Source organism: Mytilus galloprovincialis, chromosome 11, assembly GCF_965363235.1.
Source record: "Mytilus galloprovincialis chromosome 11, xbMytGall1.hap1.1, whole genome shotgun sequence".
NCBI classification, from domain to species: Eukaryota; Metazoa; Mollusca; class Bivalvia; order Mytilida; family Mytilidae; genus Mytilus; species Mytilus galloprovincialis.
Window position 1 is genome coordinate 78,927,300 of NC_134848.1, and position 113,825 is coordinate 79,041,124.

A 113,825-nucleotide genomic window follows, 5' to 3' on the forward strand; every position below is an offset into this window, starting at 1 on the left:
GACAGCTCGTCCAAAACATATAACGAAAAAATAATAGTTTGTCTTGATACAATTATAGGATTTTATATCATTTTTCTTTTTTTCCTGATGATATTTTGTTGTTCATCTTGTTTTTCTATGTAGAAAAAATGGGTCAAACCTGGTTTTAAGAAGGATAATTACTTGAATTACGAAGTATTATATGACACGATGAAAATTAAACCCTACAACACAAAATCTTTTGAAATAATATAAACGAATGTTTCCGATTCATTGTACGTATTATAAAACAAAAATGTAAATCGAAAATTTACACATTTCAATTTTGATTCGTTTTTTCGCACCTCCTAAAATGTTTCAAACTAATAATGAATTGATAAATTATGAACAAGATGTCTCCACGCGATTGAAGACTAATAAGTCAAGTATTGGTAACTTTGAAAGGTAAAAAAAACACAAAGAATATTTTAGAATACTTCAAGTGTAAATTTCAAAGAAATTCGAAGCTATTATAATTGTTAAGTTGATTTTTACATCGTTGACGAATAATGTGTACTCGTGCTAAAAATTCAGTTTTAACAATTACCTCTTTTGATAATATTGATATGTGGTTTTGTAGCTTTGGATGCAAGTTGTAGTAACCATGGAACCTGTCCGTTACCCATTGGTTCTCTGTGTTTCCAATGTAAATGTAATCCTGGTTATTCTGGTGTTTATTGTAAGACAGGTAGGAAAAACACCATCTGCATTACACCTCTTATATTTAAGGTTAAAAATTGTATAAAAATGAATAAAAAAAACTGACTTATGAAATTATAAAATAACGACTGAGACAAAATCTGACAAAAAAAACATTGTTTCAAATAATGTATGAATATGCGGGAACATGTGTGTGTTTCTAACCAGACCACGTTCACTTGCATTTGTAGTATTTGAATGTTTATCCATCTGATGAGCTAAGCGTTTTTTTCAACTGATTTATATGGTTCGTTCTTATGTTGTACTGTTACAGCACTGTCCCAGGTTAGGGGTTATGTGCCTGTCCCTAGCCTAGAGCCTGTACTTCAGTGGTTGTCGTTTTGTTGTTGTTTTTTTGTTTGTTTCATACTTGTTTCTATTTTAATGCATATGTTCAAGACCGTATGAGTATTTGGATCGTACGCGTACGGTCTGGACCGTATGCGTACCTTTTCAAAATACTTATACGGTCGGACCGTACGCGTAAGGTCTGGCTTATTTAAGATGTCAAGTTTATAAGATATAATTCTATAGTACTGTTAAAAAAAAAGGAATATCTCTAATTAATCCGAAAAGTTTAAATGATAATGAAATCAAAAGTTAATAGTTTATGATAATCTAGAAATGTCACATTAATTCAATTTGTTTAGCTCCTGTAATTTTCATGTCAGTAACACATGTTATTTAAATTTGCTCACTAAAAATGAAGTTATCGGAGTGTGAGAATATTTAGGAACGTTTCTACAAAAAAAACGTCAAAGATACTAGACAAAATCTATAAAAATAAATCCGTCGAAAATATAATTAATACGTGTCGAAAATTTATGCAAAGAATGAATACAGTAGCTTTGTTACTCTAATAATACCAGTTGTTGGTAGCATTTTTCCTGATTATTGTGTAAGTTTTATGACATAGTTCACGTTATTCATCTAATTGCAATGAAATTAATTTGTAACTTCGATAAAAAAATTTGATAAATGTTTATCTAAAATTGACCCATATTGTTCAAATACATATATAGTCTAGTTTGTCCTAGACCATATGATTATACTCATATGGTCCGACCGTACGCGTATGGTCGGACCGTACGAGTATACGCATAAGGTCCGGACCGCAGGCGTACGGTCCAAATACTCATATGGTCTGGAACACATATAAAACAGAAATAAAATAATGCATTAAAGTCACAAAGAGTATCCACTATTATATTCTTAATCTATCGGAACCCTAACTGTTATATAATGCTTTGTGTGTCCGTCATCGGTGATTGTTAAAAGTTAAAACTGTTTTTGCATCTTATAACTCCTTATGGCAAATTCAAATTGACTTAATGGCGTTAACAGTGACAGTGTAGTAGATTTTTTAAATGTTGTCCTTAATATGTTCTTATATTCCATTGTCTTATTGGTCTCGCGGTAGCCCTTTGACTCGAGTGTGAGCGGTCGTTAGTTTGATCAATGTTCCTATCAAAACAAAGACTCGAAGTTTCTTATCTGATAATGTTTTCGTGTAGGGTAAAATGTCTTTCTGGAAACAGCTACCTTTTGAACAAGCACGTTTTTCTCCGTGCTTTTATATTTCCTTTTGATTTTAACATAACCGTTTGCAGCTAGGTCAAGAGGTGAAATTCAGACGGAAACGGATTTCAAAGTGTTTTTTAATTAAAAGGGTGTTGATTTGATACTCTGTTAACACAGTAGGTTGAAAGACCATAACACTGTATATATTGATTTTATAAATTTAACTATAGCTATCAAAAGGTTTTCTTGTTTTTTAATATTTTCATAATCATTATACAGAGAATTAATACATGATCAACAATGCATAGCTTCAAATATTGTAGAATCTTTACAAATGATTCGATTCTTTTAACAATTGTGTTTCTACAGATATAAATGAATGTGCCAATATCCCATGTCAACACGGTACATGTTCAGATGGAGTAAATGCTTACACATGTTCATGTAATGCTGGTTTTACAGGAAGGAATTGTGAGATAGGTACTTGATGCATATATTATATAATTATTCGTTTATTTTTCGTTGATACAATATTTTCGGATTAAGGAAAAATTGTTTCGATACTTGATTTTGCGGTTTTGACTCAATCTGCATTAAAGCCAATAGAAAATGAATAGTAATACCAATTGGGAAAAACAATCAACATAATCATATTCTAGATTTCAATAAATATAAATAAACACAATATTTATTGCTTTAGAAATGACGAAAACTGAACAATTAACAGACTACTTATTATTATGTATACATACAACATACTATGTAGAAGTTTATTATTTAAGTATTCGTCAGACCCCAGTAAACATTATTGATCCTTCAAATTGAGACAGCAAATTTTCGAATTTTTAAATATGACCCTTATTGACAGGTTTTTACGGTTATTACGGTTATTCCCAGTAACTAAAAACATTATTATTATAGAGCCTCGGTGGGATCTGGCGCGTCGGGCACAGTGCAAGGCGATTTGGTGCCACGATATATCTGTAGCATGAGTTCGAATCCAGGCCAGGGAAGATAAAAAAAAATGTCTTTGTAGTGTACTAAATCAATAAGACTATCTGCTATAATATGCTCAATCTTATTAATCCATCGGAGCACTTACTGTTTCATAATGTTTTGTGTGACCGTCAGCGGTGATTTTTAAAAACTTTTTTGCATGTTATTACTCCTTAGGGCAAATTTAAATAGTCTTAATGGCGTTCACAGTAACAGTGTAGTAGATTTTTCTAATGTTATCTTAATCTTCTCTTATATTCAATTGTCTCGATGGTCTCGCGGTAGCCCTTGACTCAAGTGTGAGCGGTCGTACGTTTGATCAATGCTCAGGTTAAAACAAAGAATCGAAAATCAAACTTGTTTCTTATCTGATAATGTTTTCGGGATGGGCAACATGTCTTTCTGGAAACAGCTACCTTTTGAACAAGCAGGTGTTTCTACGTGCTTTTATATTTCTTCTTGTTTTTAATATGTCCCGATTCAGCTAGGTCTAGAGGTGTCGGGAATTTAGCGCGAATATATACATGTTAACGTTGCTACCTGACTTATGTAATTATGACGTTACTTGTAATAGCAATGGCTAGACCTTAGAATAAACACGATCTATACACAACGCATGTTATCTACTTTACACAACATTTATGGTGCCGTGACTGTCGGAACCAATGGAATCGAAGTTAAAAGCAGTACGTAGAGGAAACAGAGGACAAGTTACAAAGTTATTCAAGAAATTTGATGAGATTGAAAAGAATTCGGACTTAGACAAAGACGATGTGAAATTAATTTCGGATGCAATTGAACAGAAACAGAGAACTATCGTGGATTTGAATGAAAAGATACTGGATTTAACGTCGGAGGAGGATGTAGCAGAGTAAATTCAAGAGTCTGATGAGTATATATTTAATTGAGAGTCCAAACTTCGGAAAATTAGAAAAATTACACATTCTATTTTTCAAAATGTCGCATCAACGTCTCTTCATCCAAAAGCAAACAGTTTTACTCCATCTTACCCCACAAATTCATCGCTTACCAATGCCAATGTTATAAGCAGCAATGAAACTGAAATTAATGTACAGCCAACCAATTTTTTTTTTTTTTTTTTTTTTTTTTTTTTTTTTAAATTTATCATATTTTATTGAAATCTGTACATTTGTTAGTTTAAAACATCAAGTACCGGTACCTTATCCCGGCCTCGTTAACATTAGTACATATCATATTTATACAGTTGTTAGTATTTGTTAGTATTATACATTCAATTTTCATATTTGGAAAAAAATAAAAAAATATACCATGTCAGTAATTTCAAAAAGAAAGAAGTTTACTATTAAGATTTCCAAACATAATTATCTGTATAACAAATGCACAGGTTTAGAAAAAATATATATATATATTGTTTTTTGTATTAAATTTCTTTTTTTCTTATTTGCACATAAACATAATAAGTTACACACTTTTGTATGCATAATAGTTATATACACTTAAAAGAAGATATATAATATATTATTTAATAGACACAGTAGTTTTAGTTTGATACATTGCAGATAATGATTTTAAGACAGAGGTTGTTTGGATACGAAATATATACATTATATGTGGAGTCTATTTGGTTTTTGTTTTTTGTTTTTATGATAATAAAGGAGTCCAGGGGTTCCAGCAGTTTTCTGCCCTACTGAGTAATTTATTTTTATAGAATATATTTTTTTCTATTAATAAGTTTTCCTTTAAATAATTTTTAAGTGCTATTATATTGGTTTGTTCCATAGCTAATTTGCTTCTATAAATGTAGAATTTTGTTAACAGAAGTATTATGTTTCTTATATCATTTTTATCGGTTTTTGTTAAAATACCAAATAAAACCAAATCAATATTTAAAGTTAGTTCTATTTCTGTCTTCTCAAATATCCAGGAGTCAAGGTCTTCCCATAATTTTGATATATATGGACAAGTCCAGAATATATGTTCTATTGTTTCGACCCCTCCGCACCCGAAACTACAAATATTTGTATCTTTAATTTTTATTTTAAGGAGAAGTTCATTGGTGCCTAAAATTCCATGTATTATTCTGTATTGAAACCACTGCAATTTTGAATTTTTTGTAATATAAAAGGGCAATACATGGATATTTTTCCAATTGAAGTTCTCATTGAGAATTAATGACCATTTTTGTTCACATTTTTGTTTAGGATTTGACTTTTTACCATTCAAAATATTATACATATCTTTTGAACCTTTCTGGGATTTAAAAAAAACCTTTAATACTGAGGGCAAAACTGGACCGTTTTCTCTCTTTAAGTCATTTGGACATATTTGATATACTTTTAAATACTTTTTTATTGACAAAATTAGGCCTTGATATGTGAGAAAATTAGTTTTAATATTGTATACATTATTAAAGTGATCAAAAGTCATAAAGTTTCCATCTTCCTGTAACAAGTCATTGATCAGCCAAACCCCTTTTTTTGTCCAATCTTTATATAATACTGAATGGTTACCAATCTTTATTCCATCATTCTTCCATAAGGGGCATGTTTTAATTTGAGAGTTATTTTGTACATTTTGAAGATCTTGCCAAGCATCAAATACTTCTTTCCAAAATGGATTATTCAACTTTTTATAAGGACCAAGAAATTGCATTTCCAAAAAATTCAGATTTTCTGAAAAGAGGAATAGTTTTACTAGTTTTGAATTATTTCTATTTATTCTTCTTATCCAGGTTAGTTTAAGACCTTTTATGTAGTTTTCAATATTAATCATTTTTAGTCCTCCTAAACAGTGCGGTTTGGATAAGGTGTCTCTATTGACTTTATCTGGTTTGTTATCCCAAATAAAGGAAAATATTTTTTCAGTAAAATGTTTAAGCTTTGTGCTATTTGGACTAGGTATGGACAGGAATAGATGGTTTAATTTTGATATTATAAGTGTTTTTATCACTGTTATTTTTCCAATTGGTGAGAGTATTTGATTAGTCCAAGTTTTTATAATGTTTTCAATTTCTTTCAACCTGGGGTTATAGTTTAAATTTTCAATTTCACTAATATCCACTGAGAAATTTATCCCAAGAAGTGTAAATCTGCTGGAACCCCATTCCAATCCCCACTTAACACACATAGTTTCTTGGCTAAACTTTTTCTTCCCAATCCAAACAACCTTGGTCTTGTCTAAGTTTATATTAAGACCTGATAAATCTGCATATTTATCTAGAATACGGAGAGATGCATCCAAAGATTCGGGTGATCCATCAAGTATAAGAGAGGTATCATCTGCATATTGTGAGATGAGATACTCTGAGTCATCTATAGTGATTCCTTTAACTTTGTCATTATTTCGTATAAGTATACCAAGTATTTCTGCATAGTAAAAATATATAGGGTGATAGGGGATTCCCTTGTCGACAGCCCCTCTGAATCTCAAAAAAATCTGAGAGATGGCAATTTTGAGTTACTGCAGATTGAGTTTTGGTATAAAAAGTAGTGATCCAATGTTTAATAGAAGGTCCAAAATTAAAAAAGTCTAAAACACTTTCAATAAAACTCCACGAAATTGAATCAAATGCCTTTTCAAAATCAATAAGGAGGAGAATACCAGGTATATCATGTTCTTCTGTATACAATAAAATATCATAAATTAGTCTAGTATTTTCACCAATGTATCTTCCAGGAATAAACCCTGTTTGATCATTATTTATTAGAAGTGATAAAATAGACTTCAAACGCTCTGCTATACAGCTAGACCCGAGTTTATATATTGTGTTTAAAAGACTTATTGGTCGCCAGTTTTTCATATATTGTCTTGGTTTATCTCCCTTTGGTATACAAGTAATTATCCCTCTTTTTTGGGATACTGACATTTCACCCATATTATACCCATAGTTGATTGATCTAAGAACAAATTTACCTAAATCTATCCAAAAGAATTTAAAAAACTCACTGGTGTATCCATCAGATCCTGGACTTACTTTTCATTCTTTTAATAGCAGCTGTTAATTCTGAATAGGAGATTTTTCCCTCAAGGGTATCCCTTATTTCATTTGATAACTTGGGAACGTCTAAAAATGGAATTTCCTTATTAATATCAACACTATTTATTGTATCTTTCTTTGAATATAAATTTTTATAAAAGTTTTTAGCTTCCAATAAAATATTTTCTTGTTTGTTTATTAAACAGCCTTCATTATCGACTAGTCTTGGAATTGTTTTATTAACAAAGTTCTTAGTTTCTAAGTTGAGAAAATATTTTGAGGATCTTTCTCCTTCTTCTATCCATTGCATTTTTGAGCGAACATAATGACCACGCATTTTTTCTTGTCTTAAAATTTGTAATTTAGATTTCTTTTGGTTGAGATCTTCAATAGCTTCTGTGGTTTGTATATTTTCTTCTAATTTTTGAATTTCATTTACTAAAGCATTTTCCAATTTATTTTTTTCTTTCTTTTTATATGATGCAAAGGAAATTGTTTTACCCCTAATTTCTGTCATTAATGTTTCTAAGAACAGCTGATCATTTATTGTAAATTGAATATCTAAGCAATCAATCTGGTCTAGTGAGTCTCTATTGTATACTAAAGTTGCATATTGATCTTTTACTTGTTTTATTTTTTCTTTAACAGATTTAACATATTCTATATCATATAATAAACTATTATTAAATTTCCACAAACCCTTCCCAATATTGAAATCACTTATTTTAAAATGTAGAACTATTGGTGAATGGTCAGATCTATAGCTGTTTTGAATTTCTACTTCTTTTACATTTTGATAGAAACTCCGAGATATAAGAAAAAAATCAAGCCTAGCTTGCTTCAGAGGATTAACTTTTCTCCATGTAAATCATTTCTTGTCTGGGTAGTATTCTCGAAAGGGATCAATTAGATCATAAGTTTCAATAAGTTCAAAGATTTTTTCTCTTGCTCTTGGATTATTTATATTTAGATAGTTATATGTATCTAATGCCTGATTTTGAACTAAGTTAAAATCTCCTGTCAGAATAACTTGTTGGTAATTAAAGTTTTCTATTATTTGATTAACCTTATTATAAAAAGATGGTGAGTCATTATTTGGTCCATATAAATTAACAAGTGTTATATTTTTACCTTCAATTGTAATATCTTCACCAAGAAAATTTCCATTATCATCTTTCTTTATCTTATTTATTTTATATTCAAGATTATTTGCAAATAAAATGGCAACTCCTCTTTGATTTGAAGCAAAAGAATTAAAAATGCATTCTCCTCCCCATTGGTTTCTAATAAATGATTCATCTTTTTCAGTAAAGTGTGTGTCTTGCAGACAGTAAATATGACAGAGCTTTGATTTCAAGTATTCGAAAACATCTCTCCGTTTCTCTCTAGAATTTAAACCTTGACAGTTGTATGAGAAAATTTTTAATGAATCCTTAGTCATTTAAATAACTTAGATAAAGCATAAACATTCCATTTATGATTTTCATTCCTTTAATTACACCTTGGCTCATACAACTGTCAATGAAAACACAAAGCTGTAATATTATATATGAATAAACAAGTTGGTATATAAATCTACTTTCATGCATAAATAAATCTTTATAAAACATTGTGCAAACATCATAAGAATTGAAATAAATAAAAAAAGAAAGAGTAACAACAATCATGATTGTCATATTATGATATGTTTTCTGATTTTTGTTTATAAATAAAAACAAATTTGGGATTACCTGTTTCCAAAGAAAGGGGTTAATGGAGAAAAAAACTAACAAATGTATACCCACTCAAACTAAATTTCAACAATCAAAGAGAGATAATCCAAAATATTATCTCCCCTTAATTGTAAGATTGCAAACATGTATGTTTCAGTCAAGGTTTTAGTCAGTATAGTAATTCTATGGCTATTATCAAAGTCTTATTTTGAATGTTATATAATTATTTTAGTAATTCCTAGGGTATTATATTTTTTTTTTAATTTTTCACTATTGTCCAAAGAAAGACATTTGTCTCATAACCATACAATGGACACATATTTTGACACTTTAAAATGTTTTCCTTTTATATGTCATGTATGTTGGTCATTTATAAGGAGGATGCAAATTTCTTGTACAAAATGTACTACAATAACAAAATAAATAACCAACTAATTGAACAAAGCAGCACAAAAAAGGCCCAATTTAGCATAAAGTAGCATGCACTTTCATATAAATGAACACAAGCAATTGCAAACATGTTTAAACCGTTACAAAAGTAAGCATGTCAAGCCTAAAGCAAATAAAACAAAATGGCTGTAGTTGATAAGTACAACTTGGGTTCAACCCTAAACTATAACTATTCTCTCAGGATTAATTATCAATTAAGACATTAAAAATTTCAGCACGTGGTTAAATATCCACATGAAAAATAAATATATAAATGTATATTTAGAAAGTTGTCTGAAAAAGAGAACTGATTCCCTTTTCCTTTTTTTTTCTTCAAATTTTTGTTTTTGTTTCATTGATTCATGAATATTTAATTATTATTTAAAAGTAATTTGAGCGAGATATTCTATATTTTAGATTATTTAAATGAGAGTTACATGTAGGTTTATAGTTTTAGGATTGAATCCATTGCTCATTTGCATGATTTTTAACAAATGCCAGCTCATAAACTAAAAGCACATAGAAGCACATGTAAGAACAATTCAACACACATATACTTACACTCATTGTAGTATTCTAAAATGTATAAAAGAAATAATAAATACATCAGAAATGGTAGATATATGTACAAATATGCAAGCATAGTATGTGTATTTTACTGGAGACAAAAATAGTGATAACAGTATGTGACGGAGTATATAAAAGTTCTATGCAAGTTAGCAACAACGGAATTGCTTGCGAATATGCCACTGGTCTCTTGAGCTAGTGCGTGTTTCAAGGATCACAGTGACTCCTAAGTGACGAATGCGTGTTTTTAGTTTTTCATCTGACCTAATCTTGTATGCAATTTTTGCAAGTTCATTTCGGGCTTCCTTCATGCATGGAGGCAGATCGTCTACAATACGGATATTCTTTCCGGCTAAATGTGACCCATGAGATAAGAATAGCTCTTTATCGGCATAATGTATAAATCTAATTATTATGGGATTTGGTCGTTTTTTTTCTCCTGAATTCTGCCTAGCTGGTATTCTATGAGCATTTGCAAATGGAAAACTTTCTGCTTTAGGTTTTTCCATTTTCAAATAATTAATCATTAGGTCATCAATAACTTTCCAGATGTTTTCATCACTCTTTTCAGGCATGCCATACACTAAAGCGTTATATTTGCGGTCATGTTTTTCAAGTAGTAACTGCTTCTCTTTTAAATTTTTCACGTCAGTCTCAAAACCCTGCCTCATTGACTCAAACTTCTCTACCTCTAGAGATTGCACATTGAGTTCCATAGCCTCAACCCCTCTTTGTAACTCATCGTGATCTTGCCTTAATTCTTTTAATGCTTGACCTGTTTCTGAGACCTCTAACTTAACTTGTTTTACATCTTGTTTTACCTCCTGCACTAGATTTGAAAATTTATTTTCAATTGTATCTAATTTCTCATTAAATTTATTTACTTTTGAGTCTACTGCCAAAATAAGGGTTTTCAGATCTTCATAGTTGTATTTGAAGGACTTGCCATGATGATATCAGTAAATTGTGTGTCAATTTCAATGTTACCCTTTATATGAATGACATGTACATGTATGACGTAACATGTACACAAAAATATCAACGATGAAGCGATGAAACTATGTCACAATACCACGATTGAAAATTGCGTAATAAATGTCTTTGAACTAACTAAAACCTCTAGACGATGTTTTGTTTATGATATTTGCAATCTTTTAAGTATTTCTATTACATATTCATTGAGTATTTTGTTGTTTTCCCCGGACTTCAAAAAATTACATGGTGGCTGCCATTACAGGGGAGGTAAACCAATTTTGATAACTTTCGCTCCATGCAAAATACCCATCGTGACTTGCAGTCTACAAATAACTTGTACAACCAAGGGTTTTCTTCAGTATCAAATAGCAGTCAAACTTGATTTACCGCACTTTGATGGGGAAATTTTACAATGGCAAACCTTTTGGGATTCCTATGAATCAACTATTCATTTCAACAGTACTTTGACCGAGATACAGAAATTTAGTTACTTGAAGGCCCAACTCCATGGTCATGCCGCCCAAACTATTGAAGGTTTTGCACTGACAAATGCCAATTACACCACTGCCGTTAATTTGCTCAGTTGCGTTTTGGATCGCCTCACAAGATTATGCATGCCTACATGAAAGCTTTAATGGATCTTCCTTCACCGTCAAATGATTTAACAGCCTAAGAAGGTATTGAGACGTACGTAAGAGGTCTTGAATGCTTAGGTCAAACACAAGAAATGTATGGCGCGTTACTAGTACCTATAACTATTAGTAAACTACCAGTACAAACGAGAAAAAGTATTGCCCGTGAATATGATATCGATCATATAACTCTAAACAACCTCAGAAAAGCCATCACAAAAGAAACGAGGATTCTTGAAGCGGGACAATACACCGACCGCGAAGGTTCAAATACTACCGCAACATTTCTGACCGAAGCTCGTGATAAAACTCAGCGACATTTCAATACAAACAATCCACGTTTCAATGACAAAAAACGTCCATGCATCTACTGCACTGGTGTACATTTTCCAGGAGATTGCACGATAATTTCTGACGTGAATGAAAGACTGAACATCGTAAAGCAAAAGAAAAATGTTTCAACTGTCTAGGAAACCACGGTGTTTCCGAGTGTAAATCGCGTAACCGATGTAAAAAAATGTAACAAGAAACATCACACCAGTATTTGCGGGGAACAAGCTACAGATGGAAAAGGACAGGACAGCAAGGAGAAATCAACCGTTGTAAGCTTGGTAAAAACAGAAGAACCAGAAACTGCAGTAATGTATACCTCACAACACACAGGCGTTTTATTGAAAACAGCTATCGCACCAATATCATACGGGAAACAGATGACAGAAGCTAGTATTTTATTTGACGAAGGTGCCCAACGTTCATTCATCACTCAGAGCATAACCGAAAAATTACAGATAAGACCAAGCGGAAGGGACACAATTGAACTGTCAGCTTTTGGAGACAAGGAACAGAATATACGCCATTTGGATACAGCAACGGTTCAACTACAAACTGACAAAGGTGAGATTGTAACATTAATGCATTGATTACTCCAGATATTGCAGTCCCACTTCAAAACCATACGAAATATTTTACACGCAACTTGCCATACTTGAAAGATTTAAAGCTCGCACATCCGGCAAATAACGCTGATAGCTTTGAAATTTCACTCTTGATAGGAGCCGATTATTATTGAGATATAGTTCAAGATCACGTGATTAGAGGGAATGGACCTACAGCCGTAGCATCAAAAATTGGTTACTTGTTATATTGACCCGTAATTATTAGAAACGGAAAGAAATCATTGACTTCATCAGTTCTTTTGAATGTTACTTCACACCATGTAGAGGAAAGCGAGATCGAAAAATTCGGGAATCTAGAATCGTTAGGCATACGTTTACCACAACAGGACGATGAGGAGAGTTTTGTAAAGACTTATCAACAAGACTGTATCAAATTTGAAAACGAACGTTATTCTGCCAAGTTGCAATGGAAACTGGATCATCCGGACTTACCTTCAAACATCATGATCGCTAAAGCAAGGACCGAAAGCACAATAAGAAGACTAAGTCTTGAACCACATTTATTAAGAAAATATTCAGAAATTATTGAAGACCAAATGAAGAGAGGGTTCATAGAGAAGGTAAACGATAAAAACGACAATGATAAAAGCACTCACTATATACCACATCATGCCGTAAAAAAAGGATTCAACAACAACACCAATTCGTATAGTATACGACTGTAGCTGTAAAAAGTCGCCAGATCACGCAAGTTTGAATGATTGCCTAATGTCAACTCCGCCAGACTTGAAAGACTTGACAAAAATATTAATGGGATTTAGAACCAAGAAGTACGCAATAAGCACGGACATTGAAAAGGCTTTCTTGCATATTGGATTACATGAAAAAGATCGAGATTTTACACGCTTTTTTTTGGTTGAGCGGCAAGGATAATCCCAGCAGTACTCTTACAACATATCGATTTAAATCTATTTTGTTCGGTGCAACAAGTTCAACGTTCATTCTAAATGCAACACTGCTTTAACACTTGGATGCATGCAACACAAATGTATCAGCAGTGATGAAGAATGACCTTTACGTGGATAATATTTTGTCCAGTTTGGAAAATGAAGATGACGCCTCAAAGTATTTTGTACAAGCCATATCATTGATGTCGGAGGCTGGATTCAACCTTCGTTCATGGAGTTCAAATTGCTCAAAACTAACAGATTTAGCCAAACAACATAACGTATGAGAAAACGAAACTTTTTCAAAATACTTGGACTGAAATGGGATACCGTTAAAGATACGATCACTTTTAAAAAAACCGACTTATTTGATATTGAACTACCAAATATTACGAAACGTGAAATTCTTAAACAGTCGTCACGTTTTTGCGATCCGCTAGGATTACTTAGCCCTGTATCCGTACGAGCAAAAATTGCAATGCAAACATTGTGGGAATAGGAGTACGGATGGGATGAGCCACTACCATTAGAAATACAAACAACATGGAAAAGTTTAGCCAAGGATTTGGAGAAAACAACTTATACAGAATTGAAAATACCGTATTTTCCCAATTTACCAAACCAGAAAACCCAACTTCACGTTTTTGTAGACGCTAGTACAACTGCATACGGAGCATCTGTTTACATATGTAATCATCATGAGTCATCTTTAGTTATTGCAAAAAATAGAGTAGCACCGCTTAAACAATTGACACTACCACAGCTGGAATTAATGGCCGCATTGATTGGAGCACGACTAGCCGATCAATCAGTTTTACACATAGAAGACATAACTGTTTGGTCAGACAGTCAGATAGTTCTACAGTGGTTATCAACTTCAAGGCAATTGAAAAGGTATACGAAATAGAGTAACGGAAATACGCAAATTAACCAATACACAAGAATGGAGATATTACCCAACGGAAGTGTTCCAGCTGACCTTCTTACTAGAGAACTCAGCGTGTCGCAGTTTGAAAGAACACACTATGGTTCAACGGACCCGAATGGATCACTGATGCATCAAAATGGTCGTCGTGGAAAGCAAATGACAACAGTTACTAACCAGCACAGATATAGAAGAATCAAGTACAGAGGACAATGAAATAGATAATCAACAAGGAATACATCAAATTGTACAAATTACTAGATATAGTACATTATCAAAATTACTAGAAATAACAGCTTATCTATTACGATTTATACGAAATTGCTATTCGCCAATATTACAGAGAAATAAGGCATAATACGTTTCAAGACAGGAATTGCAGGATGCAACAGAGTGTTGGATACTAAATTGCCAAATAACTTCATTTAAAGACAAAATGTTACACTTGAAATTAAAGGATACTAAACCTACTGTTTTAGTTAGACAACTTAGATTGTACCTGAATAACAAAGACGCAATTTGCTGTGGAGGGAGAATTCATAACGCACCTGTTTGTGAAAATACGAAATTTCCTTATTTGTTACCTAGAAGTCATCCCTTTACGAAATTAGTTGTTCTTGATATACACAAGTACATGAAACATTCAGGAGTTTTACCAACAGTGACTCAGATACGACAAACTTATTGGATACCCAGAATTCGCCAATACGTAAGAGGAATTTTGCGAGATTGTGGAATTTGTCGAAAAATCAACAGTAAACCATATACATCATCTGATCCGCCGCCACTCCCAAAAGTTCGATTATTGGAAGCGCCGCCTTTTACAATTACCGGCGTCGACTTTACAGGAGCGCTGTACGTTAGAGATAAACATGATACTGAAAACAAGGATTTTATTTGTTTATTTACTTGTGCTTCAACGAGAGCTGGACATCTGGAAGTTGTACCGGACTTATCAGAAAAATCCTTTTTACAAGCCTTTAGAAGATTTGCTAGTCGTAAATCTAGACCACACACCATGATTTCGGATAACGCCTCGACATATTTAGCCGCTTCGGAAACGTTAAAGAAATTAACCCAATCACCATCGCTAAACGATACGTTGTCAACATATGGAACAACTTGGAGATTTATACCGAAAAGAGCGCCCTGGTATGGTGGATGGTGGGAACGCTTTATAGGAATTACAAAAACTTGTTTGAGGAAAACATTAGGTAAATCTTACGTTACACCATGGATACACTTCAAACAGTTCTGACAGAAACATAAATGTTGTGTTAATTATTTAATTTTCAGTAATATCTAGTCGATTGACATTTAAAGTTATTAATAATTTCATATTTTAACTTTTTCCGGCCCCGAGAATGTCGGGAATTTAGCGCGAATATATACATGTTAACGTTGCTACCTGACTTATGTAATTATGACGTTACTTATATAGCAATGGCTAGACCTTAGAATAAACACGATCTATACACAACGCATTTTATCTACTTTACACAACAAGAGTTGAAATTCAGACGGAAATGGGTTTCAAGGTGGTTTCTAATTAAAAAGTTGTTGATTTGATACCCTGTTAACACAGTAGGTTGATTGACCATGAAACTGTGTATGTTATTTTTAGATTTTTTTCAATAGCTATCAAAATATTTGATAGTTCTAAATATTTTCATAATTGTTATACAGAGAATTAATACATAATCAAAAATGTATAGCTTTGTTACTCTAATAATACCAGTTGTTGGTAGCATTTTTCCTGATTATTGTGTAAATTTTTATGACATAGTTCACGTTATTCATCTAATTGCAATGAAATTAATTTGTAACTTCGATAAAAAAATTTGATAAATGTTTATCTAAAATTGACCCATATTGTTCAAATACATATATAGTCTAGTTTGTCCTAGACCATATGATTATACTCATATGGTCCGACCGTACGCGTATGGTCGGACCGTACGAGTATACGCATAAAGTCCGGACCGCAGGCGTACGGTCCAAATACTCATATGGTCTGGAACACATATAAAACAGAAATAAAATAATGCATTAAAGTCACAAAGAGTATCCACTATTATATTCTTAATCTATCGGAACCCTAACTGTTATATAATGCTTTGTGTGTCCGTCATCGGTGATTGTTAAAAGTTAAAACTGTTTTTGCATCTTATAACTCCTTATGGCAAATTCAAATTGACTTAATGGCGTTAACAGTGACAGTGTAGTAGATTTTTTAAATGTTGTCCTTAATATGTTCTTATATTCCATTGTCTTATTGGTCTCGCGGTAGCCCTTTGACTCGAGTGTGAGCGGTCGTTAGTTTGATCAATGTTCCTATCAAAACAAAGACTCGAAGTTTCTTATCTGATAATGTTTTCGTGTAGGGTAAAATGTCTTTCTGGAAACAGCTACCTTTTGAACAAGCACGTTTTTCTCCGTGCTTTTATATTTCCTTTTGATTTTAACATAACCGTTTGCAGCTAGGTCAAGAGGTGAAATTCAGACGGAAACGGATTTCAAAGTGTTTTTTAATTAAAAGGGTGTTGATTTGATACTCTGTTAACACAGTAGGTTGAAAGACCATAACACTGTATATATTGATTTTATAAATTTAACTATAGCTATCAAAAGGTTTTCTTGTTTTTTAATATTTTCATAATCATTATACAGAGAATTAATACATGATCAACAATGCATAGCTTCAAATATTGTTGAAACTTTACAAATGATTCGATTCTTTTAACAATTCTATTTCTACAGATATAAATGAATGTGCCAATATCCCATGTCAACACGGTACATGTTCAGATGGAGTAAATGCTTACACATGTTCATGTAATGCTGGTTTTATAGGAAGGAATTGTGAGACAGGTATTTGCATATATTATATAATTATTCGTTTATTTTTCGTTGATACAATATTTTTGGATTAAGGAAAACTTGTTTCGATACTTATTCTGCATTAAAGCCAATACAAAATGAATACTGATACCCAATGGGGAAACATCAACATAATCATATTCTAGATTTCAATAAATGTAAATAAACATGAACAAATAACGGACTACCTATTCTTGTATATAAGTTAGCGGCAATAAGGGAAATAAGTCATTAAGCTTTATTCCTATGCAATAAGCTATCGCATAGGCAGTAAGTCTATTGCCTAAATGATGTTAGGCATTAGTCTAGGATTTAAGCTTAAATCCTGAAAAATGTGTGCAGGCATTAAGCTCAATGCCTCAAATATAAATGCGAGTAAATAAAAGACATTTATTCATTTAAATAATAATTTGTTAAAAAGTAACATTATGAGAACTTGGGCCTGATTATTCAAACTGTCCTTAGACCGGTCCTATAAGATATATTATGATAAAAGTTGGGACCGACTTACGACATGTCTCAGCATGCACATCGAAGCTATCTGATGATTATCTTAGCTAGAATGTTCTTACCGCTGTCCTAAGTATTGACGTAAAAGAAAATAGCAAATCAAAAATTGAAATATTGTATCATATTTAACCAACAACTATATTCCAAAAACCGATTAATTATTAGAAAATAATTATTAATTGATGAGTAATAAATAATTTTGATATTATAACTGTACATTTAAACTCTTTGAGACAAAACATTAGTCAAAAAAATATAACTACGTCTTATATTAGAATTGAACAAGCTAATTGTAAATAGTTAAAATATAATCATGCATTTTTCATATAAATACTGAGTACTTCAAAAACTGCTTTTTTTATTACTGCAATTAACGTAATTTTGAATATGAACAAAAGAAAAGATGCGGTATGATTGCCATAAGAGGCCGACAATAAAATAACTTATAAAATATGCTACTTATATTAAAACGCATCAATTAATAATTAAAAATTATGAAACTTGATAGAAATTTGTGTTCAAATCATTTTGTTATCACAAGTTGTGGAACTGTTATCTAAGAAAATTTACTTATCCAATAAAAAAAATGTAAAGTGGTGTGAGCAAAAACTCATATCTTAAGTTTATCTACTTTTGCCAAGTTCAAACCATCTCGACTAATGAAGTGTACAAATTTTCAAATACATTTAAATATTATAATTATTCTATAGGATTCCCTCTCCTTTGTTGTCTATCCTTCGACATTAGTCGAAAAAGCGAGACATAGCTATCCTGCATTCTGTCGGCGTCGTTAATTGTACTGGCCGGACCAGCGAGTTTAACTGGGTTTATGTAAAGATAAAACAATAAGGAGCTGACTCTTATCTCATTCCCAATCCAAATGGTGAAGAACTGAAAATACAAATTAAGATACAATTTTACAATGTGTTCAAAGATAGTTAAAGTCCATTGAAAATACGGATATAGAGTTCGTAGATATATAATATAAAAAATAAGATGTGGTATGATTGCAAATCAGACAACCGTCAACAAGAGACCAATATGACACAGAAATTAACAGTTGTAGGTCACCGTAAGCCCTTCAACAATAAACAAAGCCCAAACCGCATAGTCAGCTATAAAAGGCCTCGAAATGACAATGTAAAACAATTCAAACGGGAAAACTAACGGCCGTATTTATATTAAAAAAATGAACGAAAAACAAATATGTAACACATAAACAAACGACAACCACTGCATTACAGGCTCCTGACAGGCACATACAGAAATAATGTAGCGGGTTTAAACATGTTTAGTGGGATCCCAACCCTCCCCTAACCTGGCACAGTGGTATATAACAGTTCACATAAGAACGAACTATAAAAATCAGTTGAAAAGGCTTAACTCATCAGATTGACAAAAATTCAAGTGGACGGGGCCGACTGTTAATGTTCTTTATAATAATAGATAGATGAATATTCTTGCAAACGTCGGGTTCCGTTAAAATTGAATTGTGTAATCGCAGATACGAACAGTTTGAACGGTTAAATGTTCGTAGACTAGTTCCGTTATAACATAGGAGAATATATTAAAACAGTTCATCGCTGATGTTAAGACATAATTTGTAATGTTTTAAAAGGTAACTCACGCTGTGGTTAGCCACGAATTGTTCCTTTGGACAACGTGTCTTGCAGTTGTGTACCCGGCCTGCTGAGCAGTTATCGTCACTCAGAAGAAAGGCGAACGTAACACGGGTTCCTACACTGTTCTGTATAAAACTCCTAAAACTAGAGCACATGAAGTGATGTACGCAATGAAACATAAACGATATAAAATGATGATCACATGATGCACAAATGATGAATGGGTTCCAGATCTAGCGATTGAAAGCAAAAGCGAGAAACTGGATTCCACGGAATCCTTACAATTTTAATTTTTTGTTATACCACAAAAACATGAAAAAGTATGAGTTAATTCTATTTTTTAACTGTTAATATCACTAAATAAACTTACTTTTAAAGACCTGTCAAATGAACATATATTTATACTAGGGATGGCAACGAGTACTCGAGTACTCGTGTACTCGATCGGAAGACCGAGTACTCGAGTACAGTTTTAGTACTCGGATACTCGTTCGCCTGTTATACTTCTTGAGATATTATGTTCTCTTCACATTTCCACTCCCTTTTGTTCCGTTGAAATATCACATTTGTAAAACTAAATAAAACAATTAAGAGCATACATATGTTTATCATGAGGCTTCTATTTGTTATAGCAGTACCAGCAAAGTTCTTTCTTCCAAGGGAATGTTTTCATGTTCACTACTTGTAACAAAAAAATGGAAAGTCAACCAGTCTTTCGTCTGAAATTGTTGACCATATCATATTATTAAACAATAACAAAATCAGAGTGACCTGCGGTAAACCATACGCAACTGATTGGAGACATTGTTAACGGTGTTTGTACACAGATCAATATTTTCATGGATTACTAATTAACTCATCACACAAGCCGTAAAACTTATCTTTGTTAGTTGATCAAGACTTCTATGTAAACTTGATTGATATGCGATTTACATTTAAATTAATTTGATTACACTGTATTTGAAATTTAACTATAATTGTTTAATTTACAATTAAAAGATAGGCGAATATATGAGAGCGGCATTCAAACTGAAAAGTCGAAAAACTGCTGACAACGTCGTGGCTAAAAAATAAAAAAATCAGACAAACGAATGGTGCTAAATAAAACCAAACAACACAAAACAAGATAACTGAGAGGCACGAAAAAGCACAAGTAATTTGAAGACCAATATTTTTGATGATTAATGGACAATTCGTATCATAAAAAATACCAACTCCCAGGAACAGATTATACATATATTGTCTACTGTGCTGGACTTAATATTCAAATATTTTTTTTTATTTTATTGAAATTTGGTTCATATACACGTACACAAACAAAGATTGGTATTATGATAGATATGATATTTGTAGAAACGGCGGTCGGTAATTCATAACACAAACAAAAAACAAAAGAGCAAGCTATGTTTGTAAATCGTTTGACTTTTGGTTATGAAAGGTTATAACAAAAACACTGCTTCCCACCTTAAATCTAAACTTTTTAATAGACGTTTGAGATTCATCCGAGTACTCGCGAGTACTCGAGTATCTTGACCGAGTATCCGAGTAGTAAATTTCAGATCTTTTGACATCCCTAATTTATACATGTATTTTTAGAAATATAATTGAGAAACGACTTAAAATCAAGAATTAATCACCAACTATGCATAAATTCCAGAGTTTCCGTAATGACCAAAATTATGTTCGGCAATAGGATGAATAATAATCATCAGATTTCAGTAAATAAGCTTAATGCCTGAAATTTCAGGCAATAACTTAATGCCCAGACGTTCGCTCATCGCTAGGATTTAAGCTTAATGCATAATTTCATTTATTGTCACTAACATATGCTTACAACACACCATGTAGAAGTTTATTGTTTAAGTATTCGTTAGTTACGTCAGACCCCAGTAAAGACTATTGATCTTTCAAGTTAAGACAGCAAATTTTATATTAATTTTTTTATATATAACATGTATAAAGTGCCTTGAAAATCAACTGAACGAGTAGATCTTATTCGTTACTTTCTCCACAAGCGGGGCTTGAACATGTTCTTTTTATTTCCAAATTCTAAGACAACATCGCCTAGCATTGCGCAGACACCTCATTCCTCTTCTAACTATAGCTTATAAGGTGTTACCGTCTCATATGAATTAAACAAGAATATATGATACAATACACGAAGTATTCTTTTATTCTTTTTTTTTCTATATTACGATATCTCAGTAGCATGGTTTTCAATCCCGGTAAGGAAAGAACAAATAATTTGCAAAAGCTAATTTACATATCTAATATTGTTAGGTTGATGTTTAGACGAGTTGTATATACAGAATGTACACAGCCATGTACTATCTTCACTGCTAGTAACCCGATGGATAAATCTGTTGTAGAGTTGTCACTGGTTCAGACGTATTTTAACTTTTTGACAAATATCTTTTTTCGCCAGATGATAAATTGTATCCGCTTAATGTCTGAAATTCAAATTTATATTCTTCAAACTAACATTTAGTGTTCTTGTCCTTACACTGGAAATAGGACACCTGAATGGTTTGAATTATGTTTTGTTATTTGCCTCCTTATATCATATTTATAAAAAGCTTTGGTGTGTTCTTATGAGGTGTAGTGAGTCAATGCTCAGTATTAGACTGCATCATGTAGTCATGGAAATATGACAGAAATATGCAAAGCAAAGGACTCTGTTCTTGTACATGTATCACCCTTTGGTGTTTAGCGAATTATAAAACAATGAACTCTTGTACAAAAAGTCTCTACAAATTGTTATTTGAGCAATATCAATGTGTACACAATATACATTTATTGAAACGTAGAAATAGACGAATGTGCAAGTCAACCATGTCAGAATAATGGTACATGTGTAGATCAATACAATAGATACAAATGCTTCTGTCTGAGTGGCGACTATGGGTCAAATTGCGAAATGCGTAAGTAATTTCTATTTACTGCAAGTACAATGTATGATATAAATATGGTCTAACCAAGCGATACTGGCTACAAATTTATCAAAACAATAGTTTTACGACCATATCCGATGTTGCCCATTCTGTGTAAGCCATTCTCAAATCATTCATATTCTAGACATTCCAAAAGTTTGATCTCAAGTGTTCCCCGTGAAGTTATTCGAAGACACTTGTTCATGCTGTTGTATGCAAACAAATCAGTAAAACACTTTAGTGTTTCAATAGTTCATATTGTTTACTATGAATAAGACGGATGACTGAAATCTTAAAAGAATGTGTGCTTAGACTGAAATGTTAGTTAATACCATACTCTGGATACGATTCAAATACCAAACCAAAAATACACGAAGTTATAGCTATGTAAAACAACGACTAATTTTGGATTGTACTTGACAAATTCATTTTATGTTTGACATCTGTAAATATAAACATGAATATTAACATATGAATAATTAGGATATGTGGTACCAAGTGGATGAGTCATCAAAGCAACAATAGAAAAAACTAAAAAAATCCAAAATATTCTGTTTCATTTAAATTGCAATTAATATAGCTATATACACATGGACTACTCGCGATACATCATTTCGTACAAAGGTTCAAACATTTTGGTTAGACCAACTGTCATACTCATCAGATCAAAAACTGTAGACGAAGGAACACTTGTAGAAATACCATGTTTCGCAGAGGGCGTTCCTAATCCATTCGTTACATGGGATACAGTTGATGTAAGTTATATCCATATATGAATTAAGTAGTACTGTAATAACAATAAACGGTCTGTGCTTTTCTGCACAAGATGTAAAATAAAAATAAATTTGCATTTGAGCTATTGATTTAATGTTCCTGTCAGCTATTTTATTTAAAAGGTCAAAATCTGTTATTGACGTATATAGCATATTTCTCACCAGGCACTCGTGCTATACGATCACAACTTTCAAAAATACAATACCGTAGTTGTATACAAATATCAAAATTAGCAGGTACTTGACCGGTGACACCTTTAGTAATATTAAGTTAACATTCAGAGGGATCGATAAAATATTCGCTATGCAATATATTCATTAGCAATTATAAAGGTAAAAATATGACATTAATTGTCTCTTCCGTTATTATGCATTAGGACAAAATGTTAAAAAAAATTCGATGCAGATGTTTAAAGGCAGATGTAACCGAAAAATGTACAAATACACCCAAACAAGGAATTGTCATGTACAATCTTTTTCAACTTTTAGTTTTATGTTGCGTTTCGTTGCTCGTGGCAAAAATATGTAAAATCCAAAGCTTATATTTAGAAGATGAAGAGCTATAATCCAAAAGTTCCGAAAAGTATAGCCAAATCCGTGACTGGAATCAGAGCTTTGCATGAGGGAGATACATTCCTTAATTTATAATAATTTTTAACATTTTGTAACAGCAAATTTAATAACACAAAAAATCCGTATTTTCATGCCAGTACCATAGTACTGGCTACTGGGCTGGTGATACCCTCGGGGACTAACATTCCACCAGCAGAGGCATCGACCCAGTGGTAGTAATAACATTAATGGTACCAATTTTTCTGCCTCAGATGCGCATTTCGACGATACATGTCTCGTCAGTGATATAACTGTATAAAAAGACAAACAGACAAACAATAGTACACATGACACAACATAAAAAAAATAGAGAACTAAAGAATAAGCAACACGAACCCCACAAAAAACTACGAGTGTTCGCAGGTGCTCCGGAAGAATAAGCAGATCCTGCTCCACATGTGGCACCCGTCGTGTTGCTCATGTTAGAACAAATCCGGTAAATAGTCTTATAAAGAGCCGAACAGTTTTATCATTTTTACACAATTTAATCTACTGTGTGATGGTTCATATTCTGGACGCCAGTCTTTGCTCCTTTGTAATAAATCTACATACCAAAAAACAAATATGAAGCTTAGAAATGGAAAAATATTAAATACTAAACTCGTTCAAAGGGTATCTACACGTCTCAATCTTCAGAATCGCTTATCTAAAAATACGACCATAGCTAACGTTTTTAACAATAAAAATCGTGGTTACCCTTCTATCGATAAGTGTCATGCCAAAAAATGACTTACGTGTCCCCGTCTTTCCACCAACAATACAGTAAGGTCCACATTTAATGGTCGCACATTTTCTCTAAATTTTGAAACTGATATTACTTGAAAAACAAACAGTATTATTTATTTACTCACATGAAACAAACCGGGATGCGGTATTCAGTACGTAGGTGAAACTGGGCGATATTTATCTAAACGCACGCAAGAACACCTGTATCGTTTTAAAAGACCCAATAAATTCAAAAGTATCATTTATCAACATCTTAAGAAGCACAGTCATCCTATTAAATATTTAACAGTTCAACCTTTAGAAGTAGTAAATAAGCAGCCTGGTGAATCTCATTCCAAGTTTGTACGATCACGAAAAATAAATGAATTAAATTGGATTAAAAAATTACAGACAGTCTACCCTCTCGGTCTTAATGATAATATCATGGGAATTGGCAATATATCAAGAACCGATTCTGTTAACATTTTGGATATAGTTTCTAAAACTGTTCGTAAAAATCGTTCTCATGGACGCAGAAAAAATCGCAATCAAAGAAAATTTCGGACCAACCATACAAATATTTCGGACCTAATTTCCATTTCAAAAAACAACGGCAGACATTATCTGTTAACCAAGCTTTGTTCTTTACCTATAAATAAATTAAATAAAATTTTAGAGGATTGCAACACAATTTCATATTACAGTCCTAAGTATGAAATTGTCCAAATTATAATGGCATATTGTTATTCTAAACTGTTTCCAAAAATTGATCGCCCTGAAGATCATAAAAAACATTTTATTAAAATAAAGTATGTCAATAAAGGTTTTGATTTTGTAAATATTGCCGGTATTTTTAACGACCATTCCGTTAAAGACAAAATTCCTGGATATTTTGATAATACTGAACTCCCTCTCATTTGTTATATTTACAAGAAATCTACCAGAAAATATGTGTTTAATTATAGCCAATTGTGTAAAGATGTAAATATCACTGAAAATACACCTATGTCGTGTAATTGCAGTAATTCAGAATACACCTATGGACCAATTTCCCATGTTATAACAGGAGACCTTAACATCGTTCGCGACCGAGAGTTAAAATCATTCCTCAGTAAAGGACCTAAATATCGTCCCCCGTCAACTGTTAACTGGAATGAGTGTCGTAATATCATCAACGACTCACTCCGCGCCTACTGTTTGAAATGGGTAAAACGGGAAAAAGCTGACAAAAAATCTTTGGACTCTTTTTTTAATTCAGTAATGAAGATAGTTGATATTCGAATACAACATTTTAAAGAACATTTTACCCTTAACAAAAACTATAAAAACCCTATTTCGCGTATCAAAAATAAACTAACAGAACTAGCCAAGGAATTTGTTTTTGCCCCGGCTGATAAAGCTGCTAATAATATCATTATTGTTTGACGTAAATTTTATATAGAGGTTCTGCAAAAGGAAATCACGAATTCACCAACATTCCAACTGACTTCATTTTCAGAAAACGACATCTGTAACAAACATAAACTTTTAGCTACTTCTTTACAAGCAGAACCAAACACAATGAAAGTCCCAACTATGTACTGGCTTCCGAAGCTGCACAAAAAACCTTACAAATATAGATTTATTTCATCTTCCAGCCATTGTTCAACTACTAAATTGTCTGTTTTACTTACTAGTACACTTGGTACAATAAAAAACCTGATAATAAATTGTTCAAATAAGGCCTTTGAAAATAGTGGAATTAATTACTTTTGGAGTGTCAAAAACTCGTTGGAAGTACTTGATAAATTGCATGCATATATTGGTGATTTTGAATCTGTTCAAAGTTTTGATTTTTCTACCCTATATACCACTTTGCCTCATATTCTTATTAAGAAAAAATTCACATCCCTAATTAACTGGGCATTTAAAAAGTCGGAATGCGAGTACATATGTTCAAACTCTATTAGATCATTTTTTAGTAGCAATAAACAAAAGAACTATGTCAATTGGACATGCTTTGATACTATTTATGCACTTGAATTTTTACTTGATAACATTTTTGTTCGCTTTGGAGATTCCGTATATCGTCAAGTTATTGGAATTCCAATGGGGACTAACTGTGCACCACTTATTGCGGACCTGTTTTTGTATTGTTATGAGTTACAATTTATGACTAAAATTAGCAAAGACCCATCTAAACAACATTTGATACAAAAATTTAACAATACTTTTAGATATTTGGATGATATATTGGCTCTAAATAATGACGACTTCAGTATGTATACTAAAGAAATTTATCCTGTAGAACTTACTTTAAATAAAGCTAATGATAACAATGACCACTGCCCTTTCCTCGATCTTGATATCTATATCATAAACGGGAAGCTTAATACAAAAATTTATGATAAAAGAGATGATTTTTCATTTCCTATTGTTAATTATCCATTTTTAGATGGTGACGTTCCCTTGTCACCATCTTATGGTGTTTATATATCTCAACTTGTACGATTCGCTCGTGTATGTAACAATGTATTAGATTTTAGCGAGAGAAATTTATGTATTACTGAAAAATTATTACACCAGGGTTTTCGATATCACAAACTGGTCAAAACATTTACTAAATTTTATCACCGGTATAAGGAAATAATTCGTAAATATAACTCAACATGCAGACATCTTATACGTTCAGGTATTTCACATCCAAAATTTTATGGAAATATTCTTTATAAAGCACAAAAATGTCAGTATTCTCCTCAGAAACTAACAAAACCTTTAAATAGACTTATTAAAAGGGGATATAGTTACGATACTGTTGTCAGGTCATTAAAGATTGCATATTTTGGCTTTAACATTGATTCACTGATAGGGTCTTTGCATCGGAACTAAACACATTTATTTCTAAAAAAACAGTTGTTGGCATGACACGGGTTATGTTCTTCTCATATATTTTATGATAGTATGATACTAAACCCCTAACGGGAGGGATTGTACCTGATATTCATATGATGAAGACATAATCTTTCAATCAGTTTAATTGAGGTCTGGAGCTGGCATGTCAGTTAACTGCTAGTAGTCTGTTGTTATTTATGTATTATTGTCATTTTATTTATTTTCTTTTGTTACATCTTTTGACATCAGACTCGGACTTCTCTTGAACTGAATTTTAATGTGCGTATTGTTATTGTTTTACTTTTCTACATTGGCTAGAGGTATAGGGGGAGGGTTGAGATCTCATAAACATGTTTAACCCCGCCGCAATTTTGCGCCTGTCCCAAGTCAGGAGCCTCTGGCCTTTGTTAGTCTTGTATGATTTTAAATTTTAGTTTCTTGTGTATAATTCGGAGTTTAGTATGACGTCCATTATCACTGTACTATTATGCATATTTTAGGGGCCAGCTGAAGGACACCTACGGGTGCGGGAATTCTCGCTACATTGAAGACCCATTGGTTGCCTTCGGCTGTTGTTTGCTCTATGGTCGGGTGGTTGTCGCTTTGACATATTCACCATTTCCTTTCTCAGTTTTATTAATTTGGTAGGTCACATTTATGAAAGGGAAGGGGATTGTAGTTTGACGTGTGGAACATATCCGATATCATTTGTGAAACGGCCTCATATCTTGACTTACATCTAGAAATTGACAATGAGGGTCGGTTGAAAACAAAACTTTACGACAAAAGAGATGATTTCAGCTTTCCAATTGTGAACTTTCCATTTCTAAGTAGCAACATTCCAGCAGCACCTGCATACGGGGTATATATCTCCCAATTGATACGATATTCCCGTGCTTGCATTTCCTATCATGATTTTCTTGATAGAGGGTTGCTGCTCACAAGGAAGCTATTAAACCAAGAGTTCCAATTGGTGAAGTTGAAATCATCCATTCGTAAATTTTACGGACGCCATCACGAGTTGGTTGACCGTTATGGAATAACCGTATCACAAATGATGATATCGGATATGTTCCTTACGTCGTAACTACAATCCCCTTCCCTTTCCTGAATGTGACCTACCAACACGACGGGTGCCGCATGTGGAGCAGGATCTGCTTACCCTTCCGGAGCACCTGAGATCACCCCTAGTTTTTGGTGGGGTTCGTGTTGTTTATTCTTTAGTTTTCTATGTTGTGTCATGTGTACTATTGTTTTTCTGTTTGTCTTTTTCATTTTTAGCCATGGCGTTGTCATTTTGTTTTAGATTTATGAGTTTGACTGTTCCTTTGGTATCTTTCGTCCCTCTTTTATGATAGTACAACGATTAACAAAATCAGGCAAGAAACGTATTCCAGTCAAACTAGCTTCCTTTTTTGAAAACATGTTTTTCTTGCAGGGAAAGTTACATGCTGATACTAAACAAATTGGTCATTACTTAGTTATTGAAAATGTTACAAAGGCTGATGCTGGGTATTATATGTGTACAGCAATAAATCGAGCAGGAACAGATATCAAGGCAGTACAGATTCAAGTTATCAGTAAGCATAAAGGTTGTAGAAACATTTATAAAGAATAATTCATACTTTACTGAAGTAGGGATAAAATCTTTAAAAAGAAATGCTTTTTATTTAACTTTCATTACAAACCCTTTAAAATATTGCGATAACCGAAAAGTTTTTCATCATTTAGTGTGCTCATGTAAGAACAAATACGGGGATAAGTCAAAATTAGAACGTTACATTCATTTAATAGAACGACGAAATTGTGGTGAAATATCCGTCCTTATCTACGAAAAATATATCCTACCAGTAATGGCGTACAATGTTTTTTCTCGCATGGATGAATAGTTATATTAAAAGAATTATGTAAGCCTTGATATGTCGCAATCCACACACTCGGGGACTTGATAAAAATATCATTTGTATTCAAACAGTTATGTTTGCTTTTTAAGGAACACCGGCAAGGCAGCATACTCTACCAGTTATTTTGGCTCCTGCAATGGTGAATGTAGATTATTATACAGATGCAAAACTGGTCTGTAACATTACAGGTTTTCCAACACCTGATGTAAAATGGCTATATAATCAGGTTAGGCTATGAATTAAAACAAAAGATTCAAAACTCCCTAAAGAGCATTTAAACAACGTCATTTGTATTTTATATAATAAAAAAAAAGGCGTTACCATTCATTAGATGTATTTGAGAAATGAAATTGCCATTTTTAAAGGACATTCCGTTTTGAATTTCCCTTGGAGTTCGGTATTTTTGTTATTTTACTTTTTAGGTTGAATAAATATCAACTGAATATTGTATTGAATATGACAATTAAATTTGAGATGACAAAAAATTAGAAACTCACTTTCAAGAATCGATAAAACAATATATCTTCATGTAAAAGAGAATCGAAAGATACCAAATTTGTGAACTTACATGAACTGTTCAATCGATTGTTGTAAAAACTGTTCGATGGTGCCTGTTGAAATTACAATTCTAAAGAAGCTGAACAAAATATTACACCGCGACTGAGTCTTCCTAATACAATGTAATAGAAGAAATACAGAAAAGTCGGAGAGTTATATATAGTCGTGAAATTTGTTTCATGATCCCAATGATGATGACACTTGCTAGTCACTCATCTAAAGATAAGCCACTAGGACAGTCGTGTTGTCTTCAAAATTTAAACCCAAAATGAGAACCAAAACAACGTATACCAATTATATCTTCTGCGAATAGTAAATACACCACATTTTTAATTGTGTAAAGGATACATTTCTGAGGATAAGTTACAAGTTGTATGTTTGACAAAGACTTGCGACTATAAAACTTGTGCGAGAGATTATGATTGACTTAAATTTCCAAAACACTCATTCTACTAGTGGATTTCCATCGATTTAATTGTTCGAATAATAACATATTTTAAATCGATTATTTGCAATCAACATTTTTCTGAGAAGAACGACTTGATCCAATACTTTTTAAAATTAGAAGTCAAATATGGTCTGATCATGTATGTGTTGAAGTATTAACCATGATTTAAATTTAAATTAACCGATTGCGTATTGTGTTAAAAGATCTGAACTTACATATAGGTTTAGTCCTTTAATAACTGTTCAGATAAAAAAAGAATACCGCTTTGATTTTATTAAATGCTTTGCTGGTTTAGATTTCAACCATCATTACAACATACATCCTTAACAACAGTTGTTGAATGTTGTAATTATAGTATTGCTCCTTTGGTCCCATCTCACGGAGTAGCAGTGCATATACTGATTTGAAATGCATGTTAATTTTGCTCCCCTCAGAAATTGTGTGCAAAATTTCGTGTTGATTTCTGAAACATATACAAAAAATGTCTGAAATAACAGCTCAATTTAATTATCCTTATACTTCAAGTAATATATGTGACAACTGTGTGACGAATGATATATATACAAAGTTTAAAATATGTATTCAAATGATATTTAGAACATAATTGTAGAGTCCACGTTTCAAACAGAAATTGCAGAAGATCATTGCATTTGTTTCATTCCAACCGTTCATGTATTTTCAATGCTCTTTCTGTTTTAAACTTGGTCTATAAAGAAATATTTTGAAATCTCTTTGAATGAATGACTTTTAACTATTCGTTTGATATATGATTTCATATTTTGTCTTATCTTGATACTATTATTATTCAGATTCCTCAAGCTTCAAACGGCGATACATTAATAGTACCTAGAGTTACAAATGCCACCACCGGGTTGTATTCTTGTATTGCCACAAATGATGCCGGGACAAGTCAGGCCATTATTATGTTGAAGGCAACCTATGGTAAGATATGAACACTTTTTAAAATTTTGCCATGAACGCTGAATCCAAAAGAGCCAAAACAATCAAGAATATATGAACGAAAGAAATAATCAATATTTAGATTATTTAAATTTATATAGATTTGCAGCCAATATTAAACATTCCCTTTGTTAATTTTTTTTGTAAGAAAGAGAAATTGATAAAATACATTTTAGAGCGTTATAGCTTAGCTGCAATTGAAAAGGTTTTAAGTGGTGCACTTAGCTTGACTTAATAGTTTTAGGGATATAAGGGTTAAGACAATTAACTAATTGAAACTGATCTTGCCATTGTAATTTACCCAGAATGATAGAAAAATGCAAGAATATCTAAAATATGAAAGAATATAACCAAAACGTATGCTCTTTCTTCGTATAGTCACGAATTGTTGCACATTTACTGCCCATATTTGCTATTGGATTTTGAATGCTAAATAGATTTTCTATGAGCGATGTTGAACAGTGTGTTTTAATGATTATTTTTCTTTTTTAGATCCCCCTAAAATTGTTAGTCCACCATTACCAAGCATAAGTGTAGCGGGTGAATCACACAATTTTACATGCAGAGCTACAGGACACCCTATTCCGGTTATCTCATGGAACTTTGATTCGGTATTAGTTATTTGAGCACAGTAACTTCATTATAAATATCTTTTTTCTATTTTACTTGTATTATTCTTTCGTTTTCAATTTTGATTTATATGAACTTCTTCTAATGTGTTCGTTATTTTTTTGTAAACGAGTATGTAAGATGGACGAAAAATACCAGAATGACAGTCAAACTCATAAATCGAAAATAAAATGACAGAGCCATGGTTAAAATGAAAAAGACAAACAGACAAATAACATTACACATGCCATTACATAGAAAACTAAAGAATAAGCAACACTAACCCCTCAAAAACTAGGGATAATCTCAGGTGCTCCTGAAGGGTAAGCAGATCCTGCTCAACATGTGGCACCCGGTGTGTTGCTCATGTTATAACAAATCCGGTAAATAGTCTAATTCGATAGGTCACATGCATGAAAGGAAATGGGATTGTAGTTACTACGTAAGGAATATATCCGATATCATGATTTGTGAAACGGTTATTCCATAATATTCACATTCAAAATAGTGGCCCGCAGCAATGATGATTTGATACTGATTTAAAAAACAATTGTCAATTTCATCGAATGTGCATGTTAAAAATGAAAACATCAAAACATAGTATAGATAAGTAAAAAGCAATTCCGATATAAATTTCCGAAAGGTCGTCGAAGCAGTGAAAAAATTGTGAAAATACAAAACGAAACTGTTACTTCATGCCACTTTAATAATTTGTTTCCCTTTATTCATAGTTTTCTCGACTGCCAAGTGGATTACCTCGACATGTTACATTTGATAATGGAATTGTATTAAAGTTAGTGAATATGCAAGAATCCGGTGTATTGAGGTGCACTGCAGAAAATGAGTTTGGATCAGACACAAAATCAGCGCATGTTATCGTCAAGCACTGTAAGTTTGAGTAACGAGAAATACATGGAACCAACTAAGAATTATTGGTGTACCATATATACATATACCAGTTATTTGCTGTTATTGTCAGATACCTTATGTTCTATTCATGCCAGTTTGTCAGTTTCAATTTAAATATAGCATTTGTTTGGACGAAAGTAATTTACCTATGTTAAAATCTCGTAAATCTTTAGAGAGTATACTCTACAAAACCTGAAAAGGTCTAAACTCCAAAAGGAGCAACATCGGATCTCTTGACACAATAAGGGTCTCCTGTACAAATTGATCCATACCATGTGGATCCACATTCAAACAAAATGTTACAAATAAAAAGAGGAAAAACAATTCAAACGACTGTACTGGTATCTACAGATCTCAGACCGTGAAAATGTAGTTGATTGAGACGACGACATATATGCCTTAATGTTAACATATTTTGGAGAATGGGTCTTTTAAATTTTCATTAAAGATATAACACATTAAAAACAAATTGCAAACAATTCACATCAAAATAAGATAAACTGCATGATCGTTGAATAAGATACAAGTTCATCTAACAAAACCATATATAATTATGTCACTTTAGTTTAGGTTAAACTTAATGTGTATGCATACATTCCTATAGAAAAGACTATGTAGTAAACATAAATAACCTATATACGTTCCTCTCTATCTTATAATATTAAGTTCATATTTTCTGTGCAATACTATACAATTATAGCATTTGTATGAGGTTGATACAAGAATATATTGACCTGAAAGAAGTATATTGACTGAAGACGAAGTCCGAGGTCGATGGGTTGAGGTTGCTATATCAGCGTGACATCATGATGTAATGAAACATTTATCTTTATTTTTAGCCACTGCAGTAATTGGTTGAATGAGGACAATAGTATGCCTATTACATCAAAGTGAATAAAAATGTCGTATGATTTAGTAATAACTTTATTTTCTGTAAAAAAATGCAAAAAAAATAAATGGACAAATTGAGACATTCTTAATGTACACAAACCAACAAAAAGATTTTATAATGTCAATTGTGTTCTGAATTGATTACTTAGAATTTCAGCATAGCGATCCTAATCATAACTGAGGTAACTTTATGGATTCAAAAAAAGGGAGGGTCACTTGCGGTAGCAATCGGAAACAGGTATACGGAAAATATAGATCTTGCTTCGTAAAATGAAGAAAATATTTTTGTTCAAAACACACTTAATCAAAACATAGCAACATCGGTAGAAAGTTTTACATTCCAGGTGTAAGGGGATCGGTGTCTTCCTCGAATGCCAACATTTTATATGTTACCTATTCCTTGAACGCCAACAAAAATATTTCAATAGATGTTTATATAATTAAAAAGGTGTTTTTTTTATAACTATTTAAATGTATTTATTAGTATCAAACTGTTAAAAATAATTAGTGAACTTGATAAAATTGCAACAATTAATCACTTTTTAATAAGAAAAAATAGTAGATTTTGGGGTTGAAATTATTATTAATTTTAAAGAAATAAAGAAAATTAAAACATTTTTATTACTTTTTATTAAAAAAAAGATATTTTGGAAATGGAAATGTTTATTAACTTAAGACATATTAGAAATATTAATGAAATTAGTTATATTCAATTATTTCAAACTTAAAAAGGGGTATAAGAGATTCCTTTAATTCCATTTTATTTTAATTAATTAATTTAATAAATAGTTAATATGAACTTACAATAAAAAAAAAGGATGTAATATTATAACCAAGAAAAATATTCTGAACAACTGGACAAAATAAAACATAGTAATCTAACACAAGATGCAAAGTTTCAAGAAATTCGATCAAGTAATATGGGAGGATATTACAGCACATACAACTATATAAATATTGAAAAGAAACATCAAAGTCCAAAGAGTCTAATGTAGAATTTGTACAAAATGAAATTCCTGACAATATGCACATGTTGACTTTGTGATGCATGCAACACTTTTCAAAGTTTCATTTTAAGAGAATCCATATTTGTTCAACCAGCAGCAGCAAAAAATGATTTTCAACAACTTGACAATCACAAACTAGATTTGGCTACCTGTAATTTACCTAATTTACCATGATAAGCATGAATTTTTGTTGTGATAACTACTTACACCTATTCCTCGAACGCCAACATAATTTTACAGGTAAATTGTCGGTAGATCAAAGGATGCTGGCATTCAAGGAATAAACCAGGGGATCGATACCGCTAATGGTAAACTATTCTTTTCAAAACTCGAGACCAGGTTTAGCTTGTCATATTGTTTATACAACTGTATATTGTGGACGATTATGGTCTTTTGGGGTAGTATATACAATGTCTCCTTTTAAAATTTCTACACATTTAATGATACATTTTCTTTCACAAAGTACAAAATGGTTGTAATTGTAAACAAAATATAATTGCAACTCACTTTTTTCTTGCGTTTTATATGTGAATCATCTATCTGTCAGTTGATGATATATCCCAGCGCTTGCGTTTGCTATCACGATTTGATTGAATGTTGTTGCGTAAACAGAAGATTTTAAACATATGGTTTCTAGTCGTAATATGATTATGTTCAAATGTTTTAGGGACCCAAACATGAGTTGGTTGATCGTTCTGTAATATCAGTGTTTTATATTGTCGTAATCACTTTGCCTCGATTATGACATCACAGAACGAGACAACACCAAGTGTGTTCATATCCTGAGCAACAAGGCCGGTGCTTCTTGAGGATCAGGCGTTCCTACCCCGTACTTTTTTATGTTCCTGTAGCTCGGTCTTTAATTCTATAATATTATGTATTGCTTTGTCTGACCGTTGTTTGTCTTTTGATCATCATATGTTTCAAAATGATTGTGTACTGAAATGCAAACATATTGTGATATAAAAAGTAAAATAGCAAAACCACCGAACTTCAAAGGAAAATCCAAAATGGAAATTCGCTTATAAAAAGGCAAGAGCCAAAGGAATGGACAAATATTCCTGTCATCTTGCTGATTTGGAATAGACATTTCCTTGTGTAGAAAATGGTGGATTTTACCTGGTTTTAAAGCATGTTTAACCAATCACATGTATAATTGATAGTCGCATAAAATTCCAGTATATTGACAACAATCAGTGAACAAAACAGGCAATTACACTGTGTATCTTATGGTTTAGTCAATCTTTTCGTTTTAATGGTAATCACTAAAAAAATAATGTCAACAAACAAAAACAAACAAAAAATATGTCAACAAACAAAAACAAAATTGCATTTAGACAAAGCACATAGGTGAAACTGACAACAAGAATATAGCCAAAAATGACCATAGCCCAATCACACGATGGAGAGATGTGTAAGTACAGAGCCACACCAAAAGGTATATTACCAGAGGAAGAATAAACAATACATAAATAAAAGAAGACTGAAACACGTATTTAATTGGATAAACAACGTCAGTAATTAGAATCTATACTTCTTGACCGTCATGTATTTTTTTGTGAATTCAATACGTAATATTAATCAACAAGGTCTTGGTGTCTTCCGATAAATCTTTTTTTTTTAAAGGACGAGACGTTCTTTGACATTACCCTGGTTCATCAACTTTGTTCTCAGACACTGGTGACGTTTAATAAGATTTAAGTTGCAGCTGCAAGCTCTTGAATACAGAATCAGTTTGGAAATATATCTTCAAAACTGTGCGTTAATATATTAATACCCAAGAACATTGGCAAAACAACAAGTGCAGAAAAATCTGTACGGCTGCTTGTTTAAAATGTTTGAGATTGCGCGGCTATAAACAGACTAACCAATACTATGCACTTCAGAATTAACCTGTAATTGGGTGTAATAAATTGTAATGATCAATTGGTGTGTCATACAATAAGCATGGTATTGATCATTATTACACAACCAAATGCAGTTATAAATGTCATTTCTATTGATATGTAGCGAAATCTCGCGAGATGTTAACCCCTATTCATCAAAATGCAACCAACGTGTACAGGTCAAACGACAATTCAGCCGTATAGGAAAAACGGTACTATTTATTCTGCCATAGGCGACAATAGTAACATTTTCTAAATTTACCACTTTTTAAGATAAAAACCTGGATAAAACAGTTATATGTTGTGTTAGTACTTTATTATTCTGTTTTAAAAATTAAAGTCAAATAGTATCATGACCAACTTCCAACAGAGCTTGTTTATGTTATCCATGCCCACCGTCATTTTGCACTAAATTTATGAAATTTTGGAAGTCTTTTCGAATAATTCTCTAGAAAATATTTCAATAGGTTTCAAAATTTATATTGTAAATATACACACTGCAGTTATTCATAGATACACAAAAAATATATTGTACCCTTACATCCATTCACAGCGCTCCTAATTTGACTTCCTTCACCTGCATTCGGTACACACAAAAAGGCCAACCTAATGCTGGGAAAATTTAATACTACCGTTTTCCCTATATTATGTACCGTACGTATACAGTAAATTTGTCTAACTTGAGTATTCATGCGCTGATTTTCATGGTTAATCTTTAGCGTATCTTGTGTTATTCTAATGAAAACAAACTGACGGCTATTATATTAAATTGCACTATATCATTGATATCATTGTTATAATTTTAATGATATTTACTTGAACCTTAAAAAAAAAATAAAAAAAGAGGACTACTGTATTGTTAATGCACGTAACTGACGCATGTTATATGCTGTTGGGAAAGAGCATACAAATTAAAATATCAAAGAAAAACACACAAAAAACACAAGGTAAAAATAAAGGATGTTTTCTGATCATGTTTTTATGTTTTGTCAAACATTTAAGATTGTCTGATTTTATCCATGGAGTGTCACTAAAACAAATCTGCCTGCTTACCTTTACTTTCCTGTTTATTCTTCTAGTTTAAAAAAACAAAGCATCTTTTGGTAATCTCTGCTTTTATAGTTTCTATATTTGTTCATTACCCATTTACAGCCATGCTATTTTGAATTTGAAGCAGAGCCAAACTGTATACAAATCTTGTGAAACTTAGCTTTTGGAATTTATTCATCATGTCACTAAAAATATTGAAATTCAAAACAAACAGATGTACTTTAGGTTTCGAGCATTACTAAATACACATGAATAAGAGACATAACGTCCAGTGCCAAATATTTCAGATCACAGTCTATTATCATAGCGGGAATTATGGATTGAGCCAAAATTTTTAGTTATTCGGGATAAAACTAGATGAAATTGTCATCTAAACGCAGTAAGAAGCTACTTCAATCGCCGTTTTAAATAAAAATTGTTTATAAATTTCAAGCTTATATAAACTCTTTTGTCAACAATACTGGAGAAGGGAAAAGACCAGATATAGCACGGTAAACAGATTATCAGGTATTTCCTTTTGTTTTTTATCATTTTTATGACATGGTTGGTAGTTGTTACAAAATGGGAGATAATACAATAATGTGCGTCAATCACATCAGTAAAGATAATGAGGATGTTGATTTTTAAATAAGTAAAACTCTTGTTCGGACTCACTTCCAGTTTATTTTTGAAGAAAAAAATATTTTTACTAAGATTGAACAAGGATTTGTATAGTAAATCCTTGGATTGAAGAAACAAATATCATGCCTTCATTTAGGTGTCATACCACCAATTACTCCCTCAAATTTAGAACGTAGGCCTACTCGGACAAAAAAAAAGTGCATTTGATGTCATTGTTCACCTAAACTAACCAACAAATTTGCAGAAATGAAAGTTTTGTTGAAAGAGAAATATATTAAGACCATTTTGAGCCAAAATTTACCTGTCTATGAGTTTGCATTAAAAATTGAGGATTAATGCGCTCCATAGTATACTAATTTAAGATTTCCAGAAAACCAGGGGTTATTTTTAGTAGTACCTCCTTTCGGAAGCTCTCTGCTTTCTTATATGATTTTGAATGTATGTTGAAAATTGGCATGCAGAAAAGTGACACCTGTACAATTCAGGATATACCTAGTTTCTATGAAGTTAAACTTAAGGTAAAATATTTAGAAAGCTGTGAAAATTGCAAAATTTTGTTGAACAGATAGGGACTTTTAATTGGTGGTATGACACCTTAACAAAAGATTTATGTATGGTGTTTCCGGATCCAGTTGTATTAAGATCTCGGTGTTATTGTGTAACTCAGTTGATCAATTTTGTTTCCGTCATCGTTCCAACATTTATCTACACACTTCTGCCCTTCTGTTTTTTTTTTTACATCAATTCAGTTCCTTTTAATCGTTTTCTTAAGAAATGTTTTTCGAACGAAACTCAGTCTTCTTTGCACAATTGTTTCAAATTTATTAAGGGAGACGGATTTATATAAGTTCTTCTTGCTTCCGAATCCCTATTTTTTTCTATTGTATAATTGTATTTTGTGCACTTTTGAAAATAAAATTATGTTTAAACTAAATGTATTAATGAATCCATAAAATATCGCACAATCGACAAATAAAATTACATTAACTTATTTTGTACTTTTGAATATTTAAGAGCGGACCTTCTATCATTATAAAAGTTATCAAACAATTAGGTAACCAAAACATGAACATTCAAAATTTTCTCCAATTTTAATTATCTTTATTTGGATCATATATCGTAGGGCATGTTTCTAACTGATTGTAATAAACAATAAAATTAAATATTTTCGTAGCATATGGCATACGGTGACCGTTAAAACTGGTAATTTTGTCCTGGGGTCTTTTTATTTGGTTCTGGTCAAACCTCATTAATCATGAGATAAACGGTGCACACATGTGGACAGCCGCGAGCCCAGTAACATGATATATATATAATGATTTGATGAAGAATCTATGAATTCAATTTCAAAACAAAACTAAAGATGCAGGTAAGTAATATGATAACTTTATCTTTTTATATTATTAATTATTTATTTTTGCGTGTATATATTTTTTTTATATATTTCTCTTTGGTTTACAAAAAAAAATCTTTCTTATATTCTTTTTTTTTTCTTTATTTTATATTCATCAATTTATTTATTTAAATTTTTATTTTAAACTAAAAAAAATATCGTATCAAGAAGTAAAGTCTTTTGTCACAACGTCTAATATAAAATCTATATGATAAGTAATTGTTTTCAGTTGAATTACAATAATAAAGTTAAACAAAATGATATAATGAAATAAGAGAAAAGATACAATTCGAATGTTGATCAAAAGAGATTCATATAAAGAAATATAGGGATCCTTGATTTTTGGACATTTTTGATTTAGGGAACAACGTCTTTCTATTATCAGTTTCAAATCGTCAAAAGAAAATATAATCGTTAAACACCACTACCCCCTTAAAAAAAATGAAATAAAATAAGAGTTATATATCTTTACCAAATTATATCATACTAAAGTACATGCGTAATACCACAAAAAAACGGAAATGTAAAATAACATAAATCCCAAATATTTGACTAGCCTTGCCTTAATTTTATGCGACAAAGAAATCATCATGCAATAAAACATAGGAATCATGGGAAACTGAAATAAATGTAAATAAATAACAAAAGTTACAGCAAAAATAAATTCCATTTAAAATTCAAATTTAAAATAACGTGTGTTAATTTGGGAATTAACTGCTGGCAAAAGGATAATTTTCAATTTCTGTAAATAAATACCCATAAAAAAAAATACTTAATTTTTTTCAAATATAGGCATGAACCGTTTTTTGAAAAAAAAATCATCTTAGTTTAGGGAACGGTCACTAATTGCAACATCGTGCGCAACGTAACGCCCATTTTAATAGTGTATAAATTAAAACAAAAACTGCTCTTGTTGTTGTTTGTTTCAAACTATACGAGTTTGCATACCAACATAAATATAACATATAGTTACTTTAATTGGCCTTAGCATTTTTTTATTCCAGCGTTTCTGATGAGTCTTTTGTAGACGAAACGCACATATGACGTAAATATAAAATTTCAATCCAGAGTTACGTTCAATATCGTAGCGGCTACATAGGGCTACTCAGATTTATGACTATTGAACGTGTAGCTAGCCTAGCTGCTACATATATATCGACAGCAATTAGACTAGCTACTCGTTCAATAGTTCTCAGTTAATCTACGTATCACTACGTAGCCGCTTTTTGAACGCAACTCTGGTATCGATGATGAGTTTATTTCCATTTATACTTGTAGTTAGTTTATTTGCTGACGCTTTTCTTTTTTTATCAAAAGTAAGTACATGTTATCATAATTGTCTATTCCAGACTAAAGTATTGTTGACAGTTGCTGTGTTGGTTGTGTTCCTGATATCAGTCGAAGGTCAGAGCTGTAGGACCCGCTGTGAAAACAAAACAACAGTATGTAGGAAGGAGTGTAAACACAAGCATGATGATGTCAAAAAGAGGCAGAAGTGTGTAGATAAATGCTGGAAGGAAGACGGAAAATGCAAGGGCAAATGCAAGCCTGGTAGAGCCCTGTTATCTGACTTTCTTCTGGATTTAGAAGATGAATGAAAGGTTTCAGTTTGAATGAAAATTACAAAGAAATAAAAAAATGAATTTAATATAAGTTTTATTTTATCGACATAAAAACATAAGAAACATTGTGGAAGGCCGTACGGTGACCTATAGTTGATAATTTCTGTGTCATTTGGTCTCTTTAGGAGAGTTGTCTCGTTGGAACTCATATCATACCTTCTTTTTACAGCAACTGACTGTGCGGTATGGGCTTTGCTCATTGTGGAAGGCCGGACGGTGACCTATAGTTGTTAATTTCTGTGTCATTTGGTCTCTTGAGGGGAATTGTCTCATTGGCAATCATTCAACATCTTTTTTTATATTGATACATACATTGATCGTGTACCGCATTAGGATCTAGATCTGCTGACTTTTCGGAACACTTGATGTGTTCCCGGCGTTTTGTTGGGTCTTTAGTTTTGTAGACAGCTGTTTTTTTTCTTTTCGTAGCGTTTGGTTGTGTTTTTTTTTTATTTATTTATTTTTTTTTGCCATGCCATTGTTAAAAAATAAGGATATGTGGTATGATGCATATGAGACAACTATTCACCAAAGTTCGATCAAAGTAGGCATATAAAAGACACAGTATACGTACTTCAACAATAAGAAGACTCCATATCGCTGTAGCTCTCTTTAAAAGTCCCAAACATGAAAATATTTGAAGCAATTGAGAAACACAACGCCTTCTTTATAACAAAACAGTTTACGGGAAACAAATATAACAGACATGAACCAACGCCTTCTTCATAACAAAACAGTTTACGGGAAACAAATATAACAGACATGAACCAACGCCTTCTTCATAACAAAACAGTTTACGGGAAACAAATATAACAGACATGAACCAACGATAACCACGGAGCTACAGGCTCCTGACGTCAGACATATATGTAGCGTGGCGTTGTTAAACAAAATTTTGAAGACGCTAACCCTTCTCCAAACATTTGTGTATTAGTACAACATGAGAAAACAAAACTATAATATATAAAATCAGTTGAAATTTAACATGTCTTCGACGTATGAGTTTGAATATCACTGTTGATAACGTAACGTGTTTATCTATTGTCTTGAGAAAAAAAAACATTAAGTCATAGATGAGATAGACACTGTAAATAGCGAGACTCCCGCAGGGTCAAAAACGGCCTGCGATCTCTGGACTTTTTAGAGGCGACTTCCGACCTGAGGGCCTTCTAAACACGACCTGTGACCTTTAAAATTTGGAAAAAACGACCTCCGACCAACTTCCATCCTCTGTGTTAGGAAAAAAAACGACCTGCGACCTGTACATTTCCCTTAAAAACGACCTCTCGACGAATTTAAAAGCGACCTAGCGACCTGAGGGGGGTACCCTGTAGGGGCCTCTATAGCAAAAGTGACTGGCTAGACAACAACTACAGATAAGTCAAATAAGGCCTTAATCGTTAGTAAATGGTAATTTAAAGTTGTGATTGCTCTTACATGGCATTTTGTTTTATCCTTTTTTTTAGTTTTGGGGAACAACTCAAGAAGATAGAGAGAAACTGTAAACAGAAAAAAAGTTACCAGCTATACAAGATCAATACAAGAAGCCTGCTTTAAATGTGGGAACAACTAAGTTAGGTTTAGCACCAACAGAATAAATAGCAGATCAACAAAGAATAGTAAATACAGTGTATAATATCGCCTTCAAAACAGGGACACCCACTTTGTTGTATTATGAAGCAAAATCTTATTTATTAGGCATACTCGGACTAGCCGGTCAGTTTTGATGGACAAGCAGTTCTTCCAACAGGGCTAGTGAAATCCTGCTGCCAATAAGTCCTGGGCTAGTTAGCTGTAACAAAAAATTTTAACCCCTGTTATCCATTTGTAGACTCAACATAAGATCCGTGAGAAATAAACTAAAAATTTTAAATAATTTTTGTGATGAATTTGATATTATTACGTTATTGGAAACACACTTAGATCCCAAATTTGCTGATGACGATATATAAAACTTGATTCCTCCTCTTCAAATATAGTCCGAAAAGATAGAAATAGCTTTGGTGGTGGTTTACTCATTTATGTCAAAGATGTTATCGGACTCAACCGAATAAATGCACTCGAAACGAAAGAAGACGAATCCCTTTTTGCCAATACCCATGTTAAAGGTCAAAGCTTCTTATTGTGTCACACTTATCGATCGCCTAATTCAGATAATAACTACTGGACACGATTAAATCATGCAATTGGGATGGGTTTGCAGGTCAATGAGAGGATTGTAATAACGGGCGATTTGAACTCTGACTTACTTACTACGCATAATAACAAACTGATTGACACATTAAATTTTTTCAATTTAACCAATGTTATTGAATTACCTACTAGAGTAACGGACTATAGTAGCTCTCTGCTAGATCCGATTATTATTAGTGACTCTATGTCATGTTCCTTTTCAAATGTTCTAAAAACTCCATCTGCAATTAGTGATCATGATGCACCTATTGTATTTCTCGAATGTCCACTTTAAATCTTTTAAAAGAGAAATATGGCTATACGATCGAGCTGATAAATCCAAATTTGCTGAGAAATTAGACGAAATAGACTGGAATACTATGCTTGGATCCCGAAAGTAAAACCACTAATTAGATGTGTGAATACAATAGAATTTTTGAAAATAGCTAAAAAAAATGCATAGTAACTGTACGACATAATGACAAACACTGGTTCAATAATGACATAAGACGTGAAATTCGAATCCGAAACAGATTAAGAAAAAAAGCGATTAAAAATAATTGTGAAAATAATATTATGAAGTACAAAAAACAGAGAAATAAAGTAAATAATATGAAAAAAATCGCCAAAGAAAATTTTGAAACAAATTTGGACTGTCTAATACCAAAACAACCCTCAAACTCAAAAACGTATTGGAAATTAATGAAAACGTTAGTTAAATCCAAAAAAGGTTCAGAAACCATATCACCTCTCCAAAATATTATAAATGATAATGAACTGAATGATACTGTATATGAAGATGAGGAGAAATGTAATTTGTTAAACAAATATGTTAGTATGATTTCAAAACTAGATGAAGATCATGTTGATTTGCCCGAATTTGATACAAAAACTAATAGTAAGTTTTCAGATATCCAAGTAAATATAAAAGAAATAATAGATATTATTCAGATATTAGATCCAAACAAAGCATCTGGTCCTGATGTGATCAGTCATAAGATGCTAAAGCTGTGTCCAGAAAAGGTAGCAGTTCCGCTCCATATTATATTTAATAAATCCTTGAAGAGAGGGGATATACCCAAGTAGCTGGAAGATAGCAAATCTGATACCCATTTTCAAAAAGGGAGATTCGTCTTTGCCATCAAATTATAGACCGATATCCTTAATTAGTTGTGTAGGAAAAGTTATGGAAAGAGTTGTGTTTAAGCACTTATACAATCATTTTAAAAAAGGTAATAAATTAATTTATGAGTATCAATCAGGATTTCTCCCTAAAAAAATCAACTGTTCATCAACTCTTAGAAATATATAATTGCATATTAAACTCCTTGGAAAAAAAGATATAAACTGTTTTGTATTCTGTGACTTCTCTAAAGCTTTCGACAAAGTTTGGCATAGGGGTCTTATATGTAAAATGAAAGCTTATGGTGTTGACGGAAACGTATTGAATTGGTTTCAGGATTATCTACACGACAGACAACAGAGAGTAGTATTAAATAACTCGTCTTCTTTCTTCTGTAATGTCTCAGCTTGTGTTCCCCAGGAATCAGTTCTGGGCCCTCTTCTCTTTGTCTTATATATTAATGATATTGCTGATAAGCTTACTTCACTGTGTCGGCTATTTGCTGACGACACATCATTCAATTATTCTGGTAACGACGGAGAACAGATTAAATCTGTTATCGATCGCGACTTGAAAGAGCTGGATGTTTGGTCTTCTAAATGGCTTGTGTCATTTAACCCAGATAAAACCGAAATTATGATTTTTTCAAATATTGAGACTCCAGACCTTAGCTTTTCCTTAAATGGTAAAAATATACCTTTAAAAGTTTAAGTACATCTCATAAGCACCTGGGAGTTAATTTCAGTAGTGACGCATAATGGAACAATCATATTGAAAGTATAATTATAAGTGTAAAGAAACACTTAAATGTTTTACGTAAACTTAAATACCGATTATCTCGAAATAATTTAGAAAAAACTTTTCTTAGTTTTTATTCGACCCATTTTTGAATATGCCACGGAAGTGTGGGATAATTGTGGAATAGGCTACTCACATAAATTAGAAAATTTGCAATTAGAGGCCACAAGAATAGTAACAGGTCTACCAATATTTACAAAAACTGAAACTTTATATTCTGAGGTTGGCTGGGAATCGCTTTTTGAAAGAAGAAGGAAAAGAAAATTACAGATGTTTTATAACATGAACCAAAAGCATGCACCAGAATATCTATGTAATCTTGTACCCCCTTGTGTACAAAGTACAACCAACTACCCGTTGCGAAATGGTCATGACATTATTGTTCCATTTTGTAGACTTTCCCTTACAACTGAATCGTTTATTCCCTCTACTATACGTGAATGGAATAAACTTTATCCAAAAATTCGCAGTGTCGACTCTATTTCTAAATTTAAGAAAGAATTAAAAAACGATAGTCTATTATGTAAAATTGAAACGTTTTATTTGTACTGCCAAAGGAAATTAAATATTATCTTAATGCAATTGCGATGTTCCACTTCATTCTTAAACAATGACCTATTTAGAGCTAATATTATAGATGATCCTTCTTGCCATTGTGGGTCCGATATTGAGGATGTCTACCATTACTTCTTCGTTTTCCCAAAATACACATTGTGTAGAAAAACCTTATTCCATGACCTTAACTGGCTGTCTGAAAACTTTGTTTTAGATACAAAACTATTAATTTGCGGACACTTGGAACTTTCAAACGAACAAAATATTCCAATTTTCAAACATGTTCAAAATTTCATAAAAAGGTCAAACAGATTTCTTATGCCTTGATAGAGCGTTATTATTACTGACACGGAACGTCATCGTTGTCATCAATTCACAAGTCATCGTCACAGAATTATACGACTTTTCAAACTTTTTTTTTTCTCTTTTTACTTTCTCTCCTCTTTGTTCACCTATGGAAGCTAGTATTATATTGTATAAACTGTTTGTTTTATATGCATGTCCATTATATTATACTATTATTGTAACTTTATATTGTATTATGGAGAAGACTTCATAAGTGTGATTTACTTGTGTCTAATCCATTTTGCTTTAATTCAGCAAATAAAATATGTTTAAACTAAATCTGCGCATACATGTATTGAAATTGTCATGTAAAAAGCTGTCTTTGGGGACTCAAAGCTGTTGGATTTATTATAGGTGGATTTGATCAAACGCATTTGACTCGATAGGGGGCATCGATAGGACGAATATTATATTGCAAACTCGGTTTTCTCTTTGCTTGATGGCTTAATTACTTATCGTTTGTCTTGAATATAATCTAATTTACATTAATGAATTGTAAATTTAACGTAACCATTAAAAAGTAAGATAGAAAGACAGAAATTTTTTGTTTAGGTCTTTGGTCAGCAGAAAAGAAAATGGGGTCAAGGTTGAGTTGTAATTTCTACAACGGATGACTGTGAGGGCATTCCGGTGTATTGCTATCGCCTAGATTTCCATTACGTAATATTCGTTTTAACCGATCTGTAAACATGATGAATACGTAAACATCACAAAGTGCAAACTAACATTCCTTATCGCTTGTTATAAATTAATTTCTTCAATGAATACTCATCAAATACTTTTTAAAGATGATGAATTTATAATATTAAAATGTTTTGTTATATGTATATATACATTTAAATAGAAAAATCTCGAATATCTATGCACACTCCGCAAGCGGAAGAATATCTCAAGATTAATATGATATTATATAACAATAAACCAGAGAATACTGATTTGTATCACTACAATATAATAATCATTACGGTGAGGATGAGTTCCCTGTCATTATTTTATCATCCACTCACAAACTTGTCCCAGAAAAAAAATATATCTGTACAAGGTAAATGTGACGGTCTATAATTTGACATTAGCTATAACTTCATTATGCTAGATGATAAACCCATTTGTAGGTTGGTAAATATTTTAGCTGAAAAGACACTTTGTCGTTGTTTTATGTTGATACCAAATATTTAGAAAATATCAACATCACTAAAAACATAACATGATATTAAAATATATACAACTCATTACTTTGATTAATCTTTTATTTACACAATCAAGTCAGTGGCCTCTTTCAATATAGTTTAGCAGCCGTGTAAGGAGTCGATATCCAAGTCAACTTTATAGTGGCATTGGTATAATATTATCGAGTCTATGATTGGTCATTCTAGGTCTTGCATAGACATCACTGACGAACTTGTTGTGGTACATTGCGCTTAAGAATCTCGCGCAGATCTCGCTTACTAAATACATTACCTACAAAATAAAATTAACACATTGGTATCCCTAAGTCATTTAGCAGAGCGAGCTGATCACAACACACCATGCATGCATACTTAAAATCATACAATAGTAAGTTTACAGAAAAGGGTTTTTAAAATAATTGTTTTTTTTTTTTTTTTTTTTTTTTATTTTTTTTTTTTTCGTCAATTTTTAATCTTTTTTCGGGGTGGGGAGGGATAATTCTGACTTTGCTTGCAGTAGGGTTAAATAAATCTGTTAGCTTCAATAGTGTCGATTTATTTTACTCGGACATATTTACAATACTGAAAAACACCGCAAAGGGGATTTCCAATAAGGGAAGGGAAATGTTTCAAAAAGTCTTGAATTCACAAAGGATACCTTCTATCCGTCTACGAATCAATACCGACACCAACACGTCAGATAGTATTTATACAAGCCGGTTTATAAGCGTTTAGTTGCTAGTCTGCTGCTTCAGGTTGAAATGGTGTAAACGAATTAGATTATAAAAGTTTTTTTGTTGTTTATTTTTCACTGAGGCAACTTACGCCATTGGTCCAGGAGGTATGGTAAAGAGTAAAATGTCGCTTTACACAATGATATTGAAATATGATATAATGAAGATGGTATGATTGCAAATGAGAAAACGTTCAACAAGAGAACAAATGCCTAGACATAAATAACTATCTATAGGGTACCGTACGACCTTCAACAATGAACAAATATTATACCGTATAGTCAGCTTAAACGTCAACGAAATGACATATTAAAAACAGTTCAAAGAAGGAAGCTAACAGCCTAATTTATGCACAATTAAATTAATGAATAAAAAAAAACAAATAGGTTACACAGTACCAAACGACAACCCCGACAATACAGACAGCTTGGGACAGGCACATACAGAATGTAGCGAGGTTGAACTAGTTAGCGTCGAACCTTCCTCTTAGTTACTGTTACATTTAGAATTCAATAACTGATGCAATGATAATAATGAATTAATACCTATACCTGTTTAGACAATAAACTGTTTATCTATTTATATATGTGTGCCAATGAGACAAATCTCCATCCAAATCACAATGTATAAAAAAAGTCAAAAATTACAGGTCAAAGTACGGTCTTCAAAACAACATAGTCTCCATGTTTCCATTGAACAGCAATCTATAAAGGGACCCAAGCGAAAAACAATTCAAACAGAAAACAAAAGTATAATATATTTTAAAAAAAAGAACGACAACCACTGAACAACAGACATGTGCATACAAATGCAGCGTAGCATTGAATAGCTCGTGAAATAATACACATAACACATACCTATACATTCTCTTTCACATTCCATTAAAGTTTTAAAGTTATTGGCGTTTCCTTGGCAACCACCATACACAAACTTTTCACATTTCCCAGATCTCCTGTTAAAGTGATAATTTTCAAAGTAGCCATAACAAGGACCAGAACTTGCTGGCAACCTACACACATTCTGTTCGCGTCCTATAAATATAATTATATTAAAATATACATTAATTCAATTAGAATTTTTCTCAGACGCGTATAGTAGATTGTATTCGACGGGTTTGCTGCATGCCTTATATTTATAAGTATATTTGATATACATTGATTAATCTTGCAAATGTCGGAAATTTTAATAAAATGTGTCTATATTTCTACTTCCTTCATGGACTGTTTGGTAGGGTGGCCTAGTGGTCTAAGAAGTTACTACTGTAATCACTAGCCAGTCAACTCTGATGTTGTCAGTTCGAGCCCCGCTCGTGCGCGAGCACGCGATTCCAATCTTATTGACCAGGATTGTCAGATTTCTTATCGAAGGTCATTGTTTTCTCCGGGCACTCTGACTCCCACCACCAATAGAAACTGGCCGCCACGATATATCCTAAATGCGGTGCTTAAAAGTGGCGTTAAACACAAAAAATCAAATTAAATCTTCATTCATGACCGTTTATATTTTATCATTATTTTATAAGTTAGATGCAAACAATACGGTTAGACCAAAGTTATTTCAATTCGAATTAGTTGACGTGTATTCTTAAATTGTTAAGTCTGTGCGTACATAAAAGTTATATTGATTTAAAAGTTGAAAACAACTTGAGAGCGGTTTTAAAGACTTTGACATGTGGTATAGACACTTGTCTACTCGAGCGACTTTGACCTTGTAATGTTGAAATATTGTCACATGGTAGACACTTTTAGATGTTGAACACGTCCAGATGCTTTAAGTATTTCAGTAGTTCCCATATGTCATATCTTTAAGTATTCTAATTTGTAAGTTGTATTATCGTATTCACCATATGTCAAGTGTGTTGATATATGTTGATGTCATTGACGTCTTTTTTTTAGATAAATCTTTGTTTGCGTACATCAATGCATGTACCATTAGTGTTTATATACGTACACCAATACGTGAACTACAAATCTGTATATATGCGTACATACATACAAATACACTACCTGCATGTACCATTAGTGTTTATATACGTACACCAATACGTGAACCACACATCTGTATATATGCGTACATACATACAAATACACTACCAAAACATTCAGTCTAAATAATAATATACTTACCTAATGGTTCCGCAGAAACCTGAAATATAATTTGATCATAAAAACTTAAGCTGTGTTCATGCCATATACGTACAAAATTATTTAATATTATACTTATATTTGATATTATTTCAAATCCTTTAATATTATTTGAAACAACGTTTGATAGTGAGAATTTCAAACTTGCGATCCTAGTCAATTAAGATTTGAGTCGATGACATGTTTTTTATGTGATAGTCGGTTAAAGAGCTAACCAGAGCTCATGTTTTCTCTGTTATAATGTATATATGCCGACTTTAAATAAAATTTATTTACTTACTTACTTACATGTGCGGTCAACTCTTATATTAGGGAGCTACCATTTGATTTTTATGGGGGGGGGGGGGGGGGGGGGGGGCTAGGATGAAATTTGAACAAAATAGGCAGGACATGAGTTTTGAGTAAAAAAAAAAAGGCAGGATGAGACACTTACAAAAAAAAAAGTCAGGACGACAATTTAGGTAAAAAAAAGTCAGGATAAACTAAAAAAAAAAGAGGCAGGACCGAACAGAGTGAAAAATAAAAGGGCAGGACAGAGATTACAGCTAAAAAAAAATGCAGGACAAAATTTTTCATCCTAGCCCCCCCCCCCCCCCATAAAAATCAAATGGTAGCTCCCTTAGTTGACATGGATTGTTAGTTTGAATAGCTATAGCTCACCATAGAGCCTTCACCAATGAACATAACCAATAGCTATAGCTCACCATAGAGCCTTCACCAATGAACATAACCAATAGCTATAGCTCACCATAGAGCCTTCACCAATGAACATAACCAATAGCTATAGCTCACCATAGAGCCTTCACCAATGAACATAACCAATAGCTATAGCTCACCATAGAGCCTTCACCAATGAACATAACCAATAGCTATAGCTCACAATAGAGCCTTCACCAATGAACATAACCAATAGCTATAGCTCACCATAGAGCCTTCACCAATGAACATAGCTATAGCTCACCATAGAGCCTTCACCAATGAACTGAATAGCTATAGCTCACCATAGAGCCTTCACCAATGAACATAACCAATAGCTATATCTCACCATAGAGCCTTCACCAATGAACATAACCAATAGCTATAGCTCACCATAGAGCCTTCACCAATGAACATAGCTATAGCTCACCATAGAGCCTTCACCAATGAACTAAATAGCTATAGCTCACCATAGAGCCTTCACCAATGAACATAACCAATAGCTATAGCTCACCATAGAGCCTTCATCAATGAACATAACCAATAGCTATAGCTCACCATAGAGCCTTCACCAATGAACATAACCAATAGCTATAGCTCACCATAGAGCCTTCACCAATGAACATAACCAATAGCTATAGCTCACCATAGAGCCTTCACCAATGAACATAACCAATAACTATAGCTCACCATAGAGCCTTCACCAATGAACATAACCAATAGCTATAGCTCACCATAGAGCCTTCACCAATGAACATAACCAATAGCTATAGCTCACCATAGAGCCTTCACCAATGAACATAACCAATAGCTATAGCTCACCATAGAGCCTTCACCAATGAACATAACCAATAGCTATAGCTCACCATAGAGCCTTCACCAATGAACATAACCAATAGGTATAGCTCACCATAGAGCCTTCACCAATGAACATAACCAATAGCTATAGCTCACCATAGAGCCTTCACCAATGAACATAACCAATAGCTATATCTCACCATAGAGCCTTCACCAATGAACATAACCAATAGCTATAGCTCACCATAGAGCCTTCACCAATGAACATAGCTATAGCTCACCATAGAGCCTTCACCAATGAACTGAATAGCTATAGCTCACCATAGAGCCTTCACCAATGAACATAACCAATAGCTATAGCTCACCATAGAGCCTTCATCAATGAACATAACCAATAGCTATAGCTCACCATAGAGCCTTCACCAATGAACATAACCAATAGCTATAGCTCACCATAGAGCCTTCACCAATGAACATAACCAATAGGTATAGCTCACCATAGAGCCTTCACCAATGAACATAACCAATAGCTATAGCTCACCATAGAGCCTTCACCAATGAACATAACCAATAGCTATAGCTCACCATAGAGCCTTCACCAATGAACATAACCAATAGGTATAGCTCACCATAGAGCCTTCACCAATGAACATAACCAATAGCTATAGCTCACCATAGAGCCTTCACCAATGAACATAACCAATAGCTACAGCTCACCATAGAGTCTTCACCAATGAACATAACCAATAGCTATAGCTCACCATAGAGCCTTCACCAATGAACATAGCTATAGCTCACCATAGAGCCTTCACCAATGAACTGAATAGCTATAGCTCACCATAGAGCCTTCATCAATGAACATAACCAATAGCTATAGCTCACCATAGAGCCTTCACCAATGAACATAACCAATAGCTATAGCTCACCATAGAGCCTTCACCAATGAACATAACCAATAGCTATAGCTCACCATAGAGCCTTCATCAATGAACATAACCAATACGCATTGTTAGCTATGAAAGGTCCCGAAATGTAAAACAATTCAAATCAGCTGATTTATGAAACCCACAATAAACTAAATTATAGAAATATATACACAAAAAAAAATAACACAAATTAAAGTCTACTGACTAGTGACATGCACATACAGAATGGTGTTGAACATGTTCACTGGTAGCAAATTAACCTGCCCCTGGAACTGTAGGTATTAAAGTGTTGTAACTGTTTGTCTTCAAGTCCGTGAATACGCAAAAGTGTTAACGTTGTTTCACGTATTTTTGACGTTGTGGATAGTGAGGTGAGACTGAGAAAGAGGTGTTGACGAAGGAACAAAATGGCTGAAATGATTTGAACTGTCAGAGTGTATGCCGTGTGTTTTGTATTTTATGTAACGTCTGTATATACATGTAGTGTGAATAAATCGTGACTGTTATTTTCTACAAAGATGGTGTTTAGTTTTGAATGAGGAACGCTCGGAATTCTACGTTTACAACAGTAAACATACAAGCTGTATAAGAAGCTCAATCAATAATGAAATAGTGACTAACTCAATAACTGAATTATTCTTGAATTTCAAATGAATAAATACAAGAAGATGTGGTATGAGTCAGAGTGCAAATCAGACAACTCTTCATCTGAGTCACAATTTATAAAAGTAAACCATTGTAGGTCAAAGTACGGTCTTCAACACGGAGCCTTGGTTCACACCGAACAGCAAGCTATAAAGGGTCCAAAAACTGATTACTGTAAAACCATTCAAACGGGAAAACCAACGGTCTAATATGTAGAAAAACGAGGAACACTTATGAACCACATCAACAAACAACAACTACTGAACATCATGCAGATTATAAAATAATATAATAAATATAGTACCTGGATTCCTATAAGTGAAAGTACGAGGAATGCAGCACAGTAAAACATGGTTGTAGATATAAGTATGATTCTACAAATCGGGGCATATCAATTTATAGGGAGTGCAACATATGCTGTATTAAATGACGAGCAGTAAATGTCTGCCCAAGGATGAAACGTTTAATCATTGTTTTTGATCGCTAATTAATATAATTGTTTCCGAAGGACTACGTGTATCAATGGTCAGGTGTACAATGGTCACACCACCTGTCTCGATATTAAAAACAAGGCTGAGGTCATTTTTAGGGTCATTTTCGGTTAAACAGTTCCTGTAAGATTTTATTTAAACGTTTTAATAGGAACCAGCCTTTACCATGTTAAGAAACAATGCTTATTTTTCAACATGGAAAGGTTGTGTTTTGAAGTTTCCCTGGCTGAAATTAAAGATTTGGCTTCTCTCTTGGACAAAATTTACCATATGTCTAACCCATGGCCTTTTTATAATAAACAAAGCGACAATATTGACATGTAAAAACGATGACTGCGCTCGTCTCATTATAGTGTAAGTACAAAATAATCCAGACAAAATTAATTTCAAACTATAACAAAACGGTTTGTAAGACAGACCAATTATCAGCTGTAACTCTATTTTCATTTTCTATATTCAAAATCCCCCTCCCTAGGCTTAATTAAAACCAACCACACCTGTCAAACGATTTTTTATCAAGCAATAAATGGAACTAAATAATATATTCGAATGTGGATACTGTTCCAGCAATCTTTAATTTGACGCTTTTTCTCGGTTTGTTTGTTTGTTTTTTTGTTGTTTTTTTTTGCGTTAAGATACAAATGATACCGATCATATAACTGACCATTCAAAATAAGGTGAGCAATTTTTACCATTTGAGTTACAGCAGATTTCAGTGAGTATGTAGCTAATTGTAATATCTTTGGTTAGCTTGCTTGTTAGCTGAACCGTGAAGTCATTGATAGGTAAGGTATACTACCCTTCTTTTAAAGTAGCTTAGTCCTACAGAGAGATAGATTGGTTATCTGTTGGGCTGGTCTACTATTAAAGGAGGGTAGTTTACCTAACCTAACAATGACTTCCCGGTTCAGCTAATAAGCAAGCTAACCAAAGATATTACATTTAGCTACATACTCACTGAAATCTGCTGTAAAGAATTTTGAAGTTTAAACTTTTATTTTATTTCTAAAATTTCTTCTTACATAAGTTACATTATTTTTGGAATGTTAATTTTTGACAAAGAAGAATCATTTTTGACATACAACTTGAATATTAGGATTACGTAATTAAGACGGATAACAAAGAGACATGTAAGTGCTAAATTATTTACTTTGGATTAAGTACCTTACATGTAAATTAAGGCTTTTGTTAAACAACCTTTTCCTATTACTCATGTGTAAAATTGTTAATAACACCTGTTACCCATGACTGGATTATTGACCAACCAGTGAAAATAGGTTGTGGTCAAGGGAGAGATACAAGGTACTTTTTGATTGGTGAAAACAGGAGAAAGTTAAGAAATCAGTGATCATGTGACCACGCCCGTATGGAAACAATTTAGGTTTTCAACGGTCACTTTGATTACTGATTTCAAGAAATAAACATCTACATTTACTAGAACTTTTTCTTGTTTTACACCAGGCGCTAAAAGTCATCAGACGCAGCACAGAAAAGTCAGTACGACAATATGTTATAAAAAATAACTAATACAATACATTGGGTTATTTTTGTTGAGATTTATTGTGGTTTACTTGGTGCCTACAATGGTATAAAACACGTACCGTTTTTCGAGAGGAAACCGCCAAAATATTCCGAATCCAAAATTTCCCAATTTATGGTAATTCCTTTATTGGTCACTAGAATTGTAATAATATTATACTGATAGTAGGAAAACGTTCCGCATCTGACAGGCACACTACCAAACGGTGTATTTAGGATTTTGCTATATACACGGGTCATAATCACAGGGTTGACACTACTAAATTCAATCATTGTCAAATTGTTCCCTTTTGTAGCATTTAGCATTTTAATCAGTAAGACTGTCTAAGGTAACAAAACGAATACTAAAAATCTGGACTTAAAATAAGGCGTATATGTACAGTTTTTAATTTGACGTAAAACAGCGAATCAAAGAATTCAACTTTATTTATAAATAATATAGGACAATGCTGTTGATTAAAAAATACTCCATTCCAGGACCTTTTGTTTTCCAAATAATCAATAGTACCAAAAGTTGATAAGTATCAGGTCGACGGGTTCAAAGAGAAAGATTGGAAAGCAGAAAACTGTGTATCTTATAATCGACATGACTTTATCAGATGACAATACCAATACTAACAATAAGGCGTACACATAGTTAATATATGCTTTAATTCAGTCACGGACCCACGGGTATGTTCTAGTAATACATTAAAATCACAGTATCTGAATTTGGTGTAATTCTTTGCTCAATTTTGGGCAATGGTATCGAGCATCTTTTCCACAACAACGTACGAAGTGAACTGAAGTTTTAACATATTGACCCCCCCCCCTTTTTTTGTCTCCACTGCTAAACTAGTGTCAATCGGCGTAGTGGTGTTCTTGTACGATGTGGATAATTATTTGTTATTTTTTTTCTTTTAACATAATTTGTGTTAATTAATCTCAAACTAATTTCAATACTGATCATATGTTAATGTAACAGACTTGGGGAATATGTCTGGTAGCAAGGATAGAGATGATTTATATATATATATACGGACAAATATAAAACGCATCTGCTTCTATTTTCTACATTTTAATCAGACAAAGATGACGTCACAAACAAAAATACAAAATACTGATAAAAGTCGAACAACCGTCTCTCTTACATACAGAAACATACTCCGATACTGATACATATAACATTAATGCTTCGCTTACTTGCCAAAAAAATGACCGGCGGGAGATGTTAAATGATTCCCACTCCGACATCAGAGTTGAAGCGAAGAGGTAGTAAGCAATGATAAGCCGTCGCATGATCTTCAACAATGAGAAAATTTAAACCCATACCGTAGTCCCTGTAAAAGTACCCGACAAGAACAATAAGAAATAATTCCAACTAGAAAAATAACGGCTTTATTTATACCAAAACAAAAATTTACGAAAATAGATATATGACAGACCTGAACCAACGACCACAGTGCTGTACTACAGTCTCATGACTTTGTCTGTTTAGAAAGGCACATTAGCGATTTGAGCCATTTTCTGTTGTTTTTCTGTTGTTTTTCTCTTATTTTTCTGTTGTTTTTCTGTCTTTTTTTATTTTCATACGTCAGTAGTATCTTTTTTGTTCTGCTTTTATTCGAAATGAAGTTTTATAGAATATAGAGGGTAAAAATAAGAAAGTCAAGAAACTAACCCCATGTCTAATTTACTATAGGACTGCTTTTGACATTACTTGACCTTAATATGCAAATGATAATAACAGGATATTTTATCCACGTGGTAATATTTGTTTACAAAACTTTGATGACACATGCATACGTCAATTAACATGATAACATTGGGCGGGGTCAGTGATAACATTTGATTTTATACATGGAAAATTTAGATATGTTGACTTTAATTCAATTAAAATTTTGAGGAGAACTCCCACATTCTACTGATCAAAGATCACCTGCATACAGCACCTTGTGTAAAGTTGATACATACAGCACCTTGTGTAACCTTACAAGTAAAGTTGATACATCTATTAAATAAGGACATTTATTTGTCAGGTAGGCTTGCCGGTAGTCATTTAATTGTTATCAAATATAACCCCACTCGCGGTAGGTGAGGGAACGACCATTTTACTTTCGAAAAGCAAAAAAGGGGGATGTTGCTGGGTGTCGTAACTAAAATATTCTGATCCCTGATGAGATGAACCAAACAATCTGGTCAAGCAGATGGAAAAAAATATTTGAAAGTAAATTCCCCCAATAACATTATGGATAAATTGTGGAAAACTTAATAAATTTGTTCGCGTCTGGCGCGAAAAACAATTTCTGACTAAGAAAAAAAAGTACCCCCCTTTTTGTAGTTAAATTGTTCATCCCTGATGAGATGAACCAAACAAGCTGGTCAAGCAGATGGAAAAAAATATTTGAAAGTAAATTCCCCCAATAACATTATGGATAAATTGTGGAAAACTTAATAAATTTGTTCGCGTCTGGCGCGAAAAACAATTTCTGACTAAGATAAAAAAAAAACATACCCCCCCCTTTTTGTATTTAAATGGTTGGTCCTTAACTATTACTCAACTACAAACATCAGTAAACATCACAACTCCCTAGACATGTGAAATATAACCCCAACTAGGGTAGGTTTCTGTACTCAACCACACACTTCATGCATGTAAAAATGACCTCTCCCTAAACATGTCAAATATAACCCCACCTATGGTAGGTTACTTCTATCTGTGATCATCTGTATTCAACAACACACTTCATGTAAACACCACCTCACCATAAACATGTAAAAAACCATCTAGGACCATTTACTCAGTATTATCTGTACACACCCCGGGGAGGGATTGTAACTTCCTATATTTTCAGTGGTACGAGTGTGCTGAAAAACAGGGTCGATTTTTCATGCCCTGCTGGTTAAAACAGGGTCCCTTTATATGTCCTGCTGGTTACATGTAGAACAGGGTCGCCTTTACATGCCCTGCTGGTAAGAACAAGGTCTTTTTTAAACAAAGTAATTGTCTAGAACTGGATCGCTTATTTAACTGTTAAAGATACAGTCTAGAACCCGGGTCTAGAACGGCATCTATTTTATACGGTCGGTCTAGAACAGGATACATTTTCTGAGCCTGTCTAGAACAGGTTTTTTTTCTCAATGTTTTCTGATTAGAATAGGGTAAGATTTAGCAAGTGCTGTCGGCTCAGTTATATCCGAAAGGATAGACAGTAACCACCCCCCCCCCCCCCCCCCGGGTACAGACTCAAACACATCATGTAACATCACCACTCCCTAGCAAAATAAACAGATGAATGTGTGACGTTTACAGTGACAGCTTTATACTAGACGGTATGGGGTTTGTTCGTTGTAGAAGTAGATACGCTATAGTTTGTAGCTTCTATATCATTGTTTATTGGTGGAAAGTTGTTCCCGTGACAGCTTTATACTAGACGGTATGGGGTTTGTTCGTTGTAGAAGTAGATACGCTATAGTTTGTAGCTTCTATATCATTGTTTATTGGTGGAAAGTTGTTCCCGTGACAGCTTTATACTAGACGGTATGGGGTTTGTTCGTTGTAGAAGTAGATACGCTATAGTTTGTAGCTTCTATATCATTGTTTATTGGTGGAAAGTTGTTCCCGTGACAGCTTTATACTAGACGGTATGGGGTTTGTTCGTTGTAGAAGTAGGAACGCTATAGTTTGTAGCTTCTATATCATTGGTCATTGGTGGATAGTTGTTCCCGTGACAGCTTAATACTAGACGGTATGGGGTTTGTTCGTTGTAGAAGTAGGAACGCTATAGTTTGTAGCTTCTATATCATTTGTTCATTGGTGGATAGTTGTTCCCGTGACAGCTTAATACTAGACGGTATGGGGTTTGTTCGTTGTAGAAGTAGGAACGCTATTGTTTGTAGCTTCTATATCATTGGTCATTGGTGGATAGTTGTTCCCGTGACAGCTTAATACTAGACGGTATGGGGTTTGTTCGTTGTAGAAGTAGGAACGCTATTGTTTGTAGCTTCTATATCATTGGTCATTGGTGGATAGTTGTTCCCGTGACAGCTTAATACTAGACGGTATGGGGTTTGTTCGTTGTAGAAGTAGGTACCCTATAGTTTGTAGCTTCTATATCATTGTTTATTGGTGGATAGTTGTTCCCGTGACAGCTTAATACTAGACGGTATGGGGTTTGTTCGTTGTAGAAGTAGGAACGCTATTGTTTGTAGCTTCTATATCATTGGTCATTGGTGGATAGTTGTTCCCGTGACAGCTTAATACTAGACGGTATGGGGTTTGTTCGTTGTAGAAGTAGGTACCCTATAGTTTGTAGCTTCTATATCATTTGGTCATTGGTGGATAGTTGTTCCCGTTACAGCTTAATACTAGACGGTATGGGGTTTGTTCGTTGTAGAAGTAGGTACCCTATAGTTTGTAGCTTCCATATCATTTGGTCATTGGTGGATAGTTGTTCCCGTTACAGCTTAATACTAGACGGTATGGGGTTTGTTCGTTGTAGAAGTAGGTACCCTATAGTTTGTAGCTTCTATATCATTGGTCATTGGTGGATAGTTGTTCCCGTGACAGCTTAATACTAGACGGTATGGGGTTTGTTCGTTGTAGAAGTAGGTACCCTATAGTTTGTAGCTTCTATATCATTGGTCATTGGTGGATAGTTGTTCCCGTGACAGCTTAATACTAGACGGTATGGGGTTTGTTCGTTGTAGAAGTAGGAACGCTATTGTTTGTAGCTTCTATATCATTGGTCATTGGTGGATAGTTGTTCCCGTGACAGCTTAATACTAGACGGTATGGGGTTTGTTCGTTGTAGAAGTAGGTACCCTATAGTTTGTAGCTTCTATATCATTGGTCATTGGTGGATAGTTGTTTCCGTGACAGCTTAATACTAGACGGTATGGGGTTTGTTCGTTGTAGAAGTAGGTACCCTATAGTTTGTAGCTTCTATATCATTGGTCATTGGTGGATAGTTGTTCCCGTGACAGCTTAATACTAGACGGTATGGGGTTTGTTCGTTGTAGAAGTAGGTACCCTATAGTTTGTAGCTTCTATATCATTTGGTCATTGGTGGATAGTTGTTCCCGTTACAGCTTAATACTAGACGGTATGGGGTTTGTTCGTTGTAGAAGTAGGTACGCTATAGTTTGTAGCTTCTATATCATTGTTTATTGGTGGATAGTTGTTCCCGTGACAGCTTAATACTAGACGGTATGGGGTTTGTTCGTTGTAGAAGTAGGAACGCTATAGTTTGTAGCTTCTATATCATTGGTCATTGGTGGATAGTTGTTCCCGTGACAGCTTAATACTAGACGGTTTGGGGTTTGTTCGTTGTAGAAGTAGGTACGCTATAGTTTGTAGCTTCTATATCATTGGTCGTTGGTGGATAGTTGTTCCCGTGACAGCTTAATACTAGACGGTATTGGGTTTGTTCGTTGTAGAAGTAGGAACGCTATAGTTTGTAGCTTCTATATCATTGGTCATTGGTGGATAGTTGTTCCCGTGACAGCTTAATACTAGACGGTATGGGGTTTGTTCGTTGTAGAAGTAGGAACACTATAGTTTGTAGCTTCTATATCATTGGTCATTGGTGGATAGTTGTTCCCGTGACAGCTTAATACTAGACGGTATGGGGTTTGTTCGTTGTAGAAGTAGGTACGCTATAGTTTGTAGCTTCTATATCATTTGTTCATTGGTGGATAGTTGTTCCCGTGACAGCTTAATACTAGACGGTATGGGGTTTGTTCGTTGTAGAAGTAGGAACGCTATAGTTTGTAGCTTCTATATCATTGTTTATTGGTGGATAGTTGTTCCCGTGACAGCTTAATACTAGACGGTATGGGGTTTGTTCGTTGTAGAAGTAGGTACCCTATAGTTTGTAGCTTCTATATCATTGGTCATTGGTGGATAGTTGTTCCCGTGACAGCTTAATACTAGACGGTATGGAGTTTGTTCGTTGTAGAAGTAGGTACCCTATAGTTTGTAGCTTCTATATCATTGGTCATTGGTGGATAGTTGTTCCCGTGACAGCTTAATACTAGACGGTATGGGGTTTGTTCGTTGTAGAAGTAGGTACCCTATAGTTTGTAGCTTCTATATCATTGGTCATTGGTGGATAGTTGTTCCCGTGACAGCTTAATACTAGACGGTATGGGGTTTGTTCGTTGTAGAAGTAGGTACCCTATAGTTTGTAGCTTCTATATCATTTGGTCATTGGTGGATAGTTGTTCCCGTTACAGCTTAATACTAGACGGTATGGGGTTTGTTCGTTGTAGAAGTAGGTACGCTATAGTTTGTAGCTTCTATATCATTGTTTATTGGTGGATAGTTGTTCCCGTGACAGCTTAATACTAGACGGTATGGGGTTTGTTCGTTGTAGAAGTAGGAACGCTATAGTTTGTAGCTTCTATATCATTGTTTATTGGTGGATAGTTGTTCCCGTGACAGCTTAATACTAGACGGTATGGGGTTTGTTCGTTGTAGAAGTAGGTACGCTATAGTTTGTAGCTTCTATATCATTGGTCATTGGTGGATAGTTGTTCCCGTGACAGCTTAATACTAGACGGTATGGGGTTTGTTCGTTGTAGAAGTAGGAACGCTATTGTTTGTAGCTTCTATATCATTGGTCATTGGTGGATAGTTGTTCCCGTGACAGCTTAATACTAGACGGTATGGGGTTTGTTCGTTGTAGAAGTAGGAACGCTATTGTTTGTAGCTTCTATATCATTGGTCATTGGTGGATAGTTGTTCCCGTGACAGCTTAATACTAGACGGTATGGGGTTTGTTCGTTGTAGAAGTAGGTACCCTATAGTTTGTAGCTTCTATATCATTGGTCATTGGTGGATAGTTGTTCCCGTGACAGCTTAATACTAGACGGTATGGGGTTTGTTCGTTGTAGAAGTAGGTACGCTATAGTTTGTAGCTTCTATATCATTGGTCATTGGTGGATAGTTGTTCCCGTGACAGCTTAATACTAGACGGTATGGAGTTTGTTCGTTGTAGAAGTAGGTACCCTATAGTTTGTAGCTTCTATATCATTGGTCATTGGTGGATAGTTGTTCCCGTGACAGCTTAATACTAGACGGTATGGGGTTTGTTCGTTGTAGAAGTAGGTACGCTATAGTTTGTAGCTTCTATATCATTTGTTCATTGGTGGATAGTTGTTCCCGTGACAGCTTAATACTAGACGGTATGGGGTTTGTTCGTTGTAGAAGTAGGAACGCTATAGTTTGTAGCTTCTATATCATTGTTTATTGGTGGATAGTTGTTCCCGTGACAGCTTAATACTAGACGGTATGGGGTTTGTTCGTTGTAGAAGTAGGTACCCTATAGTTTGTAGCTTCTATATCATTGGTCATTGGTGGATAGTTGTTCCCGTGACAGCTTAATACTAGACGGTATGGAGTTTGTTCGTTGTAGAAGTAGGTACCCTATAGTTTGTAGCTTCTATATCATTGGTCATTGGTGGATAGTTGTTCCCGTGACAGCTTAATACTAGACGGTATGGGGTTTGTTCGTTGTAGAAGTAGGTACCCTATAGTTTGTAGCTTCTATATCATTGGTCATTGGTGGATAGTTGTTCCCGTGACAGCTTAATACTAGACGGTATGGGGTTTGTTCGTTGTAGAAGTAGGTACCCTATAGTTTGTAGCTTCTATATCATTTGGTCATTGGTGGATAGTTGTTCCCGTTACAGCTTAATACTAGACGGTATGGGGTTTGTTCGTTGTAGAAGTAGGTACGCTATAGTTTGTAGCTTCTATATCATTGTTTATTGGTGGATAGTTGTTCCCGTGACAGCTTAATACTAGACGGTATGGGGTTTGTTCGTTGTAGAAGTAGGAACGCTATAGTTTGTAGCTTCTATATCATTGGTCATTGGTGGATAGTTGTTCCCGTGACAGCTTAATACTAGACGGTATGGAGTTTGTTCGTTGTAGAAGTAGGTACCCTATAGTTTGTAGCTTCTATATCATTGGTCATTGGTGGATAGTTGTTCCCGTGACAGCTTAATACTAGACGGTATGGGGTTTGTTCGTTGTAGAAGTAGGAACACTATAGTTTGTAGCTTCTATATCATTGTTTATTGGTGGATAGTTGTTCCCGTGACAGCTTAATACTAGACGGTATGGGGTTTGTTCGTTGTAGAAGTAGGAACACTATAGTTTGTAGCTTCTATATCATTGGTCATTGGTGGATAGTTGTTCCCGTGACAGCTTAATACTAGACGGTATGGGGTTTGTTCGTTGTAGAAGTAGGTACCCTATAGTTTGTAGCTTCTATATCATTGGTCATTGGTGGATAGTTGTTCCCGTGACAGCTTAATACTAGACGGTATGGGGTTTGTTCGTTGTAGAAGTAGGTACGCTATAGTTTGTAGCTTCTATATCATTGGTCATTGGTGGATAGTTGTTCCCGTGACAGCTTAATACTAGACGGTATGGGGTTTGTTCGTTGTAGAAGTAGGAACGCTATTGTTTGTAGCTTCTATATCATTGGTCATTGGTGGATAGTTGTTCCCGTGACAGCTTAGTACTAGACGGTATGAGGTTTGTTCGTTGTAGAAGTAGATACGCTATAGTTTGTAGCTTCTATATCATTGGTCATTGGTGGATAGTTGTTCCCGTGACAGCTTTATACTAGACGGTATAGGGTTTGTTCGTTGTAGAAGTAGGTACCCTATAGTTTGTAGCTTCTATATCATTTGTTCATTGGTGGATAGTTGTAGAAGTAGGTCCGCTATAGTTTGTAGCTTCTATATCATTTGTTCATTGGTGGATAGTTGTTCCCGTGGCAATTATTTGCTCCGGTTGAAGGCATCACTGTGACTTTGAGACGAAGAACAGCAATAAAAGCGCGTTTCCTTTGTTTTTTCAAAGCCTTTGTTTTTTTCTTTCATACGACTTTTTCTTATTTATTTATTTACTTAACTTATTTATAGTCAAAAACTGATATTAGGATATGGGCATATATTTTTATTTTCGTAAACAATAAACTTTAGAAATACATGTATAGGGATTAGTCGCTAGCAACTCAAAAACTTTGGGACTTTTTGGGAAGCACAACGCCAATGTTTGAAAATTGATTATTTTTTTTATACCAACTTCAAATATTGACCACTGGTACTGAAAATATTCGTACTTCGGATTAAAACAAAACCAACCAAAAAAGTCTTTACCATTTTCATCAGATGGTTGAAAGTTGCCTCATTGCCAATCATACCTCATCCCCTTATTTCTATATTGCTTCGACTCATATTAAACCTTCTTCTGTATTAAAAAAAAATAAATATGCAAGATACTCTTACTCTTACTGAAACTTTGAAGAGATGATTTCAACTGTAATTTAATTTCTCCTTGATAATATGTATTTATTCTAATGGCCACCTATTGCGTCCTTTAAATAGCACGCAGTTTTGATCCTGTAATGTTATCAATCACATTCAATTAAAGGCCAAACTTAGTAAAGATCCGATTGACCGTTACCTTGATTATATATAATTTTGAATATTTAATAATTTTCAATTTATTTTGCGGAAACATGAGAACCAGGACAATTACTTTAAGTAACAAATGCTATATACTTACATGAATCTGATGTACAGTAGTTGTCGTCATTTTGTGTAATTTATACGTGTTTCTCGTTTCTAGTTTTTTATATATTCAATTCAATTCAAAGTTTTATTGCCATATAAACTATACAGTTTGTGACATATAACAACAACAAAAACAAATAAAGACAATAACTAAGTAACTCAATATATATACACAAATTCAGGTAAATATTAAAGGGTCCCCTGTCCTCAGTTCCATTGACTTTTTTATAAAGGATCCTAGTTTATTCACTTGTGTTGGTGTTGATGGATTAAGTATATATATAACTTTGTCATTGTCAGTGAGATTAGCAAATGAATTACTTTCTCTGTTAATGCAATTAAAATATGTTAATCTAATATTTGAATTATGAGAACAATTTATTTAGAAATGTTTCTCATCATCTAGTACTTTGCATTTTTTGCAAAGTCTCTCTTCGCGAGGAATTTTAAAATGCCTTCCTTTTTCAATTAATAATGAATGGTCACTGAGTCTAAGTTTTGTAATTAATTTTCTAAATTCAAAGTTTGGGTTAGAGAGGTAAGGTTTGATCAATAGATTTGGCTGAAGTCCTTTATAAAAATTTAATTTACTTTTATCATCAATAGATTTCAACTTATCCATCAACAGGTTGTTGTAATAAGAGTTTATTTGGGGTTTTAATATAGCTTTTAATATTTTTTAATTGTTTTAAATTATTACAGGTTTTTAGTCTATCTATATCAATGTTAGATTCAGAAAGAATATCTTTTGCAAAAGTGAACCATATGATGAATAGGAGCCACTAGAATCCAAAGTTTTAGTTAATTGAAAACATTCATGTAATAAGGGATTCAAATTTAGACTAGACCGTTGGTTTTCCCGTTTGAATGGTTTTACACTAGTAATTTTGGGGCCCTTTATAGCTTATTATTCGGTGTGGGCCAATGCTATGTGTTGAAGGCCGTACATTGATCTATAATGGTTTACTTGTATAAATTGTTATTTGGATGGAGAGTTGTCTCATTGGCACTCACATCAACTCTTCCTATATCTATTACAGCAAAAAAAGTCATTTTCTACTATAGATTTGGATAAAATTATTAGTCTCACATTGTGAAACTCTTTAAAAAAATAACGGCATAAGAGATGTTTTTTTCTTTTTCTTTTGTCATCATAGTTTCTTTTTTTTATGCTGTGATATTCCTTTGTCTCCTTCTTACGATGTGTATATAACAGAGCTTGTTTGCAATTGTCCGTGCCGGAAGGAACGTTTTTATAAATACGGCAAAGAACGTAGTCTAACATGTCTAAGTTTACCTGGTTAAATGCTAATATTTCGTTACCGCAAAATCAAAACTTTTAAATTTACTCAATTCTTTCATAGATTCAAACATTTGGTTTGTATTTTAAGCTGTATACTGCATAATGCTTTTTTTCTAAACGGAATATCACATCGGCCTAGTTTAGCGGCCTTTTATAATGAATAGATGCAATGACAGGCTTATATAAAGACACAAGCCACCGTCTTAAAATAAATGCATAAATATCATCGGAACGAAAAATATATCAAGAATAAACTGTTGACTCAGATCTCTCGCATTAATGTAATTTAGATTGTATAAATGCAAATGCAAAACTTAAACATGTAAACTATTCTAACAATTCGAAGTCAATATATGTCTGATGGACAGACCAAATTATCTCATATGCATGCCACGAAATATTGCCTTATCGTCATAGTGCCTTAATTACAAGGTTTTCAGTGTGAGGTAGGCGATTCCTGTCACGGCTGAAAATGATAAAATTGACCGGCTTTTTTTTTATATGCAAACTAGTCTATGCAGAGCGGTAAGTAACTCACGGCTCGCATTAAAATTAAATTGGAAAGCGGATTACAGCTGCATGAATAAAACTACAAAATGCTATTTTCTGTTGAAGACACACACACGCTTTTTACCTTGTGCATGTATACGTATTTGAACTAAAATATATTTAAAAAAATTATAAAATGGTATCCTTTTTAGATCTAATGAACGTGAAGTTTCGCATTTTTTTTTTGTGGACATGTGAAATTTCCCCATCACTTGGCGTTAATCGTAGTCATCATTGTCTACTAGTATTACAAAGGTGAAATCAAAGCTGCACCAGCTTCTGTGAAACTATTGACTATATCTAAAATTACGAGGGCTAATTTGTCAGCCGTCATCACGTAAAAACGACGAATCAAAGAATTCAACTTTATATATAACTAATATAGTACAAAGGTGTAGATTAAAAATTACACCACTCCAGGCCCTTTTGTTTTCCACGTAATTAATATTGCCAATAATTAAGAAGTTCCGGGTCGAGTCCGATACCGATACCAATAGTATATTCACCTGTTACCGATTACCTTATCTGTATGTTCCGCATCTGACAGGCGCACTACCAAACGGTGTATTCGGGATTAATATGCTATATAGTATTACACGGGTCATAATCACTGGGTTGACACTATTTAATTGTCAAATTGTTACCTATTGTAGTATTTTAATCAGTTAGACTTTCTAAGATAACAATACGAATACTAAAAATCTGGACTAAAATAAGGCGTATAGGTACAGTTTTCAATTTCACGGTTAGCGGGCATGACGTAAAACAGCAAATCAAAGAATTCAATATTTATAACTAATATAGGACAATGCTGTTGATTAAAAAATACTCCATTCCAGGACCTTTTGTATTCCAAATAATTAATATTATCAATCATTGATAAGTTCCAGATCGACGGTTTCAAATAGAAAGATTTGAAAGCAGAGAAAACTGTGTATCTTATAATCAGCATGACTTTATCAGATGACAATACTAATACTAAAATAAGGCTTGCGCATAGTTATATAGGCTACTTTAATTCAGTACGGGTGTGTTCTAGTATATATATATATATATTTGTACATCAAAACTGTCAGGTAAACTTCTTTTAGGCGTTATATACTGTCTTTTAACGACAAATTCTAAATAAATACGTTGTATCTCATTCAATTTAAAAAGCAAAAGATCAACAAGGAAATATCTCTGTAAAAATAAGTCAACAAGATTGAGGATGTGACCTGTGACCAGGTGAGCCAAATTTTTCATGTTTACGGAAATACATTTGTCCTTCTGTGTGCGCATGCGGTTTCAATACTTCCGGAATAATCACCCCATAATCTAGATGACAGAAAGATGGAATTTTATGAATTTTACGCCGCTTTTTGCATAGTAGTCGATTAAATGGTCCTGAGACAATAAAACACTTTCACAATGGCTTAAGGAAACAGTGATTTAGCCATAAACAACAAAAAAATATACAAGAAATCGATCGAATACACGGAAGATGGCGACTAGTGTCGACCAAAACGTCCCCACACATAATGATCAATCTGTCATACAAAATATTCCAAAAGAAGGTGAATATCGCATATAATTTGTATAACTCTAGTTATCATTTCTTTGCAGAAACTCTAATTTAGGTCGGAAGCTGTCATAAATTTTACACACTCTAAGGTTGAGGCATAATAAATTATATTATAAGTCTTACATTAACAAATTTAAGATATGGTTATGTTAAATACTTCCATGTAAGACTTCTATCCGAAATGAATTTTTTAAATTCCTTAAAAATATAGTGTCCTAAGGTTAGATGCAGTAATAACTACACTATAAGCATCACTGAGCATGATAAGCATATTTACATTATAATATCCATGTTGATAAAATTGAGAATGGAAATGGGGAATGTGCCAAAGAGACAACAACCCGACCATAGAGCAGACAACAACAGAAGGTCACCAACAGGTCTTCAATGCAACGCGAAATTCCCGCACCCGGAGGCGTCCTTCAGCAGGCCCCTAAACAAATATATACTAGTTCAGTGATAATGAATGATAAGTCTGGTATTGAATTAATGTATTATAGTCTAGTCTGGACGCTGAGCGGAAATCTACAAAGAATGTATTTCATTCCATGATTGTTCCAGGAAAGAATGAGTTCCTGTATACAACACTGGTGATCCTCTGTTGGTCATTGTTGGTAAAACACTTAACAGTAATACAGGAGATTCTAGATTTGATTTGGAATCTCCTGCTGCATTGACCTCGGGCTCGGCATGTGGGGAAAACTTCTAATAGCACATTGTGGTGTAATGAAATTTCTTGTTGCCTCAATTTTTTTTCTGGAAAAAGCAATTCGAAATCATGTATATCATGATAACTGTTTGCCGCAGTCAGTATTATTTTCATGATCTTTTCAATTTTTAGTTTTAAATGTTTAAATGCTGAAACCACAAAATCAAATAACCACTCAAATTTGAATTTTCCTTTATTGTTCATCATCACTGATCATGATAATTGGTTCATTTAATTTATGCATTAAAAGATTATATATATACACAGTCATGACAGTATTATCATGATTATAACTACAATGGTAATATTATCATGTTTATTTTAATGTTTACAATGTTTTATTTATCAGGTACATTACCGAGAGAAATATATAAACAATCACCATTAGAGGTTAGTACGTTTTATAGTAAGGTTGTATATTGATATGAAATATAATTGATAATAAGACACACATACACCAGAGACAAAATGGGATGTAACAGCAACTATCATGGCTGTAAGGCTGTCAACAATTTAAACTTTTGAAGAAACTTAAAAGGCGTAAAGGGAAATGCATAAAATGATTGGAAAGAGGACAAAAAAGCCTAATTATACATTGTACTAAAGAAATTGCAATATATATAGCAAATAGACCATCAAAATATGACATACATCAACATGATCAACCAAGTTATGACATGTATGATGTCATGCGTTTTTTTTTTTTTTTTTAGAGTAAAGTCAAAACAGGGAAGTCAATGTAAACTGACTGCACCAATCACTGCCTTCATTTTTGAAATATTTTTTGTTCCATATTCATGTAATACTTGAGAAACTGTAATCAGATTTTTTTTGTCAACAATACATGTACAAGACCAACAAATAACAGATTATTTTAAACATTAACATTTTATTCTACATGTTATAGTCAAAAATGTTTCAGCATGTTGAGATGGTCCATATTTGAAATGCTCATATAGAGACCTAGGTGAGCAAATTATGCTATTTAGATCATTGATAATTTTTTCTAAAGAAATAAAATTATCTACAATTGTTTAATTTTAGCCACAGACAAACCAAAACATGGTTACAGATACACTGAGGCCGTCAAGTAGTATACATGCTGGTAAAGACAGAGAAAAGAAGATTGGACACAGGAGAGTGGACCATCACACAGGAATGGTCACTTATAAAAAGGTAGATATAGGTGGTCATTATATTCTATACATCATGACCATGGTCTACAACAATCATAACAATGTAAAAATAGCAGTTTACATGTATATGAGTTGTGGGGGATAGAAATGGTCCTTATGTTAATGAATATCAATGGTCTGTTCATTTTTTTCAGAGTTGAAAAATCACTATGCATAATCTGATTCTGTTTGAAAACTTAGTTGATATAAAAACCCTACATATCAGGACAACTTTCATCTTTTATTTTATCGATAATTTTTAACTGGTTCTTTGTCAGGTACTTTTTAACAGGTCAAAAGTATACTATTCTCGGAAACCAGTCTTACTGATCCGAATCAATGCTGCGCTTTATAGATAAGGTAACTTTACAGTACATTTCGTCACCTGGACAGGTTTAGCTCAAAGTTTAAGACAGTTTGGCACCGTAGGACACATATTTAGTAGACATGATTGATAGACAGTTTGGCAAGACAGGAGACATTTCGGGACCAAGGCAAATCAGTATCTCATTTTCTTACCTTATTATGTTCTTTATAATAAATATCATACCGGTAATTTTTTCACAAAAATATTTTTTTAATTTTAATTAATAGCATAATTTCATAAAATTTACAAAATCATATTAGATCATAAGTAGAAAAAAAACAATACTTGTAATATGGTGACCTATAGTTGTTAATTTCTGTGTCATTTGGTCTCTTGTTGAGAGTTTTCTCATTGGCAATCAGACCTTATCTTCTTTTTATTGATTGCATTTGAATAAAACTTTTTTCAACTAAAAAAAAAAAACAGGATACAAATCCAATGAGCAATGATATATATATATATATGTATATGAAAAAGTTTTTGGCGCAGACTGGTATCACAAGCCTATCAACACTGGTGTTGTGAGTTTTAACCCTGGCAGATATCTAATTGACTTGGATGTCAGTTATCCTACTGTATGGTTTCTGAAGGTACTCCAGCTTCCTCTGCCAATAAAAACTAATACATCTGTTTAACTAACTGCTTTGCATCGTTAGTTAAACAACAAAAGTGACTGTCAAGTTCTCAGTTGACTTGTGCCACCTTTTAACATTCCTTAGTTGATATTTTTCACACAGTGTTCAGAATGTTGGAATTGTATTTTGTAGAAACCTACATCCGAGTTAATGGCTGCCATACAGTTGGGTATAGGACAGAGCGTGGGAGGTTTGTCATCTAAACCAGAGAGGGACGTTCTCATGCAGGACTTTGCTGTTGTAGAAAGTGTCTTCTTTCCTTCGTGAGTACTAGATGTTGATTCACAGTAGACAGTTTTAACATAAAATATAGTCATATCAATGAAAACCTTGAATCAAATAATAACTGTTTTTATTTATGTGAGTAATAGTACTACTTGAGCATTGCAATAATAAGAACTCGCAATAATTAAAGTTTAATTTTTTTAAAAATTACATAAATAAATGCATGCAATAATTTACAGTAACCTAACGGTATTACCCTATACCAAAGTAGGAAGAGAGCATAGGAATGTAGCAATATTTTTGAAAGATTGGAATAAATGTTCTTTCATTAGACATCACATTACAAACTAAGATGCTGCCGTGTTTTCCACTTAGTATACACACACTAAAATATAGTCCCTGATACTTTCCAGGCCTACATTCATATGTATATTTAAATATACACATAGGAACTGTGGAAAATTTGGTTTAAACTGTCATACTCAATATTTATAAGAAGATGTGGTACGAGTGCCAATGAGACAACTCTCCATTCAAAAAGTACGGCCTCCAAAACAGGAAACACAGAACAGCAAGCTATTAAGGGCCCCAAAATTGACTATTGTTAAATGTTAAACCATTCAAACAGGAAAACCAAGGGTCTTATCTATATAAAAAATATAGGAACACTTATGAACCACATCAACAAATGACAACCAATGGACAGCAGGTTCCTGACGTAGGACAGGTGCAAATAAATGCAGCGGGATTACATGTTTTAACAGGTGCCAACCTTCACCCTTACCTACAACAATAGGAGAACATTACAACATATGAAAACACCCTCCAAAATACCCATTACTGAATCAAAAGACATATTAACAAATACAAGTAAACATACACTGAACGAATAAATTTAATCTATGACACAATATAAATACAAAAGTGCATGCAGCAAGTATGGTGGATCCTTGTTTCTTGTCTGTAGTATGGGCTTACTCAATATAGGATACAAAGTTATAAATAGATATCACTATAAAAATGTCCATATTTATCTTTCTAATACACATGTCAAGCAATAGAATAATTGAATCAACTCATATTTTATATATTTTCAGAGAAGGCAGTAATTTGACCCCAGCTCATCATCTGAGCGATTTTCGATTTAAAACATACGCACCAATTGCATTTCGTTATTTTCGTGAATTGTTTGGAATCCAGCCAGATGATTTTTTGGTAAGTAAGAAATATATTTGATATGTTTCCTGTCTACATATCTGTTTTTAGAAGTTTTAACATGTTTAACAAATAGAAAAATCACAATTTTTTTTTTTTATCCCTATGAAGAATAATACTGTCATCACCAACATTGGCAATAAAAATTACATTTACAGTTGATTTTAAAGATTCTGTTTCAACATTTTTATGAAAAAGATGTGTAAATATTATATTTATTTAATATTTCTATCTGAATACAGTTATCCTATAAAATTAATCTATTATATGATTGTCAATGAGACAAATCTTCCCTAGAAACCCAATGGCATAGAAGGTAAAGACTAAAAGTGACTTATGACCTTCAACAATGAGCCAAACCAATACTGCATAATCTAATATAAAGTGCCCACAAAATGACAAAGGTAAAACAATTCAAATGAGAAAACTAACAGCCTGATTTATGTACAAAACAATAAATGATAAACTAATATCTAACTTGCTAAACAGTAACAAATGACAACCATTGAATTAAAGGTTCCTGACATTGTCATTGGACACACAGACAGAATGTTACAGTGTTAAACATATACAAATATTACAGTACGCTCACCTGGCATACCCAGTGTTCTAGCCAGGATTTAAAAAGGGCAGGGTGCTAGTCAGAAAAAGAGCAATTTTACGCGTACATGTCATTGAAAAAAAGGAAAATTTTACACGTTAATTAATGTCACTGAAGAAAGGCAATTCGTTAAGCCTCATAATGAATTAGCACATAACTTTTATTATGCATTCTTGTAACTTCAAGTTTCAGTTAAAATAGACTAATACATATATTTCAATACTTTTGGCACAATTTTATATGGTTGACTTCATATTTTGATGGTGATGATGCTGAGACCCTTTTAGCATGTTTAGGAAGCTGTTTCCTTCATATTATATTTCTTTTTTCTATCTTTATTTTCCCTTGCTTCATTGTGAATTTTTTATACTTCATTTCACTTGATAGATCAGTTAACGGGAGTAAAGATGCAAAATATAATTTTCAAAATATTTATTTTTGAAGTGTATTCAAGTGAAAATAATTCAAATTTATATTCTAATTTGCATTAATTTTATATTTAATCCTTTAATTTTATGAAAAGAAACATAAATTTAAGGAATATATTGTGAACAGGTGATAAATAAGGGGAAGTAACTCATTTTGTTGATATACACTAATTATGTATGACCTAAAGCTAAGGTAATTGGTGTTAATTAACAATGTGTTTGACACCAAAGCTGTCTGGAGAAGCCATGCACTTAATTGGTTACTTAATTTGACAGTTTGCACAGGTAGCTGAACTTCCTGTTCATGGAAGAATTACAAAATTACCTGTATTTCAAAGTCAGAAATTGCTGATTTTCCGCAAAAAAAACCAGCTGGGCACCCGAGGGACGGCAGAAAAAGGCATGGGCGTCAATAAAAAAGGGAGGGCGCTGCGCCCTGTTAAAATTTTGTAGCTAGAACACTGCATACCAAAGTTTAGTCTAGATGTTGAGTTCATTATCAATTGATGCTTGGGATCTGAAGAGGTTAACTTACCCAAATGAATTAATATTTGTATCTTATTACAGTTATCGTGTTGTGATGAAGCTCTGAAGGAGTTATCTAACCCTGGTGCCAGTGGAAGCATTTTTTACCTGACAAATGATGATGAATTTATTATAAAGACAGTACAGCACAAAGAGGCTGACTTCTTACAGAAACTTTTACCAGGCTATTATATGGTGAGATACATAATCATGATAATTAACTAGTTAACTATAAAATAAAATATTAAAAATAAAAAAAAATAACAGAATTCTCATGCTGAAATAATGAAATAATATTGACTTTACAAATGTTAGTAATTTAAGAGGACTGAAACATGCGAAATGTTAGGATATAGGATGTAAAACAAGAAATATTTAGAGAAATGAGATTTGATAAAAAAAATAACCATTTTGGTTATAATTATTAGATGGGTGTTACAATTTTTGGATTTCACATGTTTAAGGAAGCTACATTTTTTATCTTGGATGTTAATTCATGATTTATTTTGTTGGAAATCTGTTCTAAAAATATAAAGGAGGAAGTGAAAACAATATTATCACAATGTATCATTCAAAATCTTTTTTTCTCTTCCTACTGACATGACTGATAAAAAAAATGTTAGGGAAAATGATGAGAACATGAAATTATTACATGTTTAATGAAACTCAATTTTCTCCTTAATCAAAAAGGTGGTATCTAATGATTCATTCTGTTGGCAATTTTATATTATTATAATCAAATACAAGAATCAATATAATCATGGTTTATATATTTTCATGGATTTTGTTAATGAGAAAAAGTAAAAATGACCCAAAATAAAATGTTAAAAAAAGAAATCAATTTCCTGCAAGCTGTTAGCAGAAAATAAATACAATTTGTTTTTATCCTGGAAATTGATACCCATGATTTTAGTTTTAAAACTATTTATATATTCTTGTATTATATATTTTGACAAGAAATGTACATGTTAGTTAATGGAAACACCTTAAATTTACTTGTACACATTTCAATATATGATTTATATCTTACAGAATTTAAACCAAAATCCTTGTACATTGTTACCCAAGTTTTATGGTCTATACTGTTATCAGGTAGGTAATTAGTTAGTACCATTAAAAGATAAGTAGGGTTTATTTCCTAATTAATGAAATAAGGAGATGTGGCATGACAGCTATCCACTAAAGACCAAAGGAAAAGGATGTAATCAACTAAAGGGCACTGTATGACCTTCAACAATGAGCAAAACCCATACTGTTTAGTAAACGTTATAAGGAACTAAAGGGCACTGTATGACCTTCAACAATGAGCAAAACCCATTCTGTTTAGTAAACGTTATAAGGTCTATGGATAAAGAATAGAATACACTGCAGCACATTTTGCGTAAAAAAAAAATAATTTGTTAATGTCATTTGTTGCGTCACGTTGATGCTCTATTTCCTTTATATGTTTTAGTTTATATTGTTCAATTCATAACTAAGAATACAATTAAACTATAACCACAAAAACAGTTGTTTCAGTTTATGTTTTCTTTATTCATTTATAGTTACAGAATTATTTTTTTCCTCTTGTGCCAAATAAAAATAAATATGTGGTTTCAGTTACCCAACAATAAGTCAAATGAATGAATGGTTCATTATAGTGCAACCTGTATACATACAAAACTAAATATCTAGTACACAAAATTAACTATTTTTTATATTATATTAAGTAAAGATAAAGTAGCAAAAGAAGCAAAAAAAAATCAATTTAAATTTTTTTTTTATCATGTTTATGAAATTCATTGTTTCATGGCACTCAATGAATTAGTCCCAGTTGTTTCTTATCTTTACTTCAAAATGATATGTATTTTTAACAAAGTTATCTAACAAATAGTCTGTTAAATGCGTAGTTTTCTCTCTTGGTATATTTTTTCTGTCTACTGTCAATCTGTTGTCATTATCGTGAAAATGCGGATTTTTGTCATATCTGGTCCGGTTCCGATCCGTAGTTTACACAAAAATGTGTAATGGCGGCTGTAGAAAAATTTCGAAAATTAGTCCGAGAATAAACATTGTTTGACAACAGATTGTGAATGAATAAGACCCTTTTAATGCATTAAATGGATTAAACATAAAGTTAAGCCAATTATGATCACTTTTTAAAGAAGTATAAAACTTATTTTAGCTCAATCCAAAATTCTCGTTCTCGTATTACCGGAAGAGAAAGAAAGTAATTTTTGGAGAGTTGCACAAATAAACGACTTTAAAAAAAAGAAATCGTTTCAATCTTTGAAATTTCGTTTTACAAAACGTAGATTTCGAATTGTTTTGTGATTGCATTTTTCCATGTCGAAATTGGTGATTGCAGACACGTGGTATTAATCATGTCACAAGTGTCAGCTTTGGATATTCGCATCCAAACAGTTATAACCCTAAGGGCAATTAACACCTGGCTATTTAATCTCTTAATTGCTTTTAGTGTCCGACTTAAAGGGATTACAATTAAAGGTGATATAATTTTTATGATCATAATCGATAATAGATGAAAGTTCAAAATTGAGGACAAGTAAAATAGCATCTTCAAAATAATTATAGCGTCGCGGGAATTATTATAGCATCGCGGTGAAAAAAATATAGCGTCATGGTACCGCGACGCTAAAACGGCCTGGGGAAAACACTGCACTGCATTAAAGGCAAAAATACAAAAACATGAATGGAAATAATAAATCATTTGTTAATTTGAAGGTGAAATTTTGTACTTTCACCTTTTCTATCCTGTTTTTTGGCTAGTAAAATTTATATTTATATACTGAAACTCCTTCAACTGTTCCTAATGAAATATGTAGGGCAAAGACAATCATTAAAAATTTGGAGTTATGACGTATAAATTTTGCAAACCAGTACTTTAATGACATCATAAGTAAAACTCTTCTGAAATGCATTGTCAAGATCATAAACAAGGCATAATATATGGTCAGCGACTGTATATCACATATATTATACAATCAAAGCAAATATGACTGGGCAAATAGCATCGATGCAGTATATATGTATATATAATATATTAAAGGTAGTGATTTGAACATGACACGTTTTATGAAATTTTAAAGTCTCGTTAACAATGATTTGTTTCTTTTGATTTGTTGTGATAAATAATTTACTTCCAACACATTTATCAAATAGTAAAATCTCATGTTTTTTTTCTCTTTCAGTGTGGTGGTAAGAACATTCGATTTGTTGTGATGAACAATTTACTTCCGACAACAGTGAAAATGTCTGAAAAATATGATTTAAAAGGAAGTACTTATAAACGTAAAGCATCCAAACACGAACGTGAAAAATCTGTTCCTGTGTACAAAGACTTAGACTTTATAAATATACATGCAGATGGAATATATCTTGAAAAAGACAAACACGAACCTCTTATGAAGACACTTATAAGGGACTGTCGGGTAAGTTATAATATACACACAGGAACACACAAAACATAGGGACAGCAAAAAAGGCAGAAAATTTATGCAATAGGATAAGACCTGATTGATGTAGATAAAAAAAGCAATGTTATTGAACGAAATTTTAATACGTTATTCAGCAACTAACACTGATTTACAAGCATGCAAGCTCCTGACTTGGGACAGGCACATACAGAATGTTAGTGCATCATTGATTTTCAAATTAAAGATGTTGGGTATACCCCAATAAGACAGTAACCCAAATGCAAATAATGTGGATTCATTTATTCTCGTTGGTACCAATGGATTGAGGAAAATTCTATAGATATTTGATTATGTGGTTTTGAAAAGCCACAAAATCCACAAAAATTGGTATCTTACGAATAATAATGTATCCAAGGCAACTAAAATCAAAATATCAACAACTCAAGTGCTTTTTGTTCTAATTGCTGCCAGATCTCAAAAAGTAGCTTATCAAAAATTTGTAATCAATAAGAAAGAAATTCCCTATGTTACATGAAAAAAGATATATATTGATTAAGCATAAGATGAAGACAAAGCTCTGTAGATAGTTGTATGAAGAAGAGAACATCAACTCCAAGTAGTTAACAGATCTGTTTAATATATGACATGGAGAAAACAAGCATCATCTAGAATTTATTTAGAATGGCTATCTTCATCATGGCGAAAAAAAACTTCTTGTTAACTTTAATACTAGAAAAAATTGGATATTTGACTTAAGAAATATGACAAATAAAATCATTTATAGATCATAATCATAAGTAAAAACATGGCAACCATTATTTTGCTTAATGTGTTGCATCATATCTATTTTTAGGTACTTGAAAGCTTTAAAATAATGGATTATAGTTTGTTAGTGGGTATATACAACTTAGATCAAGCAGAGAGGGAAAAGGTATGTTAGTTTTATCATCTATAAAACATTTTACAAAGTTTAAACCTATAGGATGTATGCCCAAAAGTATGTGTACATTTTTGTTAACGGTACTGATCCTCTCTATACACATTTATGTTCTGATAATCATGAAAAAATGCAAGTGCATGTATATATAACTTTGATAGATTTGTGAATATTCAAATACGAAATAAAAGATCAATTTTAGTATGTTTTGTAGGGTTGTTTTGTAGGGTTCTTACACCAAGTCGATTTTCAGACATTTACAGACTTTCTGAAGAGATTTTTTCAATCTCACACAGTTTGACAAATGTATTGATATTCACTTGCATTAGGTCAATTTCTATCCGACCTGAAATTGCAAAAAAATTGTGAAAATTTCTTGAACAAATATAATAATCATTGACAATCAAAAGCTTTCTTGCATGTCTATTGTTTTCAAAGTATTTACAGTATTTACAAACTCAGCTTTAGATAATGAATTGCTTAGGTATGACTGTGCATGACAGCAGAATGTAAAGATGATTTCTACTGAGTCTGTTCATATAAAAAAGAAGATGTGGTATGATCACCAATAAAACAACTTTTCACAAGAAACAAAATGACACACAAATTAACAACTATTGGTCACTGTACAACCTTTAACAATGAGCAAACACATACTGCATAGTCAGCTATAAAAGCCACTGAAATGACAAATGTAAAACAATTTAAACGTGAAAACTAACGGCCTAAATTATGTATAAAATAATGAATGAAAAATAAATATATAACACTTCAACAATGACGACTGAATTACAGGCTCTTGACTTTGAACAAGCACATACAGAATGTGGTGGCTTTAAATATGATAGTGGGGCCCAACCATCCAAAGTGAACAGTCCATTTGTGATTTATTTTCAAAAATAGTGACTTGAAATCTTGTAAAGAAATAGTAAAAGATACATTGCAGGGGAGATAATTTAGTTGTAAAATTGAAATGGATTAAAATAAAGTAAAATATTGTAGAAATTCCATTGTTTTACAGGGACGCACACGAGAAGATTCCGGGGCAGATCATACAGACATTCCAACATTAGACGGTCCGTCTCCAGAGGCAGATTCTTCAGGTGCTAAACCCATAAATAAAACAGGTGTGCTTTACTAACAAACTAACATAGATATATATATGTAGTAATCTAGTGGTAGACTATTTTGTTAAGATAAAAAAAAAAGCACACAAATCACGCTTAATTCAGCTTAACCTAGTATGTATAAAAATGGATGAGGTTAAGTTTGCTTGCTTGAAAATAGGATAAATCTTACAATTGTTTTATAATTGAAAAGAACTAGAAATTGTACATAAGTCAATTTATATCTTGTTAATGTTAGGTTGATTTTCAAGTCCACATTACCATCATATGTTCTTCATCACCCAATAAAACAGATCGCCTAGATAAAGTCTTTAAATGCTGATTCGGCTTAAAGCAAACAAAAATCTCACCCAGATAAAGTCTTTAAATGCTGATTCGGCTTAAAGCAAACAACAATCTCACCCAGATAAAGTCTTTAAATGCTGATTCGGCTTAAAGCAAACAACAATCTCACCCAGATAAAGTCTTTAAATGCTGATTCGGCTTAAAGCAAACAACAATTAACCCAGATAAAGTCTTTAAATGCTGATTTGGCTTAAAGCAAACCACAATCAATTAATTAAATAATAACAATTAAATACTGCAATCTATTAGTAATGTTTTATGGTAATCAAGCTAGCTGACTGTATTTGAAAACACCATGTGGAATCATAATGAACACCCCCAAAAGGTCCTAAATAAATTAACTTTTCTTGTAATGTATAAACCTTACACTAATTATAAAGAATATAAATACCTGTTTTTTTAGCCCTTCTCATAGAAATTGTTTTGATCTTTATTCTTTAAACATGCTTTAAATGTCTTTTCTGTTTGATTAAATACTTGCAAAATTTGAAAGTAATTCTAAATCACTGCAAATCTTAATTGTTTTCATTATTAACTGTTTGTAATTATGACAGTTATTTTTATAAACAACAATTTTTCAGGGACCATATAGAATGATTACTTTTATTTATTGATGTTTAAAAACACAAATTTTAAGATTTAAAAATAAATAAAAATAGTTAGGGAGAGAACAATTACTATACATACAAAATGTCACCTTATATGATAACTCATAAGTTTAATATCTAAACCTGAACTTATACATTGTGTAAATTGTGTAGAATTGTCAAAACTAAATTTATAATGTTAGTAGGATGTTTTCATTTCTAGTTTTAAACACTCGTTCTTATTGTCAAATTTAGCCAGTGAAGGAATATGGATGTTTTAATTTATGAATTTAATTAATAACAATTGTAGTCTTGAGTTCTAACTGATGATTAACAAACTGCCAATTTTCCACTCTTAAATTTCTGTTCAATTTTTTCAGCAATTTGAATTGGTTTTCTTTTAGTACTTTGAGGTCTTTGATAAATTTGTTTCTATTGTAGACTCAAATGGAGAGAGTTAGTATTAAACATATTACTAATCACTGGTGTTGGGTACTAATATATAACTTTAATTTTGGGGTGATTTTATAATTAATGTATTTTGAATTTCCCTGGTTCTAAATGTGTGTGTAGTATTGAATCATGGGAAATATTATGGACCCTGAATTGGATTGGTTTTAAATGTGTCTGTAGTATGGAATTATGGGTAATATTATCGAGTCTGAATTGGAGTGTTTTAAATGTGTCTGTTGTATGGAATTATGTACCTTGACTTTGGTTTTTAATGTGTGTGCAGTTTTGAATCATAGGTAATATTCTACACTCATATGAACATCACTGACTTTTAGTATGATCGATCGCAATTACCTTGCCAGACCCTCATTTGTAGTCAAGGTTGTTTAAGTAGTATGATTGCCAACAACTACCTGAAGGTCAATATCTGCACACCTACAGGCAAAAGGTGACTATGGCTGAACACACCTCACAGAAAGAAGTTCAAAGAACACTCTCTATTTTAGAAAATCATTTCAAAAAAAATATCCAAGAAACTGATGTCCCTCCCAAATCTCTGACAAGTATAATATTTATCCTCTTTGACAGTTGTATATTAATGCTTAATTAATTTTTAAAATCCAACTACCTCCAGTGAAGAAATACTGTATTGCACTGGGGACCATTCAAGTTTCTATTTTAATCTTGCTCAGAAACTTTTAAACTCAACATGATGAGAAAACAAGAAGGTGTCCATAGTACACGGATGCCCCACTCCCACTATCATTTTCTATGTTCAGTTGACCGTGAAATTGTGGTCAAAACTTTAATTTGGAATTAAAATTAGAAAGATCATATCATAGGGAACATGTGTACTAAGTTTCAAGTTGATGTAACATTAACTTCATCAAAAACTACCTTGACCAAAAACTTTAACCTGAACTTTGCACTATCATTTTTTATGTTCAGTGGACTATGAAATTGGGGTCAAAACTATAATTTGGCATTAAAATTAGAAAGATCATATCATGGGGAACATGTGTATTAAGTTTCAAGTTGATTGGACTTCAGCTTCATCAAAATTACCTCGACCAAAAACTTTAACCGGACGGACGAACGGAGGCACAGACGGACGGACGAACGGAAGCACAGACCAGAAAACATAATGCCCCTCTACTATCGTAGGTGGGGCATAAAAATTATGAACTACATGTATATACATGATATATTGTCCTAAAGTAGTTGGTTCAAAATCTCCATCTGTTAATCAAATTTCTTCATATACCTAGGGCCCTTGGTGGCTGAGTGGTCTTTGTAGTTTGACTACTGTATCACATGGCTGTTAACACTGAGGCAGAGAGTTTAAACCCCACATATTGCATATCAACTATCTCAATTAACAAAGATGGTTTTCCTGTCGTAGGTTGGTGGTTTATTCCCAGAGTGCCTGGCTTCTTCAACCAATTAAAACTGACTGCGGCAAAATAACAAATGTTGCTGAAAGTGGGGTTTAACATCAATCAATCATATAATTGCTTACTTTCATTTTGTATTTTTAATAATTAAAAGTTGACACAAAACCATACAGTTGTCATATATGGTAATCTTTCTATCTTTATATAAAGAAAACATATTATAATTCTAGAACTTTGCTTTATTAAAATTATTATTGTTACTATTTTTTATTTAGAAGCTAGTATAGTACAGATCTAATGCTATTAGTTAGTATATCAATTATTTATAAATTTAACCCTTTCCTTAATGGAATTTTCAATAAAATGCTGAAAATATGCCTGAAAGTATTAATGCATTGCAAAAAACAAATATTTCATCAAATAAATTTCAGTCAGATATTCTTATGAATATCCTTTTCATATTGGATACAAATTTTATTAAGTCTAATGCAGACATTTCGTAGTCAAAACCTTTCAACTGAGGTACTACACAGGCGTCAAAAGGCATCATTATGGAGTAAAGGGAGTGGCGCCAAAAGGCGTCATTATGGAGTAAAGGGAGTGGCGTCAAAAGGCGTCATTATGGAGAAAAAGGTTGAGACAAATAAAAGTTAGTCTAAGTCAATTAAGTCTGAAAGAGCCTATGTAAAACAAAGAAAAGCCCAGTTTGCTGTCAATTTGATAGCTCAATCCTTGTTTGTTAATTGTTTGTGATATAAATAGAGGGCCTTTTAAAGTATAGAATAAAACTTTTTAAATTTTATTTTGTGCCTGAAGCAATTTGCTTGATCCACCTTCATCTGGAACTATTAAACTCAAACAGAAACTTTTAAAAAACCAGGGATATATTGAATTCATAGAACTAGGTCAATAAACTGTTGGTTACTTAGATTTATTTACTTGGTAATGGAACAGTTGCTTACTAATGTTAGCCTACTTTGGATTTATTTATTATCACAGATATGCAAAATTCTACATTCAAGTCATAGAAAATTTATAATTCTTTGAACATTTAAATTTATGTTCAACTGTACCCACAAAATCAATGAAAAATTGATATCCAATGTGAAAATAATGAATCCACAGTATTTAAACTAACCGAGTTCATCAGATTTCATCTCAGCAGAGTATAAGTGAATAAAATCAATGTAGATACCAGGACTAAATTTTGTATATATGCCAGACGCACGTTTCGTCCACAAAAGACTCACCAGTGACACTGGAATCCCATAAAAAAATTAAAAAGTCCAAACAAAATTCGAAGCCAAAGAGCCCCGAGGACCAAAATTCAGTCCTACTTATATTACTTGACATCAAGGTACAACATTTCCCCCAATAGTTGTTTAAAAAATAATACAAAAATATCAAAATATGTAAAGTATAACATTTGTTTTGATTTGAAGCCATGTGGAGCACAACTGTTGCCTGTTTTGATTCCACATGCATCTTATTTAATAGAGATGATTTTTGGTCAGCTTTAGGAGTAATAACAGATTTTTTACTGTTGAGAAATGAGCATTAAAATGTATTGGATTTACTTAGGTTTGCTTGAAATAAAACAAACACCATGTTTTTATACGACCGCAAAATTTGAAAAATTTTTCGTCGTATATTGCTATCACGTTGGCATCGTCGTAGTCGTCGTCGTCGTCGTCGTCGTCGTCCGAATACTTTTAGTTTTCGCACTCTAACTTTAGTAAAAGTGAATAGAAATCAATGAAATTTTAACACAAGGTTTATGACCACAAAAGGAAGGTTGGGATTGATTTTGGGAGTTTTGGTCCCAACATTTTAGGAATTAGGGGCCAAAAAGGGCCCAAATAAGCATTTTCTTGGTTTTCGCACTATAACTTTAGTTTAAGTGAATAGAAATCTATGAAATTTTGACACAAGGTTTATGACCACAAAAGGAAGGTTGGGATTGATTTTGGGAGTTTTGGTTCCAACAGTTTAGGAAATAAGGGCCAAAAAAGGGCCCAAATAAGCATTATTCTTGGTTTTCGCACAATAACTTTAGTATAAGTAAATAGAAATCAATGAAATTTTAACACAAGGTTTATGACCACAAAAGGAAGGTTGGGATTGATTTTTGGAGTTGAGGTCACAACAGTTTATGAATTAGGGGCCAAAAAGGGGCCCAAATAAGCATTATTTTTGGTTTTTGCACCATAACTTTAGTATAAGTAAATAGAAATCTATGAAATTTAAACACAAGGTTTATGACCATAAAAGGAATGTTTGGTTTGATTTTGGGATTTTTGGTCCTAACAGTTTAGGAATAAGGGGCCCAAAGGGTTCAAAATTGAACTTTGTGTGATTTCCTCAAAAATTGAATAATTGGGGTTCTTTGATATGCCGAATCTAACTATGTATGTAGATTCTTAATTTTTGGTCCCGTTTTCAAATTGGTCTACATTAAGGTCCAAAGGGTCCAAAATTAAACTTAGTTTGATTTTAACAAAAATTGAATCCTTGGGGTTCTTTGATATGCTGAATTTAAAAATGTACTTAGATTTTTAATTATTGGTCTAGTTTTCAAGTTGGTCCAAATGGGGGGTCCAAAATTAAACTTTGTTTGATATCATCAAAAATTGAATAAATGGGTTCTTTGATATGCCAAATCTAACTGTGTATGTAGATTCTTAATTTTTGGTCCAGTTTTCAAATTGGTCTACATTAAGGTCCAAAGGGTCCAAAATTAAACTAAGTTTGATTTTAACAAAAATTAAATTCTTGGGCTTATTTGATATGCTTTATCTAAATATGTACTTTGATTTTTGATTATGGGCCCAGTTTTCAAGTTGGTCCAAATCAGGATTCCATATCAAGTATTGTGCAATAGCAAGAAATTTTCAATTGCACAGTATTGCACAATAGCAAGAAATATCTAATTTCACAATATTGTGCAATAGCAATTAATTTTCAATTGGAGTTATCTTTCTTTGTATAGAATAGTAGTTGATAATATATGTTGGAAATTTGCCAGACATGACTATGATGTCATTTTCTATTTTTATTTGCCAATAACTTTATGTAAATAACTTCATTGGAAATTTGCCAATATGAAATGTTGCTGATGAAGCTTTTTTTCCTTATCTTATCTAAAATGTTTTTAGATAATGTATGTTGGACATTTGCCAGACATGACTATGATGTCATTTTCTATTTTTATTTGCCAATAACTTTATGTAAATAACTTCATTGGAAATTTGCCAATATAAAATGTTGCTGATGAAGTTTTTTTTATTGTTTTATACAATAAACAATGTATATTCACCTTTACTTCCAACCAATCTTTACCATTCAGTGATAACAAGCACTTTATTTTACATTTTAATATTTTATGATGTATTTAAAAGAGTAGTTATTGTTGCAAACTCCATTAGAAATTTGAATTGATATCAGTTTTGGAAAAAGGGAAACGGGGATGTGAAAAAAGGGGGGGGGGGGTTTAATTTTTCTCATTTCAGATTTCATAAATAAAAAGAAAATTTCTTCAAACATTTTTTTGAGAGGATTAATATTCAACAGCATAGTGAATTGCTCAAAGACAAAAAAAAACTTTTAAGTTCATTAGACCACATTTGTTCTGTGTCAGAAACCTATGCTGTGTCATGATCAACTATTTAATTATACCCCCGCTTTAAAAAAGGGGGGGTATACTGTTTTACCTCTGTCTGTCTGTCAGTCCGTCCATCAGTCCGTCCATCCATCAGTCCGTCAGTCAGTCCGTCCCATGAAACTTTCGTCACATTTTTCTCAGGAACTACACATCCACCCTTTCTGTAATTTGGTATCAACATTTATATATGTCAGCCATACCGTGTGATGCGTTTTCAGATTCATCACTTGACAACTTCCTGTTTACCGAACACTTGTCTGATTTTACACATGATAGCCAAGTTGAAAATTTTCGTCACATTTTTCTCAGGAACTACAATACAAGGATTTCTGAAATTTGGTTTCAGGATTTATATAAGTCAGCTATACCGTGTGATGCGTTTTCAGATTCATCACTTGACAACTTCCTGTTTACCGAACACTTGTATGATTTTACACATGATAGCCAAGTTGAAAATTTTCGTCACATTTTTCTCAGGAACTACAATACAAGGATTTCTGAAATTTGGTTTCAGAATTTATATAAGTCAGCTATACCGTGTGATGCGTTTTCAGATTCATCACTCGACAACTTCCTGTTTACCGAACACTTGTATGATTTTACACATGATAGCCAAGTTGAAAATTTTCGTCACATTTTTCTCAGGAACTACAATACAAGGATTTCTGAAATTTGGTTTCAGGATTTATATAAGTCAGCTATACCGTGTGATGCGTTTTCAGATTCATCACTCGACTACTTCCTGTTTACCGAACACTTGTATGATTTTACACATGATAACCAAGTTAAAAATTTTCGTCACATTTTTCTCAGGAACTACAATACAAGGATTTGTGAAATTTGGTTTCAGGATTTTTATAATTCAGCTATACCGTGTGATGCGTTTTCAGATTCATCAGTCGACAACTTCCTGTTTACCAAACACTTGCATATTTTTACACTATTAATATTATCCACTTGCGGCGGGGGTATCATCAGTGAGCAGTAGCTCGCAGTTTCACTTGTTTTTATAAAGTTTGAAGAAGAAATCTTTAATTGATTAGTAAAATCTTGACATTTGTTTTGTGTAAAAAAAAACCATGTCATGTCAAAAATTTGATCACAATCCAAATTCAGAGCTGTATCACACTTGAATGTTTTGTCCATACTTGCCCCAACTGTTCAGGGTTCGACCTCTGCGGTCGTATAAAGCTGCGCCCTGCGGAGCACCTGGTTAAGCAGTTAGTGTACAGCATATAAATTTTTTGAATAAAGTGACAGTATTAAGTCTGTGATGAAAACAAACATGTTGCTGTGTACCATTTGGATCATTGAAGCCTACTTAGACTTAATGTACAATGTCAAACAAATCAGTAGTTATAGATGGGGAACATCTCAAAGAATATACCATAATATACCAACAATGTAATTAAAATAATGACATGATATAATACACTGTAGTGATAACAAAGGATTGAATTTTATGCCTACATCATCTTTTTCCTTAGGTACCTCATTAACAAGAACTAAGTCAATGAAGACAAGACTGGCAAATTATTCCACGGCTATAGAATCTATACAGGCCAGAAATGTAGATGATGAGGAGGAGGAGGATGAAGATACGCCGTAAGTCAGGGGTTCTGTACAGGGGGGGGGGCACTAGATGTCAGTAGACTGGCAAATTATTCCACAGCTATAGAATCTATACAGGCCAGAAAATAGATGATGAGGAGGAGGAGATGTCAGTAGACTGGCAAATTATTCCACAGCTATAGAATCTATACAGGCCAGAAATGTAGATGATGAGGAGGAGGAGGATGAAGATACGCCGTAAGTCAGGGGTTCTGTACAGGGTGGGGAGGGGCACTAGATGTCAGTAGACTGGCAAATTATTCCACGGCTATAGAATCTATACAGACCAGAAATGTAGATGATGAGGAGGAGGAGGATGAAGATACGCCGTAAGTCAGGGGTTTTGTACAGGGTGGGGAGGGGCACTAGATGTCGGTAGACTGGCAAATTATTCCATGGCTATAGAATCTTTACAGGCCAGAAATGTAGATGATGAGGAGGAGGATGAAGATACGCTGTAAGTCGGGGGTTCTGTACAGGGAGGGGAGGGGCACTAGATGTCAGTAGACTGGCAAATTATTCCACAGCTATAGAATCTATACAGGCCAGAAATGTAGATGATGAGGAGGAGGAGGATGAAGATACGCCGTAAGTCAGGGGTTCTGTACAGGGTGGGGAGGGGCACTAGATGTCAGTAGACTGGCAAATTATTCCACAGCTATAGAATCTATACAGGCCAGAAAATAGATGATGATGAGGAGGAGGATGAAGATACGCCGTAAGTCAGGGGTTCTGTACAGGGTGGGGAGGGGCACTAGATGTCAGTAGACTGGCAAATTATTCCATGGCTATAGAATCTTTACAGGCCAGAAATGTAGATGATGAGGAGGAGGATGAATATACGCCTTAAGTCAGGGGTTCAGTACAGGGTCAGGGAGGGGCAGTAGTAATTCCCATTAAGGTTAGATTTTTATATCAATTAAAAAATTATAATACAATGATTTTGTTTCAAACCATGCATCTTTCTATTAATATATTTGTTTATTTTTAGGCCTGGTGGTATTCCTGCAAAAAATGCAAAAGGAGAAAGGTTGTTAATATTCCTTGGTATAATAGATATATTACAGAGTTACAGACTGAAGAAAAAACTTGAACATACCATGAAATCTATAGTTATAGATGGGGTAAGTCTCAAAGAATATACATGTATCATAATATACCATCAAATCAATAGTTATGATGGGGAAAGGCTCGAAGAACATACCACATGTACCAGCAAATTAATAGTTATAGATTGGGAAAGTCTCAAAGAACATACCACCAAATCAATAGTTATAGATCAGGAAAGTCTTCAAAGAACATACCACCAAGTCAATAGTTATAGATGGGGAAAGTCTCAAAGAACATACCATCAAATCAATAGTTATGAGGGGGAAAGTTTCAAAGAATATACCAACAAATCGATAGTTATAGATGGGGAACGTCCCAAAGAATATACCAACAAATCAATAGTTATAGATCATGTAGATGGGGAACATCCCAAAGAACATACCAACAAATCAATAGTTATAGATGGGGAACGTCTCAAAGATTATACCATAATATACCAACAAATCAATAGTTATAGATGGGGAACGTCCTAAAGAACATACCACTAAATCAATAGTATAGATGGGGAACGTCCCAAAGAACATACCACCAAATCAATAGTATAGATGGGGAACGTCTCAAAGATTATACCATAATATACCAACAAATCAATAGTTATAGATGGGGAATGTCCCAAAGAACATACCAACAAATCAATTGTTATAGATGGGGAACGTCTCAAAGATTATACCATAATATACCAACAAATCAATAGTTATAGATGGGGAACGTCCCAAAGAACATACCACTAAATCAATAGTATAGATGGGGAACGTCCCAAAGAACATACCACCAAATCAATAGTATAGATGGGGAACGTCTCATAATATACCAACAAATCAATAGTTATAGATGGGGAACGTCCCAAAGAACATACCACCAAATCAATAGTATAGATGGGGAACGTCACAAAGAGGAAACCACAAAATCAATAGTTAACGATGGGGAAAGTCTCAAAGAACATACCATCAAATCAATAGTTTTGATGGGGAAAGTGTCAAAGAACATATCACCAAAACAATAGTTATAGACAGGGAACATCTCAAAGAACAAACCACAAAATCAATAGTTATAGATGGGATGAGTTAAACAATATGACAAGAATTATATGAATTTTTCCTTCAAGGATTTGACTCTTTTTTCTTCTACCAAGAAGAAGAGAGAGAACAAGCTGTACACATTATACTATTAAACTATGAAATTTTCCTTGTGATTTTAGGATTCTATATCTGTACATAGACCTAGTTTTTACTGTCAAAGATTCCAGGATTTCATGTCCAAAAGAGTTTTCAAGAAACTACAAACTCGTAAGTCTTTACTGTGATTTTCTACAACTTTATATTTATAGCTCTGTACTTTGATTCCTTTGAAGTAGAAGATAAAAGTATTTCATCTGAAATGTTTGACGGATACACAATTGTGTTTATTCAATGTTTTTGAAAAGAAGTGAGTTTCTTATGTATTTGCATTGAGGATTTTAATTAAGTAATATTTAGGCAAGATATTTTACCTTCACTTAAGGTGACTCTTTGGCTGATTAGTATAAGTAGTTTATGTACTGTATCACTAGCCTAGCAATACTAAGGCTATGAGTTACAATAAACCACATGGCAGGTTCATGCGACTTAGAATAAATCACGTGGCAGGTTCATGCGACTTAGAATAAATCACGTGGCAGGTTCATGCGACTTAGAATAAATCACGTGGCAGGTTCATGCGACTTAGAATAAATCACGTGGCAGGTTCATGCGACTTAGAATAAATCACATGGCAGGTTCATGCGACTCCAATTGACAAGGATAGCTAGTTTTCTTGCTGAAGGTCTGTTGTTCTCTCATGTCATTCCCAGCTATCTTTACCAATAAAATAAAATAAAAACCACAAAGTTCAATGTTCAACCAACATGACCAATACCAAATTTTCAATATTATGCATACTTTGGCAAAACAACGAAATTCAATATCAACGAACATGTAAGTTTTCAACAATCCACAAAACTTTTTTTTTTGGTACCCACGAAAATCAATGAACGCACAGTAGTGCTGAAAGTGACAATCCATCAATCAATTACATGGGTTTACATTTTTTAATTATAGTGATTTTAACATGTAAATAAAGGTAGATAAATTGATTTTTTTGAAAGACTTATGCAGCTTTTGTTATTTTACTGATTCAAGAGGGAGAAGGTGTGAAGATCTCATGTAGTTTTAACCAAGCCTCTAATTTAGTTAATATCAGCATTTATAATTGTATTTCATTAACATGTTCTTGTCCTGAATATGCATGTAATACTTGGCACAAGATATTCAGCTGTAAACAAATATAAATCAGTCTGTACATTGTAGTATTTCCTGTATCTTTTTTCAATATAATGGCACAATCTTGCAAATTAGTTTTACCTGACAAGGCAAAGGTTACAGTTTTCCATATATTAAGTTATTAGTAGACAGGAGTCCTGTATTATAAAATAAACTCATCCATATTTAAAACTAAATACCTGTCTATGAAGAACTGTTCATCCAAATGACTTGATAGACATTCAGTGTATTTACACCTGTCTACAAAGAACCATTTACACCACATGACAGGTTATAGATATTATGCTTTGCTGTATAGGCACCATTGTTTATTTTGCTTTATTTTTGCTCTCAGTGGACCCTCCGACATTCAAGGGATCCCAGAGATTTAGAAAAATTGCCAGATTAGGTAATAGTTGTCTCCCTTGAAGCAGTTGTTTTCATTTCATCAGTTGCAATATATTTTGTATTTTTGCCTTAATTTGTACTTTTGTTTTGTTTTTTTCACCAATATTTTAATTTCAGTTGATATTTACACACAGTTAGATTTCTCCATGGAAGCTGTCCCCTCAGATCTATAATTCATGTTTGAATACAATTAATGATATAAACTCAGGAGGACTAAACATACCATTGTTGACAAGGTGTCAAGGTTTCAAGGTGTCTTTTCTGTATTAATAAGGTACAGGTGACTGACTAGGAATTGAAGTGTTTTTTCAAAATGATGAGTTCTGTCCATAAAAATTGTAGGAAGAACATTTAAGGGGGACCATCCCTCCACCACCCCCACTCCCTTTTATGATTATAAGAAGGATTAAAAAGTTTACTATTGCAAGGTTGGATGTAGTTGCAGTTTCCATGGAAATTCTAAACAAAGTGTAGCATGGTTTTATTTTTCAGTATGTCAATATATTTAGTTGCATAATTATTGTGAATTTTCAAGTTACTTGAAACATTGATTTATTTTTCTCTGTTCACATGGTTCACATCACTGAAATCAATTTAAATACATATTTGTCTTAAAGGCAATACAAAATATTTTTTTCTAATTGATGCAGTATTATAATTATTTCAATATTCTATTATATTTCTCAAATGCTGGTGCAAATTCTTCACTTTGACTTAATCTTTAAATCAGCAGTAACGCCATTCTGGTTGAAAACATGTACATGAATCATTACTCCCAAACATATAAATTTGATTATTTATTTAAAAGTTTGAACTTTCTCAAACATACATATTATAAATGGTTAATGCACTCATATAAGGGGTTGGTTCCCCATTTTAGATATAGACGCTTCCAATTCAAAAACCTCAGTATAGGATTCCATTTTAAAAAAAACCATTAACCCTCAATTTTAAATTTTCCGGAAGAAACGATTTGAAATACAGAGATCCTTTGATTTCAATAATATGTATAGTGTATTTTTTAACCTTTTATTTAATATTTTTCAATAGGTAATGTATTGTTTTTGCTATGGTTGTTGTAAACACAATATTTATTTTACTGCATTTCAAAAGGTCAGGTTTCTCTTGGTCTAACTGTCATCAACAACAGAAATGCCAAACTAATCAAACAAAGTGTGTGACTTAGAATCTCATTTGTTTTATGTGGTGGCCTTTTCTCTCATTGTGTTCAGAGTTCACAGACAATCCTTTTATAATGTTTACTGTGTTTATGGATATTTTTTTTTTTACAAAAAATAACCATATCCCATAGACATCAAGTCGTCAATATAAATTGTCCTAAAAGTGTCACTTGGTTAAAACTTGGATTTTATGTGTATTCCATGACATTATATTATATTAAAGGACAAGAAGGACAATAGATATTTTAATTGAAAGAGTAGATTGCTTGGCTCACTGCAATATAGCATTTTTGTGCTGATGCAGCATTATTATTGATTGGTATTCTCCCACGGGTTATATATAAATTTTGTGACTTGATCACAAAAGATGGAAAGCAATATGTCAGAAGAATCCCTCAAAAACAGCATCATTCTATGTGTATACTCGCTAATTATTTACATACCCGCTTTGTATTAATTTATAAAAAAGAAGATGTGGTATGATTGCCAATGAGACAACTATCCACAAAAGACCAAAATGACAGAGACATTAACAACTATAGGTCACTATACGGCCTTCAACAATGAGAAAAGCCCATACCGCATAGCCAGCTATAATAGGCCCCGATAAGACAATGTAAAACAATTCAAACAAGAAAACTAACGGCCTTATTTATGTAAAAAAATGAACGAAAAACAAATATGTAACACATAAACAAACGACAACCACTGAATTACAGGCTCCTGACTTAGGACAGGCACATACAGAAATAATGTAGCGGGGTGAAACATGTTAGCGGGATCCCAACCCTCTCCCTAACCTGGGACAGTGTGACAGTACAACATAAAAATTCGTCTGAAATTATTAATGACTTCCATTTAATTTATTTTCAGCTATTAAACATTCTCCTTCCAAAAGAAAACCTACATATCCAAGAAGACATGGAAATTCTGAAGGAGAAGGTGAAACCTCAAAATATAGGGCATATAGTTACTCAGAAGAGAGTCAACCCGTCTCAGGTAAAGGTCATCAAAATATAGAGCATATAGTTACTCTGAGGAAAGTCAACCAGTTGCAGGTAAAGGTCATCAAAATATAGGTCATATAGTTACTCTGAGGAAGGTCAACCTGTCTCAGGTATAGGTCATTAAAATATAGGGCATAGTTACTCAGAGGAAAGTCAACCAGTCTCAGGTAAAGGTCATCAAAATATAGAGCATATAGTTACTCAGAGGAGAGTCAACCAGTCTCAGGTAAAGGTCATCAAAATATAGAGCATGAAGTTACTCAGAAGAGAGTCAACCAGTCTCAGGTAAAGGTCATCAAAATATAGGGCATATAGTTACTCAGAAGAGAGTCAACCAGTCTCAGGTAAAGGTCATCAAAATATAGGGCATGAAGTTACTCAGAAGAGAGTCAACCAGTCTCAGGTAAAGGTCATCAAAATATAGGGCATGAAGTTACTCAGAAGAGAGTCAACCAGTCTCAGGTAAAGGTCATCAAAATATAGGGCATATAGTTACTCAGAGGAAAGTCAACCAGTCTCAGGTAAAGGTCATCAAAATATAGGGCATATAGTTACTCAGAAGAGAGTCAACCAGTCTCAGGTAAAGGTCATCCAAATATAGGACATATAGTTACTCAGAGGAGAGTCAACCAGTCTCAGGTAAAGGTCATCAAAATATAGAGCATAGTTACTCAGAGGAAAGTCAACCAGTCTCAGGTAAAGGTCATCAAAATATAGGGCATATAGTTACTCAGAAGAGAGTCAACCAGTCTCAGGTAAAGGTCATCAAAATATAGGGCATATAGTTACTCAGAAGAGAGTCAACCAGTCTCAGGTAAAGGTCATCAAAATATAGGGCATGAAGTTACTCAGAAGAGAGTCAACCCGTCTCAGGTAAAGGTCATCAAAATATAGGGCATATAGTTACTCAGAAGAGAGTCAACCAGTCTCAGGTAAAGGTCATCCAAATATAGGACATATAGTTACTCAGAGGAGAGTCAACCAGTCTCAGGTAAAGGTCATCAAAATATAGAGCATAGTTACTCAGAGGAAAGTCAACCAGTCTCAGGTAAAGGGTATCAAAATATAGGGCATAAAGTTACTCAGAGTAAGTCAACCTGTCTCGGGTAAAGGTTATTAAAATATAGATCATATAAGTTACTCAAAAGAGATTCAACCCGTCTCAGGTAAAGGTAATTAAAATATAGGGCATAGAGTTACCCAAAGGAAGGTCAATGTGTCTCGGGTAAGTTTCAACAAAATAAAGGGCATAGATTTACTCAGAGGAGAGTCAACCTGTCTCAGGTAAAGGTCATATAGTTACTCCGAGGAAAAATGACCTGTCACAGGCAAAAGTCATCAAAATATAGAGCAAACAGTTCAAATGAGTAAACTTATTGCAGAATTTATAACAAAAGACAACACCAAACACAACACAAATATGATATGTATTACACAACTGAATTATCTTTGTAACAGTACCATATAGATGTGGTAGGGTTAAACATGTTTTTAAGCACTTAACCCTCCCCTAATCTGGGACATAAAAGTTATTTGAATCTGTTTTCTTTATTGATCTCTTAATTAAAACTCTACAGAAACACATCGTCAACATCTAATCTGGGACAGTGATGTAACAGCACAACAACGAACCGCTGAAAATTCACTTGAAATGACTTATCTCAATATAACAGTATTAAGCTAAACCTAACTTACATAAAAACAATTAAAAAAGCTAAAAAAACTAACTTACATAAAAACAAATAAAAAAACCCACAGATATAAGAATACTGTCAGTTAGTTTAAAGCCAACAACATCTAAAAGATAAAACATGTTCTCCTAGAATTAAGTATATATTTGTACACATCCACCAGATTTAGTATGAAAATGTCATAAATAGTCGAGAAATAAATGTCCATGTGCAATGCAAAATTACAAGTTAAAATCCAATACATTTCTTTCAGGGGCTACAGGAAGACGCCCAGATTTAGTCCCAGAAAACTCCACTCCTCCTCCTACATTCGCTGAGGCCCTAGATAGAGGGCCATCACCACGACAACAAAACAGGTCACCTAACGCATCAAGAGTTTTATATACAGGAAGAACTATTTCTTCTGAATCTGAAAACAAAAGGTAAGAAATTGTCTGAATAAACTCATTATAGATACCAGGATGAAATTTTGTATTTACGCTAGACATGTGTTTCATCAACAAAGGACTCATCAGTGACCTTCGAATCCCAAAAAGTTAAAAAGGCCAAATAAAGTACGAAGTTGAGCATTGAGGACCAAAATTCCAAAAAGTTTTGCCAAATACAGCTAAGGTAATCTATTCCTGAGGTAGAAAAGCCTTAGTATTTCAAAAAACACTGTTACTTTGGTTTTAAACAGATTTCAGAAATATCAGTTATTTTAAAATTTGGTGGGCAGGTAGTTGCTTTGATTTTAGCTTATATAGTTGTTGGGTGTTAGATCTTTTATTTATAGCAAAAAGTGACAAATATTGTAAATTCAGAAATGATTGCATGCATTTAATATTGCAATTTTGTCATTTTAGACTAAAATGCAAATTTTAATTTTTGCGATATTAAGAAAAATCCTGTATAATTCATACCTCTCACCATATTTATTATGTATATTTCAGGCTTGATTATTCCAGTTGTGGTAAATTTACATAAGATGTATGATTATTTGTTTTTCAGGCTAGATTATTCCAGTAGTGGTAAATTTACAGTAACATATCAGGAGACCACACAGATACCAGCGTCACCTAATCTCAGTCTGTCAGAGTCCACACCCACTCATACAGATTTTACAGAGGGTACGCCCAGTTACACGCCTTCTACACCCAGTTGTTACAGTGAAATAGGTACAAGTGACAGCACTGCTTGTCAATCAAAAGCTTAGATTTAACTTTGGCCTCTTTTAGCTTCAAATCTGTTAGCTTTTTATTTTATGACCACAATCGCAAACTGTTGCAATGAGCGTGACAGCACTGCTTGTCAATCAAAAGCTTAGATTTATTCTTGGCCAAATTTAGCTTCAAATCTGTTAGCTTTTTATTTTATGACCACAATGACAAACTGTTGCAATGAGCGTGACAGCACTGCTTGTCAATCAAAAGCTTAGATTTAACTTTGGCCTCTTTTAGCTTCAAATCTGTTAGCTTTTTATTTTATGACCACAATGACAAACTGTTGCAATGAGCGTGACAGCACTGCTTGTCAATCAAAAGCTTAGATTTATTCTTGGCCAAATTTAGCTTCAAATCTGTTACTTTTTATTTGATGACCACAATGACAAACTGTTGCAATGAGCATTATTAGCTTGCTTGGACCCTTTGCAGCCTGACTATTTTGAGGAACTCTTATGTTGTTACCTTATCGTTGAAATGAGCCCTTTGTAGCAAACTGTGTCATCTTTATTTTTGAGGATACCAATTTCCGTGGGCACAGCTGAACCATGCATTCAAATGTTCAAGGAATAACATATTTTCAATAGTCTATGTATACAGAGATTGGCAAAACCATGAAATTAAATGTACATAAAAATGTTTTCAACAATCCACAAAAATTGGCAGTGATATTGTTGGCTTTTTTCTAAACTACCTCTACCCTTTTTTATTGAGAAAATATGCATCATTTTTATTAAATTGGGAAATTTATAATAAACTATGAATTTGACTGGAACTTAAATTTGCAGACCCCCTTTCAAGAGGTAAACCCTCATTTGAAATAAGACCCCTTATTGTCAGTGAAGATGCATAAATAGACCCTCAAATCTGCACATATAGTCATTCTAGGCATGAAAAATATTTAAATGACTGTTTTTCAGTTTGTATTCATGCACAATTACTACTGAGACTGCACTGTTTGGGAAAAAAGCTGTCTTTTTGGGAATAATTGTAAGCCATTTTTTTTCAAATTGAGATTCTTCTCCAGGGGAAAAGCCTTTATTCTCCAGTAATTTAAGGCAAACAATATCACTGGTTGATACCCATGAAAATAGATGAATCCACGGTAGCTTCTGTTTGCAGAATAGCAATATTGTATAGCAATGCTTATTATATATTTAGAAATAAGTCTGGCCTCTTTTTACATACATTTAGTTGACAAAAAGTGACCAAGCTCCCCATATAATCTACCCCAACTTTGTTCATGTACGTATTTTAAGCTTGCATTTAGTTTTTGGTGTGTCAAAATAAAAGATCAAAAGCAGATAAATTACATTTAACTTGAATAAATAAGCCTTTCTTTACTGGTTCACAAAATAAAAGTGTTTTGAATGACATAATATTACCAATTCACTGGGTTCACAAAATAAAAGTGTTTTTCTGACAAATTATATGACTGATAATCAGTCAAGGGTATAACTTAAATAAGTTATTAGAGAAAAAAAACATGCCTGTGTTATTTCAGACACTTTCATGAGTTGTCTATTCTTTTTTCCTTAATTTGTAGTAACATATGTCTGTTATCAGCTAAATATATCATAAATATTTTATCTTTTGTGGGCACTTGGGAATACTTGAAACTTTGCGCAGTGGCTTAATATACTACCTTGATAACTAATTTTCTAATTCCATTAATACAATTTTGATCAACCATAGTAAATCAATGAGACAAGGCATTTAAGAGAAAATTAAGCTGTAATAACAAGGCTTAGTTATTACAGGCATGTAACTTATTGTACATGTTATGTGAGAGTAAATGAGACACTTGGGAATTACTTGGAATCTTGCTCAGTGCCACATAACAAGTTCTGATCATCATTTCTTACAATGAATTGAAATACATTATGATATATGTCTGAGCAAAGTCTTTAAAGAGATTTAGAGAAGCTGTAATAACACCCTTTAGTTATTGCAGGAATATATTTTCTGTAATAACATAGGTGTACTATGCATGATTGGTAAACTATGAACTGCTATATCGTTGCAAAGTTTAGCATGTTTAGTATACACAAAGAAAATTATAATATCAATAAAACTTGTGAAAAATTTAACAAAATAAAGTTTGTATATTGTCTGTTTAAAACATGTAACATACATTTCTCTAATAACTTATTTAAGTTAGACCCTTGACTGATAACGATGTTGAAAAAGTAAATTTAAGGCCTTTACAATTGAAACACAACCCTATCAAAATTTCAGTATAAGTTAGATGAAAGAATTTAGACAAAAGAAATATATTACAAGGTTTAGTAGTAAAAGCACCAAACTTCTTTGTGGGTTATTAATATCCCATTTATGAAGAAGCATCACTTTTACAGAGTCGTTATTTTTTTAATGAGATGTGATTCATGTTTAATTGCTTCTAGAGTTATGGGACTTTGATTAGGAAATATTCAAACTTATAACTTGTTGACATTTACTTGATCCCAATAGCATATTTTTTCTGCACAGATTGAGAATAAAAACCCTTCCATACAAGCTGTATTTGAAGTTTTTTTTCGTGAATAGCAGTTCATATTGTAATTCTTTATAACCAGACACAATGTTGCTATTTCTTTATTTAATTAGTTTAAGCAAAAGAATAAGCAAACAAGTTATGTGTTTTTTTATTTGTTAGCACTTCAAAGCACTGATATTTAGCTAGAAAAAGTAATGTAATGATAATTACATAAAAATTGAATTAAATCTTTATATCAGATTATATACCTACAATTAATAATTTAATGTATGATTCTTGAAATATTTATTCCTCTGACACTTGTGAGATTCAGAGGTTGTACAGTTTATAATAGTTCTTACATCTCAGCCTCTATTTTATTCACATAATTGATAATTTTTTTGGACAAAGCAGCAATGGATAATTGTTTTGTATTTACTTAATGCTGATATGTAATCTTGAATTTAACCCATTTTTTCATCCTGACATTTACAGAACAAAGTTTCCAAGCTGAGCTGGACTCTGAAGCTCCATCATCTCAATCTTTATCTCCCATTAAATCTGTGAACAATACAATGATAAGTAGTACAGAGACATCATATGCCTCTGCGTTAGAATCACAGGGACCAGAAAACCAGGAACTCAATGGTGAACTGGATACTAAAAGTGAGGACACAACTTTAACAAACCAGGGGGGAAATGTGAGAAACCCAACTGAAAATCCAAGTCAGATTGAGGAGGAGGAGGAAGAAGAAATGGTTAGTAGTTTTGTAAGCATTTAGGTGAAGGGACTGTTTTAGAAGAAATGATGTATAGTATGCTTAAACAGAGCTTCTTACAGAATACTTTTTGCAAGTTAGTCTGATTCTTTTGACATAAAAAAAGAAACAAAATGATTGCAAATATGTATGATTGTAAATGGTGTTTGATATTTAGAATATTGTGAGAATACCCTTTGAACTTTCCAAACAATCGGAACATAAACATAATCATGTGCAGTAGTTTAATTTGTTTATGTTCATATTATAATAGTGGTAATCCAGTTATCCATGACTTTATTGGTTTCCTGACCCTACTCTCGTTGCTGATTTGTTTTCATTTGTAATTTTTTAAATTTTTTTTGGAAAAAGGCTGTCAGATTGTTAACCTTTTTTTGTGTGTGTGTTTTTCATTAACAGGCAATTGTTTGTCTCTTTATAAGCATTTTCATGTATTTTCATAAATACTAAGATTTTAATATGAAAAATAAGAAGATGTTAAAGATGGAAAAAGAAGCATTAAAAAAAATTAAAAATATGGAGTTCAATGAAAGACATTTGCTTTATTACTGTTTGTATTCAGACATCAAGTACACAAGTTTTACTTTATGTCAGTTGTTTGGATTTTATATTTTAATATTCTTACATTTTTTGTGGCTCCTTATCAGCCTTTTCATTTATGCGAAAAATATAGCGGACATTTGATAAATTTGAAAATAAATTGCTGAAACAAGGACAAATGAAGGAATAAGAATGCTTTATGTCAGTCGTTTTGGATTTATTATTTTAATCTTCTTACATTTTGTGTCTGATTTTATTTATCTCTAAGAAGTCATTTGAAAGTTTCATTCCCCATATAATTTGATGCATAATTTGAAGTCATACCATGTTTTTCTTTAAGTATCTTTAACAAATGCTGTAAATAATGGACCAATTAAAATCATTTTTAGAAAGACAGGAGGGTGATAATTTATGAGGTAAAAGCATGAACTGTATATCTACACACACACACTACATATACTTCTCTATCTCTCTTTAGTTCTGTCTATTGTCACACAGAATAGATACAGTTGTATTACCCAGCATTCTCTAGTTTGACTGAAAATCCCTACATTACAACTTTTCATTCTTACAAACGTTTGCATGTAACTTTTATGTTGAATTAATTCATGCTAATATTGGGTTCTTCTTTTGTGATTCACACAATAATGGGTTTATATTTTGCAATGACCTACATATATTTTATTTTATTATTTGAACAAATAGGATACACACATAGAAAGGAAAATTCACTCAAAAATTACAAACACAATACACTGCAAATCATGGAGTTGTTTCTAAAATCATGAGGCACGGGTAGCTGAGGTCATTCAAATTTTTGCTTAATTCATTTATTTCCATACAAATAAACTCATCATAGATACCATGACTCAATTTAGTATATACGACAGACGCGCGTTTCGTCTACAAAAGACTCGTCAGTGACGCTCGAATCTAAAAAAGTTAAAAAAAGCCAAATAAAGTACGAAGTTGAAGAGCATTGAGGACCAAAATTCCTAAATGTTTTGCCAAATACAGCTGAGGTAATCTATGCCTGAGGTAGAAAAGCCTTAGTTTTTCAAAAAATTCAAAAAATTGTAAACAGTAAATTTATAAATATAACTAGACCAAATAATTCATTTGATAGCACATAAACTTGAAAGTTAGTTCAGACAACATTTTGATATTCAATATTTTATGAATTGAAAATGATACAGTAAAACATTCTCGAAATGTTTTGTTTGCAGAAATTTTATTTTATAGGATAATGGGTAGCATGAAACACATAGGTTTTTTGCAATGCATGACATCCTGTGCAAACAAAAAATTAACAAAATAGATACACAAATGTTCCAGTCAGATATCCAAAACAAATCTCATGAAATATAGCGTAAGTCATCTTTGGAATTATTGGAAGGAAAGAAAAGTTGATGGTAAAGGGTAGTACTGGAGTTACTTCTTGTCCTGTATTCTTAAACATGTTAAATTCCTTCTGTGAGGAAAACTCAAAAATACAAATTAACTGAATAATGCTAGTATGTATTGCTCAAAACGGCTGAGGATTAGAGAATGATACAAGTTGATAGCAATTAAGTGATTGGCTATTAAACTGCAATAGATTAACTGGAAAAAAGTATTTAAAAAATTTGCTTTACTTGAATACATTTTGAACAAGCATCAAAAGTGTTGGTAGTGCACATTATCATGAAACATCTTATGAAAAAGTTAAATTCTTGTTAGATATTGACAGAGAATACAATGTTTATCCATCTAATGATAAGTTAAAACAATATCATGCAGTCAAGGTATTATCAAATTCTAGGGAATATTATCACTTATAGGCAGAACAGACATTAAGATTACACTTGTTCAGACGTAAGTCATATGTTCAGTTGTTAAGTCACATGTTCACTTGTTTGTTTGTTTGTAGAGTTTCTTATTGTTATATCTGGGGACATTTTAATAACTTATTAAAAAGGATGTCATGAATGATTGTGAAGAGTTAACTTTGGTAGTTAAGTTTATTAAGTAACTGTAATAAGTTGGTGGTATTTGATTATGAGTTTAATAATCATTTGAGTATCTTATTTAGATCCATCATGAATATGCAATAAATGGTAGCCTCTGGTTACTGATCAAACAACAATCAATCAATATTTCATTTTTAGTTTTTTTTACACCCAGTTACTTTTTATGCCTCACCTACGATAGTAGAGGGGCATTATGTTTTCTGGTCTGTGGCTCCGTTCATTCTTCGTTCGTTCATCTTCTGTCTGTTCAGGTTAAAGTTTTTGGTCAAGGTAGTTTTTGTCGAGCCTGCAACTTTTGTTGCAGAAAGCTCGACATAGGGATAGTGATCCGGCGGCGGCGGCGGTGGCGGTGTTAGCTAACTTCTTAAAAGCTTTATATTTTAGAAGGTGGAAGACCTGGATGCTTCATACTTTGTATATAGATGCCTCATGTTATGAAGTTTCCGTCAGTCACATGTCCAATGTCCTTGACCTCATTTTCATGGTTCAGTGACCACTTGAAAAAAAAGTTCAGATTTTTTGTAATGTTGAATTCTCTCTTGTTATACGTAATAGGATAACTATATTTGATATGTGCGTACCTTGAAAGGTCCTCATGTCTGTCAGACAGTTTTCACTTGACCTCGACCTCATTTCATGGATCAGTGAACAAGGTTAAGTTTTGGTGGTCAAGTCCATATCTCAGATACTACAAGCAATAGGGCTAGTATATTCGGTGTATGGAAGGACTGTAAGGTGTACATGTCTAACTGGCAGGTGTCATCTGACCTTGACCTCATTTTCATGGTTCAGTGGTTATAGTTAAATTTTTGTGTTTTGGTCTGTTTTTCTCATACTATATGCAATAGGTCTACTATATTTGTTGTATGGAACGATTGTAAGGTGTACCTATCTAGCGGGCAGATGTCATGTGACCTTGACCTCATTTTCATGGTTCAGTGGTCAAAGTTAAGTTTTTGAGTTTTGGTCTTTTTATCTAATACTATATGCCATAGGTCATCTATATTTGGTGTATGGAAATATTTTATGATCTTTATGTCAGTCGCGCAGGTTTTATTTGACCGTGACCTCATTTTCACGGTTCATTGCAAGTGTTAAGTTTTTGTGTTTTGGTCTATTTTTCTTAAACTATAAGTAATAGGTCAACTATATATGTTGTATAGAAGCATTGTTAGCTGTACATGTCTGCCTGGCATGGTTCATCTGACCTTGACCTCATTTTCAAGGTTCATTGGTCTTTGTTTAGTTATCTTGGTTAATGTTAAGTTTATGTGACAGTTGTATTAAAGCTTAGCTTTATACTTAGGACTATCAACATAATATCAATGATTAGTATAGAAGGCGAGACATTTCAGCGTGTGTACTCTTGTTAATGAAGCTGAAGTCAAATCAACTTGAAACTTAGTACATACTAGAACATACCCGTGATATCACGGGTCCGTGACTGATTAAAGTATATAACTATGCGCAAGCCTTATTTTAGTATTAGTATTGTCATCTGATAAAGTCATGCCGATTATAAGATACACAGTTTTTCTCTCTTTCAAGTCTTTCTGTTTGAACCCGTCGAACTAAAACAATAATATTAATTATTTGGAAAACAAAAGGTCCTGGAATGGAGTATTTTTTAATCAACAGCATTGTCCTATATAAGTTATAAATAAAGTTGAATTCTTTGCTTCGCTGTTTTACGTCATGCCCACTAACAAATTGAAAACTGTACCTATACGCCTTATTTTTAGTCCAGATTTTTAGTATTCGTATTGTTATCTTAGAAAGTCTTACTGATTAAAATACTACAATAGGTAACAATTTGACAATTTAGTAGTGTCAACCCTGTGGTTATGACCCGTGTATATAGCATATTAATCCTGAATACAACGTTTGGTGGTGCGCTTGTCAGATGCGGAACGTACAGATAAGGTAATGATAGGTAACAGGTGAATATACTATTGGTATCGGTAGCGGACTCGACCCGGAACTTCTTAATTATTGGCAATATTAATTACGTGGAAAACAAAAGGGCCTGGAGTGGTGTAATTTTTAATCTACACCTTTGTACTATATTAGTTATATATAAAGTTGAATTCTGTGATTCGTCGTTTTTACGTGATGACGGCTGACAAATTGGACCTCGTAATTTTAGTATTATAGATGTTCCCTATAGTATAATCTTTCTAATTTTAATGCCAAATTAGATTATTACCCAATTTCACGGTCCACTGAACATGGAAAAGGATAGTGAAAGTGGGGCATTTGTGTACTTTGGACACATTCTTGTTTAAAAATACTCAAAAAATGCTCTTAGCAGTTTTCCATAAACCTTGGTGAATTGTTTATATCTATTAATGCAAGCTGCAATTTTTATGACTTTCTTATTTTAAGTTTATAAGTTGTTTGGTTTTATTTATTAAAAAAGAGGGAATTTTCCAGCTTTCTGATAGTAACTCAAAAATGCTTTTAGCAGTTTTCATGAAACTTTGGTAAATTATTTATATCTTTTGTTGTAAGCTCTCATTTGATTTTTACAATTTTACGTTTCAGACTTATCATGATTATGGAAATTTATTCATTAAAATTGGGTGATTTTCAATTTTGTTGATGATGTCCTTAAGGTACTGTTCATTTGTAAAGATTTTAGTATAAATTTTCCTACAGAGATGACATGAGTGATTATACAGAGTTGTGATCAGGTCAGTGGTATTTGATGGCCATTTACAAAATTAACTGTGTCATCATATAATCTGCATAGATTTGATAATTTTTATTTCATGCTCAAGTATAACAGACTATAATTCCTATAACATTGTATGAATAAAGGCAACAGTAGCATACCACTGTTTGAAAGTCATAAATCAATTGAGAGAAATCAAATCCTGGTTACAAACTAAAGCTGAGGGAAACACATCAACTATAAGTTACTGTATACACATATTAACATGTATACAAACTATTTCTGATTTGATAGGAAGAAAATACAGATGTATTAGAGGTATTATGTGAACATCTGAATCAATGCTTCTGTTCTGTTTCAAATGTTCTTTTCTTATTGTCTATGTTTCGAGTTTTCTGTCCTTGATCTGGTTGAGCACTTCTAGCCAATGGTTGATTCTTGCTGTAAACCTTATTCTATCTGACCAAAGTATGTCTATCTTAAAGCTTTTCTTAGAGAGGAATGAATTCTTTTTTTGCCAACTGAAATGATTCTTTGCTAGCTGTCATGTTTATGATTGATCGTTAATTAGTCTGTTTGACTAAAGCACTTGGATGATGACACTGTTGCCTATTGCTGATATTATACATTGATGATTTCCCATATTGCTGATATTATACATTGATGATTTCCAGTAGACAGTTCACTGTTTCATGATTTTCTGATTTGTGCATGTCTTGGTCTTAATTTTTGTTTAAAAAAAAAGAAGTTGAAAACTGCATTTTTAAACTGGAAAATATTTGAAAGGAGAAAATTTAAATCTGTCTTTGCTCCACTTCCAAGTATATGACACCTCTTCAACATTGTTTTATTATTTTCAAGAGGAAGAGTTATCATTTTATTGGGCAGTGAAAGAAAAAAATGCATTGTAATTGAAATATGTTCGTATTTGTGAAGAAATAAGTTTGTGATTCAGTGTGCAATGGAAACTGTAAGGAGTGGAACACAAGTGATTAATAAATTCCCTTATTGTACCATGTCTATTGCAAACAAAAATCAGATTTTCATTTTAAGTTTGACACTGAACAATGTATATCACCCAGTTGATATCAAGTTTATAGGGATGCTCTGTTTTTAAGAATGGTAGCATTTCAATGAAAGGGTCATAAAAAATATAGCTTCCTTACAAATTAGAATATAACACAATTTCTGGAAAACCAAATTGATATATGTATACTTTAATCAGATTTTTCATGTATTATTTATATGCATGTGTTAATCTGTTCTTTTGTTCTTTGTGTTGAGAGTATTATGATATGTATGCATAATCAAGTCAGATAATTTAAGCATGATGACAATATAAATAATTAGAAGTAACCTAAGTTAAAGCATGGGTTGAAACTTGGTTAATGAATACAGCAAATTACAGAGGACTAGATGATGAGATATTTAGATTTAACCCTATGCCATGTATGCTGGATCATTACATTTAGAAAAAATATTCAAAAAATAACATAGCAATATGATGACCTTTGCAACCACTGAAATCATTTAGAGAATTGTTATAACTACAGAAGAAACGTTAGAGTGTATATACGTTTAAATATTCATCGACTACTTAATACAAATTTAAAAAAATAAAGATTTTAAAAGACTTCTTTATTTTACTATCAAAGTTTTGTTATTTAGAACCTAAACATTTGAATTGACACCTAATTGTCAGATAAAAAAGATTTTAGATAGTGATATTTGGAAAGAAATTATTTCTTGTATCTTTTTATCTATAGATTTACTACTAAAGTATTTGATATTACTGAACATGAAATTATTTGTCATAAGTAAATTATCACATTATAGATACCTGGATGAACATTTTGTATGCCAGACACTTGTTTTGTCTAATAAGGACTCATCATTGCTGCTCAAATTCAAAATGTTGAAAAAGCAAAACATGGCAGCCATTCATAACACATTTATAGGCATGATCATTACCTCACCTTGCCCAAAGAGCCAAGTGAGCTTCTTCATCACTTGGTCATATATGACACCGTTTGTTAAATTTTACAAAAATCTTCTTAGCTGAAACTCTTGGGCCAAATTTAAACAAACTTGGGGAGAATCATCATTGAGATATTTTGTTTTTAAAAATGTGTCTGATGACCCCGCCCCCATCCAAGATGGCTGACTTGGCTTAAAATTGAACATAGAGATGAAATGCAAGATTTTTCTATAATTTTGAAACCATAAAAAAATAAAGTCTGAAAAGGGTGGAAATGTTCAGAATGTAGAGCTCTACCTGTTGGACGTAAAGGTTGATGTAAGCAACTTTAGGTCACTTTAGCTAGCAAAAATGAGTAAACACCTCCTGTATATTCATCTATAAGTGGCCCATATTTTACAAAAATTGAAACCACCCAAATGTATGGCAAAAGAATAAACTTGATAAAATAAAGCATAATTATCAAAGACAGCAACCATAATGATATTTCATTTACTCACACTATTATTATGACATTTGAACTTTCATCATGTTCATATTGCGTAAAATGTATATTAAGCATAATATAGGGTTATTGCTAAATATTGGGGAATATTGTGCCGAGTAGAAATTTATATTGCACGAGCTTGCGAATTCAATATATGTTCAAGGAGGGACAATATTCCCCAATATTTATGCAATAACCCTTTTATTGTATAGCAATATAATATTTGAAAGTAAAAATTGGTTTAAACTAAGATTTTGTCGTTGATGACATCATGAATTTTGATATTTATTTCACTAGTGCAATATTAGAATTTATCGCACGCTAACTTTTGGTTACTTTCTGTGGGAAATATTATATTGCTATGCAATAATAAGAATTATTAAACATATTGGACAATACTTTCATTTTACTTTATGCCACATTAATCACCAACACCAACCAGTCTTAATACTTTTCTCTTACTCCTGTAATTTGTTGTGACTTTTCTGAACCATTTAACCTGTTTTAGCATGAACTAAGATATCTTAACATCTATAATTCATGTAGTTTGCTGTATATTAATTATATAAAGTAACATTGAGATCTAACCAAATGTTTTGTATTTATTTACAGCTGTAGTGAGGTAACTTTAGCTTCATTGGTTGTGGGTAAAAATGATAATACAACTAGCTGTTGACATGGTAATACTGTCATGTGACAAGTCATGTGACATAAGATACTGGTGACCTGAAATACAGTTGTAGGGATTACTGTTGACATGAAATTCTTTAGGGGAAACACTTTATAAGTCAGGTGACCTGAACTACTAATTTAAGGTTATGTGATATGAAATGCTTACATATTAAACAGGTGACCTGGCATAAGTCACTGTAATAAGAGACAAAGAATATAATCATGTAATAGTTTTATTTTGGAATCTCTGGATTGATAATCAACCCCTCTTTAAGATTACACTGATTTTATCTTTAGCAATCTCCCAATTTTTTTGCCTATTTTGTTATGTTTTAACTGTGAGAGTATTGAAGTCACAGCTAGTTGTAACCATGACAACCAAGTTATGGATCTTTTAACAGCTAGTCGTAATTCTATTAATGTAGTTATTGCCAGTTGTAACCACTAACAACCACATGTTTAGTAAACATAACAATTACAGTATTATTCCAGATGTTGTTATCAATGGATATTTCCAATGAAACCCCAACATTTCTGTTGTAAGGCCTTTAAATGTTCTTACACAATTTACCTCTATTAACCTTGACATTTTGGGACAATGATGTGTTACCATGACAATGAATAGGTCTATATTGTTAGGTTTTTTTTATTTTATTGTTTTACCATGATGTCAGTGGTGTAATTTATTGTTGTTTTCTTCTAATTTATTAACCTTTTCAAATGGTGTTATATGTATGTTTTATTGTCAAATAGAATGATTAGGTACTATTTGAATATTGTTAAGATAAGATTATCTGCAATTTACTACCAATTAGGTGATATCCCTCCATTAAAAGGCAAACAGTTACTCTGATTTCATTTTGGTTGTCTTAAGAATCTAAGTGTACTCCCTATGTCCTGGCTTGTAGGCAATGAGGTCACTTAGGTTTACCTTTGTTCCTCTATCTGATGTTATGAAACTTGATTACGATGCAGTTTTTTTATTTCCACCAAACACTGATTCTGTTCAAAATTTGGGTCACGTTAACTGTTTATGAGTTATGTCCCTTTATGAATAGAAACAATGACTGCTTAATTTGATATTTCCACACTCAATGAAATGTTTTGAAACTTGTAGACAATGTTAAACCACCAAACAAAGATTAATTTTAATTTTGAAGGTGTCACTTTCACGCTTTTAAATTGACTATTGCTTAATTGCAGTCAATGGCATCTATCAGATTGACACTTTTTATACGACCGCAAAAAATTTAATTTTTTGGTCGTATATTGCTATCACGTTGGAGTCGTCGTCGTCGTCGTCGTCGTCCGAAGTTTTCGCACTCTAACTTTAGTAAAAGTGAATAGAAATCAATGAAATTTTAACACAAGGTTTATGACCACAAAAGGAAGGTTTAGATTGATTTTGGGAGTTTTGGTCCCAACATTTTAGGAATTAGGGGCCAAAAAGGGCCCAAATAAGCATTTTCTTGGTTTTCGCACTATAACTTTAGTTTAAGTGAATAGAAATCTATGAAATTTTGACACAAGGTTTATGACCACAAAAGGAAAGTTGGGATTGATTTTGGGAGTTTTGGTTCCAACAGATTAGGAATTAAGGGCCAAAAAAGGGCCCAAATAAGCATTATTCTTGGTTTTCGTACAATAACTTTAGTATAAGTAAATAGAAATCAATGAAATTTTAACACAAGGTTTATGCCCACAAAAGGAAGGTTGGGATTGATTTTTGGAGTTGAGGTCACAACAGTTTATGAATTAGGGGCCAAAAAGGGGCCCAAATAAGCATTATTTTTGGTTTTTGCACCATAACTTTAGTATAAGTAAATAGATATCTATGAAATTTAAACACAAGGTTTATGACCATATTGTGCAATAGCAATTAATTTTCAATTGGAGTTATCTTTCTTTGTATAGAATAGTAGTTGATAATATGTGTTGGAAATTTGCCAGACATGACTATGATGTCATTTCTATTTTCATTTGCCAATAACTTTATGTAAATAACTTCATTGGAAGTTTGCCAATATAAAATGTTGCTGATGATACAATAAACAATGTTTATTCACTTTTACTACCGACCAATCTTTACCATTCAGTGATAACAAGCCCTTTATTTTACATTTTAATATTTTATGATGTATTTAAAAGAGTAGTTATTGTTGCAAACTCCATTAGAAATTTGAATTGATATCAGTTTTGGAAAAAGGGAAACAGGGATGTGAAAAAAAGGCGGGGGGGGGGGGGGGGGGGGGGGGTTAAATTTTTCTCATTTCAGATTTCATAAATAAAAAGAAAATTTCTTCAAACATTTTTTTTTTGAGAGGATTAATATTCAACAGCATAGTGAATTGCTCAAAGGCAAAAAAAAACCTTTTAAGTTCATTAGACAACATTCATTCTGTGTCAGAAACCTATGCTGTGTCAACTATTTGATTTTAGATTTAAAAAGTTTGAAGAAGAAATCTTTAATTGATTTGTAAAATCTTGACATTTGTTTTGTGTAAAAAAAAACCATGTAATGTCAAAAATTTGATCACAATCCAAATTCAGAGCTGTATCACGCTTGAATGTTTTGTCCATACTTGCCCCAACTGTTCAGGGTTCGACCTCTGCGGTCGTATATAGCTGCGCCCTGCGGAGCACCTGGTTTCTTTTATTCTTATAAAAATCATCGAAGATACCAGTCTATTAATTTTTTTAACCAGACACGTATTTCATCTTTATACAGTGATATATGACTGAACAAAGAGACTTAAATCAAAATTCTTTAGGCCAAATCAGGGGGAATCAGGGGGAATGTAGACTGCTTTAAAAGTTAAAGTTTGTTTAAAAAGATGTAGCATAGACCAATTTCATCAAACTGTTACAATTTTATGCTGACTTATATTAATTATATTCATTAATTAAATAGTGGCCTTTTAAAGCAATTTTACTAACATTTTTTACAATTAGTTAGCATGTACACATATAGCCAATTATAATAATATTTCACATACTATAACAATTTTATTCTTTTTTTTTTTGTGTATCAAGGGATCAGAATAAAATATTTTGTAGGATTTAAGTATACAAAGTATAAGTTTCTTGTGGCATCAATTCCTCATTATATTTTGTTTGTATGTGTATTATCTGATTTTCAAGAGTTTTTATCGTTTCAAAAACAAACATTAGATTGTCATTTGGTTTCCGTTTGAAGGTTTCATCATTGTCTTACCACATCTTCCTATTTTTATTTGTGACAATTTAGTATAGATTTATCTTTTATTAACTTCCATGTTCTGACTAAATTTGATACATTGGTATAATAAGTATGTCATTTAGTTAGTCCTTTAGATTAAATCATTCCTCATTATTTGGCAATTTTTCTATTGAAGTAATTTTAGAATGATTTTTATAAAGTAATAACCTCTTTCAAATATTCACCCAAAATTCGCTTATAAATAATAATGTCCCCTTTTCAACTAAAGTGAACAAAGTTTTTAATTTGTTTGTGGGTGTTCAATACTGTCCAAGATGCCCAATTTAGTGTTATATTAACATTGTCTGTAAGATGAACTCATCATAGATACCAGGACTAAATTTTGTATATTCACCAGACGCGCATTTCATCTACAAAAGACTCATCAGTGATGCTCGGATCTAAAAAAGTTAAAAAGGCCAAATAAAGTACGAAGTTGAAGAGTATTAAGGAGAGACATCATGTAGAGGGATGGGGTTGAGAAGATGATGTTTTATTAAATTTTATGAAAAGAGTCATTTCAATTGACAAATTTAGTTGATAACAATATAATTTTGATACTGGAAGCTTTAAAAGTACGAATTAGTTTTTTGTTTATGTATACACTATTTTTATAAATAATACCCTTTTCTCTCTTTTTCAGACACATTTGTAGCATAAGGAAAACTTCCAGATGTAAAAACTGTGATTGAAATATTCCCATGATGCAATACAATAGACTCATCCATTGATCATCCACTTCCTGTTATCCCATAATTCATCTCTGTGAATAGAGCATCCCAAGAAGGAACAAATTTATTATTATTTATTTATTTTTTACTGTCAGTAATACTGGTATTTTAGATCAATTTTATGTCATATATTTATTTTAAATACAGTCATTGTCTTACTGTGTAATACAAATAACTATTTTGAAAACAGTAAGAGATTGAACATATACATGATATATACAACAATTTGTCCAAACATTCCTCATATGAAACTTTTGTGGTCATTTAATGAATTGAATGACTTAACTGAGGGAAGGAGATTTTAAAATGTACAACTTTCTTATGAAACAAATGAATGTGAGCAAAGACATTGATATAAAATAGAAATAGTGCAGATTCAAATTTATGAAAAAGTATTTTTCAAGTTGCATTACCTATGTGTTCTTTCCAATTAAATATTAATTAGCATTTCAATCTCTTATAGAAGCAGCTAAGAAGTGATAGGTAGACAAATTTCTGCACAGTTATTATTAAGAAGAACTTATCTTTAACAGCAGTTACATATTCATAACCATAACAAGATTATGTGGTCTGCTAGATATGATAAGAAAACCTTTCTGCATCTTAGAATCTTGTGAATCTAAAATAACCTGCAAAAGGTAAACTAGCCATGGTAAAAGGGACATTACCTGTGTAAGACAACCAAATAGTGATAAAAATACTGAAATAATTGGCGATATCTTAAGTATGATTAACAACTAAGAAAGAAAGTAATTTGTGTTAAGATAAACCACAGTTAAAGGAGAGATTACCTGTATAAGACAAATATCTTCTGATTGAAGAAAGTAACTTTTATAAAACATATTGATATAAGAAGTGAGCTACCCTGTGAAGTATATAGATATTTAATTTAAAAACTGAAAGAGATAAGTCTGAAGTTAAAACCAATATTTAAATGGATAATAACAATTGAATTCATTATATATCTTCTCAGTTAATCAGGCCATTTTATCAACTTTCAATTTTGTGCATTTATGAAAACAAATGCAATTTATGTCGATGGGGTGGAAAACAACCAAATTGTTGCATTTTAAGATCTTTTTGAGTAACTGCTTTGAAATAATGCCACTTATATACTTGCTGTGTATGTTTCCCTTTGTATAAAAACATAACAATACAAATAACAATGAGAACAGTCTAGTGCTGCATCACTTGATTTTTCTTGAAATGTTTTCAAAGCCAACACTACATGTATATTTACTTATTATGAATGTTATCATCATTACTAGGTAACAATTATCATGTGAACACAGTGTTATAGAATATGTAGGATCAAATAATTATAATGTCACATAATTGATTCCACTCAATTGAACTTTGAACTATTTGAATAATCACATGATAGTCATGTGATTGATATGAAAGTGTAGACATCTATTGTAAATTAAATCATTGTAAAATTAAAATATTTTCTTACATACTATTTGTTTTAACTTTATTCGGGTTAAGATATCTGTAGGTTTTTGGGGTTCACAGGGATGATTCCACTATAAAATTTAGGGCCGCTGAGCGGCCCTTAAATTGGCCAGCGGCCCCAAAAAAATGTACATGCAAATGAATTCCCAATACAGGGAAATAAAATAAAAATCGATATTTCCGGAAAAGTTTCTGTCACCGATTAAGGCAACTATAATTTTTCATAGTTTGTTGTCAAAACGTTTTAAAATCCGGATAATAATGCTGTTTACGATCGCATCTTAGTAACAACGATTTAATTATGTCAACATGTGGGAAACAATTTTAGCTGCCGAATACAATT

The 113,825-nt window shown here is 32.7% G+C and overlaps 3 protein-coding genes and 1 long non-coding RNA gene across 16 annotated transcripts; 3 read left to right on the forward strand and 1 right to left on the reverse strand.

The window, feature by feature from the left end:
• Nucleotides 1-602: 602 nt before the first annotated feature.
• Nucleotides 603-33,488, forward strand: LOC143052864 (neuronal cell adhesion molecule-like). The gene is made up of 11 exons (XM_076226004.1): nucleotides 603-706; nucleotides 2,608-2,718; nucleotides 17,036-17,146; nucleotides 22,095-22,208; nucleotides 22,842-22,972; nucleotides 28,617-28,758; nucleotides 29,172-29,308; nucleotides 30,898-31,030; nucleotides 31,541-31,659; nucleotides 32,389-32,545; nucleotides 33,406-33,488. Exons 4-11 carry the CDS (start codon nucleotides 22,205-22,207, stop codon nucleotides 33,423-33,425), a joined length of 843 nt encoding a protein of 280 aa, XP_076082119.1. The 5' UTR covers nucleotides 603-706; nucleotides 2,608-2,718; nucleotides 17,036-17,146; nucleotides 22,095-22,204; the 3' UTR covers nucleotides 33,426-33,488.
• Nucleotides 33,489-39,138: 5,650 nt separating this feature from the next.
• On the forward strand, nucleotides 39,139-41,067 carry LOC143051408 (uncharacterized). Its single transcript, XR_012970754.1, has 2 exons — nucleotides 39,139-39,390; nucleotides 40,764-41,067. It is a non-coding gene; the product is annotated as an uncharacterized LOC143051408 (long non-coding RNA).
• Nucleotides 41,068-47,258: 6,191 nt separating this feature from the next.
• LOC143051409 (mambaquaretin-2-like) lies at nucleotides 47,259-53,526 on the reverse strand. The gene is made up of 4 exons (XM_076224320.1): nucleotides 53,443-53,526; nucleotides 50,056-50,074; nucleotides 48,787-48,960; nucleotides 47,259-47,487 (listed from the first exon to the last, which is right to left on the reverse strand). Exons 1-4 carry the CDS (start codon nucleotides 53,488-53,490, stop codon nucleotides 47,417-47,419), a joined length of 312 nt encoding a protein of 103 aa, XP_076080435.1. The 5' UTR covers nucleotides 53,491-53,526; the 3' UTR covers nucleotides 47,259-47,416.
• A 14,344-nt stretch (nucleotides 53,527-67,870) lies between these two features.
• On the forward strand, nucleotides 67,871-113,486 carry LOC143052868 (phosphatidylinositol 4-phosphate 5-kinase type-1 alpha-like). 13 transcript variants are annotated; one of them, XM_076226007.1, is made up of 21 exons: nucleotides 67,871-68,149; nucleotides 69,216-69,256; nucleotides 69,911-70,042; nucleotides 71,176-71,306; nucleotides 72,366-72,483; nucleotides 74,080-74,232; nucleotides 75,070-75,129; nucleotides 77,229-77,468; nucleotides 78,307-78,384; nucleotides 79,412-79,517; nucleotides 80,891-80,905; nucleotides 87,445-87,562; nucleotides 88,560-88,692; nucleotides 89,877-89,964; nucleotides 93,417-93,527; nucleotides 93,646-93,660; nucleotides 95,495-95,663; nucleotides 96,232-96,398; nucleotides 99,415-99,677; nucleotides 102,040-102,092; nucleotides 111,940-113,486. In XM_076226007.1, exons 1-21 carry the CDS (start codon nucleotides 68,077-68,079, stop codon nucleotides 111,986-111,988), a joined length of 2,313 nt encoding a protein of 770 aa, XP_076082122.1. In that variant the 5' UTR covers nucleotides 67,871-68,076; the 3' UTR covers nucleotides 111,989-113,486. The 13 variants fall into 13 exon arrangements, with proteins under 13 accessions (XP_076082122.1, XP_076082129.1, XP_076082125.1 ...); XM_076226009.1 differs by lacking the exon at nucleotides 93,646-93,660 and adding an exon at nucleotides 100,628-100,654 and having other exon boundaries at nucleotides 67,872-68,149; nucleotides 93,417-93,542; nucleotides 102,059-102,092; XM_076226012.1 differs by lacking the exons at nucleotides 93,646-93,660; nucleotides 102,040-102,092 and adding exons at nucleotides 100,628-100,654; nucleotides 105,216-105,239 and having other exon boundaries at nucleotides 67,872-68,149; nucleotides 93,417-93,542.
• Nucleotides 113,487-113,825: the final 339 nt, after the last annotated feature.

Excerpts from the sequence above, each read along its gene's own strand:
- LOC143051409 (XM_076224320.1), bottom strand. The coding sequence starts at position 53,490 with ATGTTTTACTGTGCTGCATTCCTCGTACTTTCACTTATAGGAATCCAG. Across the intron at positions 47,488-48,786 it reads ATGTGAAAGAGAATGTATAG|GTAATGTATTTAGTAAGCGA; the intron begins GTATGTGTTATG and ends TTTATTTTGTAG.
- LOC143052864 (XM_076226004.1), top strand. Across the intron at positions 31,031-31,540 it reads TATGTTGAAGGCAACCTATG|ATCCCCCTAAAATTGTTAGT; the intron begins GTAAGATATGAA and ends TTTCTTTTTTAG. Across the intron at positions 32,546-33,405 it reads GCATGTTATCGTCAAGCACT|CCACTGCAGTAATTGGTTGA; the intron begins GTAAGTTTGAGT and ends CTTTATTTTTAG.
- LOC143052868 (XM_076226007.1), top strand. The coding sequence starts at position 68,077 with ATGGCGACTAGTGTCGACCAAAACGTCCCCACACATAATGATCAATCT. Across the intron at positions 71,307-72,365 it reads GAAAGTGTCTTCTTTCCTTC|AGAAGGCAGTAATTTGACCC; the intron begins GTGAGTACTAGA and ends ATATATTTTCAG. Across the intron at positions 78,385-79,411 it reads ATCAAGCAGAGAGGGAAAAG|GGACGCACACGAGAAGATTC; the intron begins GTATGTTAGTTT and ends ATTGTTTTACAG.